This window comes from Plectrocnemia conspersa, unplaced genomic scaffold (genome assembly GCF_051122295.1).
Source record: "Plectrocnemia conspersa isolate PC_06_02 unplaced genomic scaffold, ASM5112229v1 ptg000004l, whole genome shotgun sequence".
Lineage (NCBI taxonomy): Eukaryota > Metazoa > Arthropoda > Insecta > Trichoptera > Polycentropodidae > Plectrocnemia > Plectrocnemia conspersa.
This window is the reverse complement of record NW_028277168.1, coordinates 642,626-786,804: the sequence shown is the minus strand read 5'-3', so window position 1 is coordinate 786,804 and position 144,179 is coordinate 642,626. Positions and strand designations below refer to the sequence as shown.

At 29.8% G+C, this 144,179-nt stretch overlaps 1 protein-coding gene across 1 annotated transcript; it reads right to left on the bottom strand.

Moving 5' to 3' along the window:
- Positions 1–72,326: 72,326 nt before the first annotated feature.
- LOC148235552 (uncharacterized) lies at positions 72,327–138,304 on the bottom strand. Its single transcript, XM_088184532.1, has 6 exons — positions 138,049–138,304; positions 111,683–111,846; positions 82,102–82,607; positions 81,235–81,451; positions 79,084–79,413; positions 72,327–72,898 (listed from the first exon to the last, which is right to left on the bottom strand). The coding sequence occupies exons 2-6, from the start codon at positions 111,747–111,749 to the stop codon at positions 72,786–72,788; spliced, it is 1,233 nt and encodes a 410-aa protein (XP_088040658.1). The 5' UTR covers positions 111,750–111,846; positions 138,049–138,304; the 3' UTR covers positions 72,327–72,785.
- Positions 138,305–144,179: the final 5,875 nt, after the last annotated feature.

Here is a 144,179-nt window from a genome sequence, read left to right as displayed (position 1 = left end):
AGCAAATGAACGTTTCACAACTGTCAAATTAACTTTCATATACATTTTGAAGCAGAGTACTAGCGTCAAAAAAATGTTATATCTATATCAGATCTGTCAAATACAATTAGCGTTTATTTAATTTGTGAATATTGTATATGATTAAATTATGATATTTATTTATTTAACTTTAAAAGCAATGTTGAGTCTAGTAAGATTTAAATAACTTTTTGCACAACTTACGTATATAAAACATGACTGTTACAACAATACCATAAACATTTAAAAGTGATAATTGAAATCAACTGAAAGACGTTGAGTGGTTTTCGCGAAAATCAAATTATTCATTAATATTCTAGAGTGTCCCGTTACAAGATAAATTAATTTTGTAGAAATTGTAAGGGTCTTATGCAGTGACCTAATAATTTTAAAATTAAAGTATCATCAGATAATGGACGTTTAAAATTTGAAAGTGAAATGGAAATAAGCATTCGCAGTCGGTAAAGTTTCGCCCTTGCCGCTAATTTGCTTTCCACTTTGTTAGATTGCGCACGATAGTGATCGTGCTTTTGATAATTAATTAATTTTTGCCCTCCTCGGGGAAGAAGAAGGACCTCTATTGTTTGTGTCAGATCCGATTCTGTGTAAACTTTAAATCGCTTCAGGGTAACGGCCGGAAAAGTTCTGGTGCGTAGTCAGCGATTTCATAATTTTGCGAAAAACTCACCCCCACAACTTTTGGTGTGGGTGGATGGATGCAGAACAATGCCTCTCTTTTGGCTTTTTTCCAGCGGCCTCAAATATATCATTTTATAGTTAGTGTATGTATAAGATAGAATAGGGACGATTGTCGCAAATACACGCTTCAAAAATAAATTCATAAATATTGTCCAATACGATCGCTTAGCAGATGTGTAAGAGTTGTTTTTCCAAAGATACAAATAATAATATATTTATATATATAAAATAAAATAATATTAAAATATTTATTTTTTAATGAAAATTCCCTTGCGTTTCTTTTTTACTTCTCGAAATGTTTATCTTTATCTGCCAGTACAAATAGGTAACATAAAAATAACCGCGAGAAAAGCAGTATTTTTTTAAGTCGAATTATGTCATTTTGAGCCACTCTTTGTTATTTTTTTTTTAAAATTCATACAAACAATAATAAAACTATTGATTATTCAAAAAAATAGGCTACACAACTAAAATATATGCGCACTTTCTTTTTTTGCTCTTCATAGCTATAGCAAAAAACATTCTTGTGTTTAGCAAGCTCATAGAAAAGCTCAATGGCTCTTGCAAAAAGAGCGTTCTCGAGCGTTGACGTCCTGGCCGCGATGCGTGAGAATAAGGGATGCGATCGCGACTCTATAAAGAGATTTAAGTTTCACATCTGAAAGTCGCTAAGCATCGACAGATTTTCGATACCGCTCTTTAGCGCATTTAAAAAGTGCTTTTTTGAGTTAGCGCAATACAATAATTTGTATCCTAACGCTCATAACAAAATGACACAAAAAAACAAATATGGATAAAACTTGTATTCCCTTAGTAAAGATAACTTAAATTCCCTTCAATATTTTTCTATACTTGGGTTCCAGATAATAGAACACTTTAAGCGTTATCGCCGTACATGTACGGCGGTCGAACTTTTACTGTTTTGAGGTACCCTAAATAGTTATATATTTACATATATAACTGAATCAATAAAAATCATTATAAAATATTTTTTATAATTTTATTTAATGTAAATGATTTTTATAAATAATATAAGCAAATAAATAAACGTGCAAAAAAATATTTTATATTAATTTCATGAAAAATATTGAAAGCCTCTGAATTAACAAATAAATACACATAGCCCAAATAGTATATAAAAAGATTGTAAATCAATAAACGAAATTTAATAACAAAGTAGTAAGATAAATCAAAACAATTAAATATTGCGAATTACTGTTTTTTTTCTATAATTTAGTATAAATGCAATATAAAATATTAATAATAATAAAAATAACAACAGATATAATTTTAGAAAAATACGTGAAATTAAATCACTTCTAGCTGTATATTAACAAATTAAAAATGTGTGTAAATTAACTCGCTACTCAAAGGGATAAGGTCGTTACGAATTAGCGTATTGTACAGAATGTCAATTTTAAATTCAATTTTTATAATATATAAAGGTCATAATTTATGTGCCAGTCATTAATAAAAATCGCATTTCATTGTACTGTGATATTTAACCCTTTGAGTAGTGAATCAAAATACACATTTGTTAATTTGTTAGTATACACCTTTATTTATTTTTTAATATTTTTATTGCATTTATAGTTATATAATATATAAAAAAAACAGTGATTTTTAACATTTTATTGCTTTGATTTATTTTATTACTTTTTTGGATTAGTATATTTTAATAATATATTTTAACACTTTTCTATTATTTAATTTTAGTAATTTATTTAATATAATTTTTATATATTATTCAACTTTTGTAAAAAAAATTGTATCAACTTAGAGCCTCTTAATATTTTTTTATAATTTTTTTTTTATTGTGTTAATTTATTTCATTCTTTTTAATTTATATAAATATAATTTACATAAAATCAAATTAAGAAGACATTCTAATGTATATAATTTATTATTTATTTAGTCATATATCCATATATAATAACATAGGGTATCGCAAAACAGCCAAAGATCAACCACCGTACATGTACGGCGATACTACTCAAAAGGTTAATAAGATCCGAAAAATTAGGAATTTAAATGAAAATTTTGTCAATTATTTTAAATAAAAATGCTATGACTCTCAGTATCTAATAAACAGATAAATTAATTTCATCGACTTGCAATGTTTTATTTTTGTGTAGTTTTTTATGGTACTGAAATTTTTTTTTATATTTTTAAATTTTTGCATAAAATATCATAAAACCACACCAAACCCATAAAATAATTTGTGCAAAAATAAATTTACAGTTGCGCCTTAACTTACGTTACGGAGCTCGTAACTTAAATTCTCGTATGTTAATTAATTTTCCCTAATGAAATTAATTAAAATGTCATTAATTTCAATAGAGAAAATTTAAATGGATTAATGGAAATTTAAATGTTTCAAAATCACCATAGCAATGTAACATTTTATAAGAAAAATTTTTGTTACGTACTTTTCGGTTTCGGCGCTTCTTGTCCGAGTCAGCTATAGCGTCACCTTTAGAACTGACTCCTGAGAATATTTCCCCATTTGCAACCTGGGGACCCGTGTAGTCATATAGAGCTCTGCGTTCGAACTAGTACAACAACATGTTATAACAATAAATATTATTACACATACATAAGTAACAATATTGAAATTTATACATATGTATTATATTTATTTATAATAAATATAATACATATGTATTAATAATTATTATTCGCACCTTATTCATGATGAAAAATAAAATTGAGAATTTCATATGTTCAGTGTTCTTCTGTTTATTTTTTCACTAACGGATTGTTTATTGATGCTGCTTAGTTGCGCATAACGGTTTGTTTTTATACGAAATACTAATATTCTTAATACATTTAAAATCAATTCATTTGTATTCCTGGCATAGCTCATTATAACTATTCGCAGAAATCATCATTGTATTTGGCAAGTGCAGTAAGTCGTCATTCCATGGAATATTAAGATATACTTCGTTTTGGACCTTCTTGATGGAAATATACACCATGTCTTTGTTAACGGTATTTATGTTTATTATTTATTAAACACGCAATATCGGCAATATCGTTTGTTTATGCTGACGAATGAAAAACTTTGTTGTTTAGAAAGTTCAAGAAACGTACAATTAGTTGTATGGGGCAAATTTCCTCGCAACGATTATTGGTGTTTCTAATATAGTTATATAATATAAGTACTTACCAAAGTAGTGATTCTTAAGTCCCGGGAAGCAAGATAAAAAATATGATTTATTTGCTTATTCGTAAAATCATAGCGTAAAAATATTTTAAATAAATATTTCTATCTACAGCAATATATTAATTTAGAAAAAAAATATAAAGCAAATTTTTTGTCATATGTATTTATTATTTATAAAAACTACAAAAAAATACAATCAAATGAAAATCAAAACTACAATAAAAAAATCGATTTTAATGACTCAAAAAAATTCCATTTATGACCCGTCTCTTTCGATTAATGAGTCATCTCACTGACTCACCGTGTCTTTATAATATGAATTATTAAAACATTTTTAATTAAATTTATTTACCTGAAATTCTTCGTTTAAACTAAATTGTACATTTTCTTCAAAAGTGAATTTGAAATTTTTAAAATTAAATTTCTCATTAATATATAACTAATAACAGTTTTAAAATTTGTATCATCAATTCTTTGCTTAATAAAAGTTAATATATTAAGCATTTAAGAATCATATATAATAAAATGTCTGAATATTTTATTTTACAGTATTTAATTTAATTTTAAGCCTTCGAACATTTGTGCCGATTAAAGAATATTTATAACGTTTATATATTTTATTAAAAAGTTGCCAATTATTTTAACAAGAGTTTCATCGTCGCATCTTTGCGACTTAGTGCTTTAATAACAATGTTTCTGGAGTGAGAGCTTATGAAATATTTATTATAATATCTTTATTAGCTTTCTATTCATTCCCTGAAATAATTTAAATTAAAGCTTTACTTATGTAACACTTAATTTCTTGAATTATTATTTTAATTAATTTTACATTAAATTTTTCACATTTCTGCAACAACTTCTTTTTAAATATCTTCATCAACCCTCAATTCTTATCGTTTATAGATATTTATAATATTAAACATAGCATGTTTTATATCATTTTTTCATATTTTTTTGTTAAAATATATATTCGGTAGTAGAACGAAAATATTACTACAATATATAGTTAAATGCTCTCTGATTCATTTATATTTTTCTTTTTAACCTAAACATAATTTTATGACAGAAATTGAAATTAATGTTTTTGTTTAATATTTAAATATGGCGGCTATTATGTGTAACGCAGACAAGAAAAAAACGAAAATTGCAATGCCTCAAAATATCACGCTTTTATAAAATATATTACTAATCTAAGAAAACCTTATTTGTGATGATCGTTCAAAATTATATGGCATGGCATAAATATAAATATGGGTTTTAGTCAGCAACTTATATCACAAATCAATTATGGTCGTGTTTTTAAAATAATTTTAATGAGATTCAAAACTATTTGTATAGGATTTTTAGTTCTTAATCAAATGTTTTTATGTTATATGTCGATAAAAATTCATTTGCTTAAGGTAAAAAAAATATTTGATAAACATAGATTTTGGGTTAGCAATTCGTGATATAGATGTTTAATTTATAAATAACAAATTGTATTGTAATCAATGAAAAATATTTTAGGTGGTGTTGGATTGTTCGTGCTTCTCAAATCTTAAGCGCATTCTCTCGGCGACTCGTTTTAAAAGCCGTTGTTTTATGATGCAAGCTTTACGACTTCTTTGGCGGATCTTTGTGTGCTGTTTTAATAAAACTACATAGTCAGGTAATAATACTATTGGCAATATCTAATTTTCACTAAAATTTAATCTTAACATTCAACATGACCCAACCTTTTTATTGCATTACATTAATTGCTATAGTTGATACTTTTAAATCTGTAAATATATGTAATATCATAGTATAGTTTTAAATACATTAAGAGCAAAATCTTCAAGACCAAGTCAAAAGAAAAATATCATTGTATTATTTTATTTTTATTCCTAAAAAATCAAATAATATAAATTATTTTAATCTTACAATCTTTATGATATACACCTTCATTTTTTTTGTTCGTACAAAAATATAGATTGTTTAGGAAGATTGCATTGTAGCAAAAGTTTCTAAATTACACAAAAAAGCAGGCTAGACAATATTTCATCTCGCTATCGCTCAGCGTTCGTGGGAGTTTTCGCATTTTCTGCCGTTACCCGGCGATGTAACAAGATAAGGTAAATTATGCAAATACTCAGATGAATTCTAAATGTATGTATGTATGTTTGCAAAAAAAAACTGGGCGCCGATATTTATGATGTAAATAAAACTTCACCATTCCGATTTCAATAAATCACATTATTTAATTTCTCATCAAATATGGAAATGGTAAATCGCTCCACCGGATGTATACGATAATAAATTATTCAAGGCTTATGTAATAGTTTAAAAAAACAGTATTTAATTGGCGCCAGATATGTATTGGTAAATAAATTTGTTCTGCAAATGTTATCATAACTATGGAAATTCTACAGAGCCTAAGATTAGTAACACAAATAATTTATTAATGTATTAATTAAATACAATTCTAAACTAAATAATGTGAAACTTTTAGAGATTATTTTTATTTTGAAATTTTCTTCTGAAATACTTTATTTAATGTTACAAACAAGACTTTTTTTTTGTAAGTGAAAATTTTTTATTTTTTTTGGTGTATATTTTTCTATTTTTATTTTTAGAAAGAAAATTATAAACAAATTAATATTATTTTTTTCATTCCTAATATTTCATGTAAATTTAAAATGGTTGCAATGGTTATAAACCAGTACTAAATGATTTAATAATATGTATGTTTAAATGTTTTCATAAATCTTTGTATAAGCAATTTATAAAATAATATAATTTGTACCCACCAAATTTATCTTTATAAATATACTTATATACTACACTTTACCTTATTTATATTTATTATTTACACTTTTTTCGAGTGATACGTATTAAACATTTGTCGATATGAAGAATCATTTTACAAATTTTACACATGTGTGCAGAATCTTTCCTTATTTCATATGTAGAACCAAAACGACATTTTCTTTTCATATATTACTCTCCTCTTTTATTTTAATGGATTAATAAATTTTTAGCTTTTCCGACAGCATTTTTGGTGGATCAATGGCACGGGCTTTGCGAGTTGTGGTAGAAACCGGTGAAATATCTTCCTGCATCCATCCTTGTGCCTTATTCAAAAGAAAATCTTTAACCACCTGAATGACAGCGACTCACCGGTAAGTCAGTTGTTGCTTATTTTTTTTACAATTTTTTTAAATAGTCAACGGATTATTTAAGATTATTGTAATAGCTTTATTTATTAGTGAAGCGCGTATTTGATATATATTTTTTAAAAAGATATATCTTAGTTCTAATAGTAGGGGCGTAAACCCAAACATGACATCTCTTTCTAAATTATGAATTATGATGAAATGGATAGCTCTAAAAGTGACTATGTTAATGCAAATTAGGTGTAGGTATTGATCGATGCGATCAATAATTTTCAAATATTTAGTATAGTCTATTATATTTATATTGGAAAGACGGTCATTTTGTTCTTCCAGTGTCTATCATATGGCTGTTATGAAAAGTAGATATCATTCTTAAATCTCTTTTATTATTTGGTTAAGCATTTTACATTTTTGGCATGTTTTATCTTATGAGGTTTTAATTTTATATTTTTCAGGGATTCTGGAAGAATTAATTTTATATTTTTCTGGATTGTTCCACAAAGTCCTTTTTTAGTAAAAAATTATATTGCGAGTTAAACGCTATTATAAAAATTGTTAGCACAAACACAGTGCAATTTTTCTTAAATTATTTTTTTAATATCAAGTTCTCTACTTGTTTTAAATTTATCATACTTTTTATATGTGATTCAATATTTATTTATAATAATAAGTGTATAACCTAGGTTATTACCTTAATCTATAACATTTTTAGTTTCCTAAAATTATTATCTCCCTATTTAGGTTTTCCCTTTACGTACTGCTTTATTGACAACTGCCCTCTAAAAGGCAGTTGTCATCAATATAAAAGTTTAATATGGGGCTGACTTTATAAAGTTTAATATTATTTGTTGCGGATATTTTTAAAAGTATTTATTATATATAAATAGCTCATTAATTAAAAAATCTATTTATTAAAATTGTATCAATAAATAAATTCATTCCAAGATATCTATCCCAGAAAATACGTACTGAAAGAAATTTTAAAGTTCCAATTGCTTTATATGATCCAAAATTTAATTTTATTTTATCCTTATTTGCAATTTTAAAATTAAAATAACTTTTCTGAATATTTTTTTCTGTTTTTAAAAATCTTCTTGATTTATGTATTTATTAAAATAATTTATTGGATCCAATATATTGGTTCATGTTATATTTTAATTCTCAAAATATCTTCGCTGCCACTTATATCAATTGGTTATATTCAGGTCCATTAATTTCAATATCATGTCTTGTCTGCTAGAATAGTTTTTGCATACAAACGGTCTACACCTATTATGTTTAAATTTGGTATAGTCTCATATCTTTCGATTCGTTATCACTTTGTCCAAAAACAGAATTTTCCAATAATTGTTCTCCAAATATTTTTCGTTGGTAGGGCTATATTTTTTTTCTAAAAAATATATTTATAAATAATTGCTTATTTTTGTGCATAATTTGTGATCAATCAGTACTAGATAAACATGATCGAAAATTATATAGACTTCTACAGGTTAGATAGTTTTTTAATCGCCCGAGTACATTCATTCGTGAAATGCAACTATTGTGACTATTTGGGCATAATTAGTTTTCTAATCGATTGTATTGCTCATTTTTAAATGTAGGTTAAAAAAAATACATAGCTGATTAGCTTCGATCTTTACTTATATTATTGGATATATATATTTTACCTTTGATTCTGTGGATAAAACTAAATTAAATAATACTTATCTTGTTCTTTTAAAAATTGCTCGGACACGATGATTTAATTATTTATTATAATAAAATTTGCCACACGGCAACATAAATCTTAGAATATGTTAATAAATGTTGCGAGAATTAAATAATCGAAGCGTAATAACAAAATATTGTTCCTAGTTTTTTAAAATAGATAATGAAGTTGCTATGCATAATTATGCACACCAGGTCTGAAAGAGTAAAATCAAATAATATAAATCAGTAACATGTATTGTATATAATATTTTTTTTGTAAAATTAACGTTTTATAAGAATAAATTAATATGTTGGCTGGCGGAAAATAACTTCATACACCAACCGATAAAAAGTTGTGAATTTGTTAGTTAAATTCTTACTGTTGCGTAATTTTTTTTATCGTTGATTTATCTGCTCGCAATTGATAACTAAAAATATTTTTTTTTCATCACCTTCATACTTATTAGTAGTTTTTAAGTTATTACACGTGTTCTCGTAGATAATCATTTTAAACTACTGTGGGGCGTCACAAAAAAGGGTCACCATAGACTGCACCCTTGTAGATAATGTCACCCCTGCCACGATTTACACACACCCAATATTCAAAAGAAGTAGACATGATACTTTTACGAAAAAAATACAAAATACCGACATATGTACATACATGACTTCATCTAAATACGAGATTATTATTCTACTTGATGTAAAATGTATATTTTTTATTCGCTAGCAGCGAAAGTGAACGAGGTGTGTATAATTTCGCACACTTTCCATGGCAATCTCTCAGGAAGCTCCCGGTGGGCGGCGAAAAAATGAAATATATCCGCGTCCGCGTCCGTTATGGGGCCACTATTTCAGGTTTTTCATTTCCTGAAAATGCACATGTATCAGTGGGTGTTTTGTCGCCGAATTCCCGCCCGTAAAATTTACATAAACACAGCGCCAAAGCACCTTAGCAAAATTGGAAACTAGGACGCGAGGCGCGAATTCATTGTCGAGGATCTAAAACGTACCAATTTATGTCCGCTTCGTTCGATCCTAGCACCAGCCAGCTTTTCTGTGATGTCTTCGGATATTTTATCTATTTTATGCACCATGCTGTTCTGCATTCAATAGCGTATGGCACGATATGGAATCTTGGACACTAGAAGCGTTTGAATATTGCTATTATAGCAACGCAAAGTTGCATGCTATAGAATTGCGCAGCTGTGGTCAAATATCAGTAAAAATATTTGTATGACGGCAACCCAGCAGACTGTAAATTTGATATTCTCATAGCTTTGTCTGCGTCAATAGGATCATCCTTGTATTTTTTAATAATTCACTTTTTCGAGAATCATTACGCTAACAGCGATCTTTGTTAGCATTTATTTTATATAATGACGAACAACGATCGTTGTGCAGCATCCAAAGCTGTTTTGTCGTTGCGCCGTTTTATCTTGCGCTATTTTGTCGCTGCGCCTTTTTGTTACAGCGCTTCTGCTTTGTGCTATGTGCTTATAATAATAACAATTCATTATTGAACTAATGTAAATTTTATTTTAAGTGATTAGATAAAATCAATGTGAGGCATTTATTAGGTACTGTTTATTATTTATTACTAAATAATATTTTTTATATTATAAAATCAAAAATATTATTTTGCTTGTAAAAAATATAATTATTTTGAATATATAAATAGCACCAATAAAAATGCAATACAAATGTCAGTTCTTTCATTATTTATCACATTTTATAAAAACTTTTATACTATAACTACAATAAATTTGTTAAATGCATACCTAAATAAACCTATATGTGATGATTATTTGCAATAAAAACTATTATATATAATATTCATTTTTTAAAATCCCTAAAATAAATTTTTTTAGTAAAAAAAAATTCTGTCAATATTGATTCAAACCTACGTCTTTCAGACTATTGTGTTGTTATATGAATATTAACGATGAAAGTGAATAGCATTTTATGTTTTGTACATAGTCAGGCAATGGCTTTAAAAATTCTTGAAACATTACCTTAACGACCATTCCCGCGTTAAAGCGTTATGCCTGCACTACACTCTCTGGAAGTTGGCCAAGGTTGACCAAGGACGGAGAATATAGTTGGTTACTTCGGTCGAGTTTGGTTCTGCCCGCTCTAAAATCTCTCGGAAGTTGTCCGAGGCTACCGAGAACGGGAGGTAAAGTGGCGGTAATTCAGTCGACTTGACCAACTTCGAACATTGTCGGCAAAAGAACCGGAGTCAAAGGAACCGAAGTCGGAGCTGCTCTTTCGAGCGCGAGCGGTGAGATACTTCCCCTGTCGCTCTTTCGCGTATTAAGTTACGAGAGTGAGAGAGATAATGATATCGTGTTTCGCAAACTGAGATAGAACGAGTAACTCGGTTCAATTTCAGTATGCGCGTAGACGTCCTATGGTCAACACGCATGACGAGCACTGCATCGTGGTCAGGTGGTCAAATTATAATACCACATGCTTATCGGGGACTACGACAAACTCTTACTGATATCTTTGAATATTTTAGGGCACTACAAGAGATTATTTATATTTTTGATAGTATATTCTTTTAACAGATATCGTTATTATACGTATTTTAATATAATATTAAATAATTAAAAAATAATTAGTGGTACTTGATTTTGTTAAAAAAATCGTTTCGAATATTCTTATGTATTTTCCTAGATCGGTTTATATAAATGTCACACCATAACGAATTCTAATTTAGAATCGATGGCGACAAATTCTAGAATAGTCACAGATGTGGTCTTCGTATTCTGATGTATCATTTTTATGCTTTATGGCATTTTGCAAAAGCCGACAAAGATTTTGCGTAAATTGAATATTTACGACCGAAAAGTTTTCACTGATATTGTATTGGTGAGTGCCCACACAAACTTTTATAATTATCAGTAGCGTAATTTTAATCATACGACAATTAAAAAATGGAGATTATTTGGCACATTTTTCGATCGCGCGCAAATATGCAGCCGCCGTGTGGACGTCATTCACGACCGCCGTCCGGACGGCATATGAAATTTGTGACAGTGTGGCCGCTACTCGGAAGTCGGCGACCTCGGCCGACTTCAGTTGAACTTCGGTTCGGACAACTTCCAGAGAGTGTAGTGCAAGCATTACAGTATTTCAGTGGTTATTATTTATTTTGTATATATGTTACAGTGAATGTGTATTTTTAATAGTAGAAATATAATTTTATTTATTAGGCTAACGAAAATGAATGAAACAAATATTTCTATATTTATTGATCAATAATAGTAGAACGTATGTTCGGAACATTTCGCCCTACTGTCATTTAAACTTAATTTGTCAGTTGCAAAACGTCCATTTACTGTTGAAATCTAAGTTTAACCTAAAGGTACTATCAATATGTATATAAATTTTCTAATGTTAGTTTTAAAATCATAAAAATAATTGTAGGGTCACACATAATTTTTTTAGGCTAAATAACAAGTGATTGATTATCCTGAAACTGTTGCTTAAAACATATAAATTTTAGTTTAGGGCAGCATATAATTTAGCACCTGTCAGTGAAATTATATCTGCCGTGATATAAATATATATCTATCAGCGATATGATTTCACTGAAATGTTAATAAAAATATATTTTCACAGGTAAAACATGTTCAATGTCAAATTTTTTAAGGTGTCATCACTTTTTTTTATGACAGGTGACTGTTTTTACAATATTAGATTTTATCATTTTTTACACTTCATTAAAAAATCTTATGTTCAGCTTTCATTATCCACGTATTAGTTCGGAAAAATATAAAAATCATTTTAAATAAAATTAAGCACTAATCTGATTAACTTTAATTAAATACTCGACATTAAAAAGTTTTTTTTTAATCACGCAAATGTCAGTTTATATCATCAAATTTACTAGTAGAAATATATAAGCCGTTGAAAATGTATTCTGATATGAATATGCTAGTGAAAATATATTTAATACACATTTACTGTTACATATATTTTTTTTCATACACATAAATAATTTTATTCCACTACAAATCGATTTTAATGAAAAATGGTTGTAGAGCTTAATTTTAATTTCAATGGTCTTTTATGTTTTTCATATTTACATTTAAATAACATAGTAAATATTATTCAACATAAGCAAATAGAAATGTATACATATACACTTCAATGTTTTAACGTTATGCTAATTTGGCAGACCTTTCATTAAATATGCAAAATAATATAGACATAATTTCATGTTTTTTTTTTATTAAGAAAATAATTTTATTCTTTAAAATAAACAAAAAATTATAAAACTTACGTAACGAAAAAGAAAGGTTTAATATCTCAGTATTACATTAAGTGAAGGCTCTATTTCTTAGAAATATATTGATTATTAGTTATTGTATTTTTATACAGAATAAAATCGAATTTATAAAATATTTTTAAGGACTGAAAAAGAAAGACATATTATAGATTTCCAAGATTGCCAATTGGGATTAGATTAATATTTTTTTAAGGTGAAGTACTCAAAATAATTCAGCCACACAGAAAAATTAACCTCATGTCTTTAGTAATATAAATATATATTATTGATATTTTTTATTAATATAGAGGTAATCAGAGGTCTTAAAAATGTATTTCTTTTAGCTAAGATGTCTTACTGTATAACTTTAAAAAAATGTTATATTCTAAAAAATATTATTTTCTCGTGTAATTATATAATATACAATGGAGCAAAGTTGGCAGTGGTTTCTGATTACTTGCCCGCTCGGCTATACCAACTTCGATATATCAGAAGTCGAAGTTTGGATGTTGTTCTCCCTTTTAACGGACTTTTGTTGGTTCTTTCCACACACCACCGCAGAGTTATAAGTATAACTTCAATCAACTATGAACGAGTTATCGGCGAGACTTTGAGATATTGCGGTAGGTGAAGCGCACGTGCCTAGCGGTTCGTCTATTTGCAGTTATGCCGAATTAATAATTAGTTTATTAAATTTCTCGTACACTTCATGCGATAGCACAAAGACAATTGCTAAATCACTTAGGGAGCGATTAAGCAGGCAAACGTTCTCTAGACGCGTCCAATTTCCTACCGGCGCTTTGACAACACTTGTCTATAGAATCACTTAGCCATTAGTTCCCGAAGGGGTTGCCGTCACCCGTTAATTGAGAGGAAACTGACAGTTTAGGCACTTAGTGTTCCGATGCTCTTGCATACCTGTCCTATATCCGGAGCCATCTAAGTCCACGACAATTACACACATACATATGTATCGCTCTAGTTGAAAATTTTCAAAGCAGTTTATGGACATTGAAGAAGTATTAAGGAAGCATTTCTAACTCATTGCATTCATTACTTAACACCATTGGGTGACATAATACAATTAAATGACGCGTTTATGATATTGAGAAAGAAACTAATGGCGATTTCAAAAGCTTTGTTAGGGATGAAATCGTTTCTAGGAGCTTTATGTCGTCACTGATTTGATTTGATTATGTTTTTTTGCTAAGGTGTTTCTATTTTTTTTTTAATTTAATTTTTACAGTTTAAATTTAATAGGGATAACTTAATTGTACATTAGTTTTGAAGTCTATCGGCAATAGCTTCTGTTTTATCTTTTATTGAATAAACTAACGCTTGGGAGGAAGTCAAAATTTTTTTTATATCCATTGGATTTCTACGAACAATTTTTGACATATTCTAAAGGGAGTTGTCTTTAGGGTTTAGGTCATTAAGTTTATTTGTAATCTTATTTTTAAATTGCTGCCATTTCCTACAAATTTTATTCTTAGTTTAAATAAGTTCACGTATTTTATTTGGTAGTGAAAAAGGTTTATTTATTTTTTTCTAAATATTACATCGTTCCATGGATTTGTTTTTTGAGCAAGTAAATGTTTTAATTTCTTCTTCCAAGTATTCTTCTAAGAGCGTTAACTCTTATATGTTCGTTAGCAAAATCCAATTTGTCAATTTTTTGCAAAATAGCGACAAGTATAAAAACTTAAACACTCGTAACTCAGTAGGTTTAAATTTTAACAAAAAAATCGCTACATATGAAACGTTTAAAAGCCTAAACTTCATCTAAATAAAATATAAAAAAAATAGTTTTTTGCTTCAAAACAAGCGATTTATCAGTTCGATCGGACCCCCATACGAGCCATTTTAAGACTTTCAGAATAGTTAACGCTCTTAACTGCTTGGTTTTAAAGAATAAATATTCAATTTTTATATCGTATAGAACTACCAAGCACCCCATATACGTTCTGTATGAAAAAAAAATATAAATTTCTATCACAAAATGGCGGCCAATGTAAAAATTAAAAGTGTCATAACTTTGCAAAATAAAATCCTACTGAAAAATGTCGTATGCAAAAAGTGTTTAGAAACTTAATTTGCATTTAAAAACAATTTTTGACTATTTTTTTTTAATAAAAACCGAGTCTTACGGTATATTGACCGGGCCCCCGAACGAGCTTTTATGTGACTTGGCATATATTTAACGCTCGTATTTGGTTCCTTTTAAAGATATAGACTTGAATTTTTGATACGAAATAGAGCTTGCGAATGTACTTACGATACAGTTTAAAAAAATTAAAAATTAATTTTTTTTTTTTTTTTTTCTTAAACACGTTTAGTGTTATGAGTCGATCGATCCACCATACATACGCTCATAAGACTTGCAATATAGTTAAGGTCAGTGTGAGCTTATTTATACATATTTAAAGTTGAATTTTGGTGACAGTATAGAATTCTTGAGCATCCTGTATATGTTTGTTAGCAAAATCCAATGTGTCAGCTTCTTGCAAAATGACGACAAGTATAAAAACTTTAACACTCGTAACTCAGTTGGTTTAAATTTTAACGAAAAGATCGCTATATATGAAACGTTTAAAAGCCTAAATTTCATCTAAATAAAATATAAAAAAAATAGTTTTTTGCTTCAAAACAAGCAATGTATCAGTTCGATCGGACCCCCATACGAGCAATTTTGAGCTAGATTGCTTCTTAAGCTTTTTTCATTCGCGACCCCATTTATGATTGTAAGTTTCTTCGCGACCTTAAATAAATATAAAATAAAGATATATAAATATTTTGTGCTGGGTTATTGATTAGGTAACAATATACATACATATGAAAAATATAGTTTTTAATAAAACTTTATTTTTTTGCAATAACATAATAAAAAATAATTTTTAGCAAAATATTTCGTCACTAATATATATTCGAACCCGGACATTTTGGTCGTCTTAGTCTGTTCAAATATATTCTAGTGCAGTCGTTAAGTGGTTAAGTATACAAAAATTAAAGGAAAAAATGGTTTCTTATGAGACAAATGTGCTTGTTTTTTGCTGCATAACAAATTAAATCTTGGTGCAATATTTGACACTGCTGGACGTAAAATTTTTTCAACGTTTTTTAGCAATGAACAATATTGGGGTTTAATATGTGTTTAAGCTGAAAAAGTAATTTTACATAAATATGTGGTGCTGAATGGCAGAAGAACACTAAATGCCATATCAGAGATTGTAGAAAATTCAGTTCTAGTTCCGATCCAGAATTCAGTCAAGGGCTTTTTTCTAAATTTTTTTAATTTGAGTCACTTGAAAGCTAAGCAAATTTCTCTTGAGCTTTATATGACAGGTGATAATTCTTACTCAAGCCAATTAAAAATTTTGAATCCAAGATAATTTTTTGAAATCAATTTTTGATATAAAATATTTACGAAACTGCGCTTTTAAGTGACCTATAATCATTTTTGCGATTAAAGTTTCACAATGATTTTTCTCGATTATAAAATTGTCGATACTGGAAAACATTTCAAACGAATCCTTTTTTACCCTACTTTTCTAATGTTGATCTTTTTAATAAAACTTTCAATTTTATCATTCGAAGTAAATGAATCGCTATTGTTTTATTAAAAAGATAAGTAAAATTTCTCAAAAATATCTGGGAGATAACGCAGCTTGAATAGCCATAGGTCATTTTGAAAAAAAACAGCAAGATCACATTTCTGTTCGGCTGAAAATATTTCGATTTCGTCCTTTAATAACAATAATCTTCTTAAACTTTGATCTTTTGATATCCATCTTACTTCTGCATGTAATAATAAATTTGTATAGGGGGAATCCGTATTCTTACAGAGATTTGAAAATAAGCGTCTGTTAAGCGGCATGGCTCTTAATAAAATTTATAATCTTCTGAAGCACATTGTTTAATTCTGGTGCTAATTTTTTTGCTGCAATGTCCTCCCGAAATTTAAATGTCTTTGATATTGTTTTTTATAAATAAAAGCAAAAAAGTGTCGCACGCACGTGTTGAGGTTGAGGCTCGCCATTATGCATTTGTTTTAACGACGAAAAATATACATCTTTCCCAGAATTTATGCAATAATACAATACCCGTATATTTTCAACAGTATTATAATTATTTATTATACATTCAAAAACGTGTAAAAAAGCTTGAAAGTGGATAAAATATATTGTATATATATACTATATAGAATCAAATTGGATATTGTTCTGAGAAACTTCGTTACTAACTTTTGGTGGCATTGGATATGGCAAACGGTCGCCACAATGCAACATCACTAATTTATTTATTTATAATATTTTTTTTTGGCACTAAAAATTAATTTCATGGTTTTAACATATCGACGCAGATATGAATGAACTTTAATATTATTATTTGAAATATTATTACCTTATTGCGGAACAATAAGAACCAAAATAGTAGAGTTAGTTAATTGTTTTCAGCTGCTTAATACCCTAAGAATTGTAGTAAGGACCGCGAGATTCGCTTTATAAACATTATTGTAAAAAACAGTACTTTGTTTAATTCAGTTAATATCATTTGTAGTAAATTACATTTATGGTCCATTATGTCGCTCGCTTTTTAACAACCGTACATACCATAAAATTGAATAGTTAAATGCATTAAATAAAAACTGTCATCGATCGCAATTAACATGACAGTGCCGCGTTTTGACATTGTAACGATCTACTACGAGTTTTCATGTGATATTTCAGCATAATGGTTCATAAAGAGCCTGTCGAATACATATCGAAATGTTTATGGGGGCAATCGGTGCTTTGCGAATATCGAAAGTGTAGAAAATAAATGGAAAATGAATATTAGATGCGAAACTTTCGCAATCAAACGACCCGTGAACGCTTTATTTATTTAACGTTAATAATAGATAAACCTATCCGAGCTCCTCGGAATCGATTCCCTTTCGCGTCGAATTAATAATTTGGTGGGGTAGTTATTTTTTTATTTATCGCAATTTTACGTGGTAAACTGAAATAAACGTACACAGCAAATAAATCATGAGACTCGTAGAACAAGCTGACCCGAAACTCGATACGAAAGAATATATCTAATACCGATGTGTACGTCGTAGACGAAAAAGTAAAGGCTACAGCGTTACATAGACGTCATGAATTATTCAGAAAATATGTAAAACATTTTATTTTACGGTCTGTCTATCTGAGAGCATAGATCGCATTTCGACGTATGGATATTTTAAGATTTGGGTGCGACATAGATGGTGAAAGTGTAATTTTTTATAGCAACCCAAAAATATTTTTCATTGTAACATACATGAGATTTAAATTAACATATTCACTAAAAACTGATTGTAAAACCTTGTCAAAGTTCATCAAAAACTTTAACCTCTCCCAAATTATTTATTTTTCAAACCTTGCCTGAGCTTGACAAATCGACAAAGACTTTGTCAAACTAACTAAAAAGTTATTAACTATTTTAGAGTTTATCGAACTTACTAGGCTAGGTAAAACTTTTCTAATATTCAACGAGCCTTTACAGACTTTATCGAAAAATCTACTTACTTTACGATCCTGTTTGAAACCTTCCTAGAGATTGACAAACCGACACAGATTTTATTAAAACAACAAAAGGTTGGCAAACTGTATCAAAGGTTGAATACTTTAAATTAGTTTTACAATGTTTGAATGGTTTTTAAGTGCGCCAGAAAAGCTTTGCAAACACTAAAAATAAACCCACTTCCATGATTTTTTTTTAATAATTTTGCTAATTGTTAAATTGTTTGCCAAACTCATGAAAGTATGACAAATGCTTTTATGATAAACCTTGAGTTATAGATATAAATCTACGTAAGTTTAAAATATTTTTTATGGTAAAAAAAATGGAAATATTCGTTAATCTCTATGAAAATCTGATAAGCTTTTGTAAAGTTTGAAAATCTGTGTTTATTTAGCATAACCTAAAAAAAATGTGATAAGCTCTGAAATAAACCTGTTTTAATGGTATAAATACATAAAAACATCTACTTTGAGGAGATTTATTTCAGCAACATTTGTCAATATAAGTATTTTATTATGTATACTTGATTCTTATTACTATCCGAACGCCTCTCGTAATATATTATTATTGCAAAAATATTTTGCTATTTGTTTTGGATTTTATCGAATTGCATCGCATTGGAATAACATCACAAGACAAGCAATTCTCAAACGTTGCATCCACCTCACGTACAGTTGCTATTATATTTAAGAATTCGAACTCTGACCCGGTAATGGTTTTGTGGTTTAGAGTCGTTTCTCCCGAACGAACCATGCAGATATTCTTGTAGGCAAATATTTTGATCCATCAGTGTGTAAGGTTTTTATCAAAATATTGGGTCGTTAAGGTGACAAAGGGCGGTCGAGGGCGGCGGCACACTTCCTGAGTGGTCTATTGTAAATAATGGAACGACATTTATAGGCTTTTGTCCCGGAGAAGATTCCGAGTGAAACAACAACAATGGACCGGCTCGAATGCAAAGTTGCAAAGAAGAAAAACCCTCGCCCGCCGGAGAATGGTTATTCATATCGAACGAGCAGATAAATCACATAATGCGGATAAAGCGAGGTGGGAGGCCAGATAGCGTTGCTTGCCGAGAAAACATACCCTTTTATTCGCAAACGTGTATGTGTATTCGGCCGGGTCTAGGGGTCTGCCCAGAGATAGTAATTTAGGGATCAATGCGTCTCAGCATTACGCACTTTCCAACTTGGAACGCTGCTTTTGAAGCCTTTGAGCTTTTGAAGATGACAGGCCCCGTTGTTCTCCGCTAATTTTATTGCTAAACATTTATTTATAGATAATGAAACTTATGTTGTTTTCATTATTGAATCATTAAATGAAAGATCACTCTTTAATAAAAATGTTTTTGTGATGAAAAAACGAAAATCTTCATCTAACGCAGTGAACGCCAGGGCTTACAATTGTACACACATACATTCGCACGTGCTAGAAAAGTGCCAAGTCACAAAAATAAAGTCATATACACGAAAATACGATTGTGTGTTGTTTTTGTTTCTACCTGCGCTGCAATAACGGTTATTATCGAAGGAGAAACACATTTTTGCTGTCAATTATGATTTAGGACAGTTGTCGTTTCAAGTGTTTTTACGGTAAACAAATTCATATATTAAAATTATCCCACGCTCACGGACAAGAGGCGACATCAACCATAATAGTTGTGTTACAAACAATATTTTTAGCCACCGTTGTACAGAATCAATCAATATTCTCTGCACACATTAGATGCATTCTTTTCTCAATAATAATTATAATAGTTCGTCAATTTTAGGCATAATTGTAGACGTGTTAGGACATGGGACCGTATTGAGATATTTATTTTAGTGCCTCATGTTCTATATGTTAAAAATATAAAATGTTTCGCTGTGGGCTTTAGAATTCAAAGTGTATGGGAAATCATTTAATAATTGGATTTCAAACGTTGTACCAAAGTTATAGATAACGTAGTTGTTGATATAAATTAAATTATATTCTTGCTTCTGATTCGTATGGTGGAGTCGATCCCTCTCTGGTGCGAGGGCCCATAACAGTATGTCAGTTGTCTCTTTGTTGACTGCTTGTGACTGCCCTCACTTCCTTAAAGACAAGCCTTAAATACTAAGAGCTGTAAACCGTACTAACAAATCACAATCATGCAACGATCTTCCAGCCAATAGAACAGCGAAATCAGTATAAGTCACATTTTCTTGATGGGCATTGTCCAAGGTTGTATACTCCAACGGGTATCATGTCGATCCGGTGATTTATTGTTTTCCGTGACTTCCGCTGCAATTCAAAGAGGTGCCTTTAATTGCATTCGTTTCGATATTTAGTTTTTATTGACACCATTTTCGAGAATGTTGTTTGGAATGGCAGCAATCTTTTAATAGCTATATACCTCATCATTACCCATTTTGATCCAAAAAAACATCCAATGATTTATTCTCAAATATTTTTTTTAAATTTAAATTGCACGATTATTGAATCGATGCATTTTCCTGAGATGAATGATTTCCTGAAGTGAATTATTAAGGATAATTTACAGAGGAAAATACGTATTAGAATTATTAGAATGTTTTAGAATTATCTGATTAAGATTAGACTTACCATTGTTTAAGTTTAATAAATAAAGAAAACATAGAAAACACTCCTTCCATTTTTCTCTTCCGGAACATATTTTTTTTAAATGCCTCAATCTTTTCAGCTACACCAAAATAGTTAGGTAATGGACCTTGAAGCTGCAAATTCAATTTATTAACCTCGTTACATATGTCAATCATATATGCAAACTTCAAGGTCCATTCATCGTTGTTAAATAATTGAAATAATCATTAGTTTCTTCCTTCAATTCAAAAACACGCGAAAACATTTTCCTTATAGATAGCCATATAATTTTAGTGTAATACAAAATATCATTGTGTTTAGAGTCCATACTATGACATTTAGGTTAAAATAAACTACTATTAGTAGGTTTCCTTATAAAATTTACAACTTTATTTGAGTTATTTAAAATTTATAGAGTTCGGTAGGCATTACATTCAACGTCGGCACTTGACGAAAAATCAATATTTACAACTGATCATATCTTTGAGGTTACTTTAGAATGTACAGTCCGTCCAAGATATGAACGCTCATCGTCACAGTTTAGTGAGAAAAAAGAATAGCGTGACCATGTGAAATTATAGGTGCAATTAAATTTTACTTTTTTAATTTAATTTGTTGAGGAAAGTGTAAAATATCACTTTCTTACTTATTTCGTTTATTTATATATATATATTTTCTAGGTTGATTTATTTTGAATATATTTTTTTTAAATAATAATAGAATATTACAGTAATTGTTTTATGGATTACAAAATTACACAACATGGCAATAATTTATAATAAAAATATAACACATTATAATTTTTAATTCAATTTTCAACGTATGGTCATTCTATTCTCAAAACAGCCCTGATTTGGTATTAATAACGTTCTCCTATCGGTGTAAGCAAATTCGCGGAATACTGTGTATGTATGTATGCATGCGTACACGCACCCTTATTTGCAAAGACCAATTTGCAAAGGCACCTTCTGTGCAAAGACCAATAACCCGCTTTCAATCTAATCAGTGTTTATTTTTTTAATATTCGTTTATGACTCGAAATATTTCTGAGCTGGATGCACTTTTTGGTTAATTCCAAACATTTAAAATTAGTAACATATATGTATATATTTGGCAAGCACAGCACCATTAGATATATTAAGTGACTTTCGATATAAAAATAAATATTTCGCACAAATAAAATGAAAAAATCATATTTATGTAATATCACAGTAACTGGTGCTTGTGTTCGTCTTGCGTGCGTGTGTTTTAGATAAAAGTGGAAGCTCTGACGTTCACTGCCTATCGCCTATCATCCGTAATTGGTCCATCAAAACGAGAAATATAAAAGACGGGGATGTTTTGTCTCATTTCTTAAGAAGAATTTATATATTTTGGAACATTGCCTTGTCTTTAGGCTTGAAGTTTTTAGTTAAAGCTCTAGAGTACGCTCGGGATAAGGATGCCAGTATGTTATTGTGTGCGTGTACATGTATATGAGAGGGAAAAGCGATGTAGCGTGTACTTCGTTGTCTCGCTTTCTCTTTTAAGGACAGTCGCTGATTCGTCAACGCTGGTATTCGTCATTAAAGTGCAGTGTGGCACAGAAGTTCGATCTTCTCTAGTGATTTATTTTAAATAATTCTGTGTTGATATTGGTTTAACCCATATATGCCCACTGTTCTATGGGTAGGTCACTAAACTCGTGCCACTGTTTTTTATTTATAAATGAAATTTTAAGAGAACAAAATTTCTTGGTCATATCTGGGTTAATTGATATCAAGGCTTCAAATTACACTAAGTTATTCGTTCTCTTACCCGTGAATTAAAATATTTTTATTAATTTTCCATTAATCCGTACCTTGCTGGTTTTTTTACACTATTCTCTATAAGGCTTAAAAAAGTTATTATTCTTATCGTTGCGCCAATGATAATTTAGCAATTTATTCAATGGATTATAATGATTTAATAGAGTCGTCAATCTGCAAATAATTTCTTTCCCCATTTTATATCTTTTTGCTTTTGAAGAATAGCTAAAGACTTCATTATTTTTTGACTAGTGAAAATTTTGAATTTTGCAAATATTTAATTAATAACATCAATGTCTGGTTTCTTCGATTATATAATATATTTTTAATTGTCCGTTGAAATTTCCAACTTAGCTCAAATGTATGTACGTTAAATAAACATATATTTTCATTTAAAATTAAATATTCTGAGCGAAATTGTTTTGAGCCACACAGTTCACGCACACAATAACAAACCGGAATCCTTATCCCGAGCGTACTCTACAGTACTTCGATAACCAATTTATGTTGGATGATGCACTGTATTTTGGTTCAATACAATAATATAATGCAAAGTAGAAATAAAATAAATTTAGCTTTACAATTGTACATCGTACACTAACAATGTCTGTTAAAAATACATAGAATTCCTGTAGATAAATCCGCATTGTTCTCATCAAGCCTATTATGTATTTTTGACAAGCGCCCCATCTTACAACGTTGACGGGTTACGTCATTCTTCCACATTCCGCACGATTACCCAACAATAATAACCTAACCCTTACTGCCAAGAATTGGCATTATTAAATTTTGAAGCGCTCGCATTGTATCTTTTAGGGCACGAGGGCAAATTACAAGGGAGCTTCGATCACGTATCCGGACGCTACACCTCCGTCTATCCAAATGGAGAAATATGTTCGCAACGACGTATTGGCACATTAGGGGTGTGCGATACCTTCGGCGATGCCATAAACGCCACGAATCGAACCTTTTTGTCAGAATCAGATAAGTTAAGGGCGCCCTTTATCGCCCTGACAGTGTGATTACCCCGGACGCTCGCAGGGTAGATACGTGAACTTGTAGTAATGAGGATATATCTCCTACCTGCGTGCTCTTTTGCTCGAGAAATCTCGACGATCGGGATTCAACAGGGATATCTCTGACGGACTGATGAAAGGTGTTTTGTTGAATGTGCCGTTTGGATACCTGGATTGGTCAATTGCAAAAGGGTTCGTGACGAAACATTCCGCTCTACGTAGTTGGATGTAAAAATGAAAAAAAATAGTTGAATTAAGGGTTGATATAATACAAGCAATATTGCTTTATATTCATAATTTTAAGAAATCGTACTTCTCTCGTTATTTATAGATTGCCTGGATTTTATGAAAAATCTTCTTTAATCCTTTTATTAAAATTGATATGCATATGACATTCAATAGCTTACAGTTGGTTGTATTTTTTTATGTATTTTACAGTTCATTGCTCTCTCATGCAAAAATTAAAATTGCTTACTTACAATATGTTATCAAGTCCTTACATTTCTTGCAATCCTAAATAATATGATATTTTCTGTAAAAGTTACGTAACATATATCATAAATAATAAATTAATTATTTTTTGCTCTCTCATAATAAAACATAAAATATATATATTATAATTCAGCTGGCGCTGTTACTGATTTTTCCTTATTTCTTTGCTTCTTCTTTAAGTATTCGATCTGAATTTTCAGATTGAATACCTAAATTTACTGCTACTAATTTACACAAAGAAATAAAGTCAACGATAATTTGCAAACAAATTTTAAAAAGCGTCAAAAAACTTGTTGACGTTTTTTGTGAAAGTACTACCTCGAAAGTAGATGCTTTTGTAGGCAATGTTCAGCTCCTTTCATTTCTTATATGTATAAAAAGAGCTGAAGGAACTTATACCTGAAATATATCAGTATATAGGTAAATCTCAAACAACTGTAGTTTAGTTTAGATGTACTATTTGAGGTCGGTTTTTACTTTTTTTATAAATATATTTCTGCTATGATTTTTCCAGAGTAGGTCTCTCAAGGAGAACGGGCCCCGGGAATTTGTCTCCCTCCTTCTCGGAAGGCCTGGATATACCAAAGAGCCATTCTAGTATCTGTTTATAAATAATATAAATAACTCGAATGAGTTAGTGTTTTAAATGACCAGTATTAAGTTATGCATTACTTGATCCTATAATTTGATTTTATAATGTCGGTTTTCTTTTCTGCGAAAGCTGTTATTAAAATAAGAATATTTTTTTTTAATGTCAAAATTAATAAATACTTTCAGATTATTTATGCTAATTTCATATAATTTTTTTCACGCGATATTATTTTTTATGAATTGATTATTAATTTCAAATAAGGGTAATCTTTAATAAGATTCCCTTGCAATTTTTCAAAGTCTCAGGCTGCAAAATTAAACAAGGTTTTTTTGTGTTATTTTTTCCCAAAATGCTTCGTCACGCTTTCTCATCAATAAGGTCGGCGTAATAAAAAGTTTGCCGACCCTCGATTATTGGCAATATTTCGTGATGGCGACGTCGCCATCAAATTTGTAAAAAAAAACATCTCTCGTGAAAGGGATCCTCAAAGGTCTTCTATTACGCGATTTGGATCACGCAAACTTATTTGCTGCGGGCCGATTCCGACGAATCGAAGTAAACGATACTTCATTAGGACCTTGTGGTGGAAAATGCGATAGAAAAGGTCTGAAATTAAGTTAGGGTACAAAAATTTAAATCACGGAATATTTTGACTATGATATTATAATATAATGCCATAATCGTGTTAATTGATATCATAATGGTTTCACGTTAAAACCATGTTGGTATGCTTGGATGAGTTCAGATTCGGTCTCAACAACACTCGTCTTAGAGTAACTTTATTCTTAGGATGAAGGAAAATTGCTTATGAAATTTAGTCGCGGAGTTTTCAATTCGCAATTAGGCACTGCTTCGTCAACATGACTATAAGTGAATTTCAAAGTACTGTTACAGTATATCTATGTTATATAAATTGGCATCTCTTTCATCTTATTTATCACATTTTATCTGATTTTTATTTATTTATTAAATTTGTTAAGTTTTTAATTAAGTTGTTAATTAATTAACCTGGATATTATAATCTAAAGGGTGTAAAAAATTAAATGTTTAAAAGAAAAATAATCGTTAAAAAGTATGTAATTGCGTAAGACCAAAACTACTTTTTTATATTTGACAACACTAGCAATATATATGTATATATTTAACAAAACCAAGAATAATATTGCGGTCTATAATTTAACCCTTTCCTTGCCATGCGCATCATATGTGCGCATATGAGTTTGGTCACCAGTGCGAAACCCATCATAAAACAAACTCGTAAAACCGCATACTTTGTTTTATGTTCTCCATATAAGTATTAAAAAAAGTTTTACTTTTTGATTATTCATTTCAATATTAATAATATTGTATATTAGGGTAAAACAATTAAAAATATAAATGTAAGCCAAAGCATTTATTTCAGTAGTTTAAATTTTGCGCAAGAAAAGACTTTTTTACTTATTCATCACTTAATATGACGTGATAATTTCTTAATGATTATTTCGAATATCTTAGCTCGATCGCCAAATTCAATAGTGAACCTACTTTTCCATGTTGTTTTAAAATATCAGATATAATTTTTTCACACAAAAAAGTTACAAAAAAATTTAAATTAAAAAAGGTTTTGCTTTTTGAAAAAAATATTTTTTAATGCACAGCAAATGCTGTAGTTTTAATTCTGTATTTTTTTAATTGATAATGTGAATATTACAGTCAAATTTGCTAGCTTTATTGTTTTAAAATAACTTTGCTTATAAAAATGTGTATATTTATTTTTAAAATAGCTGCTTTTTTTAAACAGCATGGTGTTGTCTGGATTAAAGAGAGTCCATGGACTTTGTTTTTTTAAGACAATTTTATATTGTATGTTTCGCAACAGTTGATATGGGTTGTCCATGGGTACGTACGTGTGCTGCAGGTGTCTCCAAAGTGGGTCGCTCTGCATTCCAGACGTCGAGCTGGACCAATGGATGAGAAAAGGGAAACGGCGGTTTTTGTGATCTTTGTTGGTCGACAGTTGAATGGGCCTTGTTTGACATAGATTTGAACTCTGATATGGATGTTCAAGTATGTGTCAAATAAAGGGAAAGTACTCAGATTAAATTTTTGATAAAAATCCTCAGATAAAATGTCTGAGTAGAACTAATTTCTAGTTGCCAGAATACCAGTAGTTCTATTCATGGTCCCTCCGTGGTAAATCTTTCCGATAGGACAATTATTTTTTTTTAAATAAATTGACGTTGGCCAGTAAAGTAGAACGGTTGCGCGTACCTTAACATTTTAAGTGGTCTCCCACGGTGTTTCATTTCAGAAGATGAAACCCATTTTTTTGTAACGGATAAAATGCTTTTGTAGCAAGGCAAACTGAACCTTTTTATAATTATGATACTTATTATTACTTTCAATTGTAAATAGGTGGTGTTTAAATTGATGAACCCGATAGTGTATAAGGGTTATTATTAAACTTAGCTAATATATTTATCTATCCATTTTCTTCATTTTCAAAAAAGTTTGATGGCTGAAATTTGATTACAACATGCTTTTTGCACAAGCTTTAGTGCAAAAACCACGATATTCCAAACCTAGTTGTGCCATACCATATAATAAACATTTGGGCAACGTTGACAAAACAAATATTCTAATGTAAATTGTCTTAGCAAAACAGTAAAATAATATAATACAATTTCCTTTAGCGTTATTGTTATTTATTCGGAAAACTCATACGTAATGTAATAAAATCTTAAAAGAAACATTTAAGCTTAGCATAATTGTATTTTGTAAGAAAATCTTTACAGAAATATATATATAGAATGAAAAGTCATAGTAATAAACAATTTTTTCGGGGTTGTGGCCGTAGAAGTGTGACTTTGCAGTCAAAAGTTGGTAACAGTTTATTTCATAAGTATATATAAAAAAAACACATATATACGTATATACCACATTTAAATGGCAATTCTTAAAAGTCAGAGAGTCTTTGCTGAACTGTCGAGTTGAATTATTGTCTGCTATGATATGTTCTTATAATGATGCTAGACTATCCGTTAATGTCTCTCGGCTTGTTGTGCGTCTTTTCTAGCATCTTTTATATTGCTGTTTCGGAACAGCTTAGACGTATCGCAGATAAGGATATTATTGGGTCAATTGCATTGTTTTTCAAACACACCCACAAAATATGTTATTTGTATTCTTATGTATTTTCACATTGCTCCAAACGACTATTATCTATTTAGATCCCTGCACCAGTTTTAAGGTGAAAAAAATATTGTACAAAAATAATTTATTGCTTCTAAAAATAAATTATTTTTCGAATCAGATATAAAAAATTACTTCGTGGAAAATAATTGTAGAAAGAAATGGATAATGCATTATTTAGTAAAAGTATTACACGTTTTAATTTTTAACTCACTTAACCCGCATGCTATTTTATGTTTAGTGTAATGTATCAACAATTTGATTTTATAAATCGATTTCCAAATCGCTTAATTACTCATGAATAATATAATAGGTATAATGGACCTAATTCTAATTTATTTTAAATCTTCGAAAAATTGCAACGAACAAGCTTAAGCCAAAGATTAACGAGCCAAGTTGGTTTCACCCCCGCGTAACATTCAGAATGTAAGTTTTCGAGACACTAGGGTGTAACATTGGAGATAAATGCGGACAAATCGCACTTGGCCGGAACGCTCGCCGATATTTGTCACTCGAAAAGCATAATTCGAAAGAAAAATTGCCAAGATGAAACAATGAAAGTAGACGCTTTTTTCCGAGAGTGCCTTTCGCGAATTCTTGACGTTGATGGGTCGCGCAATGTACTCTGAGCAGGTGCGTTCAATTTGGGAACGCGACCGAAAAAAGAACACCCTCACGACGTTTTCATGCAAATTCCTACAAAAAAGGATCATCTTTGAAATTTAAATGTGATGTCTCTTTTAAATAAATGATAATGCAAAATAAACGATGTGTATATACGAAAAAATGTTGAGAGCGCATGTTTCGTTCCGCGACGCCGAAAAGCCTACGCAAATTGTTATTATTACAAAGCTCGAGTGTTCAACTTGATAACTTATCCGGATATATGAGCGTGTGTATGTTATTTTATTAACGCAATGGGTTTGCAAAGAGTAAGACAGTGTTGATCTAGCAATAAATGTTTATTCTTTATCCCCAATCTCTAGAGGCAACATCGCTTGAATTTTACATTAGAAAGGAAAATGATGCTGTACTTATATTTTTCACAATACAACATTTTTTTAATTTTGTATTACATTTTTTTTATTAAATCGCTTCTTTACTGCTGAAATTTCAGCATTCAATCTTTGTGGGTCTAATAATATGACAAAGTGCTTTACAATAAAATTGAGATCTGCCTAAAAAAATAACCACTCATATAGGAATTGGACTAGTAAAGCTCCTTACCCTACCTAACATATTTTAATTTGTTTTTAATTACACGTTTCTTCTTTGTTATATTAAAGTTAAAATAGGATTTAATGCTTTAACTTATTTTTAATAAAATGTATTAGTTTTGATCTTAGATACAAAAATTTATCTATGTATTAGATTACATATATTAACAATCAATGCATAACCTGTTCTTACTAAACATTTTCAAAAAAGCAAAATCTACATGATTCATGCGGTAGTACCGGAAAGGATTTTATATATCTGGACCTCATGACAAAAATAGCATTCTGTATATTTTTTAACATCGTAATATAATTTCTTGAATGAATAATAATATGTACGGGTGCTACAAATAAATATAAAAATTGCTACATATTTTCTGAAATCATATTCTATGCGAAATATCTAAATAAATATTTGCTCATAATATTTACCTGATAATTAGTCATGTTTTTTATACTGCTCTGTGTAGCCATATAGTGAATTTTTAATCCAGGGCAAAAGAAATAAAATTTTGCCATCACGGTGAAAACGCTCGATTATCAAGCGTCTATATTAAAACTTTTTATAACAATAAAGCACATCTAAACCAAATTTTGACCAATAGGAGAGCGCAAAAAACAATTATCCCTTCTCAGAAGTCAAAAATCCACGTCAAAAGCAATAAAATCGCGTCGGCGCCGTTGCAGCGGGAACGCTCGAGCGTTCCCGCTGCAACGGCGCCGACACGATTTTATTACTTTTGACGTGAATTTTTGCCTTCTGAGAAGTGATAATTGTTTTTGCACTCTCCTATTGACCAAAATTCGGTTTAAAAATACTTTAATCATCCTTCTTATATTAAAAGTCAATAGTAATATCAGTAAGCATAGTTATCATATTTTGAAATTACATTAATATATTTTTTAGTAAATTAGGTATTTTAAATACATTACATTGCTTATTAGCAATAAATATAGCGAGCTTTCAATTAATTACTACAACTTATATGTTCTTTTCGTATAATAAATAATATCGACAGTCGCGGTAAAATAAAATATTATTTATTAAAAGAAAGAATATAAAGAAAATTCTCAAAATATTTGGGTCTAATGAAAATAAATTGTTTCATCTGAATATTTTGTTGAGTATATATATATATTGAATATGATTCACTAAGTTTAAGTAAAAATTAAAATTAAAATAATTTTAATTAATGGTTTAAGTATTTTTAAGTGTAATTAGGAAAAGCTCAGTGAACATGAAATATGTATAAAAATCACAATCAATAGTGCTAGTTTATTTTTTTTCTCACATTAGCTTACATTTTTTATAAAAAATAAATCAAATATATTATTAACTTAATGAAAAATAGCTAACAACATATCTTAAACAGATTTATAAATATGCATTTTAAGAGCAAAATAGTAGTTGTCTTTTATTAGATACTTAGAAAGCAAATATTATCTTTCATACAAATGATTTCGCCTAAAATATATTAGGAAAATTCCGTCTGATATATATACTAAATAATTATTTACCACTGAGTTGTTTCATATAAATATTTTCTGTCGGTAAGGGCATGGCTAAAATTACAATTTTCGCTCGCGTCGTTCCATGGTGCCTTTTGAACGCTGCGATAAAATCCTCGACTCTTACATTCAGATCAATGAAGTCTATACCGACTTTCGAACAGTATTTTTCATAAGCTATTATGGAAGTTAAAAAAATTGGTTTCTCGAACAGTCGTGTTAGCTTATTTTTCGGTTCGGTAATTATTGTATTCAAAGCGAATATTTCAAACAACAAAATTCTGATCATAGATGAATAGTATACACATAGAACGCTATTATATTAAGACTTTTTATGAAAATATTACGAATGAGAATCGAATAAAGCACATCTAAACCATATTTTGCCCAATAGGAGAGCGCAAAAAACAATTATCATTTCTCAGAAGTCAAAAATCCACGTCAAAAGCAATAAAATCGTGCCGTAGCCGTCGCAGCGGGAACGCTCGTTACCGAGCGTTCCCACTGCGACGGCGCCGACACAATTTTATTGCTTTTGACGTGAATTTTTGCCTTCTGAGAAGTGATAATTGTTTTTGCGCTCTCCTATTGATCAAAATTCGGTTTGAATATACTTTGATTTACCCTCTTATATTAGAAGTTTATAGTAATATCAGTAAGCATAGCTATCATATTTTTAAAATGTAGTGTAATATCGAAATACAGACAAAATGTGGAGCATAATGTGAGATACGATATTTATTCTTCCGCTTATTGACCTTTGAGTAATGATTTGGCTTAGTTCATATTTTGGATTTGATCTAAAAATAAATTATAATTAATTTTAGAACTTTCCTTAGGTTAAATTTGGAATTGAACAGCAAATTAACGTTTCGCAACTGTCAAATTGAGTTTAATAGACATTTTAGAGCAGTATATTAGCGCCAATAAGTTAAATTATATTTTCACCAGTAGAAATATATATTTATTGAGGAAAATATTTTTGTACTTTACTAGTGAAAATATAACTTTACCAAAAAATACATATTCGCTGTAACATTAATACATCGGATGATAAGTATTTAAATATATATATTACTTCATATAGAAAAGTTGAAATCATATAATTTTACTGGCACCTGCTAGATAATTTATAGTTTCACTGGTAAAAATATATATCAAGCAGTGAAAATATATTTCGATATGATTTTACTGATATGACATATTTTAAAAAATATTTTCGGGAGCGATTCGAGACTATTTTTCTAGATTTTCTTTTAGGAATAACTACATGAAACTGAATGTATTATTTATTTATTTGGCTGCCAAATTACCGATAATACAATCTATAAAAATATTTAATTTGTATGATTCAGCTAGTGCTGTTGCAGATTTTTCATTATTTTATTCGATCTGAAAATTCAGATCGGATACTGCTACTAATTTACATTTGTTAAATATTTCCTCTCATGTCTAATATTTTTTACACGTTCAAAATGCAATAAAGTAAACATTAATTTGCAATCAAATTTTAACACAAACTGAGCCGCGTCAAAAAACTATAATCTGTCCCTTTTAATAATAATGTTTATTGTGAAAGTACTTCCTAGAAAATGGGTGTTTTTGAAGGCAATTTTCCGCTCCGATTATTTATTGTATAATATGTATAAAAACGGCTGAAGGAACTTATACCTGATATATCAAACAACTGTAGTTTAGTTCAGATTCATTATTTGAAGTCGATTTTTACTTTTTTTATAAATATATTGAGTTGGGCCCCGGGAATTTGTCCCCTCTCGGCTGGCCTGACTGTATATAATACGTATTCGGTATGTTTATAAGTAAACCCACACCTCCTACCCTTCATCGATAGGACAATGACTATGGCAAAGTTATATAGAGGATGTATTCATTTGAGGAGGAAAAAGTCTTGTCGGAGTGGCAGCTTTTCGCGGCGGCAAACGACCCATTCCGCTCTATTATGGGCTTAGCGTATGAGCAAAAGGTTTTCCTCTTTTTTGTCCGTTGAGCAAGCCGGTCACGTATCGGCGCACACACAGGCTGACTTTCGCCTTTTTTGCCTTTGTTTTTGGACACTTATTGGATTATATTTAGAAAACTGGCGTCTCTTATCCGGAATGCTGGTCCTAGGCGATGAGACGCGGACGTCGATTTTTCAACTACTCGTTTCAAGCGAATGTTTATTGAACTATTCGCTATAGGCGTGTAGATGATCTTATTTATTCTGGAACACAGATACGCCCGAATTCACTCAGAATCTCGACAGGTCAATGGATATTTTATTATTATTTTTTATCATAAATCTGACCCGATGCGTTATATTGTCCATTATACAAACAATACATAATTTACACATTGATACATAATTTATTGTTAGGGAAATTAAAAATAAAAATAATATCCACAGTCGTTTAAATATAATTGCTAAACATGGGACACTGTTCAGTGATGGGGAATATATGAACATATAAAGGAAGCGTAGTTAAAATGTTCCAACGATCTATTTAAAGATTTTGAGAACCAGGAAACAATTATTCAAAGAATGATATGCCTTTGACTAAAAATACAATGAAAGATATGACTATAAATATAAATCATTAGCAAAAAATTGTATAAATTATACTCAATTAGTTTCTCTTTGCCTTGATAAAAGCACTGACATATTTAACTGGATCAGCTCGTTACTGTATTGGGAAAGACATCAAAGAAGGATTGATAAGTTTAACATCATTAGCAATAACAACAAATGGAATAGATCAGGGACGTTATTTGGGTGAGGCAAATGGAGACATTTGCCCCCTCTTGAATTTGCCCAAAACAATATGTCATTTAAATAAATACTATGAATCTTGATGAAATAATACAAATAGAAAAGCTGAAATGACGTCCCTGATTTTATCCCTCAAAGAAATTTTTAAAAACAGTCTCAAATTAGGGTTTTCAATTTTTCAAATACTGAAAAAAAACTGGATATTTTCTTTTAAATAAAATTATATATATATATAAGTTACTCATTATTTATTAAAATAATAAAAAGTAACGATGAACCGTAATAGTTACTGCTTCATTATAATGTATTTAATCATAAATGCTTTAGAATATTAAATTTTATTATTTATTAATTAAATATTACAGAGTAAAATAATGAATAATCTTATAGTTACCTAATAAACCCATTCTTTATAACGGCACTTTAAACAATAGTAGTGAACGCAAGCGTTATTAATTATGTGGCACCCAAAAACGGAGTTCTTCTATATATAATCTCCGGGTTATGTAAAATCCTTACCGTACACATTTACGCACACATAAACACTGAGAATGTATCATATATGAATCTATCTTTGGGTCTTCTAATTAATTCTCGGAATTTGAGATCCGGACAAAGGCCTATTTGCATAGGTCTCAACCGCATGATAATATTGTAATAAAACTCAATTGATTTTGGAGTTTATTAATAAAATAATATATATATTTAGATATATGCTTGAAAATTGGGAATGTTAAAATTATATTAAAATGAGGATGTAATTATTATATGTGTGAACGATATTTCAAAACATAAACTTTTTGCTTATTATTTTACGTTGAAGTATTATTTTTGAATATGAACTTGAAATGCTAAAATAATTTTAAAGTTTGGAATATAAGTGAAATGGAACAATTTTTTAATAAATTATTATTGCATTACAAATAATTTCTAAAAAAAGTAAGTAAAAAAAGCATGTAAAAAAATTGCAATTTATTTAAAAATAGGTAAAAAAATTAATTAAAAATATTTTTTATAAAACGCGACATTTTTTTAATCAAAATTAGATGACTTGTTAAAATTTTTTTATTTTAATTGTCCAAAAAATTATGGTTTTAATTTAAGGCAAAAGTTTTATATTCATTTATTACATCCTTTATATTAATTTATTATCCTTTTCAAAAGCTTCGTAAACGTTCCTAACTTATATTTTTAAAAGTCGGGTAGGGATTTCTAATTATTGTGGATATAGAATATTGCATTTTGTTAACCCTTTGAGTAATGAGTTAATTTATTAAAATTTGTTTTTGTTATTATTCACCTAGGAGTGTTGTGTTTATGTTGTTATTTATTTATTATTGTTTAATATTACATTTACATTAAATAATAATATTAAAAATCAGTGATTCTATTAGAATTATTGCTTTGATTGATTTTACTAATTTTTTGTGTTAGTATGTTTAAATAACACTTTTCTTTTATTAATTTTGTTAATTTATCTTACATATTTATTATATATTTTTTATATCAATACAGAGGCTTCGAATATTTTTTATCAATTTTTTTCATATAATGTACACTATAATTTATTAAAAAAATAATATATAATTATAATGCTTATATTTCTACAGTTATGTACATATATAACTATCTGAGGTACCGCAAAACAGTGAAAGTTCAACCGCCGTACATGTACGGCGATACTCCTCAAGAGTTAAAATGTCAATTTTCTGTTTTTAAATATTATTTTCAATATTATATTTTGTTATTAATAAAATATAATTGATTTGTAAATAACAGAAAGATCAAAGTAAATACTTTAGATTTGTAGATAGGATTTTAAAAAATATAATAAAGCTCTTATTATTGTCAAACAAATTATTAAAAGTATAAAATAATTAAATATTTTGTTGAAAACCTTGTGACTAAATAATACAATCTAGATTTATTTTATACACTAAATGACAAATGTTACTTATTAATGCATTTAAAAATATCCAAAACATATTTTTTTTCAATTCACTAATGAAAGAAAATGCTTGATACATTTGGCAATATAATTTTTGTAGCAGTTCGTAAACAATAAAGTATTAACACAATATAGGAAATTTCAAAAGCTCCCAAGTAAGAAACTTTGCGTAATGAATAAACGCAAATAGCAATCCATGTAACTGGAAAACTATACACTGAAAATAAACACGGTGACGCCCAGCTCCTTAATTTTCATTCAACCGATGTATAAATTGAAACTTGTATTATTTAAAAGCTTACATCTTTGAGAAAAGTGAAAAACAAATTGAGAAAATTTGTGTTCGCTGCAGAGGAATAACTCACTGAGGCGCCTATTGCTAATCCGGTAAAAGCGCCATGCAATAAATCTGACTGAATTCAGCCTTAATTCGAGCTTTCCGTTTTTTCATTCGCCTATTATCTAATTAGCTTTGTTCTGGAGCGATAAAAAAATCGCTACCATTCTAAATTAAGCCAGATTTGAGTGCGCATTCGTCATAGATAGTTCAGGATAAAACTATATACATCATAGATATTGCGTTTATATTATAAAATATTTTAAGCAGTATTTTCATTATATAAATAAATATTGATAGCGTTATGCAAAATAAATAATAATGATTATTTTCAAACAAACTCTTCATACATCATATGAAAATATGTATGTAGTAGATATGTTTATACATACAAAAATTTATTAAAAACAAATACACAGAAAGTAAATCAGAATATGAAAAAGAAATATATAATTTAGCTTGTACTATAAATATTGATGATATGTATGTTTTCCATTGCTGTCGTATGTACAAAATCTCACAGAAAGTCACTGGGCTTAAAAAACATATATTTTTCTTGTGAAAATGCATTTTCTGAATATTCCAATAGTTGCGAAAACGTCACGATACATAAACGACAAACTATATATTGCTGACACAATATTTTAACTTTATCAAAAAATCTGTCCCCTATAAATCATATTATTTTTATATTTCTCTTTTAAATAACATAATAGTTCTTCATATACATACATATTATATATTTGCCTCCAAATATTAAAATTTATTAAATTTACATAATTTAATTTATAACAAAATTAATCAACTTTAATAAATGTTGCAATGTTTTAGATAATTTATTATTATTTTATTATTTTAGAAACGTGATATATTAACCACCAATATTTTATATTAAGCAATTTAAACGTTATTTTTTTAAGAAAAAAAACTGGAACATATAATATATCGTTTTGCCACAATAAGATATAAGTGGCAATAAAAGTAGTAGTGGAAGTATAAGTGCGAGAAAAGCAGAATAGAGAGTGACAGTAAAAGCAATTTTTTTTGCAATAAATTGATTTTTTTTATAAAAAAATATACAAAGCTTATATTTAATGTATTTAAAGTTAAATGTTCATTCAATATTTTAATCATGATTTTTTTAATCAACTGTTTATTTTTCAGTGATATATTTTATATATAATACTATTCATCATCCAGTATATCTGACGAGGTTTGCTTTTGGTGAAAATGTGCTTCTGTCATATCAGCCTTTTTAGTACTAATTTAGTACTTTACTGTTCCTTTTTGGAGGAAGGGATAACCATTTAAAGACACTTTTATTGTTCCACTTGAAGTAAATTTGTATCGATTTCGTCTCGTTTGCCTTGATCTCCCACTTTTTGAGCCATTTTTATATGTTTTCAAGGTTCTTCTGAAGATTCTATGTTGCCTTCGGTGGATATATATCAGGCGCGTACTATCCCTTTTGCTCGCTCGTGTCCGTGCGGAATGCATGTAGCGCACGCCCTTATCTCTCACTCACTCTCGTCACTTAAAACGCGAGCAAGCGAAAGATAATGTATCTCACTGTACGCGCCTGGTCTATATGCGAATATATTACAAATGTGTCGTCTGCAAATGTCAAAATTGTTGTTCATCTTATTGTTAGGAGATCAGCAATAAATATTAAATAAATAATTGGTCTCAGTACACTACCCTGTAGCACTAAATTGCTCTCGTTTAGGTTCATGTATTACTCATTGACCCTCGCATGAAAATATCTGCCTTACATGTATGTATCTAATTTTACTTTAATTTACAAAACAGACCCATATCTAGCCGAATACTTCCTTCTAAATCCTTGCTTATATATCAATTCCATGAAGTTGTTCTTTCATTATTTTTCGATTTTTAAAACCAAATTGAATTAGGTTTTTTCTTCGATTGTAATTTTTCGAATACTTTTGTCAGTAAGCTAATTTGTCTACCCGTCTACATTTCCCGGCTTCGAAATCGTTATAATTTCACCAATTTTCTAATACGTGGAAAAGTATTAAAGCCATAATATAGCAGTATACATAAAGGTGATTACTTTCATTCCCTTTGTGGACATTTCTTTTAACATTTTGCCAGTTATCGACTCAAAATCTGGTGCTTTCTTTGAATTGATGTCTGTACGTATTATTAGCATAACTTTTTTATTGATAGACTCATTTGAAGGGCTGCTTCAAAATAATCATGTATATAATATTTAATTATCTGGAAGCAAGATTGAATTTTAATTATTGAATATTTATTTCATTTTAAATACATGATATTATATTTAAGCTGACGTAGAAAAAGTAGTGAAGTAGGAAATTTTATCATCATGTTCCGTGAGATAAATAAAATCTAGGAAAATCAAATCGAAGTTTAATTATATTAAAATAACTAATCTTAATCTTTAGATACGATATAAATTAAAAAAACACAAAGTTTCATATGAGATTCGAATCTCTTACTAGTTTATTGTGCTGGTATTTCTATGTGTAATTCGAAAATTAAACCAAACCTAATTTGTAATGATCTATTGAATCACTAATCAATAAAACACTATTGGAAATATATGATTTAAACCCAGGTTTTTCAGATATTAATCACTGCTTATATATAAATAACCACATTCCATAAAAGACAATATTGTTTCATGTTGTTCGGTAAAAAGAAGACTATATTTTTTATTTTAAAGATATTTATTATTTTTAGACATAGTCTATTCCTTAACATTTTTTTATAAATAGAATATACTACAAAAAAGTTATTCAAGCCCAGTTATAAATTTAATTTCAATTATCAACAATCAATTATCAAATACTCCACTGCTCTATTGTGCTAGTTTATTAATTTATCTTGAAAAAATTCTTAGGAAGTGAAGCTCTTTTTAAAATATATATTTTTTTCTCTTTCTTATTGTAGCTCGCAATGTGAGCTATGGTAATCATCGCTCCGATGAATATTTTATTCATTTAAAGGACCACAAGGAGTCAATCTATGTACTCTGCTCCTTATTATTTTTATCAGCGACATGCGTGTGTCAGTTTAAAATTTTAAAAATGAATTACAGAGAATTTTCACAAATTTAGATTATTTTTACAACAAAAAAATTGAGGTCGCTGTGGAAGTAGTCGAGCGACAATTAACTATTTTTCTTTAATGTCACTTTAGTGTCACGTTGTAAAATTTTCCGATTTTCTAACTCAGCAAAATTAAGCAGAAATACTCTTTGATGACTCGAGGTGGTCAATCGTCAACCATGCCCGGCACAATTCTCTACAGTTTAGGGAAATGCGTTTTAAGCAAAAATATTTTACTTTCAAGGAGGCATAGAGATTTTGTATGTACATCGCTAAAGTATTCGATAAGTCGTAGAAGATTATCAGTTTCGTTATGTGGAGCGCCTGTAATCAAAAATATATTTAACAGATTCTGTATTTGTTAATGAGTTACCTACTTTTTGAGTGTTATACATTTTTATATTACTAAGTATCTAACTTAAGTTGTTACCATAATCTACAACATTTTAAAAAAAAATTTAAAAATATTTTAGTCTAGATTATTATTATGCTTTTTATTTATAGAGAAAAAGTTTACCTTTTTGCCAATTTTTAATGTAATAATTTTTAACATTATCTATTTTAATCAGAGAAAGTCAAAATATCGGCCCACCCTACCTATGTGAAAAATCCCACTGGTTAATATTTTGGCGCAAATCTTTAAACTTGAATTTATTATGATATTGTATATCCGCGACGTGTCAAAATAAAATAAATACATTTGCTTCACCTCAAGCAAATCTAACGGCAGTTTTTAGTTATTTTGATGCCAGAGAAATGACCGCACCATTTTTTATGATAGGGATGGCTGGCGAAATTTAAGCCAAAGCAGGTTTTGCATACACGAAATTCCTATTTAGACATATTTTTACCCTAAAACCTTAATAGTCCACGAAATATGATTCAATAAATATTGGTGTTAAATATAAGCAATAAATAATCACATTTAAATAAAGACAGTATTTGATTTGTTTATAAAAAATAACTTTTATTGAAAAATAATTCAACGTTATTTTTTTCTGTTAACAACTTAAGATAATTCGTACTAGACGATATAATTAAAATGTGTTTAAGTGTGTTTTTTTAATCTAACATCGTTAAAATATTATTTTTTTATTTAAATATATTTATATCAAAAATATGTTTTTTTAAATACAATTAAATATTATTATTTTTCACCACCTCACATCATTGAGAGTACACAAAAAAAAGTTTAAACTTTAAAAACACATATGTTTAATATAATTTATTAAAAAATGCAAATCAAAGACTGTTACTTTTAACATAAGTAGATATTAATAAATTTATGAGAGATAAATATTATTGTCATATTCTAAAGTAATATTCAATGTGCAATAATTAAATCAAAATAATATTAATAATTCGCATCTCAGTCACAAGAATATCACAATCATCAATCATTTTCTTTTTAAATATCTCGCATTTTGAAGAAACCGATTTACAATTTTCTGCGCACTCTTTCTCATAAGGTACTTTCGGATAATCGTAACTGACAAAAAATAATGAGTAAAATGTTTTATTGGAATAAATTTGCGAGTGGTGCTCTGGCCCCTAGTATGAAAATTTAGGAGACATCCAGAAGCGGTTGATCAAAGACGATACTTTATCAAAGACGATGTTGTCTTAGATTTTTTTGTTCCAAAAGAAAAAAAAATTGAACGCCCGAATTTTATAAAATATATTTTTTCCATAATTAATTAAAATGTTTTAATGAAAATATTACATATATAGAATCAGTACGAAGTATTCGAATCCTTTGATTTTGATAATCAATAAACATGGTGAATCATGCGAGTGGTACGTGAATTATTATTTTAGTCTATTAATTAAAATTATAATTATAATGTCAATACCAGTTTTACCGTTATTGACTGTTTTTTCTCGATAATACCGATTTTTGAATCCCTAATCGTCAGAGTACATAGATAAACGCGTATTTTTTATATTTATTAGATCAGATGGATAAAAAGAAACTTTCCTGAGGAACTTCAGGTGGAATTTTACGCAGGATCGAGTGTTCATTATTTATTGAAACAACACAGCTTTAACTTCTTAGGTATCAGTGTATTAAGTGTAGCGGATAGTCAAGGATTTTTTTGTATAGTTTATGAATCAAAGCTTCTTTTAACATTAAAAAACCTGTACTTTTTTTCATATTGAAATTAGCTTCGGAAAACTATTAAGTTGATGTGTAGTCGAGTGATTTTCGTGGAAGCTAAACTCTTCGTTAATATTTTTATTCTCGTAAGATTATTTTAAAATATTTTACTAAATGACAGTAATAAAGTGATATGGCAATAGCTAATCGGAATTGTAGGATTATTATCAATTTTTTATCGGATGAATCTAAGCGGTTATCCAAATGGTATGGATATACTCAAAATATATGTATGCGTTAAAGATGTTTGTTAAGTAATTCCTGGAAAGTGTTTAATCAACGCATTATCTAATCTGTCAGTTTTATGAGCTTATAATGATATTTAAAAGTTTCCATAAGCTTACTTGCGAATAAAGTAATTTTCTACCGCGGATGGGTCTATTTTTATTTTCGATCTATTTACTTTATTTTTAGTTTTAGAAGGTTCAAATTTTAAGTAAGTTTGTACGATGCAGAAAAAGCGTCAGCTAACATTTTTACTTTTGTCTGGTCCGTGTCAGCTAGAATATTTATGGTTTTTAATTTTTTGTGTGTTTATTTTTAAGTAATTTAGTTGGTTTTCCTTATGAATTTTCTGCTCGTTTTAGCTTCTTAAGTTTACAAAGCTAGCACTTGAAAATGCTATGTCTATTTTAGGTGTGCACCATAATTGTTTTTATTTTTTCATCATGACGCATTGAGGATGCAAAGCGAGTCATATTAGTCTGACTTGTATTAAAAATATAATATATATTATACGTTTATTGCTACCTATGATTTACTTTTTTGCTACTGAGAGACTGATTAGCTGAATTATATTTTTAAAACTTTATTTGGTTTGTTGATAAAAGTTTCAAACAAAATTTTACTCTTTTATAAACAATTTTATTTCTATAAAATAAATATGTATAATACGTGTATTTGCTTATGTATGTGTAAATACAAATTTATTTTAATAAAAACATACATTTATATATTTTTTAATGTATCTAATACAAAAAATATTATTTTACACGTCTTAAAAATATATAATAAATTATTATGTACATTATAAGCACTTTTATGTACATAAAAATCACTACAGTTTTGTTATTATACACATGTATGCATATATCATTATATTATATAAATTATATCACTATACTTAATAAGAATATAAATATAATATTTTTATCAGTAGCTTTCGATACCGTTTAAAAAATGTAAAATTAAAAAAAAAAGTTTTTTTTCCAAAACACGGTTAGTGTTATGAGTCGACCGACCCACCATACATACGCTCATAAGATTTGCAATATAGTTAAGGTCAGTGTGAGCTTATTTATACATATTTAAATTTCAATTTTTGTGACAGTATAGAATTCTTAAGCACCCTGTGTATGTTTGTTAGCAAAATCCAATGTGTCAATTTTTTGCAAAATGGCGACAAGTATAAAAATTCAATCACTCATAACTCAGTAGTGTTAAATTTTAACAAAAAGTTTCCTAAACATGAAACGTTAAGAAGCCTAAAATACATACAAATAAAATATAAAAAATATAGATTTTTGCTTCAAAACAAGCGATGTATCAGTTCGATCGTACCCCCATACTAGCCATTTTGAGACTTTCAGAAGAGTTAACGCTCTTAACTGCTTGGTTTTGAAGATTAAAAATTAAATTTTTAGTATCGCATAGAACTACCGTGCACCCCCTATACGTTATGTATTAAAAAAATATATAAATTTTTTTTTCAAAATGGCGGCTAATGTAAAAATTTAAAGTGTCATAACTTTGCAAAATAAAATCCTACTGAAAAATGTTGTATGCAAAAAGTGTTAGGAAACTTAATTTGCATTCAAAAACAATTTTTATTTATTTATTTTTTAATAAAAAACGAGTCTTACGGTATATTGACCGGGCCCCCGAACGAGCTTTTGCGAGACTTGGCATATAGTTAACGCTCTTATTTGGTTTCTTTTAAAGATATAGACTTGAATTTTTGATACGAAATAAAGCTTTCGAATATACTTACGATACTGTTTAAAATAAATTTAAATTAAAAAAAAAGTTTTTTTTTTCCAAAACACGTTTAGTGTTATAAGTCGATCGACCCACCATACATACGCTTATAAGACTTGCAATATAGTTAGTATATTTCGCAAAATATTCTGGACACATTTCATTTGGGAAATTTCTTGCTCACAAGAAAATGTTAAACCAAGTGCTGTTTATAAAGCAAATACATTTTTTTTAACATGAAAAATTTTGTTGCAATTTATGCGATCGTATTATATTTTCAAGATGCTGGAGAATATCTATGAATTTATTTGTCTACAAAACTAATTAAAGATTATTTATTTCAATAAATTTAAGATCAAGCTTATTTAGATCCATTTTATCTGGTTTTATTATAAAGCTAAACAATAGTCAAATCCCATTTTTAGCGCTTATATATTATAAAAATTATTTTTATCTACATCTCTAATGGCTTCTTGTATTTTTCTTGATAATGAATACTTAAGTATTTAATATCTGATATCATTTTAAAATACAATTAATTTTAAACAAACATCTTTTAATCTTAAAATAATAACACTTATCACTTCACTTAACTGCCTTCGTACATAATTTATTTTTGGTGTAATATAATACAATGAAACGATAATATGGGTCTCCCGAGTTTTTTCTCTAATAACTTTCTATTGTTAGAGAAAATATTTTTTTCTTTAAATCTAAACTAGTCTACACTATAAATTTTAATATTTTGTTTATAAGACTAATTTTGAAGTGTCTTTGATGCGTCAAAATATAAGCTGAGCATTGCAGCTTTTTTCATATGTGCATTAAGCAGTCGGTTTAATGTTTTCGTTCCAGAGTTAACGGATTATTCGTTAATCCAAACACCCAGCTTTCATGTAATTGTTCATACGTCAGTTATTCAGAAAGACGGCTGTAAAGTCATGATATTCCACAACACCACATTACGCATTTAAGACTGTGTATAATATTCATTGCGAACGCGTCTAAACCCATTCGGTGAACCGACGTTCGTCTTTCCGACGTCGTCTTAATTACAAATTAATTGTAAGCTTCAATTCGATCTTGTAACAAGAAGGGTTCATGTTTCCGATTAACTATAGATCGACGATATAACTCGTTTATTTTAAGATTTTCGGGAATTCCAAGACTTTTTGCTGTCTTTTATACTTCACAGTTTATATACAATAAATTGCGAATGCTCGTGAGATAGTTTATTATTTTCAATATTATTAATAAAACCCTTTTGAAAAATATTAGGGTGTAAAAATTCCAACATCGCTTGCGCAAGAAACGAGGGTTTTTTATTTATTTTATACTACTAGTCCTACATGTATACATAAATTCAGCAAATTAAATGTTTAACTTCAAAATAGTATTAATTTCTGAAAATATTTTAAGAAAGGTGACCTTTATTTTATTTTGTGTGTATTGTGACAATCATTATAATATTAAATATTTATTAATTTGTACTCATACGATTAATTAAAATAATATGATAATAATTAGTCCGCAAATAAGCCATAAAAAATTAGCATATTTTTTTTCGTCTGAGTGGATCGTAAAGTAACTGAATTTTCAAATAATTCACGCTATATTTGAAGTAAAATAATTACTAGATTTTGACGACAAAATGTAATGAAAAAATCTGAGAGTAACGACGAAATAAAATGGTTTGTGATTACCATGAATAATCGCGAGATAAATCTCTGTCGTGAGAACTAAAGAAATCATGCTTTAACACTTAAGTTCACACAAAAGTTATACAGCTATTTTGGTATTAGTTTTACTTCGCTTAATAAAAATTTTAATTCTGGATTCGCATATCTAAGCTCATATTTATATATGTGCATTCAATCAGCACTTGATCTCTTCTGCTGAGATCATTTTATTGCTTAAATAAAAGCACACCTTTCATAGTTAAGAAAAATATCGAGATATCCGCCTGCTCTCAAGGATTTATGCTTTTTAAAGGGTTGTTAACCCTTTCACCCGCGGCTGATATTTTTACGCGTTTACACCAATTTATGCTATAAGTTATTTAAATATTATTTTAATAAATTAAAATGTTTTTTTAAAAATATATTACAAGGCTCAAAGATTCATTATATCTTTAGGTGCACAATGCATATGACGATTTTCTTGATAACTTCTATAAAATATTTAGTATCGTTTTATTTATTTTTTTATTTAATATGAATATTTTATTTCACTTAACATATACTATGTATAATATTTTATGAAATTAATTTCTTGTACTTACTTATTTACATATATCATTAAATTGAATTAGGTAGATGTGGCCCTTTTTTGCTTAATGATTTTTTAAAATCCCTTTACATTTTCATGATTTTAATTATATCTATTATATGTTGGCAACAAAAAATATTGGTTCCTTGTTACTTAGTATTATTGCACCTTGTTATTTTTAATGTCAGCTATTAGGAGCTGGTCCGATTCGTGTCATTAAATATTCTTTTTTTTTACTATGTATATTTTTATGTACTTTTTGATTATCGTGATGCATCATGGTAATTTATTAATTCACAATGATCTTAATTAAATTTAAATAAATAAATATATATTATCATCATTCTAATTCACCTCTCATAGTTCATCCTCTTCTCCTCCTCTGAACGCGTCCTCGAAAACTGAGATATTATATTAGCTCCATCACACGTGTAAGTATAATGTACACGCATACACATGTCGCTGTCGGTGTCTTCTAAAATTTATTTCATGTAACCGTGTAAATATTTAACGGGGGCCCGTAGTGTCGAATAACGGAGCACGGGGACAAATGGGTCCAACCTTTTGGTGTCCTGTGACACCAGATATGAAACTTGCTCTCTCCCTCGCTCCCTTGCTGACCTGTCTGCGAAGGGTCTATAATTTATCACGAGGAAAGAAAATTGGAAGGTCGATCGAATATATTCCGAAATGATCCTTGAATTTGGAAGGCAGATTTGAAAATCCTTTTACTCTCATTAGCCAGATATTTCATCGGGTTACGGCACGAATCGTCAGTTTTTTTACTCGTTTCTACAGTAATATAAATCGTCGACTGCCCTTCGTTATGAAATCTTCATTTGTGATTTTCATTTTCGACTTTGTTACACAAAACGTAAGCGAACGTGTATAATACGTTTTAATGAAACGATTTCCCTTCATTCAAATTGAGACGAAATTAAATTCGGAACTGTCGTACTTGAACCCAAAGATATTAGTAGCGAGACAGAATTTGATAGTTGATAAACCTAAGATACGAAATATTGATTTTCTATATATTAAAAACTGTGCTTTCTATTTTAAGATATTATTGATTAATAAATAGTTAAGATAAATAATCCCAAAAATACTTTACGTTTATTTTATATATGACTATATGAAAAGTTCTGCCATAAAAATACAATATTTATATTTTACATATAGTTCTGCAATTTAGTCAGTTTCATAGTAATGAATACCTAACCTTGATTTTTAACTAAAAATATTTTAACTAAAAAATTTTATTAATAGAGGAATGTTAGTAAAAAGCTCTCTACAAAATTATGACTTTTATTAATTCATTATTAAATATTTATTTTTAACTTTTATATATTTGTTCATAGCAAAATTATAAACTAGAACTAAGTAGCAATATTTAGTCACATAAAAATTGAGTGGCTTAAATATATAAAAAAAAATGGCGAAGCTAGTGGCCAGAAACACTTGGTTTTCATATTTTTTCCGGGGCTTACAGGTGTCACAGCAATGATCACTTATGCACAGAACATTAAACTTCTCAAGTGGTTTGTTAAGCCGGACATATTGTATTTATAAAACTCACTAAAACATGTCTTAGTCCTCTTCTTATTTTTATTTTACTGTCGGGTTTGTGCTGCTTGTGATTTTTAAGTAGTGTAATGTATACACATATAGCTGACACAAAAATTATTGTAGATTTATCTCATTGCTGTCACCATAACACATTACATACATGTTTAACACATTAATTAAATTAATATTATATACACGTGTAATTCATTAAGCATCTCATTAAGTTTTAACTATGAATAAAATCAAGTAGTCGCTAGAACTTCAGGATCATACAGTCGTATTATTCACGGCGCATCCTTACTCTCCTCGCTGTTCCATACCATTTATCTGAGATACAGCGCAACATCACTATAAAGTCAAGCGTTTTTTTTGTGATTTTAAAAAAAAAATCTAGGATAAATTAATTATTACATTAAATTTAAATAATATTGTAGTTATATAAAAAAAAATACATTACCATTTTTAATATTAAATGATTTGCTCACATGATTTGATTTATTAGTATTTATATTGCATGTTATTCGTTCTGCTTTTTACATATAAAAGTTTACATGTCTTGAAGCCTTTCATTTCACATTCATTTAAAACACATTGGTGAAGCAATCACCTTTTTATATCTGTCGTGGTGGTCAATTTAACCATTTATTGTTCATTGCCTGTTAAAAATAAATAGACTAAGAATGTTTTGATTTTGTAAAAAATATCATTTTAAATCATATCCTTTGGTATCTGACATTGTCGTGGTAGAAAACAATGCCTTTTCTATTAAGTAGGTGTGGCGTTTTTTAATAAATACAATCTTTAGATTATCTTATAGTTTAACTTACGTATCCGCATTATATTTTTATGATAAATTAGGGTTCATCAAATAAACCACCCTTTTATTTGATAATTGGACAACTTAATTTAAGGATTATGTTAAAAGGTCTAAAAAAATTAGAATAATTTTCAGAAGCGAGAATATTATGGCAATAAATTATAAACGCCCGTGACAAAGCTAGATTCGATTTGCGATATATTTGCAAATTTTGATTGCAAAATATAAATGCGTTTTTGTACTAAAATAGGACACCACCGTGAGAAAACTTTATTAAAAGATAAAAGTATTTATTATTATTATATTATTTATTAATTGAAAAATTTACTATAGCATATTACAGTTGTTTTGTATTATTTATTTAGCTTATTGGATTTTAAAAGTATGAATTATACAAAGCAACTGTAAAAAATAATAACATATCTAGTCGAATAATTATTTTATATCATACTCATACTCATCAACGCTTATCAAAACCTTGTTTTATTTATTATTTATTATTTTAAAATGTTATATCTGCCACAAAATGAGGGAGTTGCGCTCTGTGCGGACCGTGCGTGACAGTAAGCGGATGCATTACAATAGTCATTCAAACTATGTTTAATTTTCAAGTATTATTATGTATTGTATTGACAGCATTTTATGAATAACTTTAAAAATATAAGTGCCATTGTGTTTTTTTTTTAATAAAGAGCCGTCATTAATTCAATTAAATTCTCCGCTAAAAATGACTGACAAATCTACCTTTTTATAAAAACAAAGCAACGCTTAGACGCAATACCACATTTCCAGTTCGTCGTAATTGAACAATGTAGAAAAAATATGGCAAAAACAAAATCTCCAGTTTGATTATGTGCATAAAAACAAAGGGTAGCTTTCGCTTAAGGGACCAGTTTATTTTTTTAAAAGGAGGCTGACCAACTACAGAATGATTTTTATATCAACTGTAAAACTTAATAAGTCTTAATTTTTTTTGTAAAATGTAGCTGACCCTAAGAAATAGTTTTAAATGTGCATTGTTCATCTACATATGTCCAATTAATTTTAGCAAGTCGCAATGCTTTATATTTGTAGTTAACACTCATGTTTTGAATGTGAATAAAATTCCGTACGCAAAAGGTTATTTTTAGGTAAACTGGAGGAGTCGTTTGGCCCTGCCTACTTTTTTGCATGAATAAGTAACGAATTAACTGCCGTTCATTCGAGACGCAGTTGGTCCGAAACATAATTCGGGATAACATCGCTCCAGGGACGGAGCCAGGGAAAGGTCAGAGTCACGAGTGCTTGTTTAACCAAATAAAAAAATTCTCTATATAGTGTAGCGTTACACAACCCTGGTTGCTCACAATGCGCAACGTTCCGCGAGATAAATCTAAACTTTATGCATAAACACGCGGCTAATCTGAAACACAGTCGCGGAGTCAAAACAGCTCATGCATCATGTAAACAAGATAACACACAAAATGGACGCAGTCCAGAAATTTTAGAGTAGAACTACACTTTTGTCTTGAACCACAGGAACCGAAACAATTTAACGTCCAGATTGGATCGAACGCTTGAACATCTTGGTAACTTTAAAACTTTAACGGAATCCTAAATTGTAAATCAAAAGCGCGGAAAATCAAACATGAACCTTTGGCAATCTTAAACGTAATGAATAATATGCCACTCTCAGAAGTAGATAAAACTTTTAACACGCGAATTGAATTTTAAACCTTAAAGTTTAAAATTGCTAAATCAGCCTATTCAAGTGTAAAGGCAATGCCCACTTCAACAAGGTTTTACCATTTAATTCGTGTTGGTGCTTCAAACGCTGCAAATCAATTTATAAATTGCTATGTTTTGAGATCAATTATATTGTTTAAATTTAATCTCGATTCTTATCCATTAGTTCAATATACGTGATAAAGACACGGTACACACGCGTTTAAAATTCTACGAACTGTTCCCACAGACCTATCAGAAAGGCAATTTCAAATGAAAATCAGTAACTTTTATTGTATATAGTATGTTTATAAATTTAATTATATTATAAATATAAATTTCAAAAAAAAAAATGTTTCACATATCTCTCTGATGTGTTTTGTGCATATTTATATCTCTGCTCATAATTTCTCTAAAAATACGATACAATTCCCCTTTTCCACTGACAATAAACACATAATACATACACACGAACATCAATCTTGAGCCTCACCTGTCTGGAACGATTCGGGACGCACGCGTGAAATAATAATTGCGTGAAAAATGTTATCTCGTGTCCGTGGGTCGCCCTTGGGACGCGACCGAAAGGTCGGGGCCGTAAACACGAGTTTTATGATCGATTAGGCGATCGGGCGTGTTTGTGAATGAAAACGGACTTAATCATTTAGTGTAATCTTCGACGGGAGTTTACGAGCCGCGCGTACGTGTTCAATTGTTGTGTAGTCCGAATGGACTTGGACGTATACTATGTATGTACATTGTATTGTTTGGGCACCTGCCCGATTTTACAGCCTGGAAACCCTGAAACTTCGTTTTATGTCGGTCGTAACATGGTCAAACGTCCAGGTTATTAAATGCTTTCAACAAAACAACAAATTTATTAAATAAAACGTGGAATGGAAGTGGATTAGTTGGTTATTTAACACGGAAACTTTTCTTGATGAGTTCCTTAGAGAGACAATTGCGAATCGTATTTTATACCATAACGAATCAGTTCTTACTAAAAAAAACGTTCTAAATATCGTAATTGAGGCTTGATGAAGCGGAAGACACTATTGATATTTTATGAAATATAATTATGTTTTTAAGAGCAGTAAGCTGCAAAAATAAAATTAAGTTTAATGGATAGAATATCAACTGTAGCGATTTATACAAAACACTAGTCAAGTGACACGGCACACGCGCGTCTGAAGTTCTGCGAGCGGTGCCTGCGGACCTAACAACTGTCGAGAACAAACCCAGAGTAGACACTCCGAGTTTTTTCTCGCCGTTTTAAATATTTAGTTTTTTTTTTATACAATAAAAAAATATTTTTAATATATAATATACATGATATTTTCTAGACTTTTTAATATTTGATTGAGTTTTTCTCTTATTGTCAATAACGGTCTGGGTATTATCATCTATATTATCTTAATCATTTTCTTAATGTTGTTCTGCAGCCGTACTAGTTTTAATATTTTCTTCATAAAATGATATTTTTCGTAAATCTTTTGCAAAAGTATTTTTTTTTAAGGCACAATACGATGCAGTCTAATTCTATATTTTTGCGACCATTTATTTGAGTCTCCGTTGTCATTTTTTATTCACTTAAATAACCAGTTATTTCATATAATTTTAATTGCACATTGCAAATTAATATTTTCGTTGAAAAAAAAATCTTAATAAAAAAATAGTGTTATTAAACTATCAAATTGTTATCTCGTATAAAGAGTCAGGATAATCAGCTTTTATTATATTAAAAAAATTCTTAGAATTGAAAATGAAAACGAATATTGTTTACCGATCACTAGTTCAACAACACATGTTAGATTGGAATATTTCCCATGAAGTACGTGCTTGTATAGAATACAATAAACAATCATATCAATACCTTACATTTTTATGACCATCGGTCGTAACACATTTTAATTAATTTAACGTTAGATTGCACTCTATCTATGTTTTATCAAAGAAATATTTTCGTCTGTAGTTGTTTCATGCAAACTATTTATGAAAGTTAATTATTCAGTCACCTTAAACATATAATTAACTTATTGAATAAACAGCAGCAACTTAGCAGTATTGTGAAGGTCAATGGGTCTCAAAGTTTGCGCCCCAGGGCACCGCGGTTTTTCACAAAGGCACCGGTATTACAATTATTTTATTTATTACAAAGCTTAATATTCACATTTATTAAGTGTGGTGTAAACTATTAGCTCACGTAGTAGCTAACTCTTTGCCAAAGTCTCTAAAAGTAGTTACTAACTATTGCTATTTTTATTTAACACTATCTTTGTACAAAATATTTGCTATTTCACAAAGTGCATTCATTATAATTTGACGTTGAGTATTTTGGGACAAAATGAATCAGTAAGGGCGTTGGAAGGCAAAACTCAAAATCATTAATTGGCTATTGATGTTACGCACAATGTGCTTAGCACTACCAGCAACTCGCTAAAAAGCTGATATTTTTTAATAAATATATGTTTCTAAGTAACTTATTTTTAGCTATAACAATTATTACCAACTTAAACAGTGAATAGATTTCTTATATTATTTGATAAATATTATACTTGTAAATTGTTTGATTGTAACTGCTTAACGTCACAGTAGAATGCAAAGCAATAGGAACTCCACATACGGTCTTAAAATTATACGCTATAACGTTATGTTATAGGTTCTTCAGTTTTAAAGCATTATTTTGGCGTTAATATTGCCAGTAATGCATAATAGTTATTTATATTGTGAAATTCGTGGTTCAAAACTTAATAATAAGAACTATGTTTTGCAGCAACTATTATAAATAGTACCGACACTGATTTAATATTATTATTGACATATTTTCATAATTGTTAATTAGCTTGCGGTATTTTTTAATTATTATATAAAAGTGTTTGTTTATGGTTTTTATTTTTATATCAATGAGTAACATTGAGTTGCTGAAAAACATTTTTAATGAAACTTATTAAATTAAACCAATTAATGATTTTATGCAACATATTATTTTTTAGTTTTTATTCTTTAATATTTTTTAGGAGTGGTTCGCCCATAAGCGAGCGTTAGAATACAATTCATTTTATCCCATTCTTGTCGTAACATCTACTTAATGAAGCACTTTCTGAAGTTGCTGAAGAAAGTTGTCGATAATCTGTTAATGCTCGGCGACTTTCAATTGCGGCTTTATGCCTGCACTACACTCTCTGGAAGTTTGCCAAGGTTGGCCAATATAGTGGGTTACTTCGGTCGAGTTCGGTTCTGCCCGCTCTAAAATCTCTCGGAACTTGTCCAAGGCTACGGTGAACGGGAGGTAAAGTGGGGGTAATTCAGTTGACTTGGCCAGCTTCGAGCGCTTCTGAACATTGTTTGCAAACGGACCGAAGTCAAAGGAACCGAAGTCGAAGCTGCTCTTTCGAGCGTGAGTGGTGAGATACTTCCTCTTTCGCTCTCTCGCGTGTTAAGTGACGAGAGAGAGAGATAATGATATGTTTTTTTGCAAAGTGAGATAGAACGAGTAACTCGGTTCAATTTCAGTATGCGCGTAGGTGTCTTATGGTCAACACGCATGTCGAGCGCTGCATCGTGGTCAAATTATAACACCACATGCTTATCGGGGACTTCAACAGACTCTTACTGACATCTTTGAATATTTTAGGGCACCAAAAGAGATTAATTATATTTTTGATAGTATATTCGTCTAACAGATATCGTTATTATATTTTTTTTCATATAAAATTAAATATTTAAAAAATAAGTAGTGGTACTTGATTTTGTTAAAAAAAATCGTTTCGAATATCCTTATGTATTTTCCTAAATCGGTTTATATAAATGTCACCATAACGAATTCTTATTTAGAATCGATGGCGACAAATTCTAAAATATTCACAGATGTGGTGTTCGTATTCTGAAGTATAATTTTTATGCCTTATGGCATTTTGCAAAAGCCAACAAAGATTTTGCATAAATTGAATATTTATGACTGAAAAGTTTTCACTGATTGTATTGGTGAGTGCCCAGACAAACTTTTATAAATATCAGTAGTGTAATTTTAATAATATAACAATTCAAAAATTGCGATTATTTGGCACATTTTTCGATCGCGTGACAGCAGCCGCCGTGCGGACTTCATTCACGGCCGCCGCCGTGTGGCAGTGTGGCCGCTACTCGGAAGTCAACGACCTTGGCCGACTTTAGTTGAACTTCGGTTCGGACAACTTTCAGAGAGTGTAGTGAAAGCATTAGAGTGCCCTAGAATTGCGATCACGCCCCTTATCCTTAACCGTTGCGGCCTGAACGTCAGCGTTTGCTTCTCTTACACTAGCTATCCAGCTTTTCAACGAAGTTACCAAACACAAATATGTTTTTGGCGATAGTTATAAAGAGCTAAAAAAAATTACATATTTTTTTGTTTAATATTTAATGGTATAATTCTCGGTAGTTTAATACTGTATAATGGGTAACATGGCGCATTGTGTAAATATGGCAAAACATTGTATTAATTATCTTAATAAATCTTATAAATATAATAATTTTTTGAATTATTAATTAAATAGGATATTTAAATTGTCCAAACAACATTATGTATAAAAAACAAATATCAATGATCCAAGGTTAAATCTTTGACGTTTTTAGCAAGTAATATAAACTATAGTTGCTCTAAAATGGCTTATAGGTTCGTAATCTTGACGGTTACCATTGTGCTTAGTTAAGTTGATCAAAATCGCATCTTGCGCGCAAATTTACTTCGAATAATATGTTTTAAGCCCCGAGGGTTTGAGGACTTCCTCTCAGGAATCAGTACACGGGATAAGATCGGTAATGGGAGCTTTCGCGGGCAGAAGTAAAACCGGCAAAGGATGAAGGTTCTTATTGTCTTACTTCTCGGGTCCATAGCGAAATAAACTCAATTATAGGCGAAGGCGAAAAAAATACAAACAAAATCTCGTCAATTCGCCACTGCTTGTTTATATTTATCTCAAGTGTGTGATTTTTTTTCTAAAGACAAAAAAAAATTTTGTTTCATTTAATTTCGACTCTTAACGCCTTCTGCTTTTTTGTAATGAAATCTGTTGTTTGTTTGTTGAGATCAGTGTAAATATTACAATCGTGTAAATGTACTGTATTACATTTTCATTTAACGTTTTGTTTACAAACTATATTTATTTAATTTGGCAATAAATGTAGCTATTTTCTATTTGTTTGTATATCGTTGGTTTTTATTCGAGACACATTTATATAGAAATACAGGGGAAAACTCTATATTGATTATGAATCGTGAGAATTTCAACGTTTATGTAATCAAATAGTAATTTGCTTAAATAAAGCGTTGTAAGATATAATCCTCAGAAATAATCCTTTGAATGTTACATTTAGTAGTCCCCCTAATAAATAATGTAATGTTATAATACAAATATTTTTATTTTGTCTTCTTTAACACACAAAATATTAATCTCTTTTATTGGTGAATTATGTAGTATTTTGATACAAAATATCAACGAGACGAATAAAATATATTTTTTGTTCATCTGCCTATTTTGTATTGAATTAATCTTTTATCTTGAGAATAGAAGTCATAAATACGTGCTAAAATTATAAAAAATCAAAATGTGTTATACTAACGTACGTGACGATCGGAGCTTTGGATGAGTTATTAACCATATAGTTAGGTCTCCGCAGCAGTTTATAAAAATGCGCTATTTAAAAATAGCTTGCAACAGCTAAAGAGTGATTTATATTATTCGTAAATTATAATAGTCTATAACTAAGTATATAAATATAGCTGATTCATAAATTTGTAGGATTTGCTAATTATTACTGATTTGTATGCATCTAGTTCGTTATAATTTACCTTGCTCTGGACTCACACCAGATTACAAATTAGAAGCTGATAATGCTAAAAACATTAATAAGCATACAAAATACAATAGGTAACCATTTATAATTAAATTATAAATTACGAAGTTGACAATAGTGGCATTTAAAACCGATCTTTGTAAATCGTGTAGAGCACCTAGTATTGCACAATTGCCATTTAATTAAAAAAACATCATAAGTAATGAATTTTTGCACCATGAAAATTCAGCCCAAATATAAGCAAATATAAAAACACATTTTCTGTCAGTACCATATAGTTATCTTTCGATTTTCAACCCAAACGCAGCGTTTTTTTAATTGGAATAATGATAATATTCGTAGAGATTTCATTATTCACTTATCTTATTTTAACTTGTGCCAGTGAACTATTCAGTTACAGTATATCAATACTGTTTTAAAGTGATTTAGATTTTTCAGAGACTATGATATTCTAAAAATATTATTATAATTTATAAAATGTAGTGAAATTATTTTATGTTTTATAACTAATAAAATAAAAACTCTCAAAATATATTATTGTATATTTTAAGAAATAATGACACATACCATTGCTATTCTATATTTTACGTTCATTGTGCCTTTTGATATTATATTTAAATAATAACAGTAATAAAGTGTAATGAACAGACAAATATAAGATAAGCTTAAATACATCTTCGAAGTTAATTAATACAATTAAAAATATTTTTCAGTAATAAATACGGCATTTTAAAAAGTAGCGATATAGTCTATCGTATCGAGATAGAGGCAATTTTGTGAGGCATTTTTTTCCAACTTCCGTAGAAGTTGGCGTTTCCCGTTTCCGACTTTGGCTAATCCTATGAGAAATGCGAGCACTTTTAACGATTTATTTTTCCTTCACGCAAAACCGGATTCATTATCCGGTTTGTTCGCTAGCGTCTCAGCCGCAAAGTTTCTCGGCTAATTATTCACGGTTTTTTGCCTAAATCCCAATTGAATTGTCATATGTAAGGCCTTTTTTATAAAGCATAAAAGACTGGATGGTGTGAGATTTACGGTCTCAGATTAAAATTGCTGAAATTTTTCGCATCACTGAGAGACAATCTCCAGTTATTAAATTAGTACTTGGCAGATATAAAAGTGTATTCTCGAATTGATAAACAAAAACCGGTTATTATAATAAAAATTTGATTTATTTACGTATCGTGCGAGTAGTGATTTTTTGCTTCAAGATAAATGTGTTTTTATATAAAAAGTGAAATATCTGAAAACTTTACGATATAATACACATTTTTACTTTCCGCTCATACACATGTACGATGTATATGTGTCAAAACTGTTATTCAAAGTGTGTTCCACAAAAATCCATTCCAAATATAAAGCGGATATTTTTATGAAAATACTTTTTTATGTCTTATACAATAGAAAAGATCGAGTATAGACGTGGAACAATATTTTATAGACGAGTTTACAAAAAAAATAGTAAAAATAATTGGGTTCTGTATAAGGAGCAAGAGGTAGCGTAATTTAATATATATATATTTTTTAAATATTCCAAAAATATTTATAAAATATTTTAAAAATAAAAAAAAACATTTATATTTACACACAATCACAACATTAATATTTACACATATATATTTTATATTTTTAATACATTCTCTATGAGCTGTATTAAAAGACCAGATATCTCAATTTTAGTTAATCATCACGATATTCATCCGTGAAATTAGGAAAATCTAGGTAAACCTAATTTGTGATAATTGATCAGAATTATAATTATATATTGATCAATAAAATAATTTAAGCTCACGCATATAGGAAAAGCAAAGATTTACAACCAAGGGATTGTACCTACAAGTTTAAAATGCAGTAACGAAATTATTAAAAATCCAAAAACTATTGGAACAGTCAAAATAAAAATTAGGAATAATATTTTTAATTTATTGTTTAATTTAATATAGTTTTTTTAATATAAATGTTGCGTTCTATATTTATTTTCTTTTGCTACTATTATTATGGCACAAATTAAATTCATCAACTGCTACTATTATTATGAGACAGAAAGAGTACTAGATTTTCTCGAGAATAATTTGATTATCTTTTGTTAAAATTGCAATGACAGAAAATCATCAAACACTAACGCGCGCTTTTAATGACCAAAATTCCTCAAAAGTAGATAAATCTCTCAATATCTTTCATAAATTATGGAAGGCGTGCTTCCTATTTAACAAAATAAAACCATTTAGGATATTTCATGTTAAGCATCTGTAGGCGTATTAAAGTAAAGTTCTGATCGAATGCACAATATGGCGCCTTAAAGAAGGCCGATAGGGCAGATTTAACACAAAAAATCATTTAAAAATATAATATAAAAATATTCAATAAATTTAAATTTTCAAAACAATATCATATCTAACACAGATCATGGCAAAGCAGAGATCCTAGCTGACGTTTTTTCTATAATTATGTTCTGGATTTTAAAAATAATATAGCTCATTGAATAATCACTTTCATTGAATTTAAATTTAATACTTAACAAACATTTTTTGCGCTTTCTCAATTTAATTATTTTCTTTTTTTTGTTGAGAGTCACCGAGCATTGACGGATTGTCGACACCTCCCTTTAGTAACTTCAAAAAGTGTTTCATTAAGTAAACGCTAGGCCAAGGACGCAATTAATTGTATTTTAACACTTCTAGCAAAAAGGCACTAGAATAAAATACGGATACGACACGTAATCCCTTTTGTGAATATAAGCTAATTTTTTTTAGAAACCTTTCTAACAACGAGGAGTTCTTTGAGTAGCAATTATATAAGATTAATTTACTCACAATTACATACGTAATCCAACAAATATCAGATACTTAATCATTTTAATAAGGTAGTATATGTTACGTAATAGCTGTATCACAGTTATAATACGCAACATATTATAATACACTACCTTATTATTCTCATAATCGATAGTATCCGTGGGTGTAAAAGAAAAGTGGATGTTGAGGCGTTTTTCTCTAAAAGTTTTTTTTTCGTTTACCTTTGGGATACAATGAATAACAATGAACTGCGAAACACGTGTCTAAGTTTGTTGTCTTCTAAGTTATTTTAGCACCTTTATTATTTTAATATATAACGTAAAGAGTAATCCGTGAATTTACGATTATTTTGCTGCAGCTTATGTTATTTATGATTGATATATCATATATCTATTTAATAATATTATGCTGGCTGAGTTATGAAACTATTAATTATAGCAATCAAAAGCGATGCAACTATTATATTAACTTCAAATCATATACTAAATACCAATATGCGTTCTACGAAACTTATTTAGAACTCTGTATGTGCAATTAAATATAATTATATAGGGTAGATTTAAATGCTAGATTTGATATATTTGATTTCTCACACCAGATTTAACTCTCTAGGCTAGAGGTAATAATCAAGATTCCAGGTAAATATGATGTTGCTATATATTATATTATATATTTAACTGTTGGTCAAATTTATATTGGTTTGCCGGTTGCGTCAAAATCCCGGTCCTAAATTAAATTAGATTTCTATTCAACCGTGTAATGAATTTCAATATTAATTACTACGTTTACAAGTAACGCGTTGTTCGCATGAAACGTTTGTCCGTATTATTTTGAAATACTTCCTATTGTTAAAAATGATAATGATATTCTGATACGTAGACTATACCTCATTGTTCTTTAAGATATATGAGCTTGAATTCAATTAAAAGCTTAAAATTTGAGTATAAAACCATAACGCTTGCTATTATCTAATAAGTTTATTAGATACGTAGTGTTATGTTTTATTTTATGTTAAATTTGTATTTAGAAATGTATATAAAACCAAATATATCCGATACTTTGTAAATACTCATTATCATAATATTTTGTAATTTTAATTTTAATTAGACCCCTGCATATAAAGCATCCTGGGTACCTTGCACCCATCGCACTGCCCTGATGATCAAATATTTTTTTTTATAAAAAGTTTTTTTTTAATATTTGGACTCCCTTATAATATGCAGCCTGGGTACCTTGCACCCGTTGCACCGCCCTGATAATCAAATCATTCATTTTTATAAAAATTAAAAAAAAATTGGACCCCCTCATAATATGCAGCTTGGGTACCTTGCACCCGTTGCACTGCCCTAATGAGCAAAAAAAATATTTTAATAAAAAATTTACAAACATTTTTTTTAATTGGACCCCTCATAATATACAGCCTAAGTACCTTGCACCCGTTAGACTACCCTGATGATCAATTATTTTATTTAATAAAAAGATTATTTTTTAATATTTGGACTCTCTTATAATATGCAGCCTGGGTACCTTGCACCCGTTGCACCGCCCTAATAACAAAAAATTAATTTTGATACCAATTTAAAAAAAAAAATTTAGTTGGACCCCCTTATAATATGCAGCCTGAGTACCTTGCACCCGTTGCACTGCCCTGATAATCAAATTATTCATTTTTATAAAAAGTTTTTAAAAAAAATGAACAACCTTATAATATGCAGCCTGGGTACCTTGCACCCGTTGCACTGCCCTTTTTATAAAATTATTCATTTTTATTAAAAAATTTAAAAAAATTGGACCCCCTTATAATATGCAGCCTGGGTACCTTGCACCCGTTGCACTGCCCTAATGAACAAAAAAAATATTTTGGTAAAAAATTTACAAACATTTTTTTTATTGGACCCCCTCATAATATGCAACCTGAGTACCTTGCACCCGTTGCACTGCCCTGGTGATAAAATTATTCATTTTTATAAAAAGTTAAAAAAAAAAATTCGGACTGTGTATCAAATTATTCATTTTTATAAAAAAATTTAAAAAAAAATTAATTGGACCCCCTCATAATATGCAGCCTGGGGACCTTGCACTCGTTGCACCGCACTGGTGACGCCTCTTTGTGTACCTAAAGGTATAAAATTGAGAACACTTGTACATAAATTTATATTTTCCCATAAAGAAAAATCTTTTGAGTTAGGCTATGTTAGGTTGTGCTATGATAGTTAGGTTATGCTACGATAAATCGTAGCATAACCTAACTCAACCTAACTCGATTCCTTATAAAAACACATTTTGCTTGAAAATAATAGGTTTATATATGGGATTTAACAAAAATTAAAAACACGATAACTTCCGCTGATTTTATTATAGCAGCATAATTTTTTTGCCAAAAAATAGATCTTGTAAGCATCTTATATATATTTGTTGGCTAGCTATATCTACCTTTTTGTTTGAAAATGGTGTCCATTCAAAAAAATAAAAAATTGTATCTTCGTTAAAAAACATTTTAGCGAAAAAAGTAAAGAGAGTAAAAAAATTTTATACAATAAATAAAAGCAAAATAAAAATTTTAAAAATGCTACTTTTTAATTTTTGTAAATTATTTGTTTTTAAGACTGGATTAATTCCGCAGTTTTAAGCATTTTAATTTTTTCCTAAAAACAAGTTTTGAATTAATTTTTGCTCAGTTTGTTAACCATGTTGATTTTTTCATTTTTTAAATGATAATTGCGACTTATCTTTTAATATGAAGCCTTGGTGCCTTGCCTTGATAGTGGGGCACCTCTTAAAATGGTGTGTAACTCTTCTTCAAAGTTGTTAGTCTGACCGAAATATTTTAGCAGGTAGTTTTAGCTCTAATTTTGAAAACTAAACAACAGCGTTCATCGTTATTTATTGCTAACTTGAGATTTAAAATGGGATTGCAGGTCTTATCGTTCAGTGTCGCCTATGCAACCTTAATGTTCTTTTGCGCGATTTTGGCCTTTATTTGCCATTTTTTATGTAATAATTTATTTTGCATATTTAATAAGCATTATGTTGTTGAAACTGAGTTTGATAGTTGCGAAACGTTCATTTGTTGTTCAGACACAAACCTAACTTTGCTAGTTTTTGAACTTACATTAGGTCAAGTTGGGTTTGATAGATACATTAAGGTTAGGTTTGGGTATGAACAGTCTGTTTTCCAAATTGTCTGTTCATACCCAAAAAATTAAGCTTCACATACATATTTTTGCTAGTAATATATATATACATCCAATAGTAAAAATATATTCAATTATGATTTTACTGAAAGACCATTGAAAATATAACATATATATGTATTAATATCAGAAAAAAAAATATCTTCAAAATAACTGTGTCTGTAGCGGTATAAAAATTTAGATAACATAGTAAAAAAAACGGTATTTAAAGCCCTAGTAAAATATGTTTATGAGAGTTAAGGATTTAAAAATATATTGGCTTAGATATATGCGTTTAAAGCGACATTTATTACAGAATCGCTCTATATTTTTTTAAGGTAAATTAACGTTTTTTATCACTCGAAAATGCATAAATAGACTGACTAAAAAGTTTCACTATTACGCGAAAACGCGTGAACGGACTATAAAGTTCTTAAATCTAAATATAATTCTTAATTGCATAAAATTTATATATTAATATCATAATAAAAACTGGCAAATATTAAAAATTATACTGCCAAAATAAATGAACCTTTAAACGATTAAGTATTTACGTATTAACTGTATTATTCGTTTTTAATTCTAGCTTCTCTACAAAAGCTAAATTAAATTGAGAAAAAAATTAAGCCCCTGCCTTGCTAACGCTTCTCCCGGGGCGAAACTTGTTCCATTTTTTTTCCTTGAGTAAGGTCTTATTCGGCTCCCGTTAAGGGATTATACATGTTGGGAATGTCGATCATTCAGCGGGGTCCATGTTAAGGGATTAAACTTGTCAGGAATGTAAACCGTCCCTTTACGTCACCCCGCTTGATTTAGAGCCCAATTGAACTCCACCACACCCCGAGAAACAGAATCCCTTAAGAAAATTCTTTGAGTTCATTAAACCAACATACGTAAATTGCGAATAGCCGCAAGCAAGGACCAAAGCTTGATGCGTTACCGTTTTTCTTTCTGACCGAGATTATCCCTTCTTATCTAAAAGAATTGCTACATTTACTGTGAAAGCCTTTACGTGGAAAGTGCTGCTAGAAATGGAACCGTTATTGTCATAAAAACTTATATAAAACACAGTAAGGGTTAACATATGTTAACCCTTACTGATAGTAACGATTCGTTTAACTAGATGACCTTGAAGTTTGAAGTACAATATCTTGACATAATAGTATTGATTAACAAAAACTATTTCATAAAAGTCGTTTTATAATCTTTATTTTTTACAAATTTTGATTTAAAAGGTAAAATATATTTGTATACAAATTTAAAAAAATACCATACATCAAATTTACTTAATGCTTTTAGATAGCTAGTGTGTGCAATTATTTAATTCTTGGAGCATTGATTAGTTCTTGGAGCATCGCGAGCCCAAGCAATAATCAGAAAATAATCTGGGGGTGGTCGGCTGAATCTGAATTCTTTGTAAAAATTCAGTGCAAATTTTTAATTCAAAATTTGCATTTCAAATGTATGTGCTATAAATTCTATAAAATACTGTTCCCTATTATCTTCAATTTGTTTTATAGAAGCAAATATGAAAAAAATGTTCAGTTTGTATTAAAACTTATAGAATTAAATTTAGATAAGACGTGTGTAGTAAGAAACATAATGATGTATAAAAAGAGAAAAATCCGTCCAAATCGAGTCTAAAATTGTCTCATCAAAAACGTTAAATCTTCGTTTGGCGAAGTGTCAAGAGAGATGAAGGGCTATAGTGAGGCACGTTTACGATCAGATGAGTAACCTTGAATACTGAGGAGAAAGATGAAAAAAATACGTAAATTGTAAGTCATGCTGAGGTCCAACGCATGACGCGTTACGGTTTTTCTTTCCAACCGGGATTTTCCCTTCTTATCGGGGTGAATTTCCTTTTGGTTAAATTCCGAATCTCACTGGATGTGTTATTCTCGACTTTGCGGGTCTTATCTGCGATCGATTCGCTCGCCGGAGGAGAAACACAATTCGAAGCGATTTAATAAATAATTGCCAAGGAGAGGCATCAAAACCATGCAGAAACGATAAAAGTATCGCGGCGTCGTTATCGCGAGAGCTTCGTTGTTTATTACGAGTCGAATTAACGAGGACTCGTGTCTTGCATATTAAATATGACAATGATTTTATTGTGTAACGTAGAACCACTTTTATGGGGTTATAAAGTCATTATTTAGGAGTCAGGGAGAAAGGTAAAATAGCCCCTATCAGTTACTCGACTTGTCTTACAAATGACTTAATACAATGTGGCTTAAAAATCGTAGACCAAAATTTTCGCTTAATTTTTGAATTAAAATTTTTGTTAGTCTTAATTTAAATTTAAATACAAAAATATGTATGAAAATTTTAAGTATTTAAACGTAGGATGCAAATTAAAAACTCTTTTCTATTTTTATGGTATTGCGTAATTTAATTGATATGCTTTTTTTTTATATGTATGTTACACAAAAAAGTTTTCATGTAATTAGTATGCTCACAAGATCATTAAAGTTTTTGATTATCAATAAGTAAATTACAATGTTAAAAAAATGTAAAATTTAGGGATGGTTCAAGTAAAAAAGAATCCACCAGAATTAGAAATCACCACCAGTTGTTTAAAAACATGAATAAAAGACGTTTACGAGACACTCTACGTTAACTTTAGCTTTTAACTTTTATTTTTAATATTAAACCTTTACCTCTGATTATTTTATCTTCTCATTCACAATATTTTTTATTTGCAATTATAAATTATATTATTTTTATTTATTCTTAAAAAATTGTATTTGGTACAAATACATATATAATTACAGTTATGATTTATTGGCTTGGCTTTTTTTATTTATTTTTTTAATATTGTAATTTACTTATTGATATCCAATAACTTTTGTTTTATTATTTATTCTTTGAGATTCGATTTTTATTGATTTTATTTTATATGATGCTTAAGTTAAATGCGTTATAACGAAGTTACTAATACTATCTGGGTAAGTCAGTCAGACATATTAAAAACCTGCAAGTAAGTGTTAATCTGTGACATCTATATAAATAACTATTATTGAATATATGTTTTTTTTTAAATCAATATGTGTCACTTTGTAGCTGAGGCTGCCATTTAATAATTACGCATTTTTATGAATAAAAATTAGAGTGGATCAAACTTGTGACATCTGGGTTACTTGTGTAGATCTTTTAATGTTTTGAAGCTGAAGAAATGTGACTGCAGCCAAAATAGACGCCTAATAAGCTAGTATCAGTCATATAGAAATAGTATCGAGTTGTCCCTTGTGTGGATACAGGTCCCTCTCAATTTGATGCCGTCTGCTGACTGAGATCGTCTCTCGAGATCGTCTGCCATCTCGAATCGCTTGATATGTGACACAATGTGCCACATATTTTATACTTTTGATTCAATACATCTCTGGTGAATCACAGATGCGGATGTTGGTGGGCTAATTGCATTATTTAATTATTACAGTTTTTATTTTAATGCCCATACTATCCAATAATATTTTTAATTTAACAAGTTGAAGTGATGTTTTTTTTTTGCTTGCTTGATCACAGATGTTAAATAATGAATATCATCGTCCATGGTTTAAGTGTCATTTGGAGTATAATTCTGTCCTTTATTTTATATATGAGAATATTGTACCCCTAAATCGCTTCCAACTGGTTTTTGAATAATTGAAAATGAAGCAGACACCATTTTGATCTCACCATTTTAAGTAAAGAACACTGCAGTGCATATTAAGAATCCAAGAATTAGCGATATTGTAGGATAATGCATTGATAATTTTAGTAAATTTGCAGTTGCGTTTGTGTCGTGTAAATAATTACCGGATCGTTTAATACCGGATCAATTCCAGTGCACGTGTCTTTAGTTAATATCAAAAATTGCACCAGAATAACCCACACCAGTATAATTATACCCTACAATAATTATTTAATGTGTTTATTTATCGATAAAAACACATAATAATTTATAATAAAAAAATTCAGCAGTTAATATTATTATTTTAGCTGAATAACTTACTCAGTTGGTACAGATCTTAAAAAATATTTTATCAGATCGATTCGCAACGGAACAATTCCAGTGCATGTGTCTCGCGTTAAAGTACCCAGTTAATATCACAGATTCTTCAAGATTAAACATAACACAACGATTGCACCAGATTAACTATTATTGATTTTCAATTATATTACACATAAAAAATTATAATTAAATATATAGATGTCACTGATTCTCAGACTTGCTCTGGTGGTTAATACTTACTTGTAGGTATTCACTATACCGTATCGCATTGGGCACGCTATTAAAAATAAATAAATTTAAATCGCGACTTTGAGAGACGATTCCTTCAAAGGTAGACAAATTTGAGTATCAAAACTTTGACGTGTGACTTGAGGTAAGATTCGGTGATTATGACAATAGCTATTGGTACTCGTTGATCAGTTGTTTCGGAACTCGCATGAATTCCACGCAGTGGCGTAGCTAGGAGTGCCGCCCGGGGCAATCTTTAAAATTGCCGACTCCCCCTACACCGGCGCCAGACCGACCACACGCTGGAGCACGCCGAAAAAAGTGTGGGAGAGTGAGGGACCTCTTTGGGACCTGAAAAACCCCAGGTCTCAAGGGGGAAGTCAACTCGTGAACACCCAACCGAGGTAGCGTCCTTTGGACTACCAATGACGAGCGAAGCACTGTAAGTTCTAACCAACAGGCTAATAGGGCCCGGCCGTAAAGGTTTGGGGGTCGAACTGGATCGGAGGAAGCGCGAAAGTGACTTCCAAGGATGAAAATCGGAAATACAGGAGCAAGCAAAGCTAGGCGAGGGCAAATAGCTAAGCATAGTACGCAGGTGTCAGGAGAACGTTTCCCACAAACACTCGAGAGAAACACTAATGAAACTCTTGCAAAAATAACGTAGTACTACGGGGGGTGGTTCCCGCTCATCCGGCCCTTAAAAGCTGGATGCCACCCAATGGGTTGGACTCGTAGGGCCCTAGTACCGGTAACGGTGGTGGCGCACGCAAAGGATTATGCGTAGTCTCACCTGTCCCCCTACACCGGCGCCAGACCGACCACACGCTGGAGCACGCCGAAAAAAGTGTGGGAGAGTGAGGGATCTCTTTGGGGCCTGAAAAACCCCAGGTCTCAAAGGGGAAGTCAACTCGTGAACACCCAACCGAGGTAGCGTCCTTTGGACTACCAATGACGAGCGAAGCACTGTAAATTCCAACCAGCAGGCTAAAAGGGCCCGGCCATCAAGGTTCGGGGACCGAACTGGATCGGAGGAAGCGCGAGAGCGACTTCCAAGGATGAAAAACGGAACTACAGAAGCAAGCAAAGCTAAGGCGAGGGCAAATAGCTAAGCATAGTACGCAGGTGTCAGGAGAACGTTTCCCACAAACACTCGAGAGAAACACTAATGAAACTCTTGCAAAAATAACGTAGTACTACGGGGGGTGGCTCCCGCTCATCCAGCCCTTAAAAGCTGGATGCCACCCATTGGGTTGGACTCGTAGGGCCTTAGTACTGGTAATGGCAGTGGTTTGAGCAATGGATTAAGACGTAGAACGACCCCCCCCCCCTACACATTTTTTTGCATGGTCATAAAATCAGCATTTCTTAAAATAATAAATTGATTATTGTATTCGTAGATTTACATAAATTTTAGTTTATTCAGGGTTCAGAACCACACTAGACGATTCCATCGCAAATATGCCGCCCCCAAGCAAGTGCCGCCCGGGGCGGCCCGCCCCTCCTCCCTTGTCAAAACGTTAAGGCTTATTTGAAAATAGCTATATCAAAATAGACAAAGCATTAAGGCGATCTTTATATTGCTAGCACACATTCCAGCCTTGACTCTGATCTCTTGAAGGACGAGTAACATCCTGCGTAGCTCTGCAGTTGACATAGCATCTGAGAAGAGCTCCTCATGATGCCTGGTTTGAAGTCGTTGTGGCGCTTTGTTACCGCACTGCTTATTTTTTGTTCTCTTTTATTATTTTTTATGTTATTTAAAACGGACAAGTCCACAAAATAAATAAAAAAACAATACTTTGTAACTGCGGAAATTTCAGTAATTACTCATATTTTTAAAATTATATTATGCAGCTGTGGACTTTCTTAATAAATGATAATTACAAACAAATCTGTGCAAATTAATTTATTTTAGTGATTTTTTAACATACCAAGTTATAGGTATAATTATATTTTTTTAATTATAGTTTTATTATCCTTTATAAATAATAGTTTTACTACTCTTTGATTTTTATAGTTTTACGAATATATTCGATATTCAAAATAGTGAATATTTGGAATTTCGAGTAAATTCGCAAGTATAAAAATTATCTGCAATGATGTTAATTTATATTATAATATTTCTAGGACAATCCGAAAAATTAAAAATAGTCGGTGTCCTGAACGCCACTAAGAAGCACATTTATGCAAGTATACCTGTATTATAATATTATATACTTACTTTTAAAATTAGCTTTTAGCTAATACAAGTTAATGAATATAATATATAAGGTCTTGTAATACATAATTTTATTTCTTAATGCTGCTTTCAACATCTCTTGTAAGTTTTTAATGAAGCAGTTCCTTGACCTTTTCTTGATCCCTGAGCCCTTTAAATCCAACAAATGTACTATGTGATATTTATATGTCGGAAAATGTGTGCATTAACTTTATCAAAGTAGTCCAACAATACGCTAATTTATCTAAGAAAACAATTCCAGTCTCTCGAACCACCCACACGATATGTATAAACTACCTCCGCCAGATCGATCAATAAATTAAGCAAATTATCTCCGTTGGTTTATTCAGTCGACCAAAAGCGGTCTAGTCAAGTTTCGGGTTAAGGTCTCGCCTGAAATTCTAAATAAACTCGGTTTACCACACAAGGGCCATCAATCGAAAATGTGCAGGTACTGTTGGCTTTTGTTTGCGGTGCAGTCGTGGAGTGTGACGACCACTTTGGCTTGAGTGGCTGGATACATACAATACGGAAAAGCTTTTAAACCCGAACAAGGCAGCAGGATTGAACACGCGATTGTTACATGCTCCACCACCAACGTTAAAACACACCCTCGATAAGTCGACTGTTTAATGGACTATGTACGTAGGCACATACACGAAAATATAAAATATAAAATGTAGCTTAACAAAAGGAAACGCTTACAAATATATTAAATTTACAAGCATCCATTACCGGGGAGAGAAATTTATATATTTTTCAGACTCTTACCTTCTTATTCTCCATAGTATTATTATCCTTCTTAAAAGCGTGGTTTTCGCCTTCTACGATTCACGACCACCGACTTGTATATTTCTCAACGATGCTGACTAAATCCCTTGATACGGAAGTTCAAGTAAATACTATCATTATAGATTTTATAATGCCATTGATGAAGCTATTCAAGGTAATTATGTTCCGCAAGGTTATGTTCAGGCCTACAGAGATTGGAGGAGAGAGGGGACGAATTCTCTGAGTCTGTTTTCATTGCGAAACTCAACTCTGAAAATATCAGAGCAAGAATATATTTATAAAAAAATAAAAACCAACCTCAAATAATGAATTTGAACTAAACTACAGTTGCTTGATATGTATCTATATACTGATGTTTTCCAGGTATGAGTTCCTTAAGCCGTTTTTATACATATTATACAGAAAATAAAAGGAGCGAAACATTGCCTTCATAAGCACCCAATTTCTATGTAATACTTTCACAACAAACATTATTATTCAAAGGGACAGATTGTAGTTTTTTTTACGCGACTTCGTTTGTGTAAGATATTGTTTGCAAATTATTGAACGTTTAAAAAATATTAGACACATGTAAATTTAGGAAGAATTTTATAAATTCAATATTTTTATAGATTGTAGTAATGGTATTTTGATAACTAGATTTAATGGACCAAAATAAATAAATAATACATTTAGTTTCATGTGCTTATTCCTAAAGGAAAATCTAGAAAAAACAATCTCGAATCTATCCCGAAAATATTTCTAAAAATATGTCATATCAATAAAATCATATCTTAATATATTTTTACTGCTTGATATATATTTTTAACAGTGAAACTATATATATATATATATATATATATATATATATATATATATATATATATATATATATATATATATATATATATATATATATATATATATATATATATATATATATATATATATATATATATATATATATATATATATATATATATATATATATATATATATATATATATATATATATATATATATATATATATATATATATATATATATATATATATATATATATATATATATATATATATATATATATATATATATATATATATATATATATATATATATATATATATATATATATATATATATATATATATATATATATATATATATATATATATATATATATATATATATATATATATATATATATATATATATATATATATATATATATATATATATATATATATACAATATATATATATATATATACAATATATATATATATATATATTTAAATACTTATCATCCGATGTATTAATGTTACAGCGAATGTGTATTTTTTTGTAAAGTTATATTTTCACTAGTTAAGTAAAAATATATTTTCCTCAATTTCTACTGGTGAAAATATAATTAAACTGATTGGCGCTAATATACTGCTCTAAAATGTCTATCAAACTCAATTTGACAGTTGCGAAACGTCAATTTGCTGTTCAATTCCAAATCTAACCTAATGAAAGTTCTAAAATTAATTATTATTTATTTTTAGATCAAATCCAAAATATGAACTAAGCCAAATCATTACTCAAAGGTAAATAAGCGGAAGAATAAATATCGTATCTCACATTATGCTCAACATTTTGTCTGTATTTCGATATTACACTACATTTAAAAAATATGATAGCTATGCTTACTGATATTACTATAAACTTCTAATATAAGAGAATAAATCAACGTATATTCAAACCGAATTTTGATCAATAGGAGAGCGCAAAAACAATTATCACTTCTCAGAAGGCAAAAATTCACGTCAAAAGCAATAAAATTGTGTCGGCGCCGTCGCAGTGGGAACGCTCGGTAACGAGCGTTCCCGCTGCGACGGCGACGGCACGATTTTATTGCTTTTGACGTGGATTTTTGACTTCTGAGAAGGGATAATTGTTTTTTGCGCTCTCCTATTGGGCAAAATTTGGTTTAGATGTGCTTTATTCGATTCTCACTCGTAATATTTTTATAAAAAGTCTTAATATAATAGCGTTCTATGTGTTTATTATTCATCTATGATCAGAATTTTGCTATATGAAATTTTTGCTGTGTATACAATAATCACCGAACCGAAAAATAAACTAACAAGACCGTTCGAGAAACTTCCATAATAACTCATGACAAATACTATTCAAAAGTCTGTATAGACTACATTGATCTAAATGTAAGAGTCGAGGATTTTATCGCTGCGTTCAAAAGGCACCATGGAACGACGCGAACGAAAATTGTAATGTTGGCCATGCCCTTGCCGACCAAAAATATTTATATGAAACTACTCAGTGGTAAATAATTATTTAGTAATTATATCAGACGGAATTTTCCTAATATATTTTAGGCGAAATCATTTGTATGAAAGATAAAGTTTGCTTTCTAAGAAGTATCTAATAAAAGGCAACTACTATTTTGCTCTTAAAATGCATATATATAAATCTATTTAAGATATGTTGTTAGCTATTTTTCATTAAGTTAATATTATATTTAATTTTATTTTCTATAAAAAATGTAAGCTAACGTGATAAAAAAAATCAAACTAGCACTATTGATTGTGATTTTTATACATATTTCATGTTCACTGGCTTTTCCTAATTACACATAAAAATATTTATACCATTAATCAAAATTAGTCTAATTTTATTTTAACTTAAACTCAGTGAATCATATTCAATATATTTACACAACCAAATATTCAAATGAAACAATTTATTTTCATTAGACTCAAATATTTTAAGAATTTTCTTTGTATTCTTTCTATTAATAAATAATATTTTATTTTACCGCGACTGTCGATATTATTTATTATACGAAAAGAAATTGAAAGCTTTCTATATTTATTGCTAATAAACAATGTAATGTATTTACAATAATTAATTCACTTAAAAATATATTAATATAAGAGCTTTCGTTAAAATAAATTTAAACGAAATCCTATTGATTAAAACACTAGAATTACCGGATTTTAACTTTAAAATTCGTACAATATTTTTTTCTCCTCACTGAATTATATTTTGACTTTTATAATGATTATTAATATGAATTTAATTAGATATGCACCATTTAAAATGATTGGTCACTAAAAATATGTATGTTAAGTCATACATAAATATAATTAAACTTAATCAGTTTTCATTGTAAATACTTTTAAGAATCTTTAAACTAATTCAAAGTAAAAAATAATATTTTTATATTTCTCAAATTTTTTTAATGACTAAAAAAATTATTTATATAATTCTAAAAAATAATTAAAATCGACAAGATATTGAAAAATATTATCGGCATACCTGAAAAGTGCTCAGGCAACATAAACGATGCACTTTATCACAGTGAAGGATCGATGAGTAATGACAGATTGTCGACACCTCCCTTCGGCAAATTAAAAAAGTAATTCATTAAATTCACGCTATATTGATAGTGCAATAAATTGTTTTTCTACGCTCCTATCAACAAGACACTCAGGTACAAATACCTTATTGCTATCTTGTAGAGATTTAATTTTTTTATTTTCTTTAAATCCTTACCAACAGCAACGAGTACTTCGCTTCCCCAAAAGTCCAGAAAATGAAACTATAATCGAAGACATCGTGAATCAACGTGCATACTAAACCTTCACTTAAACGTTGTATTAAATATAATATAAACATAATGTAAAATGTTCGTTTTGTATGAAGTCAAATTAAAATTGTTGGCTATTTTTAATTCAAAATGCGTCATATATTTTTATATAAAAATTTATTTTTGATATCAGAAATATTTTAAATATAAAATATTTCACATATTTCTCAGAACGAGGGGAAAAATAACGAACCTTGCAATCTAACCTTTGATTCAATTACAAAAATAAAACAAAATTCAACAATAACAACCATAAAAATAACGTTTTGTTATTTCAACTCATGGCACACAGCATGTTCGTTAAATTTTCACTCATCCGATACATTTTCGTTACATAATCACCTCTGTTTTGTTTCAATATACAATGCATATATTTACATTTTACAAAAACTCGTTTATTGTATAATATATATTTTTCGGTAATAACGTTATCAATATCTCGTTTAATAATTAACAATTATTGTTTTGAATACATACTTTGCTCTAATACACATTACACGACGTCCTATCCCCGTAAGCTCAATCTTTCGACTTTCCATCTTTTACTATTGATATCAACAAGTGGCCAGGTGTACTCAACTAGGGTCCCTGGCGAAGGCGATCACGAACAGCGTCGCGATGGCCAGAAGGATCAGGTAAGCTCGCGGACCCTCGTTGCTGGACCCCTGCTGAAGTTCGGCGAGGCTCTCTGCGAAAAAATATGATTTAAGAGGTCAGTGTTTTTGACAAATAAATCAAGTTGACACTCAAAATATTGCCTTAACTAAAAAATACGTTCAGCTTCTTTAAAAAAATATTATCCATATAAATAACACAATTCAAGAACAATAAACATAAATTGTATTGACGACAATGTAATATGAAATGAAAAAAATTGTTGAAGACATAATCTATTGATTGAATAAAAGAGGTTGCGATATTTTTTTAAATGTGTATCTTTCTTCCTATTTTGTCATTTATTAAATTACATTAGAGTATAGATTTTTTTTATGATTCAAAACTAGTTGTAAAACAACAGAAATTATGTGTAAAATTAGGATAGGTACTGTTAAAAAAACATAGAACTAAAAAATATATTACAGGTACAAGATCATTAAAGATGTATTACTATTTTTAATAAAGATTTACTGTATGATTAAATACATTTGTTCGCTAGTACATCAGCTAGTTGGGTACCGCAAGAAAAAATTCAAATAAAAAATTCTCTGTCACGAAAATAATTCTCTGATTTTTTACGCATAAGAAACGAATAAAAAGTGGTCTGTACAATTTAAAAAAAATAGTATTACAGTTATTTTCAATAAATTGGCAAAATGCACCAAAAACTGTGATGTCTGTTCTCTGAACACAAAAATCAATATAGTTTATTTTTTGTACGGCATTTCATAATTGGTCACTTAATGTTGATCTAGTTAAATAATATTAAAAAGTCTAATAATTAGCCTAATCTAGGCTAAGCCAATAATTAAAAAAAAAATGTTGTAGATTAAGGTAGTAACTTAGGTTAGGTACTTAATATTATAAATGAATTATGTATTACATATATAAATTATAAAAATGTTTTAACAAATAGAGAACTTGTTGAATTTTTTTTATTTAACAAAGCCAATTAAAAATGTTTAAAAAAATGTATGATTTGCCCGTAGAAATTTTAGTGGCCAAAACTTGGGCAGTGAATCTTGAATCGTCATCCAAAAACGACCACGCACTTTGCCCTTGGGTCCGACGCCGAGGCTTTTGCCCCTGGCATATTGAGCCTTAATAAAAATCCATATCAACTGTCAAATTTGATAACATATTTTATTTTAAATATTTTTCATTCTATATAATACATCATAAACGCGCGAACGCTGATTAGCTAACACGCGCGCATACGCGGAGCTAAGTGGGTGGTAAAACTGGTGGTTTTGGAGAGTGGCGCCGTGATATTTAACAAGTAGCCTATTTTTAAAGAGTTGATTCAAAATTAAAATTTGATACACAACATACTTTTTCTATTAAATATTATTTTAGGGTTATGTTTATTTTCTCTACAATAATCTCACTAGTATATTATAATAATTTATGCAAAAATCATGCTAAAGAATCATTTTTTTTTATTTTAAATAAGTATGGCAGACTTTAGCTCAATGCGTCACAACGGGTTAAAAACTAGCAAATTTTTTATTACAAATCTGACCAGTATGACTTGACAGGTATCCCCAATGCGTCATTATGTCTATTATGCAAACAATTAATATTTTATTAAATATAAAAAAATCCTCATTGCTATCATTAAAAATCGCTCGTGTAAAAAGAACGTTTCCAAGCGCTAACGTCATGGCCGCGGCGGGAAGAATAAAGGACGTGATCAAGACTCTCTAGGGCACTCGCTGAGCATTGACTGATTGTCGACACTACGCTACGCCAATAATATATTTAATTGTAATACAACGCTCCTGTATTCCCCTTATATAGGTTTCTAGAATTTTTACCAAATTTATATAACAACAAAAGGTATTTCGCTTCTCTGGAATTATAGACAATGAAGTCGTATTTAACGACCATATGAATTAGGAATTTCAAAACACTAATCATCCAAAAAAAATTCAAGTGATATTATTGCAAACTTTTGCAAAAAACATACAAAATCATAAAAAAATCACTCTCAAGTCATCAACGGACGTATTTTTGCTTAAAACAGGTCTATCTGTACTTCAGAAAAAAATCTTGAATTTCAGACATTAGTGTAATATTCAAGGACGCTACGAAATAGTGTATCTTACCTAAAAAAAAATTCTGACACATCAGATTAAAAGTTTGTGTCACAATACTATTTGTAGCATTTAAATAACCAACTCATGCTATGCGACTGATTCGTTTAATTATTGAATTAAACCTTTCAACATATAGTGCAGTTTAAATCATTAAAACAGCCATAGTTTGGCGTAATAATATACCCTATAACTACCCAGAACTTGCATAATCGCTACAGGGACTTAAAAAAACGCTAATTCTTAGCAATGCTTTAAAATAATAAATTCTTAAAAACAATAATGGCCTCGCAACGAATTATTATTTGTAATTATCGAACAGTCACCAACCGTGGAACTTTAAAACCAACTATCACTAAAAAGGATTATTTGGAGGCAGAACGATATGCTCATTATGACTTATCTCATATAGGTTTTTTTATAGTTTTTCGGAGTACCATTTTAAAATATGTGACACTCGATCACATTATTAAAATCACTAAACTCTACTCAACTCTCAAGACTTGTCAATTTGACTTATCGAAGCATGAAGCTGATATTTACATTTTTATGCACACGTTTTTGGTCATATATTATATATGTTGTACCATAATTAACAGTAAAATTCACACCACCCATCCCCAAAATATCAAGTGTTTGAGGAGCTTTACCTATATTATGGTTACTGTCTTATATTTTTGTTTGCTTATAACAAAGTTCACTTCTTAAATTATTACAATAAACATGGAAAATAATTTTAATTAAAATAGTTTTAAATAAGAGTAATAATAATTCATAAGCAAAGTTTAGGACTAAAAGTTCAATGTAAATAATCGCTGTTTATATATTATTTAAATATATTATCTCTAATACAAAAGTATAGTATGATTAACATATGTATTTTTTATTAAAGAGTCGGGAACAGAGACATGCGTGACTAATTTGGGTATGCGTAACAATGTAGTAAACCATTCCCCGGGCAATTTTGCTTCATCCTTCCCTGTTTTTTCTATTTACACTTATAGATATGTACTATAAACTAGCAAAAAATATTTAGTTTAACAAATGTATTTTGTACAATTCAGCAAAACAGATAATCAAATGTGAGTATTTTAAACAGCTTTAATTGTATAATAAAAATAAACTCTTTATACAAATAAAATTAATGTATTAGTAAATAAATTTTAAATGATTTTTTTAAGATTTTTAAATAAAAATCTCAACACTATATAGGCCGATGACACGACACTTGTGCCATACAATCATTAGCAGTCGATGGCACAGAATGTGTACCACGATTGTATCAAGCATTATTAGTCTAAGCCACAATCCATTTATTATTATTTTTTTAATAATGCAAAAATCCTAAAACCATTGAAAAAAATATTATATTAATATTATTTAACAAGTTGCGCAGCCAGTATTATTATTATCTTTATAAATATTTGTTTTAATAAAATTAAAAATTAGTAAGACAAGAATGGTTTGGCCTAATAATAATATCAGAAAACAATAAACATTTTAGAGCAGCATATAATTTCACTGGCGCCTATTATTTTAAGTTATATTTTCACTAATAAAAATATATATCTACTAGTAAAAATATATTTGAACTTCACTACTAAAAAATACAGAAAAATACATATGCATCGTCGGCACTTTTGAACTTGGGAATACTTGGAGTTGAAAAAAATATTTCTTGCATAATAATGAAATACATTGTATTAAATTAATTTTAAATATAACATATTTCATTAAATTTATTAAAAATAAAAGTGAAAATAGTTTATTATTATCTATATGTAACTAAATAAATAATTTTCTCAAATTGATAAATAAATAAACAACAAAGCAAAGGCTTAAATATATCTAAAAGAAAAACAATTTGCACACATATTATAATAAATAGAAATTAAATTAAATCAAATTACAATTAAATAAACGACTAATTATGTGTGAATATATTAACAAATATAAAGATACTTAAAATAAATAAAATATTTTATCTCCCATTTCAAATCAACAATTTCTTTATTCAGATAAGGTGTTTCTCGTAAATATATCAAAAGCCAAATTATCGGATTTTGCCAACAAAAGGGTTATTATTCTCAACGCCCCATCGTATAAGTATATAAACCTACAGTGATTACTGCTAAAGAAGACGACAAAGATCAAGACAAGCACATCTGATGCTCAAAACATTGTTGGCGCTAAAAGAATATGTATTATCTATAAAAAGAAAAACCATTTCAGAATAATAAAAGAGACAAATATACCTTGTGTTTTCAGGACACATACAAAAAAAATATTAAAAATTCAAAAGCTCCTATCCGAGCTTTTGCTCGTTCGGCGGAATTCAAGCGTGACACGATGTGAGTGTATCTTTTTGTTTGTTTTTTTTACAAAAAATATAAAGTCCCATTTTATTTTAATGATATTGGAATAATGAACGCTTCAATAAATAATCTCTTAGGATTCCAGGACAAGTGTCAATTTACATGGGACAGATGTCTAAAAGCTTCTTTGGTTGATTTATAATGTAACATGAACATAATCGAGTAGAAGATTTTAAATTTTTTAAAACGGCTTTGTTCAAAGCATTATTTATTACCTTGACGTAAAAAATATTTATAGTTACCAAAAAACATATTATTTAATCACATAAGAAAAATAAAATTTGTGTTCAAATTCGCTGTCGCACGCATCATATCTCTAATGCCAAGAGACTTACAATATATTTTTTTAACTGCTCTTTGATAAAAATATTTAATGTTTTCTGAATTAAATAAATTTAAATCTTATGTAAAATATATTATAATATTTTTCACAAATCCATATTTCAACTTGATAAAAAAAAATTTTCTTACGAATTTAAAAATATATTCTAATGATTAAATTAAATTTTTAATGGTGTTAGGTTATTTAAACAGAATATAATCTATATATGTGAGTGATAACGCAATTTTAGCTTGGTAATAAAATCTTCAGTAAAAATAACATAGCTTCCAAGTCCAAACACAGCATCGAAATCGTTCCAAAGCAACTCGCTTCTAAAAAAATTACACCCAGAAACAATAAAGTATTAAGTTAAGATCAAGTTTGTCTCAAGTAATACAGAACTATTGGACTACAAACGTCAACCAAACTGGTGTGATTGTGCTTTTGCAAAAGTTTTGGTGCTTTAGTTTTGTAGTTTGTAGTTGTAAAAAATCTATAATACGCTCATTTGCACGTTATATGATTTTTAAATGGTGGGCTTAGAAAATTTATCGACAGCAATTAATCGTTTGCATAAATAATTTATATAATTTATATAAACTTATTGCACATTTTATATTAAAAATAATATTTTTTTGCAGATGTTATTTTACCATCCGCGCAGTAAATAAATACATTTTCACTGATATTGAATATTAGAATTATAAATTATTTGTTTAATAAATTTAAACTGGCCTAGTACGTAAAATTATATGTATACAATTGAAAATATAACTTCACTGTAACAGTTGCGAAACGTATATTTTCTGTTCAAACCCAAACCTCATCCAATGAAAGTTCTAATACTAATTATAAAAATAATACTTGTGATTAAGTTTGAGTATAAACGGCAAATAAACATCTCAAAACAGTGCAATTGCGTTTTATAGATATTTTAAAACAGCATATAATTAAAACTTCCTGAAAAACATCTTGATTTAAAAAAATATTTCTTAGACTAGCCACACCGTCAATCAACCAATAAATACGCATATTTAAATAAGCGCATCTTATTGCTAGCGATCATTTGTAGACTATAAAATGTTTATTCGATCAATTAACACGGCGGTAAATTGCTGGCGGTGAAATGCGGGTGATAATTTTTCTTATTATTTAAACAAAACTCGTGAGCAACTGTAGCGATTATGGCAATGGCAATAAAAATGTAAACTATATAAGCTTGTTCTTTAGCATGTAGTCCATAAAAAATTCGCTATTAAGAACTGAGAAGAACATATCAAATACTAATCAGGTTTATTTAACATCTGTGGGGTAAAGGAGATAGCGCACAGATGTACATTTGTTCATCTGTGCGCTAGCTCTTTTAGTATATACATCCCTAGTGATCGATATAATGTGTAATTAATAAAATGTAGTCACATACCGTTAAGCACGTGCACCAGCACTGTGTAAGCATACTGCACCGCATGTGGCACTGCACACGTGTAGTTGCCTGCGTCATGCGGTGCCAGACGATTCACCCTCAGGGTGCTGTCGACGCCGTTGCCACTGCGTAGCGCCACAGACTTGACGGCGACACCGCCCCTGCTGGCGTCGCGGTGTAGTTCGCGCGTGCCGTGTAGCCACCAGACGGCCCCCTCAGCACCAGCGCCTCCTCCTCGCACCCGACACTTCAAAGACAGCGTGGAGCCCGCCTCGTAGTACTGCTCACGTAGGGGCTCACCCGAATCGTCGACTATTGCCACAAGCATGCCTAAAGAAAAAAACACATTAAATTAAATAAACCGCTAAAACCCCCGTGGGTACCGTCGCTCGTCGTCGTTGACAACAAACAATAATATTGTTAGATACACAAAACTACTTCTATCAGAACGTGCTAATAACATTAAAATTTAATATTAACCCCAACAATGAGAGCTTAATATTTAATGTTTTACTTACAATAATATTTTTACATAATATAATTCATTTTATGCTCTTTTTCAAATTCACTTTTTATATACATATTTTTATACAGAATATGATAAAATTATAATATATTTTATTTATAAATAACAACATTCATTTATTTCCAGTCTAAATTATTTTTCCTTTGGTGCTAAGTTATTGCTATAACAAACACCAGAATTTGTAACATAATTGTGTAATTGTGTCAAACGCTTTTGCAATTTAAAATGTTTATTATATATCTGTTACTTTATACATTATACAGAAAAACATATGTATAAAAAATATTTTTAATGTCCGTGTCGGCGAGCTTTTTACAGTCTTACACAATTGCGTTTCGGAAATCACAATATAGAAAGCATAATTGTAATATCATAAGTACGTATACATTAATATATTATTAGGATTTGCGCCGAAAATAGAATGTGGTTTTGCTCCTGCTTTTTAATTGCGTGTTTCGAATGCCTTTATAAAACTTTCTACAAATATTTCCATAACTTGGTGTATCATGTTAATGTACATACGTGAACAAAAATACAATTGCTTTCAATAAATTATTTTATTTAATCTTACTTTTTGCTTCAAAATGTTTAATAATAATAATATAACTATTTATTATTAGATTGTCCTGATTTATAAAATAAAAGCTTTACCACCGTTTTTTCAAAATATCCAGAATCTAGCATTAAAACCTATGACATTTATTTAGACTCCAAGATAAAATTGAATAAACACATTTTTATACTCAGAGTTTGCTTAAATCGCGACCCTTAGATTTATATTTAAAAACATAAGCGCAATTATTACAAAAAATAAATCTTATAACACAAATAATTGAATAAATTTTAGCATTTGCTTGCTGGGAGTGGAGTAACACAAGTAATAACTCAAAATTGCAAGTAATCTAAAATTAATTAATTTACAACAATTTTATACTAAACTAAAAAGACTGTATAAAAAGCAACTGATACTAATTATTCAAGAATAAACTAACACGTTAACTATTTTTTTAAGAATATGATAAATTTAATTATAAGCACAAATATATATTGTTTTAAAGGCAGAACGTATTTTAATGGTTCCAGATTATAAGTCCGTTGTTTATTTCTTTCTTTCAACTAAATTTTTACGGGCTTTTAGCTTTTTATTTTAAATAATAACCATTTACGTTTTATTTAATGTTTTAATTTATCGTGTTAAATATAAAAATAGTACTAAACCAATAATATTGACTAAAATTTTAAATAAGAATTCTTTTTTATAAATACATTAAAAAGCATAGCTATGATTGACAAAAATATTTTGGAACGATACGGATGAAGTGAGTCGTTACCCCGTCTTTCTCTACACCTAATATCAAATTTAATCCTTTGCTTTATTCCGATCTCTCGTATATAATACATGCATATATTCACGTCTTATTACATGGCAAAGTCACCTATCGCATATTACTAACCGTACAACCAACATTTAACATTTAACAACACAAAACACACTCAATTCAAAGGCACGTCAGATTAAATCACATCTACTTCCGTGAACGTATTCTCCTTCTGACATATGCACATATGTGTACACATTTGTATTAGAAGTGAAATTTCTCTCTGGTTAAATTCAAGCTACTTACTCCGCACTTGCAGGTTGACGCTAATGACCCTTGGCGGATGAGTTGACAGCTGGCACTCGTATAATCCCTCGTCCGAAGTGTTGGTCGATGTAATCTGCAGCCGCCAGTTTCCTGGGTACCTGAACTGCACAGCAAATCTGGTGTCTCCGGTGTACGTCTGGGCGCCAACAGTCAACAGCATGGGAGGCTCTCCGGGCTGCCGCTTTAACCACGACACCTGATGGATATAAATCGTATTTATACTGCCTTTAAACTGGGTTAAAAACACCTCAAAGTAGGGTGTACAAACCACAGGTCCCAACCCTCTCAAGGATTTAGATAAACTTTTTTGGGTCGCAAAATACAAAGGAATTTAATTATTAAAATAGCAAAATTTACATTAATTTATGTAATGGCAGAAGAAGTGAACATGAAATAACCCTAATAGTCGCCAGATGGAGTGCCAAGTGACGCGACCCAAATCGCGTACTCTCTCAGTCTCTTAACAACTGTCGAACAATCAACACGTAATGAGGGTAACGTGTTCATAGTATGGCTTATGGCTTGCAATTTCCAGTACAGATTTGAACATAAAATAAATCAAGAGTTCTTTACAATCGCATACCTCGCATTGGGTTCGTATAAATATTTTTTATAAATGTATTTCAAATTAAACAAATATTTTTAAGCACACGCATAAATAAAAATATTGTTTTATTCAGACCCCTAACAAGCCAGAAGCGTAAGCGCAAGTCCTACAAAAAAATCACCTCGATTATAAAATGTAAAAATATCCATGGATCGTGACAAAATTTTAAAATAATAAAATAATTTGCGCCTCAAAGCTAAAATATCGATTTTTTATATATTTAAAAATATATATCATACCGTTTTATCTCTTAGTAAACTGACTCGGCAATCAAACAATGCAGTCTCTCCAGCTTGAACCACGATGGTGCTGTTATCTCCAATTCCATCTTCAAACTGAGGTCCGTAGCGTCCTTCGTGCTCATGCTTGGTCCCTTGCCAAGACCTCGGAGGACCACCTACATTGAAAACTGTCCCAACCCTACCGCTAACGTTCACCACAGCTTCTGGCACAGTGGGACTCACGACAGTTACTACTGCCACCACTGTTGTCGAAGTCACGGCACTTTCAGTCGTCGTTGCACTATGGTTGTTACTCACTAACGTCACTTCACTTTTCACATCATCCAATTGTGGCACTTTAAACGATTTGTTAATGTCGACCGTTTGGTTTCCCAGACGCAGCAGATTAGGTAGTCTGGTGGTTGATGTGCTGAAGACAGTGGAAGACCATGAAGTCGTGACCCACATTTCCGCAGTGGGAGCTTGCGTCAGATTCACTTGAGTCGCTCGAGTAGTGGGTGGATCTAAAAATAAAAATAATATAACAGCATAATTAAATTGGTCTTAACGCCACAATGGCAGCAAGCATTTAGCATTTGCACATGGATATTCAATGCAAAGGCAATAGGATATTGGACTAATAATTTTTTTAAATCCTATATTTTTCCAGATTTTTAAAATGGGCTTAGATACCCTAATGATAGACACGCGTTGCTTATTTTTTTATTACAACAAGGTATGGCAACCTACAAATAAGATTTAACTAGCAGACTGATCAAAGTCGGTGATATTTATATATTTAATTATAAATTAATATGTGTAATAAAATTTATACATAAATAAATAAAATTGGAATCTGCTGCCATGGCTCGAACCCGTGTACTCTGATTTACCAGTGTGAGACTATTTTATTACGGCAAGCAAATGAAAGTGATAACAATATCGGTTTTTACGCAAGATAGACGCATTGTCTATCGTGTATTCTTTACGCAAAAAAAATAGTTTTTCTGGTGTTTGTGATATGTGTAGTTTTTAATTATTACGCAATTGTGGTATTCAGTATTATCTTCTATTGTATTTCCTTTTCATTATATTTATAGTAAATGCAATGTAAAGTCATAGAGCATCCAAAACACATATATGAAAATGCAAATATTTTATCGTTAAATGATTAGAGTTACGATATAGCTATAAAGAAAATGCACGATCGAAAGCTTGTTCTAGTAAGTGTTTTTAAAAATTCTCTCTGATCGCTCGGTCGTGGAAAGTTAAACAGCCGTTATTAAAAAATATAAAAAAGTGGAATTGGTAAGTTGGGTAAAAAACGGTCTTATCGCAGCATAGCTAAGCTTATCAGCAGCCGTTTTTTTCCGGTAATGTGGCTATTATGCTTAAGCGCCTTATTTTCACGGGGCATGTCTGTTCACAAATTGGGTTTCAAGGAAAATATATTGGAAAGGTATCGGAGTCACTTATGAATTTAAACGCTTGTCTTATTCAAACTTCGATGCTAAAAGCAAATTGTTAGAAGATATCGTAAAAAGTAAATTAAAGAATCTCTCCGTTATAAATAATATTCATTAATGCAAAACTTTCATACTTTATTACAGTTTAAGAAATAAAAGTTGGATCGTCTTATACATCTCGCTATTATGAATATAACGCGCTTGATGATATTATTATTTAATTTTTTAATACAATCGTTTTTTTTTCGATAAGCGTATTTTGTGCTAAAATTCCTCTCAGATCTTCTCGCTGTAAATCTTCACAAAAAATCGTGCCTTAACAAAAAAAAAACGATAAAAACTCACTCAGAACCGGGGCGAAGTTTATAAAATTATCCTCTTAGCAATAATTTTTCGATATTGATTACCTTCGTCGAGGGCTAGAGAGGCACTTAGTCCAGGCAAATTTTGCGCCCTCGGTAGGATTTTTCGCAAAGGGTCGAAAGATTGCCCAAGTTCTGATATATCGCTTTAGTTTTATCACGGGGGACTGTTTGGCCCTCTCTGAGGTCCGACCCTCTCTGCGGTGCCCTTGACAAATGTTCATTATTAAATGTTGAATCCCCTATCTGCCTAATTTTATCAAATTATTATCGTCTAACACAAACGCTCAATTTAGTTCGCGCGTTATTAATAATTTAATCCATGTGCTAGTGAAGGGTTATTTAACGGCGTGTAATAATATAACGCGTTATATACTCGTTAATTAGCAAAAATGATGAAATGTATGTCTCGGAGTTCATTAATTATTAAACGGGCTAAATTCAATAGGTGTGCGTTGGCTCAAGGGCGCTGAAAGTTCAACGTAAACATTGGTTTAAGATTGATTAATTACTATGAGGATTAAGTGTTTTTATTACATATGTATTAATTCAGTTATATTATTATATGTCTAATATAATTAAATCCTAGATTTATCGAACATAATTTGTATCGCTTGAACTGCATCACCACTTTTGATATTTAAAAGAACTTAATCACAGTTTTCTGTGGAAAGAACAGCATAAAAATAGTTTTAAAAGCAATAAATTAGCAAATGAACTCATAGAAAGTCGCGATCGCGTCTCTCATCCTTGACCGTTGCGGCCAAGACGTCAGCGCTTGAGAATGTCCTCTTGCACGAGCCATCCACCTTCTCAACGAGACTAACATAATGTATTTGCACATAAATTTAAGGTGTGCACTATTTTTTTAATTTTTTTAAATTTAATTTAACATTTTGTATGAATCTTCTGAACATATAATACATAAATAATAATTTGATTGAAATATATATTACTTTTAATTCTAACTGCTTTATATTTTTTCTTTATTTACTAATGTAAATTAGTGAATTTATTTGTAAAATATTTTTTAATTAAATAGATGTAGGATCCTACAACCAATTTTTTACGCAATATTACCTAACTAATCCATCTTTTACGCAATTTTAACATCGCTGCTTTGTCGTCAATCGAATTATGCTTTACGGCGTAAACAAAGTCATATAATTAACGTAATTATGTTCGGTTTACGGTGCGGCCATAATTAGTTATGGTCATTTGCCGAAATTTATAATTACGACTGCGGCAAAATGACAAAATCCAGACAATTTGGCACCATTTTTACTTTCTTAAGTTTTCGGGGAAATTGCGTAATCTTTTGTATATTATTATAATTATAAACGAAAGATGCGGTCGTATAGCTATAAGGATATTGTGGGGACAATATTATATTTGACGCGCGCTGTTGCCGTGAAATCCGTAATTAATTCACGTGTCACTAGCAACGTAAAGTAAGACCTGCTAACTGCAAACAGATTCTAATTAGCTGGAGTTTATATTTAAAACTTAATTTTTTTAATAATATAATAATGTAGTAAAAGTGTTACAGTGCTCAAAAAAATTATAAACATGCGCAAGTAATTAGCAATATTTTGCGTTTTAGGGGTTTTATGCACCTACACAATTAATTAAAATGTCATTTGCATTACCATTTTAAACAAAAAAAAATCGGTTTAAAACATTCTTTAACAATGGAAGAGAGATCTCCTGACTAAACAACTTATATATTATTTATTTTAATAATTTATTTAGCAAATATAACTTATTATTTATACACTCAACAAATTTAATAAAAACATATTATTATTAATTTCTTAACGCACGAAAATGTTTCTTTATTTAATTAAGAAAACCCGCTACGTTTTTTTTTTCAGATTGTGCTATGAATATAAATATACAAATTTATTCCTCTGGCCGTACTCCATTTGTTATAATTATTTATACACCTAAACATTATTATAATGTTTAGATGTATAAATATAAGTAACGTTTAGTTGGACTACAACAGAGGTTTTTAACCTTAATGTTACTATGCCTCATATTTAAAGAAAAAAATCTTGGCTCTCTAATATTATTTTAATGTTACTTAGGCACCTTTTTAAATAGAAAGAATTAGTTTTTCTTGAACAAATACAGAATAAGGTTTAAGGTTTTCTATTGTGATGAATGAACTGTTTTAGCACAAAGTTTTATTAATAAAAGATCTACTTAGTAGAATTATGTTTTGCTACGAAAAAAGGATGATATTTCTATTTTATAAGAGCATATTCAACACTTTAAATGTTTTTGTATCACATGATAATTATATCAGTACTATATTTTCCAAAGTTATCGATTACAACAGGTTGTATATTGACAAATAAATTATGTGCACAATGCGAACTTTGTAAAAACAAGTTTATTGAAATTATGTGAAAAATTGCATTTGAGATATTTTAAATTTTTTTTAATATTATTTAAATATTCAAGAACAAAACATTTTACTGTGGGGTGCTATTTAAAATCCAGAAACAGAACAGATTGTTAAAAAATTGGCAGCATACCGCGGATGGGGATGATAGCCAAATAAGTATTTTATACAGCAAAGGACTTACGGATTTACTTTATAATGAACAAAAGACTTACTTCATAATATTTTACATTTAATTAGATATTTGTTATTATTTTATTATTATTTTTAGGGTTGAGGTCGCATCAGCAGAAAATTTTCACATAGGCACAAAATAAACGCATGACGTTTAATTAACAGCTTTAATATTCAGCCACCAAGCAAACCCGTCAAAGCGTCGGTATTCTCAGAATCCCAAACACAGCATCTCTGAATGCATAAGCACACCGTGGGAATCCTGAAAATTGTGAGAAAAAACTGTCTGTGTGCGTGGAGCTCTCCCCAGTCGTTTTTACGCTTGTTATCGATGTCTTACTCTATCTATTTCCCACCGGAAGGCGGCCTAATTTATTGATTGCTCTTCCTTTTTCTCTTACCCTCGGCGAAATAAAAAAAAACACCACACTAAAGTCCTGCAGATTCTTTTCGGATACCTCTGACAATTTATAGACGGAAGCCGAAACGAAATTTCGCAGCGCGTGGGCGCCGAACGCTTGTTTTATTTCGCTACGAGGATTAACCGCGCGCGAATGATACGTGATATTGTCAATGTCGTTAAATAATAAATTGGCGATATTAATACAAATTGCCACTGTTTTCCGTCGTGTGTGTGTGTTTGTTGTTTTTGAGATAATAGATAAATACGCAATGCGCGAAACGCCGCATTGCGTACAACGGTATCGAAACTAACTTTAAAACTATTTGCAAAAATGTTCAACTGTAGCGCAGGGTTTTTACGTGAATGTTTTTAATATTACGCATACAGACATTGGCGAAATTTTAAACGAAAGCCTCTGTTAAAATAAATAGTTCCAGTTCCATTTATTTGTTTAAAAAACATTGGCAATAAAACATTGTTTTCAATAAATCAAAATGCACTACAAAACTTCTTTCTCAAACCTTTTTTAAACAGCAACATTCCTAAGAAAATTCACTGACATACTATTTTGTAACTATTCAAATATTTTATGTAGTTACATCGATAATTTAATAATATCAGATATTATTACATATCGATATTATTAAATAATCAGTATAAAAACGCATCATAATTACGTAAAAGTACATATGTATATCAGTAACTACTTTGATAATACAAAATCTAATAATAACCGTTTTTATTCTACAAAAAACGACGTTGTTATACTGTGTACATACGGATCGCATGCCGCGCGAAGAGTGATCCAAGATGAACGATAAATTGCCGCGTAAAAATGGCTTTTACGTTAGACTAATCTTTGTTTTTAACGCTTATTATATTATGCTTACTATGCATTAAAATTAAAATAATGCATAGAAAAATAATTATAAAAAAAATAATTCGTGTATAAAAGTATTTGATTGGGTCATTATAAGTGTCTCTAAATCAAATATTTTTTGGTTTTTGAGTTTTATTTTATACTGAAAAATATAAAATTGTAGCTATTTTCATACATTTATAAATTCGTTTATGTTTATTATTTAATATATTTTTATGATGGAGAAGATAGGGCTTTAGTATTTTTTTTATATACATAGATTAGATTTTCTCTAAAGCTTAAAATATAATGTAATGCTTGCACTACACTCTACCTGAAAGTTGTCCGAACCGAAGTTCAACTGAAGTCGGCTGAGGTCGCCGACTTCCGAGTAGGCGCTACACAGTAGCGGCCACACTGCCACAAATTTCATATGCCGTCCGGACGGCGGTCGTAAATGACGTTCGCACGGCGGCTGCATATTTGCGCGCGATCGAAAAATGTGACAAATAATCGCAATTTTTAAATTGTCATATTATTAAAATTCCTCTACTGATAATTATAAAAGTTTGTGTGGGCACTCACCAATACAATATCAGTGAAAACTTTTCGGTCGTAAATATTCCATTTACGCAAAACCTTTGTCGGCTTTTGCAAAATGCCGTAAGGCATAAAAATGATGCTTCAGAATACGAACACCACATATGTGACTATCCTAGAATTTGTCGCCATCGATTCTAAATAAGAATACTTTATGGTGTGACATTTATATAAACCGATCTAGGAAAATACATGAGGATATTCGAAACGATTTTTTTTAACAAAATCAAGTATTACTAATTATTTTTTAATTATAAAATTTTATATGAAAAAAATATAAAAACGATATCTGTTAGAAGAATATACTATACTTTTGGTGCCCTAAAATATTTAAAGATGTCAGTAAGAGTCTGTTAAAGTCCCCGATAAGCATTTAATATTATAGCTTGACCACGTGACCACGATGCAGCGCTCGACATGCGTGTTGACCATAGGACACCTACGCGCATACTGAAATTGAACCGAGTTACTCGTTCTATCTCAGTTTGTGAAAAACCATATCATTATCTCTCTCACTCTCGTCACTTAGCACGCGAGAGAGCGAAAGGGGAAGTATCTCACCGCTCGCGCTCGAAAGAGCAGCTCCGACTTCGGTCCGTTTGCCGACAATGATCGGAAGCGCTCGAAACTAGCCAAGTTGACTGAATTACTCACATATTACCTCCCATTCTCGGTAACCTCGGACAACTTCCGAGAGATTTTAGAGCGGGCAGAACCGAACTCGACCGAAGTAACCCACTATATTCTCCGTCCTTGGCCAACTTTGGCCAACTTCCAGAGAGTGTAGTGCAGGCATGAGAGATAAATATTTTTATCTTACGATTAAATATATATTTTAATGTAAGTTTTTGTTTACAAGCGAAAGGTACTTGTGTCTAACAGAAAATATTACTGTGTCGATTTCAGTATGAATTCGCATTTACTACTACTTTTTTTAATAATAGTTAAATTTGATGTTATCTACCGCTTGGTAAAGATTTACAATACAGATACGAATGTGATTCGTATCTTGAAACCCAATTTTTCATTAAAATAAAATCGAAATAGAAACACAAAAAATCAAATGTCGCACACACTACCTCGACTATACGAATGTGATTCGTATCTTGAAACCCAATTTTCCATTAAAATAATATTGAAATAGAAACACAAAAAATGTCGCACACACTATTTCAGATAAACGTGACATAATAACAACAAACTCCGCTCGAGTAAATAGTTTCGGTATGCGCGCAAGACCAGTGCATTGCGGTTCGTATGATGAATATAGGTTCGTATGTAGAGGGCAAAATGAGATAATAAAAATGTTCGTATGTAAAGCGGTTCATAAGTTTAAGTACAACTGTATATATTAATATAATAAAGCGATTATAAAATATTATTATATTATTGATTAAATTTATTATTGATTAAATTAAATATATATGACAGTTAAATTCAATTAAAAATATTTAACAATGCAAGAATAATGTGGTACTGTATTAACTAATTTTTCAGCAATATTGACTTATAACATGCTTTTCCTTTCAATAAAAATATATACCTAAATAACATACACAAATAATCTTCTGAGATATTGATTCATAGATTTACGAAATTTCTGTACTAATTCGATTTTTTAAATCATATTTAAAATAAAGGTAAAAAAATAATTTATTTATTTTAGTAGAGCGTATTTTATTTTTCAGTCGTTTTGCCGACTTACACATTATAATGGCCGAAATTCTAAAAATTACTCATATTTCTGGGTTAATATTGTACAACTGTGGACTTTTAAAAATATCCAATATTTTTTTCATACAGCAGGTAATTGATTTTTTACATACCAAGTTGTAAAATTTGGCAGAAAAAAATTGAATAAAGTTTTTTCAAAAAAAAACTGTAAAATACTGTTACATAAAAAATAAGTTTTGATAATATATTTTTTATGATTGATTAAAAAATATTTAAAATTGTAGTATAGCTTTAAGTTAAAACTTACTTATGTAAAAAATTTAAACTTGCAAAGTATTCGTAAATTTGTTATATAATTAAATTAGGCGAAAACGTCAGCGAAGCGTTTTAATTTCACCCTCGATTTTAATTCAGCTAAAAAAAGTTTTCTCCTTTATTGCAATAAATTAAATAATAAATAAACGGATTAAATACTCTTTTTTTTTCTTTGACAGATACATTCCTCAAAAATATTATTATTTTTTAATCACGTAAATCCTCGTCGCTCACCCATACATTATCGCAGTGTAGTATATTTGAATGATTTATCCGTGCGACCGTGTTTTTTTTCGTTACGGCGCGTATATCCGAAATAAGGCAATGAATTTACGGCCGTACGGCCATATAGATCGACCTGAAGCAAGCAAAGCGGAGAAGTGGACTCATAAATAGGTCCAAAATTTTGGACTCCAGCCAGAAGTCTTCCAGCCGCCTACGGTATTTGTTCGCATTTTATTGCCGGAGGATTAAAGTCGGGACGCTGCCTGCGAAAACACGCACTTTTTGCCATAACGCAATTATCAGAGATATATTGTAGTCGTTTTGATTATATTTTCGGCAGTGAAATTAAGCCGTAAAACTATTCAATGGAAGCAGTAATGTAGTGATCAAATGTGGCGGCGGAGCAAATCGAATGGAAAATGTTTAAGATTCGATGATTTGGACTGTGGGTGCTTTGGCCATTTTATTGTCATGTATTCCTTAAAAATATAAAATAAGCATTTGTATTTGAATGGCTCTACATTTTTTAATGTAATTTTACAAGCTTACGTTTTTACTTTTACTTTATTTTGTAATCAACATGTTTAAGTTCTTAAAACAATCTATACTTTATACATAAAAAAAGAAGAATACATTTAAGTTGTGAATGTGGGTGACGATCCTCATCATACTAAAAATCAATTTTAATGCTTATATTATTATCATTAAGTAGTTGCTATGTGTTTTTTTTGTATAAACACTTACTGAATCATTGATTTATTTTATATATCTAAATTTAATTTAAAATCATGATATAAGACATGGGGATCTTGAGATTATTATAAAAAAGAATGATATTTTCAGCGATAATATCCTGTGATTTCAAACAAAGTTTATATCTAAGGGCAAACTTTTCAAACCCTCGAGGCAACTTCCAGAGAGCAATATATCCCGTTTCCTGTTTTATTTATTTTTAACCTTGAAAAGTTCATGTTTTATATTTTTAGCGCCTACACGAGTATGTATGTGTATACGTTTTATTTAGTTAACTAATAAATCATAAGCTAAATATTTTAGTCAAAAAATAATATTATAAAAAACAGTGGAGTAATTGCAATGTCTTTATAGGTTTAAACTTTAAATGTATGACCTTCACAATGACCTTAACAATAAATAAAATATAATATTTTTCGTTATATAGTGCACATTTACATTTTAAAAATAACGAAATCTACTTTTCACAAATATGTTTTCATACTATACCACTTATTTAATAAATGGTTTAATAAAAATAAATATTGATTTTTACAGAAAAGTCAAATTCCAAATTTAAAAAATATTTGGATTTACTTTGCTGCAATAAATATTTAATATCAACCTTGTTTTAAAGTGTATTGTGCGGTGCTATTTATTTATTGTAAGCACAATTACGACCGGCAGTGCCTCGTCCGCCGATTTATCATATACATATAGTAGTTATGAAAAAAATGTCAAATACTACTTGTGAAAAAAACGCCTATGGCTTTTACGATCAGGTTCTGAATTATGATTGAATTCTGTTTGTCTAATTAATCTGAAAATAGATTTAATATATTTGGGTTAATAAAAAAATTGTATGCAGTGTTTAAAAAGCTCCTAATAACGAAGCTAACATTAACCGTGTTTCCAGCAGCAGGAACAATCAAAACAAAGTTAGGAACCAATTTAAAATATGAAGCGCTTAATGCGTAAAAACACATATTTTTAAAATTATAATTAATGTGCAGTTTACAATAAATGAACTTGTTTTCTTGACAGACCTTAAATTTACATCTTATAATATATTCGTTTATCGAAATTTTTAGGACAGAGGCCTACTTAATTAGATTATTATTCAAATAATATTACAGTCCTGCAGGTAACAAAGTCCCTTAAATTTTCAGACTGTCAAGATAGTTGCAGAATAATAATTTCATATTTAGAAAAGAGGCAAATATTAATTTCATTATTTAATATTTTTTTTAATATAAAGTTTTATCATAGAAAAAGTACATTTTCTAAGTAATTTTAGAAAATAATTTTAATCGAAAACAATTCACAAAATTTACCTTTAATTTTACTTACATATCGAAATAAGATTCTCAACTTTAAAACTTGGTATTTTGGAACTTTAATTTTGCAAGAAATAAAATTCAAAAACTAACAAGACAAACAGCTGTTAAGAAACACTTTTAAAAGACAACAGAAATAATAGTTCACTTACTCATGCTAAATAAAAAAAATGCAAAAAGAGATCTATAAGAATAATCACTATATGTAAAACACTAAATCACTGAGCAAATTTTTAAATAGCTCTCTTTTAAAAGTATTTTCAATTTTAATTTTTTTAACGCTGCCTTTCTGCCAAATAGTATTATATTCGACTGCATTTTTTCGTTTTAAAACATCGTTTTGCTTAAAAGATTCGTTATTCTAAGTCAAAAGCAAAATAATAATTTTGTGATCAAGTTCTAAATAAAAAGTATTGACTGAAATTCGAGTCAAAATATCAATAAAAGTGATTTTTGAATAGAAGTGATAGAAGAATCATTTTTTCAGTTCATGTTCCTTAAAATTTTAGCAACTTAAAATATATAAATTCATGTCAAGAAAAGCGGGCAATTAAAGGCACACAAGCGATGCGCGTACGCGAGTGATCTTTCGTTACCTACCAAGGTAGGTGGTGGGGGTATAACTGACCCACATGACATTCATTCGTATTACTCCTCAACGCTCAGACAATTTTTTGCTTTAAGGGCATTCGGACATATTTCGCAATAAAACCTCCAGCCTTGTTATACATATTAAACATTAAATTATATTTTTAAAAAGGTCAAGATATTTCGTAGAAATTTCCTTTTTGAGATGAAATATATTTTGTGTATACTTCCCATGAATAGGCCAACAATAAGGATGAAGAAAAAGAGGAATTTCTATTGATACAAAATGTCGGCGAGTGTGAGTTAGGATGGGGGTCAAGGTGGTTAAATCACGCTCTGACAATATTTCTTTCAATATTATCAAAGGGTTTCCCGTGCGGCGCCATTAGCATGCGACCTGAAAACGTAACACCAAATTGTGGCGGGTATTCAAACGAGCCGAAAAGGTTTCCGAGGTACACGCGGTATATTGAAAGGGACCCTAGATTACGAAAAACGCGACCCGAAATGATCCGATGAAAAATGACGCATCGTCTAATATTATAATATGTAATATGTGATGAAACACCATTATGAAGAATTGCGGTCGCAATAAACGACTTTTAAATTGTATAAAATCGCAATAAAGCCCAGACGTTAAAGGGGGATAACGTTGTAATTTTGGGTCTAGCTGCCTGTGCCGATATCTATAATGCGGTTTAAATTATGTGCCGCCCGAACAGTTACAACTTTGTGATTGGACGCCAAGATCCGATATCTGACCAGTCGTAGGAGCCGAAGAAAGTTCAGGTGGTAACCTAAGTTGAAACGGTTAACGTATTTAAGTTTATCTTAATAGTCGACGACGGTTTATCGGGTGTAAGTTTCTTAATCAAATTTAGTCGCAGCTGTGGGATATGAGCAAAAGCGAGCATATACGGATAACATCATTCAGTTGGGTAACCGAATAATTATGATAACGCTATTATATAATCATAAAAGTCATATTAAGGATGACAAATTATGCATAAAGATCTATAGACCAGTCGCAGTGCTGTCACTTCTTCCTCAATGGTTCGAAATAATTATCTATAAATACATTTTCAATTACTTTCAGTAAGTTGCTCGGATCAATACATATGTTTTGATTCACTGTTACTAATCCTCTCTCGTTTTATGATTATGAAAAAATATTTCATCCATTCAGGTGCTCCTCAAGAGTCTAACCTGGGCCCTATGCTCTTCACATTATATATTAATGACATAAAGACAGTTACAAATTCAAGTATTCTTCTGTATGCAGATAATTAAAAGTTGTTTAAATGCATTCAAGTGATTTAAATTCTTTATGTAGATTTATATATATCAACCCTCTACCGGGTAGAGGGTTGACTAAACATACATATAATACATACAAAGTGTAAGCAACAAATACGGTGAATGAATTTTTATAGCAGCAACTGCTGACGCTACATCCATTTGAAGTAAAAAGCCCAATAGCTTGTACCGTTGAGATAGTCAGTGTCAAGTTTGAATAAGTTGTGATTTGTTAGCCGGCTTCCAGAGCCGGAAGAGTAAGATCGTGTTTAGCAAATTGCGTATCATGGATTTCGAACAACGCGTTAACATTAGGTTTTGTTTTAAGTTGCAAAAAAGATAAGTATGGAGACTGAAGACTGTTTACAAATTGTATGAGCGGTCAGGACGTTCTTCAACCTCAAAAACAAATGTGCAAAAATGGTTCGTTCAAACAGGTGATTAAACGATGAGTATTCGAAAGCTTACCAAAAAACTAAAAATCTTGTACGTTATCCGATAATTTGCAAATGAGAGAGTGAGTGTGAAATTTGTTCCAAGACTTTTGGCTGAAGAAGTCAGTTTGCACAGAATTGCAGGGTCGTCTAGTTGCAGATCCGGATTTTATGGTCAAAATTATAACTGGAGATGAAAGTAGGGTATATGGCTATGAGCCTGAGAAAATAATACAAGATTCCTAATGCAAAACGAGTGGCTCTCCTCGCCATAAGAAGGAACATGAGGGCATAGTGCAATTAAAAATAAATCACTGTGAGCTCTGAATATTACAAATGCGAATTGCAACATTTGCGAAACGATCTACGGAGAAACAGACCAGAAAAATGGGCCAATGGGTTTCTCCTTCATCACGACAACGTGAATTTTAAGGTATTTCTCCTTCATAGAGTGCTCTATTTACTAAGCAATGTAATTTAGTCGCTAGTATGTCTGACGTTTCTTCAATTATATTTACATCAAATTCAACAGTACTGGTTCCTTTTTTTAATTTGCAAATTATATTTTAAATCACTAAATTTTAGATTCAATATTTCATTATTGTATTGTACCAAATAATTAAGATGAGGCGTTGAATTCACAATCTCTTCTATACTCTCAACCCAGTATGTATTAATTTTTTCTGCTATTATATAAGTATCTTTATATATATAAGTATCTTTATATATATATATATATATATATATATATATATATATATATATATATATATATATATATATATATATATATATATATATATATATATATATATATATATATATATATATATATATATATATATATATATATATATATATATATATATATATATATATATATATATATATATATATATATATATATATATCCATCAATCTCTATATTTATTATGTCGTTTCTCTGAGTAGGATTAATTAATTTCCTTATTGTTTTCCACATCTCATTTGGGTCAGTTTTTATTTCATCTATCGACTTTTCATAACATTTCTTAAGCTATTATTAATGCTTTAACTGCCATATTGTTGATACAATGTAGAAATATGGCGGAAAAAAATACTTTGATACATATATTAATGGCATAAAAAATACTATTTGTAACATATATTACTGATTTACAATAACAGTATATTATAAAGCAAATAAGATTATTGAATATATAACAACGCATCCCCCAAATGTATCTTTGATTATAAAACCACCATCTGATAAGGCGCAGCGTTCCATTAGATTAAACACCATAAACAAACACTCAATCCTTTGATTTACAACAAAATAAACACATCCGAAATTCGACTCTAAAATTACAAAGCAAAATTATCGGTTAACTCGCACACAAGTCGGCGTATTATATTACCCAACTAGCGTCAACATGTCAAAATCGTCGTCGAGAGTGGTTTTACGCCATAGTTTACCATTGAAAACGTATACCACCACTATCACCAACTCTGCCAGTGTGTGTTTTGAAACTTTCAAAGTTTGGTTAATTAATACCCCGACACCGAACTGGTTGTATCGCGCCCGCGGGCAACGCTCCACGCCGCACTAATTGCTGGGACGCAGCCTCAGGGGTGCGTAACGCACCTGCCCGAGAGTGACTCGTTTTTTATTCATCCCCTCGTTAATAAGCGCGGGGGCGGTTGGCCGTGGGCTGAATTGCGGTTTTCTTGCGGATTTTTAGACACGTATGAAACTGGGTCTACGCTGAGGTGACCAGACATCCGGATAACATGGGAAAATTCGCACTCGTTTGTCCAAAGGTATGTATATTTTTCTAACGCACAATGGTAATAATAGACAAGCTTAAAAGAGTGTTTTATTTCTGTAACTGTCGAATCGTTATGGATGCAGGAGCATCGCTGTTTTAGATGAACCATAAAATGGATCAATCATAAAAGTCGCTACTTGGGCCGATTATATTTTATAAAGAGCATCTATTAACGTTTTTATAAATATTTTTTTATTAGTATTTCCACAATCTTAAGCAGATTCGTGCAATGTTAAACGCGTCTAAGTAAGAATGATGATTATATAATATCTGTCTTTTTAATTTTATTGGTGATGCTAGAGACTATCACAAGTTTCGCGTTGGTTTCCCTGATCGCTCGCGACTGTCCAGGTAGGAGGTCGTGCCTAGCTTCAATCCACACAGTGTACTGAAGCGAAAGCCCCCGGTTAGGTAAGAGTTGAAGTTGCTAATAATGTAAGGACGCCGGTGTCCATTTTTAGTTTTGTATTTTATTTTATTTTATAAAATTATGAAATATTTTTTTTAATACTTTTTATGTATTTACTTGTAAAAGCTGGATTAAATTTTGTTTGTATAATAAATAGTGGTTACATAAAAATAATTTAAATTTTCATAAATATTTTTTTTAAATATATTTATAAAATCATATATATTTGCCAAAAAATGCTTGTCATTATTAGCATACACCGTCCAATTTCATTTAGCAGTTAAAAGGTTAAAAAGCATTGTATTTTATTTACATACAAAGCACAAGCAAATAATATCACTTAATGCTAATAATTATATTTGTAAACTTTAAAAAATATCATAAAATGCTAATGGTATTGCTAGCTAATTTTATACAAAGCTTTGTAACAAAAAAACGGACCGATCATATGATAGGCTTCGCGTTAAAGGGGTTATTTGCGTATGCATTTTTAATTTAAAATAATTTTATATAATAAAAGCTATGAATTGAATCGCTTTGGGTTTATTTTTTTAGAATATTAGTTTTGAAAAAAGCGTACATTTTTTTACTGCGCTGTTATAAAAGCCTCGATATTTTAATGAAGTTTAGAGAACATTCTAATTACATACGACGTTTTTTTTAAGCAATACAGTATAAAATAAACAATGTAAACGATAAAGGTTAGATTTGCAGATAGCGTAGGCACTTTTTGACATATTTGTAAGAACTATTAAATACAAAATGCATTTTACTAAATTATCTAGATTTTGCCATTATCAAAATTTTGTCACAAAATATACGCTTGAATTAACAAGTGTGCATTCTGCAGCGAGATAAATTGGCAAAACACTGACAAAAATGTATAATTGAAAGAGGTACAAATATCTATTTGCCTGCAATAGACAACAAACAAACAAAATTCATACTGTTAGTAAATATATTTTTATAAATAAAATAATACTCGTTCAATCAGATGCAATTGCCCAAATTCAAGTAAAAGGAAATCAAATTTGAAAGAATTTTTATAAATTCTTCTGATATTCCAGCAAAATTCGCTTAGCACAAATGCGGTTTAAAAAACCTACGTCTGGCTTATAACAATTCTAATATTGTGCACGCAACGAATACCAAAGTAGCTATACACCTGTCGCGTTTTTTTTTTTTAAAGTGATTATATTACTTTTAAAACAATAAGAAATTCACAGTACAAATGTGGCTTTCTTTCTTATCGAATTTAACGACCACTAATTTTAATTCATCCGTCATTAAATTATTTATTTTCTTTATCAAAACAAAGCGTCCCAAAAGCTTTAAACATCTGGTTACTCTACTCTGTGCGTTAAACCGTGGGTGTTCAAAAGAGTCGATAAAAAAATATTACACCTTTCACAAAATAAGACAAGAATATTAAAGTACTGGCGTAGAACTTATTTAAAGTGGGTAACCTAACTGATAGAGATGAAAAATACTTCATTTATTAAAAATATTATATAAAAATATTTTGCCTTTCAACCTGAATTTAACTAACAACATTTACAACCTCAAACATACTGTCAGACACTTGATTCCATCGCTAGAAAATAGATCGTTTCTGTTTATCACTCTATATTTGTTCCTGTTTCGCTGAGAGCGTTCAAATGACCTCATTTAAACGGTCTCTCCTTTAAACACGTTGTTTAACACATAAAACCCTATTTTCGCCGCAGTATTACGTGACAAACGTATTTTTGTGGAATCCCAGGTTCACTAGTTTTAGTACGTTGGATAAAAATTCACATTTCATACAACAGCAGTGTGATTTTGATATTATGATACTTAATATATTCTCACTCCCGCGAATACATTTTATTAAAACGCATCATCAGTTCGTTTTTAAGGCATTTGTATATTGGAAAGAACAAAGAAGAAAGAATAATTGTGCGAAGATCCAGACGTTTTATTTATAGTGATTAAAATAATGTCACTTGCGAATCATAAATTGGAATCACCGATACACATAAGATCATTATAAAATATAAAGCGTAAAAGTATCTTAAGAAATCGATATCTTCGTATCTCAGAAAACCGATTTATTTATTTTATTTTGGGTTCACATCCACGACATTGATAACATACCTTTATAATCAAAAGCCCGACATAGGCATAAACAAACAAAGGGAAAGGCAAAAGCCGATATAGACAAACAAACGGCGACAGCAAGAAGATTGCTAAGACATTAACATATCTTTTCAAGTATTAGAAATATTTTATTAATAAATAAAAATGAAAGTATCTTGTATTTGGTACTTTTCAGCGAAACAAATACCCGCAAAGCATCAAACACCTGTATATAATTCGTTCTCCGCAAAATGTTCACCATTTGTATGCTTTCCGCACATACACAAATCACTGGCCGAATGTACGTGCGCAACGCCTCCAGCGCTTTTCAAACAGTTTTCGTAACAAAAACGACGATTGTGCTCTGAATATTACATTTTTTTAAATCTGCAAGGAGGCCTTCGTTTAGTCGAGCCTTTTTCGTGATAATAATGAGACAATGAATAATAAACGAAACATGACTACAAATTTGGCCAAAATAGTAATAATAAAAATTGATATGAAAAGTAGTGTGTGCTACAAAATATTTTCTTTTGCGAATATGTTTTAGGGTTATATGCATACTTTTTATTCAAGTGGCAAATGTTATAAATAATTGTGTAGAGAAAAATGTTCTACAGAGACAACATCGATGAGTTACCCCTTATCTCGTCGTACCAAAATTTTTGTTTTTTTATGTAATAGTATATAAAATATTTCATTGTTTTACTGATACTCACAATATGTTTTTTTAAATACTCATATTTTAATACTACTCTATCGTGCTGAAATTGATAGTAGTTCCGTTTATTTTATAATGAATATATAGTTACGCAGAACTTAACTTTTAATTATAACATGCAATTTAAAAAATAAATTACCTCCACACCTAACAACCGTATGTTATTACCGGTTTAAAAAGCTGTTTATAAAGTATAAAAATAGGATATAAGAGATAAGAAAAATTTTATAAAACATAATCTATTGGAAGTATAAAGATATAATAACTAATAATTTATATGTCTCAAATATGATGGTAATTAAAAAAATATATGGGATTTGAACCATATGTCTATCGTGCTCGATTCTATAATAATTCTACACATCTACCATGAAATTAAGTACAAAAGACATTTAATTTGAGGGATCGTTATTGTTTTCCAAAAAAAGATAAAATCTACATATATAAGTGGCGAGATGGCAACACATCTCGTGAACTGCACAAAATTAGATAAAAGTAAAAGAGGAAAATCGTGAGAAGATATATTTTAGTTAATCTTATTTATTAACTTTTTATTACATTCTTATGTTTTTTTTATATAAATTCCATTATACACACCAAATAATATGATTTATATTAAATGATAATCAACAAAAGAACATCGCTTCTGACTTAATAATAAACAAAATTGTAGCCAACCTTACACAACGGAGCTACACCGAATCGACTAAGACAATCCTCAGAAACCCATGAAAAGCAGCCGATTTTACTTTGATCGTTAATACACAAATTTTACGGATGAAATTTAAAAATAAATATTATTAAAGCTTTTTATTAATTTTAATTTAAAATATTTATTGAGTGTATTATTAAATATATAAATACTTTACTTTAATAAGTTGTATTTATTAATATTAAATCTATAAATATTATATAGTAACATATTTTTTTTAAAAGTTTTATTTATATATTAAATTGTATTAACTAAACCATTTAAACTTTAACCTTTATTTGATCAAAAGCTACATTTTTGCGAGAAACGAATATTGATATCAACGACACGTGTGCAGCTTTATTTGCTGTGGAGAAAATATTATTTTTTATTTACTAAGCCTTCTACGAATCTCTCAAGGATTTGACAGATATATTATAACATTTTATAAAGCAAAAAGGTTCGGGTTCATTTGATCTGGCAACGTGAATTTCTAAGATATTTTATTTTTAAACTAATATTCACAATTTATTAACCCACACAGTGATTTCTAGTAAAAAATAAAATTATTTTATTTTAATTAATAACAAATCTTTGTTATAAAAAAAATTATAACTTTGACTTATTATTATTTTTAAATTTCAAAGTATGAAATATGGACATAATACTGTTTTTTAGTATTCAAGTCGTACCACAAAGTAAATTGAAGCTGCTAATATTTCTAAGGTCTTTTAGGGTCGTCTCAGTCAATTCAGCGTAGCTCCGCTTATTTTAAGTCAGAATCGAGGGGGTAGGTATGTTAGCAGTTACGCATATAAATCATGACAAAAGTTTTGCTGAAAATAGTTTAATATAGCAGTGTTTTGATTTATATATCCTCAATAAATAAGGGGAAAGTATATTTTATATAAAAATACAGCCCGAATAATGCACTTTAAATTGATTATTACATTGCAAACTGTTACTCTTCCTACAAAATTTGTGCTTAAGATCATTTATATTTCAAACAAATCTCAGACAATATAATATTAAAGGTTAATGTCGTTGCTCAGATATGATTAATCAACGACAACAATAGATTATTCCGTCCGAAGTGTATTCGAGTGTTTTCCATTTGGCAGTCGCGGAGAAGAGAAGCCTCTCCAAGTTTTCCAATTAGTGCTCTAACTTTCTTCTTCTATCTGTCTTAATTGAAATTTCTTCCTGCCTTCATATGCCTGAATCATTTTTGCGGCCGTATCGATCGAACTTGGCTATATTTCCGATTTATAACCGCCCGCGGCTCGTTAGAACATTTGTCATTCCGGCTCGGGCTATTAATCAAGCGACATACTGAAGATTTTTTCCGCGTTGGATGCCAAATTATTACCATAAATGATTTAGTGGCTTCATAAATTGTTAATTTATTATGTATTACATTAAATATGATAAAGAGTATCAAGCAATTTGTTAACTATGGTTTAAAATGCTTCAAAGAAGGTCGACCGCCTAAACTGTCTCATAAATAAAGTTTGTTATGTTTTTAAAATATCTTTAAATTTAGGTAAAAAAATATCAGTCGGAATAATATTTGTAATAAAACTGTTTGTTAAATGAATATTTTTAATATTAAATGTTAAATCGGTTCAACGATAAATATAATACAATAGAACACGAAAATATGTTTAATATAACTGACATTTAAGAATTACAGTAATTCGTTATAAGAATATTATTTTATATAATTAATAATAGGAATAAATATCAACTTCTCAGTGTAAAAACTTGTGGTGTGGGGTTTTTATTGTATAATATGAAATATTCCGTAATTCACAAACGTTGAATATTTTTCATTTATATTTCGGCTATCATAATAATAAAAAATATAAATGTATGCCATAACTTATAAAGTAGCGCGCAATTATTTTATTTTAAGTTATTCTATAATTAAGAGCCAATTATAAATAATATAATATTATTTTAAAGTATTTTAATCAAGAATCTTAGTACAAAAAAATACCAAAAATCTAAATTTAAAGATTTGAATGCCATAATAGATTTATTACCATTTATTATGATTTTTTTTATGAGAAATATCGTATTTTACTTTTAAATGCCTTTAAAGCAAAATCAAGTATCAAGTATTTTATCAACTTAAATAATTATAACCTGCCAGATATCTAAAATATATAGCTCTTCAAATCTGTGTTTAGCGATTGCATTGAGAAGCTGCATAGCTTTTACACGAGGAGCAATTTCGAGCGCTGGTGTCCTGGCCGCGACGGGCTAGAATAAGAGGCGCGATTGCGACTCTCTATGGCAGTGATCCCCAACCGGTGGTGAAATGATTCACAATAAAATGTTAATAGTCAGTGTAAATTTTTTTATAAATTTACAATTTCCGTATTTATGAAAATGTATATCTTATTTCAATCAGACTAATATTCGGTTTTGGCAATGCAATAATTAAGTCAATGTATTTTTCCAGCTGCTCATATGCTTACAGATATTAAAAGTATGAGCTCCGCAGTGACCATCTGTCAAACCATCAGTTTACATCGGCAAATCCAAAGCAAAGCAGTTTTAAACCTATTATTAAAATCGATGCACTGACCGTAAAAACAAAACAAATTCTATGCGGACTATGCGGACCGTATGTGACAATAGACGAAAATAAAATCATGCTCTAAGCAAGTTTTATTATTATATAACAAATAAAAACACTTTGAGATCATAAACAATTATTGTTTATGATCTCAAAGTGACTGAAAGTTTCAAACCCATTCAAATGATGCAATCTGTTGAAACTTCATAGCAACGGTTTTAAAATGTCAGTTTAAAACAAGCTAATCTAACTACAGTCCTATCTCGTCATAATTTGAAACTGACTGAAATAAATAAGTTTTACTAGTCCCCTCTACCAAGTCTTGTGCAAATAATTTTGTCGCGAGAATTACGGATGTTTCCGATAATTTTATTTAATGTGCGTATTTAAATAATTGCAATGATAAGTGAAATACAGTGAAATCTTAGCATAGTGAAGCTTACGGAACCGAAAAAAAAATTCGTTATACTGAATGTAAGGTAGATGAAAGATTTTTTTTTAATACCATGTTACTACAGATCATTTGTCCATTTTTAAGAATACTGTAATAAGCACAATAATATTTGTTAAAAAAAAGTTTGAGGGTCGGCGAAACATGTCGCTTGTGAGCACATCCGGCACACGCCAAGTCAAAGACAAACTGAATTCGGGAAAATATTGTGTCAAGTAGTTACGTCATTCTTTACTTCGGATCAAAATATTTCGTTATACTGAGATTAGTCTTCGTAACAATGAAAACATTTTGTATAAAAGATTTTCATAGACAAAATGAAGATTCGTTATACGTTACAAAGAGAATTCACTGATCGATGAACTATTTAAACGAAAACATGTCGTTAAAAAATAAAATAAGAACTTGTACCTATCTATTAAACATATATTATTTTTTAAAATGAATGCTCTTGTATGTTCATGAGAACACAATATATACTTTGACGGTTTTTGATACAAAAATATCGCTTTTATGATATTTGATCACCGACGCACAGTATACGATTTGACTAATCTAGGTGGACAAAAGTCTAAAATTATAATGTTCAGATATTGCTTTTTTTTAATATTACTATACCCTTGAATGTTCCCTACAACCGGTAACGTACTCCAAAACAGTTTTTGAGTCGCGATCCCTTCAATAAAAATGGGCAAAGTTACCGTTTTGGATCTAGGTAGCCGCGATTAGCCGCTTAGTGCAGCTGTGAACATTGACGTTTGTGCTTGGCTTACTGTGTTTTGTGTGATTTAAGTACTTTTTAGTGATGAATTCTACAACTAGAGGTAATTATCAATCTATCATTGCATTTTAATCCACCAAAATATTCGTGAATACTTAGGAATACTGTCTTAAAATATACCATTTTCAAAACAACAAAAATTAACTTTGGATGGTCTTAAAGTATGTAGTAAAGTTGAGTCAAGGCATGACAAAGCTCTAAACGTATTCTCGCATCATTATAGTTTTTTAAGAACATAATTATTTTGTGCGATTATGTGCGATTCTAAAGATTTTTAATTTGTTTCATTATAAGTGCCCAAATTTCACGAAAGTCATTATTTGACTTTTGGCGTTCTATCCCTTCCAAAGGCAGATTAAACAAAGTTATTATGTTTGTAAAGTCAAGATTTGTTGATTTGCTCCTTACACAAGATCAGGAGAAGCCCTTATGGACCTTTCTGAAAAAAGAATGTGAGAAGATTTGTGTGAAATGGCTTCGTACGATTAGACTTATTTTTAAGTGTCTATGAAAAATGGTTAAATTAAGAATTAGTGTTTTATATGTTCCACGAATAGTCACCGAAACCAAGTTTCAGTATTGGTAGACCGAAAAAGCGTTTTGAAGATAGTTGTACAAAAACGAAAAAGCGCAAAGTTCAATTGGAAAAATATAACGATGCACAGCTATTTTTTGCTGCACAATTAAGTGTGCGAGCCAGTGGAAAATGAGATGCTGCTAATTTAATGGAGGAAGTATCTACAGTTTTACCAAAACGAGCTACTGGTTATAAAAAAGCTCGGAGATGAATTAGCGTGAAAAAATAACAACGGTCTTACACCCCGGAAGAAGCGATGGCTTTATTTATTGCAAACAATTTCACTGTGCAAATGTATGCTGAAGAAGAAGAAGGATGAAATAAAGGGTAAATTCAAAGAAATCAGTCTCATAGTAGACAAAGTTAAACCAGATTTTGGTACGAGCAACGATGGGAACACCGCAAGGGCGTTTTTCACGATTTTAAAGCAACGGCTCGTATCACCAGTATCAAAGAAAATTTAATTTATCTACTATTCTTACAGTCATAGCGTCTGGCTATAAAATGGACCCGGACACATTTAAGCAATATTGTTTGGAAACACGAGACTTATATATCATCCTATACCCGTGGTATAACATGCCAGCTACATTGCATAAGATCCTGATACACGGAGCAGAAATAATAGAACAAATGTCTGAAGAGGTTTCAAAGGGCAAAAACAAAGAAATTAGGAAGGTCAAATTAGGTCACACGTTAAAAACTTCTCGTGTTCGCACAAATTATGATTTATTTAAATATTTATTAATGTCGTCTGATCCTTACATTTATTTGTTACGGAAACTGCCTAAGAAAAGCAGCATAAAAATTTTTGCTCACATAAAAACTTTGTTAAAATCCAAATAAATTTAGTAGGATTAACAAAATTGTGTTTTATTTGCTGCCACATCTCTAAATTGTAATTTGTGACCATTTAAATCCTATACGTCTGATTCTGAGTTTTGTCCAGCTAGATTGGTCAAATCGTACACTGTGCGACGTTTTGAAACTGCTAATGGACACAGTTACATAAATGTCCACTCAAATACGCAGACGAAATGATAAATATTCGTTCTCAGAATACAAATAAATTATTTATGAGCTTTGAGAAATTTCCTGCGATTAATTTTGTCGCAACGATTACGGGTGGTCCCGACTTTTTTATATTAAATGAACAAATTAGGCGCTAACGCAAGGCACACAAAAACTGAAGAATATTTTTACATAGATTCCATGTTTTTAATTTTTTATGGTGAGTTTGTTATAAAACTATAACTAACTTTGCCATTTATAATATTCCTGTAATAGTATTAAAACATTAAGTCGCAGAAATGTCTAATTAATTTATTTATGTTTAGATAATTAAGTTTTTACTGAAAATGGAGTCTAAAATAACTTTACTTTTAATTTTTAAAAATACTTATATAAACTAGATTTTTATTTTTTCCTCAATATTAAAAACTGTACCTATTTTTACCTATAAATGAAATATTACTCTTAAAAATGAGTTAGATGGTATCTACACATAAAATAAGTAAACCAATGATGTAATAAAAAATATAGTTATTCAAAACAAATGGATCACGCATATTAAATTTTAATCAAATTTTGGCTATATTTGTTTTGTTAAGACTATCTTAGAGATTTACTAGTTATTTAGTCTGCATTAAATAAAAAAAACATATATTTTTTACTTCATACATATTTTTAAATATATAAATAGAACCAGATTCCTAAACCAATACATCTACTTTTTTAGACATGCTGATTTTACTTTTTTTATAACTTGTAAAAAATTAGAATTATATTAATGTCTTTACAAATTATTCTTTTTTCTACTAGCGTTTCATATCATTGATTTTACTCAATTTATTTGGCAACATATAAGGGCGCACTTCCAGTTAGCAATTGTATAATTCGTTCAGATTTTTAATATCATTTTTATTATTTTTTATATTTTTTAATAGATTACTATATTCAATATCATCCAATCTGATTTTTAATATTTTGTTTTGTCATATTTGTATGAATATTGGCTTAGAAATAGATTTGTATACAGTAGCTTATAACATATTGTTAACTGAGACATTTTACCCAGAAGCGACTGATATTTTCTAAAAATTATTTTCATTTATTCCATATGTGATTTCTCCAAATCAATCTTTTGGTAATCTTTGAATATTTTATATACATCTATGTATGTAGCACTAGTGATTTTCAACCATTTAAAACAGGTATTTTACCATTATAATAATTAAAAAAAAACGTTACACACAATAAATACTGAATCATAAGTTACTATAAACTGTAAAATTTCCTACATACTAGCCATGGTCTTTGCCAAACAAAAAAATGAGTGAAATCGTAATTTTGGAACATCCAAAAATTTTAAAAACAACAAAACTAACATGAATAATTATACTGATAAACTACAAATCATTATAATTATATGAGGGTTTCAACCACCTGCACAATTTTTAATAATTTAGATATTATTTTAACAATTATTTTGAACAATTAAAAACACGCATTGACAAAAAGGCCACACAGATTTTTTTTTCACAACAAAAGAAAAAAGATAATATGATCAAACAATTGCGTTAATAATTGGAAATATTGCAAAGACCACCTAATAGCACATTTGCTCCGAGACGTTAATAACTCATAAGTACATCCATAAGAACTACTCTTTCGAAAAAACACGTCACGCTAGACATGCATACTACCCTGCCCCTAATACTATTGTAATTTTATCCTTTGGTTACCGATCGCCGCGCCGGAGGGGCAATCTGGATTGTTTTGTTTTATTGGCGTGAACATATTTCGTTCATCCAAAAAGCGATGCAATCGGCTAGCAAACATCCGCATCTGCGACTCGAAATACCTGTCTTGAACCAGCATTATAAAATATGTGACACTTGGTCACAGGGGCAGAAAGACGCCAAGGAAACGAGCAAAGTGGAGCCAAAATATCGCATCAACACACAGCCGACAATAATTCAACTCGACACTTCCAAGAGCTACTATTTTAACTTATCATCAATAGCTAATAGCTGTCTCTTTCTATATGTGGTAATTAATATATGTTTATTAAATAAACTAGTACCAGATTTTTTTACGTTTTTTTGGCTGCAAAGTCATACTCCCTTGATCTCAATATTGAATCTACGTTTAATTTAGTTAACATCCTATTTTGGGCTTCATATTTTTATTATTATTTATAATAGTGATCTTAAATCGTATAAGACAGCTAATGATATATGAAGGCTAGGTCGAAAAAATATATAAGACGAAAACCACTTTCTGGAGAATGTTATGAAATCTTGGAATAATTGAGTCTTAAAGGATTACGTCGTTATTGTGTGGGCATACCTTGTCAGCGGTGTCACAAGTGCGAAAACTTTGCCGACTCGACTTTCCGGTTAAACGAGAAAAGTTTTCCTTGGTTTTCTGGCCTTTTTTCACGAACCATTAATAAAATCCTTGTCGCCAAGCTGTGTCATAAGGCGTAATTCAACGTGACGCGTGGAAAATTGTCGAATTTACATACGACGGTCGAATAACTTTTCTCGCGGTGGGTTAACACGCGTTCGACAAATTGAGCCTTAATGAAAAATGTCAACCATCCGTCAGAGAGGGAAAAAATTTGAATACTATATTTAACCCGTTCCTGAACGACCAATTAATTGACCGAACATATTTTTTAATTAAAAAAGAGTCCATTCCGCTTCAACACTTGAGTAGCTCACTAATTACTGAATAAGTTATTTTATAAATAAACAAAATTCAGAATATGCCATTAAATTTATTTCCTATAAAATTATTATGGCTAAAAAGTCGGTAACGGTAGAAGTAACGACATGTCTAGACCAAATCTGATGATCAGAGTGGAAAGGCTAGATTTTTTCGGTGTTAGATAGAGCAAAGTCTGCATTATAGTATATATTTAACAATAAAAAGTAACATAAGTAAGAAATTGAAAAAAATAAGTAAATTTCCTGTCAGCTTTCCATTTTATATATTACCAAAAAATTTATGGTTTATATCATAAGATTGTTCTAGCTCTTGTTTTATGAGTTTTCCCACATTTATTTAATGGTAAATCTTTTGCTGCAATAATACAGTCGTTAGCCCAATGCGTCACAATGGAGTAAATATAATCAATAGCTATTAATTAAGTATCAAAGTCTGTCAATTATAGACAAATATTTTAATAATTATAAACTATGATTACAGCTTATAATTAGTTATCCGTGAGATTAGGAAAATTCAGGAAAACATAATCGTATTAATCGGTTAGAATTAAAATTATATATTATTCCTTAATTTTGATTTTCCTAACACGATGAAAATTGATAAATACTCGGATTCATATGGGATTCGAATCCATGTTTTTTTAACAATATTCACATACTATATCATTTATTATTTTACTTGCAAAATTTATTCGTGAGATTAGGAAAATATAGGAAAACATTAAATGCTAATCAATAATTCCGATTTCCTTACTGGGATAAAAATTTAGACACACAAGAGTTCACATGGGTTTTAAAACTAAGCCTTTCAGGTATTAGTCATCGACTTATAACACTGGTCTATCGTTTTAGTACTTAGGTACATGCTCAAAAAAAAAGATTGACTATCCGTCTCTGCTCATCCCAAAAAGACACATTTTTCGTAATTTAAACACGTGTTAGTACAACAATAAATACTAGTTCAAAAAGCATTTATTGCGCTGGTTGGGAAATTTCAGCATCATATCGCTAATTAATTGTCTTTAAACTTCCTAAGTTATTTTTATGAAAGTGTAAAGGAAAAATGCTCCATTAGTCTTATAACCTTAATGACAGTAAAAATCATGTGAATAGTCAAAATCATGTAAATTTAATTATTATGAGATGTAAAAGTTTATTAATATAGGTATATAAAAAATATAATTAAAATGAAATTAGTATGACTAATTTATATGCTTTTATTACGATGGCTCTATTCTATTATAAATAGACTAAAAAAATATAGGCCTATTCGTATTCGAATTAACGATCCGTCTATTGTTAAATAATGACAAATGCTATTGGTTTATTTCATTCTATTAAATCGCAAGCTTATTGTAAAACCCAATAAGTAAAATATAAAGTAAAATATTGGATAGTGTCTCAGCTTTCCGGGAATAATAATCCATTTGGACACAATGCTCTTGCGGGATCAAAAATAATTGTATAAATATCCCGCATAAAGCCGGCCGTAAAAGGGAGACACAATGACGAATGAGTAATGGCAAAAGTTAATTTAATACAGCCTTAAGGAAGAAGACTTCTCCAAAAGCTCCGTTCCTTCTTTTGCTTCCTTTGTTCCGGGTAATTCCGATACCCCGTCTTTATTGGGCTAATGAACATGTTGTATGAGTCACAATGACTGGGTCAGATTCGGTCCCGTCGATATAAACATTTGAGGCAATGAAAATTAAAGATATCGGGCGGCACAAAACGACCAATTAATTGTGGTAATCGATCACAGCCGTTGCCCGAGGGAGCGAGTCGAAATTAAACGGCTTTGACTTTTGGGAGCGATTAGAATGAGCTTTCATTGCCGCTCGCTCATTGGACCAAAGTTCATATATATTTTGATAAATGTCGAATACGCTAGTTCGTATAATATATGAAATACCTACATAATATTAAAATTTGGGACAAAACATATTTTAGTTTTGATTACGATATAAGATCTTAATACATTTTTTTATAGTATTGTATGACTTTTGATAAGCAGTGATCGAAAAATAATGTTAAAGAGCTCACCGCGGCTAAATAGCAAGACTTTTGGAAACATGGTAAGCTATCACCCGACACTAGGCAGCAAAAATATTTAAAGATCCTCAAATGTCCACTGTGGTAAGCAAAATTTTGCTTAAAAAAGTATCAAAAGTAGCATTCAAAATCATTGTGACAACTAATAAAGCAAAGAACGGAAACACAAGCCACAGCTACCCGTTGAAAAAATGCGTTAAAACGGATACCGGAAAGTTGCAGTTTTACTAGTATAAAAACTTCATTATATATTATAACAATGGAAAAAGTTTAATTGAGTTTGAGTCAAATTAGTTTACAATAGGGTGAATATAATACATTAAGGTTAGAGCTCTGCTATATATCACCCAGGTTACACTTCCATTCTCGTTTTATATACTTGTCAAATATAGTCAGTTTCAGGAGAAACTCACATACAATTGTATTATCAAAAGGTGCTACATAAACAGCGTGAGGTAACTTGTGCAGACTATCCCAAATACAGACTTACATAAAGCAAGCTTAATTTAAAACATTAATTTTTATATTATTATATAATACAAGATGGTTTAGTTATGCTTAAACTTAAAGAATCGCCAGATTTACTCGTCGAACTTAATATAAAAAAATCCGACCAGTGTTTACACAACGAACAGCGAATTGTAGTAATCAAAGATCAAAGCGCTGCCTCGGGGCTGAAAGCTCAGACTTTCAATCCGGTTGGGCTTTCATTCTCTTCGCAATCTAAACACTGAGCTTTCGAAAACTCAAAAATCTCGGTTCGACCATGACGGCACGCGAGAGCAAAGCATCTCTTACCTGTCGTAGATAATTGGCACACAGTGAGATGAGAGAGCAGGTAGGCTATGGAATAAATTTTCCACATGGCTGCTGCTACTGTTCCTTAACTTTCACTGACAGACGAAGATTGGATAGGCAACCATCAGCGACAGCATCCGCCATCTCCGCGCCCCTTTCATCATCTGTATAACAATAAAATTTCGTTATTTCGTTATCAAATGTGAGCGCGTGTGCGTAATTCAAAGCACAAAGGGTTCTAGGTAGGTTCTTGGGCAAATACGCAATTAAAACGATACGTGAAGGGATCGTAAACAACATTTTACACTCAGATGTGTTTTAGCGGGTTTATTTTAAATATTATAACGCGCTAAACCGCTTACGTAACTATTATTATGTTAAGAATGAGTATCCGACAAAAATGTTTATAAATAGTTATTAAATATTTAAATAAAATAACTTCACTTTGTATTATGGTAAAGCAAATAAATAATAAAATATTCCTTAAATTAAATACCATCAATACATATATCATTGGTTTTATTAAAAATCACAAAATAATATAATTATACTAAGCTTTTAACATTGGTCTTAGTATTTGAATAGCAGAAAATTGCTTACAATTTTTTCAACTAATATAAGCGATCTTATCTTTGCTATAGTAATCTAAGAACTACATAAATAATCAGAGAAGATAAATTGCTCCGCGTGGGAATCGGCAGACTGCAAAAATGTATGGGGCTTTTCCATTAAATTTTTACCACCAAAGATTTCGTAACAAAAAATAATAAGGATTGCTGCAATTATTAATGTGTATTAATTATTTTTTGTGTAATAATTAATCTACTTATAAATTATTTTTCTATATCTTATATTATTGATGCTAGTGACTTTTTCCAATCGTGCCCGAATTTACTTTTTTTAAATAAACCGAAGAGAATTACACGCCTATGAGCAATAAAAACGCATATCTTTAAAAAACATTCATGCTTAACACGTTAAAATAGTATTAGAATGTTGACTAAAAAATTATACTATGTGATCCATAAGTTGTGTGACTTTCTAAAAGGTACATTACAAATTTAAAAAGTCTGGCAATCACTAATTATTTTTTTAGCATTACGGGTTTTTTTAATAAAAATTGTAAATGTCCTTGAGTTTTAAATCAACGAATTTCAATGTACAAGTTTATAATGATTATATTTCAATTACGTTAATGCTTATTAGATTGTTGACCTAAACGATTATTAAATTGTTAAGCTGTATTATTTTTGTGTCAACATTCAAAACGAGGGAGAGTCGGGTTGTTCTTTGGTTTTCAAAGAGTTCATACTACACACTACATTAAAATCCTCATTGTCATTGTAATAGTAATGTTTGTGAGCAGATTTGCATAGAAATGGCGGGTCTTGACCCAAAACCAACCCAAAATAAACAAGCGTGTTTGTATAGCATTAAATTTAGGCTAATCTCTATTGACATGAGCTTAAATCGATTCTAGATATTAAATAACGACTGTCGTCTAGTGTGGCAAAAATAATAATTAATCGCCGGATGAGCTTTCCCTTTGAAAATTAAGACGCTTTTAAAATAAACTTGGGTTTGGTCATAAATAACTGTATGTATGCTTAATTTAACAATATTTAATTAGGGAATTTAAAATTATAAAAAAGTGATATCTGATATGAATATATTCAAAATAAATATGCGCCATCTTTGACTGGTAAGCTATTGTAAGAGAAGCAGAATTGTTGGGCGCTACGTCCTGGCCGCGACGTATAAGAATAAGGGACGCGATCATGACTCAATTACCTAGAATTGACGCTACTTTTTATAATATTTTATAAGCTATTTATTAAGTACACTTGACGGCAAAAATACAATGATTTGGACTCAAAAGCTTTTGACAAAAATCAATCAGGATTTTTAGTGTGAAGATAAAAAGCACTGAAGACAATTTTTACTGAAATGCATTTTAAAACACATTCACACCATTAACCATGAAAAGGATTAGCGTGTCGTTCGAGTATGTTTGCGTGTGCTCGCAATTTGACTGTGCAAATCGAACAAGGAGCCAAAACAATGGTGCGCCGTGATGAAATTCGAATCATGTTGATTTTGTGCCTTGAATTTGTTTAGCGAACATCGCAAATATTTTAATCCACTTCTAAAAACTACTCTATGATATACCATAGGCAGAATGTTAAATATTTATATATTAAATTCTGCAATATGCAACTTACGGATTAGAATTCTAAAAGAGATGAATTCAAGTCACGAACTTAAATTGAATTTGCCAGCTAGATGCCAAAAGATCTGTACAAAAAAAAGTTAAATTTATCTGTCAATGCCGCTGGATATATTTATATGTTCTTTCACATAAGCTTGAATCGATGGGAAAAATACCTTTTATAAGCAACAAAGCTAAAATTTAAACAAGAGTATATGTCCCATGTGACCCATTGTGGTCGCTTCGCTATGATGTCAAAAAATCACAAAAATAAATTATGCTTAAGCGAAACAATACTTCATCGAGCTCGTCAATTTAACCCTTGTGTTATATTGAATCACCCAATGGAGTAATTAAATTGACAGGTCTAACTATAGTCAAAAATCTTATTGGCGTGAATATTCAAAACAAACTAGCAAGTAAATCTCATACTTCAGTGATACAGCTAGTCGGTATGTGATATATAATACAAAGAAAGGTTTTAAGCTTACAAGACAAAAAGGGGGGGCTTCTTTACTAAAATATAACACCACCGTGAGAATACCTTTTTCCAAATTATGTCAAAGTGTTATTTATTATCCATTAAGATTGAAAGTATCCGTTGCAACGCCTTAAAATAGGATAACACAAAAATAAACTTTCATAACGACAAACATACATATGTTTTGAATTTTTTTGTACAGTAACGCAGGCAACCATCGTTCACTTCCTCCGACACTTTAACTAAACCTCACAATCAAACATTCACTTCGAAGTTTAAAGCATCAGAACTTAAAATGATTAAGTTTGTACGACATTAACCGACTCAACTTCAGACCATCGAAAATTGCAGAGGCCGCCGCTTCTCTCTTCGCATTCTCTGATTAAGCTCTACGAATCAAGAGTTGAACCCGCTTTAAAGAAGAACTACGAACACACCCACAAAAGACTTCACTTATAACTAGCATATACGATACAAACTGTATATTACGATCTCAAATGCTACACAAAAAAATAAATAAAAAAAAACTATATCAAAAAAGGCCTCAATAAACACCTCCAACACTAACGATTAATAAGTGATGGTTTCCGTTAATAATTTTGATTTAGTGATTTTCTAAAGTTCTGAATGTGATCACAAAACTTTTAAGACATTTTTTTAATAATAGAGTGTAGCGAATTAAGAAGTAATTTCTTTACATAACTTGAATATTTTATAATAATTCTGATTTTTGCTACGCATGCGTTACTAAGTTACTTAATGGTAGTGTTAGAAAGCTCTTCGATAAGCACAGCTTTCTGACTTTTTAACCACGTCGCATCTATTGGAAAAAGCTTTGGGATAGTTTGAGCCAGACTTTCGATGTTTTTTTGATTAAGATTCAAGAATGTAGCCTTAAAAGTACATATAGAACAAAGCATATTTACATACTGAAATTGATCCAATATACTTTCATATACAGCACAAAATCATATGCATTTAAGTAAATTCCATCTCTTTAATTTAATATCCATTATAGTATGATATTATTCATAAGATATATATGTTTTCTATTAAGCCAATCACTTGCTTAAATATCTTAATAAAAAGTATATAAATAGCAGCAATCATAGATCAGTGGTATAAGTTAGTGACTAATACTTTAAAAATCTGGGTTTAATTATCATATGAATTCAGTATTTAATATATATTAAAAACGGAATAGCGTAATGCGTAACGTCTCAGACTAGTAGCTCTGAAGTTGCAGGTCCAAGCCCTAAGCTAATTTTTATTTATAAAAAAATATGCTATTATTAAAAATAAACCAGCCCAACTGCAGTGACATCTATTGATTATAAATTATATAACACATATTAATTTATAATTATTAATATAGATGTCACCGATTCCCAGACTTTGTCTGGTAGTTAATAGTTACTTATAGATATTTATTATTCAGTAGGTACAGATTTATTGGGCTTACGTCTGTCAGGTTACAACGGAGATTTAATAAAATAAATTAATAAAAACATAAATCAAAAAAATCCTATTTTTTTTTTTAATCCCATGAATTAATTTAATGCTAATAGTAAAACCAGAAGAATTACCTACAAATATATAAAATTGCTGATCAATTGATTTTTTGAATTACAATAAAAATATGTGCAATTGTACTATATTTTCAAGTCAGTATTAAAATTTGCATTAAGAAAATCCTACTATCAGTATATCAAAAATGTTTTTTACAAGTTGTTTACTAATGTAGAGAAATATGTATGATACTAAGTGAAAATAATTGTAAGTTTAAGACCTCCATGGCAACTTACTTAGCTAGAAACTTCGGGCTACTAAAATTAGAATTTATACCTTTAGAACAAGATGTGTTGTGTGTAAATATATATAAAAATATATTAAGTATACTAAATTTTTAATATTAATAAACTTTTAGGGTACACTTAATATTTGTTTATTAATTCAAAATCTAACAGTTTGTAAAGCTTATTATAAATTATTTTAACGGTTGTATATAACAAGGTGTTTTATATTATTTTTATCACTTTATTTTGAAAGACTATATATTCTCTCAGTACACTTTTTTTTTTAAATATTAGAGAATAATTATTAAAATTAATGCAAATACGTAACCAAAATGCAGAAAAAAACAAAAAGCCTGTTTACAGAATATACCGAAATTAACTACTTTTTTATTCTTTGAAGATTATTGTAATGCTATTCTTAAGAATTGCGCGACTAAGCAAAAATAATCAAATTTTACCTACAAAATCACCCTGCAATTTTAATGGGTGAAATATTATACATATATCTAACTTACTATGCTATATTACTTTTTTAGTTAGATTAGTAATACTACTAAATATTACATTAGGCAAGGCTGTGTTAAATACAGTTATCTCAATTAATTTAAGAAGTGGATATGATTTTTTTATTTAAATTCTGTTAAAAATACTCAACATTGTTACAAATACATTTTTCCTTGTCACAACTTTTTTAACAGTAATTTGCCATTTTTAAAATATTTTGTATCATATTAAGTATTCATTGTTTTCAATTAATTAAATCAAGCGTGCGCTGTTTTCTTTATAAATATTATTGTGCAGCGTCTTAATTAACAATTTAGAAATAGAATTGTACCTGGAAATGACAAAAACATTTACAATGAAATATAAATTTTAAATGAATTTGATAATAATTTAGTCTATAATGATTTTTATTCTTACGCAAATGATAATACGTGACTTTAAACAACACTAAATAATATTTTACACAAACTGATATATAAATAGCGCACCCAGTATTGCACAATAACCACAAACTTTAAAAATATATTAGTAATCACCTTTGACTACCTACAACCGCTCCCTCTGATAATCATGAAATAAGGGTGTGTTTCCAAAATTATATTTTTCAGAAATTCGTTAAAGCTTCCTCGAACAATCAAAATAAAATATGTCATCGGAAAATTACAAGAGAGAACATCATTAAAATATGACAAAGCAATTGCTATAAAGCTACAAAAAATCAACTAATAAAATACATTTTTTTTGTTGTTTTTTAATATTTTTATATGTGCGATTTTTATATGTACTAAAGATCACCAAACAATTTTGGTTAAGCATCTATAATTATACATCATGTTCATTCCTGATATTATAATTTATTATATTTTTTGTAAATAAAAGAACACAATCAGATTTTTATATTTACAATTGGATTTATTAATAATAAAAATCTAAAAGCATGATTTCTTTATATATATTTAAACGCTTATTATAAGATCATAAATATAATAAATAAAATAATATGGATAGTAATAAGAAAATAAGATAAATTAAGGAAAAATATAAAAACATTTTACAAATTAAAATATACATTTTATTTTATTTTTTTATTATAAACTTAGCAGGTTTCCCTAATACGTTTTAATGGTCGTTATATAAATAATAATAAACATTTAAAAACATAATTAAAAAACAGTTATCCCACAAAAAATTTTCAAGCTCCTCATAGCTATCGCCAAAAACTTCCTTATGTTTATCAAGAACGTTCAGAACGCGATCATGACTCTATAGAGCAAAATTCATATTATTTATAAGCATTTAGTAAACTTATCTATGTATCTGAAGCTATTTAAAATTAAATGTATGCCTCTAAATAAGATGTTTTTTTTAATTTAAGTTTAATTTTGCTTATTACTTTTATACGTTAATTAAATTTTGGTCTTGTCATAGACATCGATTCTGGAGACTAGTGGGATTATACTATCTCGCCTAATATTTTTTAAAATACGTTTTTTAATTTTTGGTATTAGAAATTTCCTATGAAGTTTTATAAGATTAATATACTTTATTTATACTGCCTTATTTTGAATAAGTTTAGGAAAAAATGAAATACTATTGTAACTCCCCACCTAGCAAGCCAAATATACTGTTATTGCCAGTCTAATTACTTATTTATGTAGTTAAAAAAATATGTTTTTATGTCAATGAGCTTTTTTGCTGAATATCAGTTTTAGGAACACAATGTCAGCAAACGCGATATGTTGTGTGAATTAAAATTCAGCTATATACTTATTTTTGCCACTAGCCTTACATTTATTAAAGTTTCCTTGTTCACTTTTTAGATGTGAAGGAAAGGGTTGTCTGCATTTTTTTTTTAACACTGATTTCTCAGTTTTACGAATCAAACGTATGACTTTTTTATGCGTTTGCGAATGGATGAATTTTGGGATCAACGTAAAAGACGTACGATAGGGCTTATTGAGTTAAAATTCGTAGGATCGAATACCACTTTAACTTACAGCATTTTTCAATCTCTACCGTACTATAAAATCTATACTAACATTTTTTTATAATTTAAATTACAGATCAGATTGGGTATTTTTAGTAAATGTTATTAAATACAACCCAACTTATCATTTGTGTTTTTTAATTGGAAACATTTAAATGGTAAACACCGAGTCAAAATAGAGTCATCATGATATTTAATCTTAGCGCAGAAGATATTTTATTCTTTATTTTTTTACATAACATAGAATTTTCAATGTACAACGCCATTTATTTGATTAAATTTTACGAATCACACGTGTGACTTTTTTATGCATTTTCAAGTAACGTTGAAAATTCACTAGCTACCATTTCATACTTTTATAAGATTATGATTTTTTTAAGTGTACTCGACCATGTGAATACAATGGCCGCGTAGCGAGATCTTTTATTTCGTACATTTACCTGGGAACTGACACCGTTTTGCGGAACACAGTTTGAGATAAGCTGCCATATATGCACATATAATATGTGTCTGTATGCGAACGCACGTTTTCGAAAAGCGGGAATGTCCGATATGAAATACGTGGACGTGAACGCTCGGTTATCTTAACTATGCGGTTAACCGGCGAACGAGAGAAACCTCGAAGAGAACAGAGCTACATACCTTTAGACGCGAATCGATGTGTTAATAAATAATAAAAATTTGATATTAAAACTTTTCAAAATGTTCAAAGTTAAGAATTCATGCGAAAAGTTGGAGCTTTCGCCGCGCGGTTGTTAATAACAATTTGTTGAGTGCTGACGTGAAAATGTTGAATTATTTCGTGCGACGAAGTTTCATCATGAATCGAATATTAATATATACAACACAAATATTTCTGAAAAATTAAATTAAGGGATCTTATATGTGTGTAAAACATACGACTTGACATTTTTATATCAAACAATAAAACATTATTAAAATAATTATGGTGACACTTAAAATAAATAAGCACTGTCCCAAATATTTTTTTCAGCTCATAGCTTTTACCAAAAACATCCTTGTGCTTTGCAAGCTCGTTGAAAACCAGAATGACTCGTACAAAAGGAGCATCTTTGAGCGCTGAAATGGTCAAGAATTAGGGACGCGATCGCGACTCTCTAGGGCAGTGGTCGCCAACTGGATATCGAAGTACTTTGTTTTAATTTCATAGAATTAAGCCATATTAAAGGACGCTACAAGCTAACGTATCGCAAATTTTGCCGGTGAGCATACAAAATATTCACGTCACTCCAAAGTCAACGACAAAAATATTTCTACTTAAAACTGTTTAAAAAATTCATAGGGCAGAGTGATCAATAAAATGTGACAACGTAACACTACACAGTGCTGAAGATAGGATTGCCGATCGACTACCTCCTCAATGACTCCAGATTTTTTTTATAAAGAGAGTAAATCTGAATTTGTGCTATTATCCTGTAATACTTTCAGGTCATCAGCATATATAACATACTTAATTATTAAGTTCTTAATTGCCGCATGTATCTCGTCAAAGATCGAAGGACCTAAATTAGATCCTGGTGTTACTCCAGATTGAATAAAATACTCATTCGAGAATCGAACTGTAGCTCATATAGTGACAAACTTTTTCGAATACTTTCTGAAAATCAGTATAAACTACATGAACATGGAATTTAAAATCGAGGAGCTTTGTCGCTGCCTTTGAAAGGCACCGTGGAACAATGCGGAAGAAACCCATGTTATTGGTCTACTAGCGCTTGCCGACAAATATTGTGGATATATCTATGAAAAATAATTGTATAAAGTTGAAAATGAAAAATAGCTACAAAAACCTTCTTGAAAAAATATACGTTAAATATCAGGATTATATATTACATCACCTCGCTCGCCATAAAATAATAGTTGGGTGCGTGAGACGTCCCATAATTTCCACAAACCAGCGTCGCGTGTAAGTGACGCCTGAATTACGTTACACCGAGTCAAAGTTATCCAAAACCAGTCAGAGATCATCCCCGGCAATATCAGGAAGATCTGGCGAGTGCCTGCTCGAATTTGCATGCGAAGATGTATGATATATCACAAAGTGAGGAAAAAGTTAGGAGCAGACAGGAGGGGTGATTAAGGAGCGATCCCTGGAGGATTTCTCTTCGCTCGTCACTTTTTCTCCCTTTTCATTCTTATTTTTATTCATATCGTCGGCTTTTTAGCGACGTAATCTTTTCACGCTCCCTTTCACGCTTAGAACCCTTTGTGTGTCACCGGGAGAGAGTTCATATTTAACCGTAATTGATGATGAGTTTATGTATAGACGTGTCGATGCCTCAAAGATGAATGGTTCCAAATATTGCGCTTAATCAGGCAAGCTGCAGCATATTTTAAAGTCAACGAAAATCGAGTAGTCATTGTGTGTACTTCGCTGATATCAAATTATACCGAGTAAAGCAATGTAAAAGCTATATTTTTTTAGAAATATCCAACGTCTATGGATCACAGTGTCACTTTTTTATAACATATTTGACAATCTAACGTACAAGATCAAAGGCAAGTACAAAAAATATAAATAGAGTTAAAGTTCTCTAGACACAATAAATAAATTGAAAAATAGTGAGCACATGTGAGAATTGAACTTTCAAACTTATTTTAAGCAATTTTATTGGGTCACAAGGTTAAACCTTGAAAAAAGTGGTAATCCCTGGATTCGATGTCGTTAATCCTGGGTATTTTTTCATTCGTGTAAATTGGACAAAATCGGATTTGTTACTCGTAATCGAAACTTTAACAGCTCTCGCTCTAGTGCGAGTAATAATCGTTTAACTGCGTTCGAAAACGCTCAAATTAATAGACGCGCGTGTAGTACTCCATTAAAGTTTATCGTATGAACGATCAAAGCTTTGTTTGAACTAAATATAGTTTAATTTTAATTAAATGTCAACCTGATGAATATGTTTATTTAAATGTTATTGTTTACAATTATATAAATTGCTATGTTAATTAAAAATTGCAACAAGCGATTCACTTTATTAAGTATAGATCTTACAAAATTATTTTATAAATACTGTCTTTAAAAGTCTAAAATTATAGCACTCAAAGGAATGGTTTTTATGCATTTTTTTTTAATAAAAAAATATAACTAAAAACATAAATGTAAAATATTGTTAAATATTTAGAAACAATCAAATAACGTTTTTAAAAAGTTGGTGAAAAATATCACTGAGTTTGTAGATGGATTTTGTTGTAATATCATAAAAAATAACTACTTTTTTATTATAAATATTCAGGTAAACATTTGATTCTTTGTCAATTAGTATACATGTTATTTAAAAAAATAACTTGTTGTAAATAACGCATTAACGCACAGTACAAACCCGCGCGTGACAAAACCATGAGGTCAAAATCGCGCACCGACATAAGCATATATGACAAAAGAACGCAAGAAAAATACGCTATATTTCACATCGTATGATAATTTTAAATGCACAAATATTATAAAATAAATTTATTTTGATCGCAAATAAGAAAAATATATTATAAACAAATTAAAAATTAAATTACTAACCTTCAGCGAAATACAAATGTCAAGCTATTTTTTTAAATCGTTTGTAAAATACGATTGTAAATAAACAATCAAAATATCAGGGGTTTTAACGTGTTTTAATAACTACATAAATTTTTTTAAGTACATAGAGAGAATACATATTGTCTGAACCTTCGGGTCAGGGGTGCTTATTTTTGCTTATATTTGGATTTCGGACATTGAGCTGGACCAGTGGATGCAAAGAGAGAAGCGGCAGCTTCTGCGATTTTTTCTGGCCTGAAATTGAGTCGTCCTCCTCTTGGTTGTATCCCAAGTCGGAGAGCTCTAATACGCTCAACTCCAAAGCAGATGTTAGATAACTGTGAATGTCAGTAGAATAATAAGCCGCTGAGAAAGTCTCAGATGAGTTCTTAAACAAAGTGCCTAAAGGGAAGTGGCTTCATTAAAATTGTTGTCCATCACCTTTCAGGGTGACGACCAATTTCATAAGGGCAGCGAGTTATTTTTAAATAAATTTCCATTGGCTGCTAAAACAGATCACGAACGGCCGCTAAGCTTAATCATTTTTCTAAGCGACGAATTCTTGCTACTAAGAATTATCGATTATCTAATTTCAAGATATGTTTTTATTAAAATAGATGAAAAGTATTGCTTATTAGTTAAAATATTAATACATGTTTTTCGCGCCTTGAAAAATATATAATGTCAAGTTGTCTTAAAGCTTGGGTTGAACTCTTGGGATTTAGGTGGCTGCTTAACTAAAAAGCAACTGTTTAATCGTGCTTTTAGGGGTCGCTTTGACATGTTTAGCAGATTAATTCCAAGTCAGAATGGAAGTAATAGTTCTGAGTCAAAATCAGACTAAAGTGTCTTAAAAAAGTATATTCTTGGTAAAAGTGAAAAAAGTTAATTTAGTGCGGCGCTTAAGTTTACATAACCGTTAGGTTATGAACTTTCCTTTATTCACCAGATTCGAGATGTCAATTGGTCTCTGGCGAATTTCAGATACGGATGCTGGTGAGCCAATTGCATAGCTTGCTTATTCAACCAACGGAATATTCATGCGTTGAAAAATTAAAACTGCAAGGTGAACTTTCAAAGATTGTTAATCAATAGGTGCATTTTCTACCGCGCGTATTTTAGACTAATGGAATATAAAATTGTATTTATATTTAAAAGTCATTAACCTCATTTATGTTTGGTTAGATTAAATTTTATGTTATGTTAGGTCACATTTAATTTCACGTGCCGACAAACTACTACAATATCATTATATAAAAAGGCGTGTCTGTCTGTCCATCCGTAGGTGTATACGCATATAGGTATATTCAGAACGCCGTGCAAAAATTACACTGTGCCCGCGTCGAGTTAATTAAATTGTGTTACACCTCCAACTCGTTGCCGGGAAAATATTCGGGAACACGACAATGGTGGCTCCCGCAGGACCCGAATAATTTTCTCATATTTTTCCATCAAAACTCGGGGCCGGGTATCATGGCGGCCGATTTGTTAATGTCCGGAAAGCGAAGAAAAAACGTCTTCCGGACGAGTCTTATGATTCATATGCTGGATTATCGAAATCGTCTCTCATGATTTCTGCCTAGGAACGTGGCAGGAATTTGTTATTTCTCCGCGACGCAAATTATTTCCAACTCTGCGGCGGAAAACGCGGTTCGTTCGGTTGTATTGTGTGTGGTATAGAATTTGGCGGATGAAATCCTCACATCTCTCGACGATATATAATATGTTAAAGGAAATGAAACAGACTCTCAATGTATACAAATAACTCATCGAGAAAACACAATTCCGTGTAAAAGGGACCGAAAACTACAATTCTAACTAATATTCTCCCTTTAAAATTAATATATATATCATATCATAATCAAATTGCCTATATGATAATAGAACATTGTTTTTATTTGCGAGAACTATAAAAAATCGCACAAGACCAAATCTATTTACTAAATTTTCAGTATTATTTTATACGGATTAAAATAAAATATTTTTTTCAAAATAGACGCTCATTAATTCATAATAGCGAATACTTTTACTTGATATATTATTCTCACGGTGGTGTCCTATTTTAACAAAGAAGCTCTTTGTTTTGTATTAGACATTAAAAACCCGTCCTTGTATATCACATGCCGAAACTGGCTTTGTCAACGGTGTATATAATTTAATTCTCACGCCAATATAATATTAAAAAAATTAATAAAAACTTTTGAACCGTTTTTAAACCTGCCGATTTAATCCCTCCGTTGGGTAGTCCAATTAAATGGAAGGGTGGTACGTAAAATAAACGCAGAACAGTCACGTATTAGTATGTAAATTTAATGTTAACGTTCTTGTACAAAAATGTCTGAATGTTTTATATGTTTTGTAGATTATGAAAATGCGTTTGACAAAGTTTAACGTACGAAACCGCTACAAATACTAATGCAGAAAATAATTTATGATTAAACGCATTACTTAGAGAAAAATAAACGTAGGACATTTAACTTTTGATGGAAGATGGAGCAAGACAAATAATTATTTTTATAATAAATCCATCGAGAAAATCTTACTGTAAAATTTCTGTAAGCATAACTTAAATGGTAAAACTGAACTACTGAGGCTTTTAAGCACCTTCAGGTAAAATTTAAACACTTTATGATATTTGCGATTCTGTCCAGAAATTATGTGATAGGTTAAAATAGAGTAGAATGTAAGGTCTAGCGCGCGTCCTTTCCAAATAAAGAGTAGTTTTACAACAGTACTTATGAGTGACTAACATATCGGAACGGATGTGAAATATTTCCAATTATTAACGCAATTGTATTGTAATGAGATCTCTTATAAATTATTGTATAAAATACTGTGTGTGACTTTACTTTAAAGAAATATGATTTTTCTTTTCGTTTGTTCATAATCAATGTTAGAATAAACTTTAATTCTTAACAAACGATTGCAAGTAATTGATATTCTCACAACCGTATAACTTCCATGAAGGATAAGAATTAGCCTATTTTTTCTCGTTAATAAAGAAAAATGTTTCTGTTTAATATGTGGCGATTTCGTCGCCATACTTAATTTAACATGTTACGTGCTAAATTTTAATCTGAGTTTTCTGTTAATTTTAAAATAAATAAAAATTAGTTGTTATACTTAAAATCTGGATTTTTTCGCAACAAAAGATGTTTTCAAAGGCAAATTTTTACGAGCGATATTGCTAATGAAACCTAAATTGAATTCGCGGATTCACTACTTGAAAACATCATAAAAAAGCGTAATAAAAAGAAACAATTCAAGTTATAAATACAAAATTGCGCAAAAATGCAAATGAATGCCTCATTATATATCAATCAATGAATTTAATTTCGATTACAATTGGACGAATCAACGGATGTTGGCAGTATTGTAATATTGTACTACTAGTTTTTATTAGAATGATCTTTACAGATTTATCTTTTGAAGAAGAACCGTTTGTGGCGATTTCATTGAGATTACATAACCAAGATACAGTTGTCATTATTAAACTTATCTTAATCAAAGTAACTTATAATTTGTCTATATCACAAATCATAAAATTAAAATTAAAATAAGTCGATCGCAGAATCTGATTTATAGCACACAATTAATAACTATATATTATACTGACTGAGTATCGAGTTTCTTCATTGTTGAAGCAATGAATGTCGTTTTGATTGATCGGTAATACATTTTCGATCGATAGCTTTAGATGTATTTATTCAGTGGAATATATAGGACATATATTATGGAAGATCTGGTGTACTCTATAAATATTTTTTTTATTTCTTAAAAAAATATATTAGCCCATTGACCTTTATATTAAGAGTGTTTGTGGGGTTTTTACAATCCTGTCACACGCCATTGACTATAAAGTGCTTGCGGCCTATGCCAAATAATTTTTACTACCCTTTTATTTGTAGAACGTAAGTGCTTTTCGAACACAAATGGCTTTAACTATACGGGGAAGGGTTTATTGGACTATAACTCAAGCGACCTATCAGAATACGTTTATAATTTATTTAACGGGAAACGCTTATCTTATCGAGTTATTTGTAATGAATATATGTACATTTTTCGTTCAGTTAAATATTTACGAACTGTATATAAATTCACATTTATTCACAATAATTGAGATTCAATACAATCGATTTATATTCTTAGAATCTTTAATGTGAAATTTATCTTTACGTCGAATCTAAATTATACTATATAAATAATAATAATAATATATTTAAATCATCCTTAATTATTAATAAGTCAAATTGAACAACTATTTAATATTGTATAAAAATAGCAGTGGACTAAGATTGAGAATCTGTGATATCAGCCTTTGGATTATCAGTCTAGACTTTACGGACTACGCTATTCCAACCCAATTTAAAACATTTTAAACAGATTATTAATTTTGCAAACTATTTATTTCTGTAAGATTAAAAGGCAAATAATATTTTTTTCTAAGCGATTCAATAACTAAAAAGCGATTCTGAATCAATATATTATAATATAATATATATTAAATAACTAAGAAAAGTACATATATAAATACTACACAATATAATTTTTTCTTAACTTTTATTAATTGCATTTTTTTACTTATGACACAATTTATTTTGTAAATTACAACACACAAAATAAATATTGTGTGCTATATTTTATCCTTAATACCTTTTGTTAATATTCATAAATATATATTTTCAATTATTTTCAGGTAGGTATATATTGTTAAATATTAAATGTAAAAAAGTAATGGATTAACCCTTTTAATTTTTTACCCTTGTACATATATCAACGTCATGGTTTTGCATAAAAATGTTTGATAAGCTTTTTAATGATAAAGTATTATTTGTATTAAAAAAATGAAATATTACCCTCAAATACCTGTAATTTAAATATTATAATATTACTTTTAAATATTTGTTCTATTTTTTTATATTACATAAGAGCGCAAAAAATATTTATTTTTATACACTTTTAAAGGCTCACTTTTACAAATACGCAATTTGTAAGAGAGAAAATATGTTTAAGCTACTAAATTTGACAAAAATCTTACATTTTTATATTCTGAGAATAAGAACAAATTATCTATAAATGATAATATTTTAACCAATATTGTTAAACAATATTTGTTAAAATATTAACATAAAAAGGTATATATCAGCTGCAATTAATCTCTATAAATATAAAAGGTAAAACATTGACTCAAAGCAAACACTTTTATTCTCACTTTCAGGCTTAAGTTTAGACCTTGAGCTCGCTACCAGTGAAGCTCACAAAAACATATATCAACGATCAAGTCTGAGCCCAGACCTTAAGACCGAAACTATTAAATTGCAAGTAAAGCAATTTATCAACCTTTCCACTTCAATTGTAAAATTTTAGTCCAGTCGACGCCTAAAAATTACCAGGAGTTAATTCGACGACTATAGACATTTTACGATACAAATTAATCAAAGACATGTACGGAATATTGATTATATGAGTGTTTCGGAATATTCGCACAAATTCTGATTCACTGTCTTTACAGAAAAGTTTAGAGTTACTACGGAGGTAATCGATCAACAATCGACTTCCTATTAGCATCACCAAGTTTTACGTTGTCACATTTTCTAGACCCGGCAAAATTCTCATACAGTTTAAGCAGAAGTGTTTTAAACAGAAATACTTCCGTCGATTACTTCGAGCAGAATACTTCTTGTTGTTGGAGGAAATTTAAAGAAAATTGTTGAGGTATATCTACAAGATTCATTACATTATCTGCAAAGCGTCTTCTCAATGAAGCACTCTTTAAAATTGCTAAGGGGTAGTGTCAACACTGTCCCAGAGAGTCGCGATTACGTCCCCTATTCTTGCCCATTGCGGCTAAGACATCTGCGCTTAAAAACGCTTCTCTTTTACAAGCTAATTAGCTTCTCACCAAACTTGCTAAACTCAAAGAGGTTTTCGGAGATATCTATGCGTAGATGGAAATATGATGTCTCCACTATTTTATGTTTAATTGTTTAATTATTTTTTATATTGATAATAAAACTTTTAAATAATTTGTACATTACTAATTGTGTTATATTTATATATTATTTATAATTCAGCTAAATATTTCTATTAATAAGGCACTTTAAGCTTTACATTTACTACATAATTATATTTAACATAAGGTGAACAAAGTATTTTCAGAAAGTTTCTATCTTCTGAATTTTCTATGATCTTTGAACAATCATGAAGTTTTGACGTAACATTTGTTAGTGAGTTGATACCAAATTTGTTTGTTAACATTATTGGTGTAACAATATCTCTATTTTGTTTATTTTACTTTGTTATAAATAGCTATAAGCTTACATTTTTAGTTCTACGATTAAGTAAAATATATATTATTTTTTAATATATATTTATAAATTTGGGTTATAAGCTTGAAACATTATGTCAGTTGATATAAACATGTATTCTATTACAATAAATGTTTGTTAAAACAATATACAGTTTTGGATAAAATATGAGTTTCACAATCTCCAAACGATTCTTTATTTGGATCGAATTCCTTTGCTTTTGACAAGCAATGACATGTTTTGTCTGTCTTTTAATATCGTTCATTACTTTGCTGCATATATACACAAAAAATATCTTTAGAGTTTGCCTTATTACATTTTAATGAGTTAAGGGTTTCAGAATATACTGCATATTAAACTATAATTGTTTGCCTAATTGTTTTAGTACGTAAATTGTTTCTAATTCATATTTTTCCATATTATATTTCTTTAAAGGTTTACAAAAATATAATATAGTAAAGAAAAAAATGCAAAAAATGTATCCAAACATTTAAATAATACTATTTTAAATCTTAGTCCTGTTCTCTCAATATACAACGATCGTACACACGGCGAGATGTAACAATATATGTATGCATATACATATATTCACATTTCGGTCGTGCCTCAGTTAATCCTCAGCCACTTTTATGGGATTTTGTATGGTTTATGCCAAACGACCCGCTTCCATCTTAATATTGCTAATATTTCATAGACCGCGACCCGCGCATACATTATACACATTGCCTACATTTTTGTTTACATTCTGAATATATAATGTTATGGCGAAAACTGGCTATTAACGTCTCGACTTTTTATATAAAATATACATTTTTCCATGGGGACTTAAGGGAAGTTCTCTTTCGGAGACTGAAATTTATTGCAGATCGAAAACTACATTTTTAAATTTTAAACACTTTAAACCTACTCATTAAAACATACATACACTTAGAGATTTTATATAACTATTAATTTATATTGAATACTTAAAATATTTTATGAACGTTTCTTCGAAAGGTCGTAAAGTTCAATATTAAGCACTTAACACCTTGAATATATTATTAAGTAAAATTTTATTAAATTATTTTAAATATAATTAAGCACATTTTTCACGAATTATACGATATCAAGTTAATTGAATTTTCGTTGCTTAAGTGAAATTGATAAAATAAAAAACAAATGACAAAAATTAATAATTAAATATAGAAAAATATTAATAAAATAAATTGTTTTCTAAAAACAATTGTGTCTCTCGCCTTCGTAGAGATTCAGAGTAATTGCTTGGCTGGAATAAATTGGACAGTCAAAGTGAAACGGCTACTTTTCTCGCGATTCTAATGATCGTCTTGATGAATTTTACATTGCTTCGCATGGCGCAAATTTAACTCAACTATCATCTATATTTTAAGTCGGAAGCATTCGTTAAAAGCAGAACCAAGTTGTAAAGTCTGTTCCTTGTAAAAATCCTGATATTATAGAGAAAATGATCAAATGTGCCTTTGTTTAAAGCAGGGTCCTAATGCGTAACGGTGCATATTTTTAGTTGCATATATAATAATTAGACACACGTATTTTAGGCAATTTGCAATAGCTGCTTAAATTTACAATATATTTTAAATCGTTAATTTTAGAAAAATTATCTTTTTTAAAAATTTTGCTGCAAAAATATATAAAAATTATAAAAAAGTGATTTTGAAATTCTAGATTTTGCCCTAATTTTTTTGTAAAAAATAACGTTTTTTGAAACTCACTTAGATTTTGCATTCACTTTTTCAAAAGTGGTTAAATGTGAAATTGATGCAATAATTTGCTAAAAATTGTAGAAAATGGTAAGTACGTGTCTCTAATAATTTTATTTTCGTATAAAATAATATGATTTTACTTATACTATAAGAGACATCTAGCGAAAACTATTATTAATTTATATATTATATTATATATGCATGTATAAAAATATAAGATAATATAAACTAGTATTCTTAGGTATACAATGCCTAGAGGTGCTTATACTTGGAGCAGGGTCCTAAAGAGTAACTGTGCAAATTTTATTTAAATTTGCTTATAGGTTGTATTGTATAGATAATAAAATATAGACAAATTTAATCGATTCGCTTAGAGACATCTAGTGGAATACTACATTATAAATTAGTATTTTATCTGTAATATAAAAATATCTATTTCTTGAGCACTTTTTTAAGTAAAACTTAATAAAGTGCTCAATGACAATGTGTAATATGATTTTTTATAAATTAAAATTTATTACAATTGAACATTTTCTATGAATTACTTTAATAATTGCTATAACCTAATTATTCACTTTTAATTTTATATCAAACTGATTGCTGATTGTCAAAAAAGTATTAATATTATTAATTTATTTTTAATTTAGACTCGAATAAGACATGATGGTTATTAGTATGTCATCATAACTAAAATAAATTGAACTGTATAAATAATATAAAATACAGCCAACTAAGAAACATATTATTTTCATATGAACGCAAACTATAATATCCGTTGCGCATGACACAAACGTCAGAAGAAAACTAAACACGCAAAGAAATAATTTGATAAAATGCCTCTTGATGTTAAAGTGTTAACCTAATATTTTATTACTACATTTCATTATTCTCTCAGACGAATAAACTATCTTTTAGTTCGTATACATATATTCAGAGGCGAATTATGAATATTGCTTAAAAATATAAATATACAGCTCATATCGATCTAAGAATATAAATACTAACATTTCTGAGTTTGGCGATATTTGTCAGTCGTCGCCGAATCAATTTTGTGAAACACTGATCTATGAGAGCAGACACGGGATTAATTCTATTAACACCGCCTCCGGCGGATTAAGGCCATTTCGGACAGGTCTCTTTATGGTCATAAGGGATATCAGCTGCCGTTCCCGTAATTTGTTGATAGGTGTTTGATTGGGGTTTAACCCTCGGCAGCCCCCGCCATTATCGCGGGCCGTAAGTCCGGCCAAATTTGTGGCCAGGCCTGTGTGATTTAATAAGATGGCCCGGGGCCGACCAGGGACGCCCACTATCCTACGACAGGACCGTCTCTAAACATTTGTCAAGCTTTATCCTTGAATTATTTTTAAATTTACAAAACGCTTAGCTAGAGGTCAAATCTGGGCTTTGTGTTAATCTCCTTAACATAAAATATATAATATATAGTCCTTCACGTATTATATTCAACACATCATAATCTATAGGAATATTTCCTATTAAAAAAATGTTATCACAATATTCGCAAATAACAGAAAATTAACTATAAGAAAAGTTGCAAGGTTTAAAATGTTTTTTTTTTATTACAACCCATTTTCCTTGCAAAATAAAATTAAACTAAAGCAATTAAGCCATTTAACGATGGTAATTTAATAAAGTCGTGCATGATTATTTCAGTCCTATTTCAATATATCAGAATTTCGGTGAGAACAGTTGCTAAAAGTGTTGAGCACATTGTGAGCAACATCAATAGGCAATTTTATAGCAAATCGAAATATTTTCGATTCTCAACACCTTGCTAAATCCATGTTTTTTTTAAGGCACGCTATGACATTTTATAACAAGTGCCTCAGCAAATAATTTAAAAAATTTAAGGATTGTGTAAAAATAACAACAGTGTGTTACCATTTTTAGAAGCTTATGCAAACAGAGTCTTTCTAAGTGAGTTGCTGGCTTGCATCACATTGAATTTATAATGTAATTTATTAATTTATAATGTAAATTATTATTTTTTTGTAATAGTGGCGACCCTGTAACGCAATTACTTTAGGAACCACTGCTTAGTTACTGCTGCTTGTTCAAGGAGTCAATTCAATTTTTCTTTAAAGCTCGTTTAATTTTTTCATTCTAGCCCACCGAGCCTAAAATATTTTCGATCCGGCCTTTGACAATATACGAATGTCAACGCTTGTATTAAAACGTTAAAATATCAAAATATTTTAGTTTGTGACGCTTTTAATTCGCTTAGTAAAAAGTACTTTGATCTAGCGATTAAATATTAAACTTTAACATTATGATAACAGCTTTGAGATTTAGAATTTCTCACGCCACTTATAATGTATAAATTAAATTACAAAATATTATAATATAATTATTGGTAAGAAATTTTATAAAATATTTATTTCATTAGTAAATCAATGCAGTCTGAATTTATTGATTTAGGATCAGTAATATCACTATTAAAATAGTGTATGAAATATTTCACCTATTATTATATAAATATATACACAAAAATATGTGCGAGAATAAATAATTAACAAAATTAATAAATGTAGAACCAATTTTTACATAAAAAAATTAACTTAAAGGAAAAACAAATGAATTTTGATGTATAGATGAATGTATTTAAGAACTGAATCTAAAGGAAACCTAAAAAACAAGACATTTAATGTTGTTTTAAATATTGTATGGTACTAAGCTCTCTTAAAAACTATATCCAACAAACTGACGATTATCAAAATGCTTAGGTATTTTTGTATAATTCAGAAATATTTTTGAAATAAATAAAGGAAATAGATACCACTGATCTAACTACCCACTTAGTAGTTAATTGTTTCACCCCGTTGTAGCCCATTGAGCTAACGCCTATAATATTGCAACGGATAATTAAAAATACATTGGATATATAACACCCTCCAATTAAATTTGGCAATAAAAAGCTAATGATAATATTTCAAGTACAAGTATTTAGTTCTAATTGCATCTTTCAAAATATAGTCTCACAGATAATTCAGATTTTAAGTTATTATTCTTCATTAGTAATTAATGTATAAAATGAACTGCTTTGGATCTCTACTAAAATAAAAATATAACCACATTATTTTTTGTAATACCAATTACGCGTTATTCAAAAAAAAATCATCAGGCTCCGATGTGTCCCAGAAAAGATTTTCCAAGAATTCAAGGATTTTTGCTGGCTCGAATCCCAGGAATTCGTCATAAAAATTTCGCGGTATCGAGAGTAGGTATACATATTCTTTGAAGTCGAGTGTTTTATCGTTTTATGCTATAGTACCCGTTAAAAATCGTTTGTGCGGATTCTTTTCTACAGTATTTACAAAGCCGAAAAAAAGTCTTAAAATAATAAATGGATTTGCATTTTAATGGTTCAAAGAATTTGACCCAACGAATTATTATATAAGTATCTATTAATATTTAAATATTACGTAAAAATCATAACATTATTGTTTTTATACGCTTAAAAGCATCGTACGCGGTTTTGAAATAGTAAGTATTAAAAAAAAGTAAAAATTTATAAATTAAATAAATAATAAATATATTTTCAGCTGAAACTATATAATAATAAGCAAAATCATACATCTAACAATGTGGTACAGATGTCCGTTCCACCTGATACGTTGTATACTTAACGACGTAAGGCTTTTGATACAACTCGTATAGTTCATACATATCACCAAGTACTGTCATTGCAAAAATTCCTAAAAAATTTGAGGATCGTCAGCCGACTTATTTATTGTAAAGCTTTCATTGAAACATGACGAGCATTGACCTAATGCGTTACAACCGAGTCAACACAAACAACAACTACTTAATAAAAAGTGGGACACTTGACGAAAATCAAAGTCTGTAAATCAGTGACATATATTTTAAGAATTATAACTATTGATTTTTCTTTAAAATATTTTTTTTAATTTCTTAAATAAAATGGCAAATTGAGAATAATCATTTCTCTATCATTTTTTTTTGTTTAAGCTTTAATTTACACTAATATTTTTAAATGTTTTACAACCGCTGTATTTTTTCATACTTTTGCATAAGAAAAGGTGGATCCGTCCCAGATGTTATAAAATTGCTATGTTTAAATATATTTTCTTAGAAGCGTTTAAATTTAAAAATATTCAGATTTTTTTGTACTACTTTAATTGGCCAAAAACACAAAAAATATATGAAGGGCTTTCCACAGAGTAACGCCATAAAATTTTACTGAACTTTAACTTCGTTTTTTGAATAGTTCAGAGATTTTTATCTTTATTTTTCGAAACATGAAAAATGTAAAATAGCAACAGCGGTTCCTTAAAAATATTTCTATGATTCACAAACAAATATGGAAGCCCGATGTTCCTTTGTAACTTGACACTCTGTAATCAATCAAAGTAAATCGATTCGTTCTGGTTTTTTGATTATAAAAAATCATTGTCATATTGAAGTTTGCTATCTTTAATGACCATCCATTTCCCTGTTAATTAATTATATAAGGATATTTACAATAAAATGCCGCATTATTAAATTTACATTATTAGCAAAATGTCGAGAAAATCTAGAAGTGAAGAATACCTAATTATAATGAATTATTACAGCTTACAATCAATAGATTGAGCTCACTATGTATTAATAATCACAATATTAATCCGCAAGATTAGGAAAATCTAGGGAAACCTAATCTGTAGCGATCGACCAGAAACATAATAATATCATAATAACAGATCTTAATCTCCCAAACACAATTGAAATGAAAAGTTACTAAAATCTAGATTTTATTTATTTGTTATAAATATAATGATTATGTTAAATATATAATTATATTGTTTTTAAACACTTATATTTACTATATAGCGTAGAGCTAAATAAAAAATGTTGGATTTCCCAAAAAAATAATCCCAAAGTCAAATATGATCTAGTAAGTATGCTTCCACATTAACTAGAAAACTTTAAGCATAAAAGATGTAAATTAGTTTAAAGTTCAAAAGCAAATTCATAAATTATAGAATAAATCATATTAAAAAGTTGTTCCTGTTTTTATATAAAATTTTGTAAGGAATCAAGGTTGTATCGTATTATCATAATAATTTTGAATAAATATGTATTAAATTAACTCGTAATTTTACAGTATTTAAATAATATTAATTAAATTATACAATAGGTAAATTAATAAATAACTAAGTATCTGATTATTATTCTAAAATATCTGGGTTTGAATTTCATATGAACCTCAATGTTTTTTTATCGTTGGAGATTCATCACAGATTAGGTTTACCTAAATTTTCCTAATCTCACAAATAAATATCGTGATGATGAATTATAATTGAGCTAAATCGTATAAAAATGTTACTGAAAATTATCTAATAATAAAATACTTAAACTTATAGTGAATATTTTCTATGTGTTCAGCAGCGACAAAAATAACAAATAAATAGTTGAAAATTAAGGCAATAAAAATTAGAAAAAAAACATTAACCAAAAATAATGACAGCATGTTATTTATAGTAATAAGTTATTAAACAAGACATTGTGGCAATAACAACCAATGGAGCCAGCGTAATGAGAAAATTGGATGTGAGAGCCTGCTCGAAAATCAACTATGAATAAATCAAGCAATAATAAACGTTTTAAAGCGAAAAGAGGATGAATGTCAAACAGATGAAAATTTTGTTGAAGAGGACGACGACAATGGTGAATAAAATAATCAAGAAAATTACTTTAAAAATAATGAAAGTACAGAGATTCCAAATAAAAAACCACGTTTGAAACCGAGCTTCAATAATGCACTAAATGCCACTCATAAAATTATTAAATTATTCTTAAAAAATCCCATGAAATATCTTTGTTTCAATAACCGAAAGATTATTAAATTCCATCCATAATTTTATTTAAAAATCTTTGATTGCTCTTGATACGTTTGAAATAAATCGAACATTTGCATATTGGAAAATATTTCGGAAGTACTCGCTCCCATAAAAATATCAGTTTAAGTTCTGAGTCGCTGAGATGCCACTTTATTGACTTCTGAAATTATTGTTAATTTCCTGTTGAAAAAGTGGTTCGAAATCAATACAACTTTATCGCAAGAAATGTTTTCAACTCTAAAAGACAAAATAGAAAAAAAGCGAAATAAGTGCCTCACTGGTATAAGCCAGTTTCTACAAAACCCTAATTATGTTCCATTAAAAATATTTTTTTAAGTTGTCAAATTATGGTCAAGAATTAATGAGACGACTTTTTTATAGTGTAGAAGATTCGTATATAGAAGTAATCGATGAAGATGAAACTATTGATTGTATCCTTATTACGTCGATTAAATAAGTATAAAATAAATAATTAATACACAATCAAAATAATATAAGCAATCAATAAAGAAAACTTAGACTACAAATTTAAATCTGTTATACAAATCATTGTTTTTAATAATTCCTACTTCAACAAAAAGCGAACGAATATTTTATATAACGGTAATATTCAACATGAAAATTAAAAAAGCTATCCGATTCATCGTTAAGTGCTACAATATCTTTAAAGACTAATTCTGCCCTGAATATGTATAATATAAAATGTGAAAAATAAATATTTGATACTTTTTACAATACTTTTTAAAATGTTTTTCCACAAATAGTACGTATTTTTCCTTAATGATTTTCCACAAAATAAATCATTTTTTTCTATTATTGAAACGAAAAATAATCAAACTCTCGAGTCTCTGGAAATTAAATTACCAGAACTAAGAGAGCTTTCCTAAGAGAAAAGCGATTGGATAAAGGAACGGATAGTAACCAAATATACTCTATATTTTATTAATTTACTTGGCTAATATAGCCAATTATTTATACACACTAAACAAATTTATTCGGAACATACAGATAAAAATAATATAATTATAAACAGAACATAAATTTATTTATTATTAAACACTTATTAAAATAAATGTATTTTAAGAACTTTTTCTGAACTTTTTCGATTAAGAGGAGTATTTTTATTATTCGGGGATTCTAAATTGTCATATAAAATACGAATAACTAATGAATCGCCAAAGTAAAAGCATTTTGAAAGACTTATCACAGACGTCGTTTAAGCGTAAAGAGAATCGCTGCTTAATATCAAAAGTGATTACGAGATCTTGTGTGAAGTTTCTCTAAACAAAACGTTCCCATGGAGATCGTAGGAATAATCTGATCAAGAAAATGACATAGTATGACACTAAAGGCCAGCTATATTCACTCATTTTCACTCAGACACTATTTTCACTCGCGACAAACTTGCATATTTTTTATAAAAAATATGGCTTTTTACAAGTGAGTGATTATTTTTTCAATTTAATATATATATATACATATATACAAAGTTTTTAATTTAATTAGTGTGTTTAATTTCTTATTTTATCTAACTTTATTTTTTAATATTATTTTTTCTAATTATAAAAAAAAACATTTATAGTGTGATAAAAATTACATTTAGGAATATTTATACATAAATATAGTATATAAAAGAAACTTTTCATTACTGTTTTAAATTTATATTTTTTTCCTTAAACCTTTTTTTAAAATAAGTTTCAATAAAACCAGTATGCCTTTTTATTTTGATTTTAAATAAATTACGGTGTTTTACATTAAAACAGTTCATTATTTTAGCTCAAAAAGCCTACTATTTATATTAAAATAGTCATTTACCAATGTCGCTATTAAATAAAAGATCTGAAGAGTAATTTTTCTTCAGACAATATTCACTATCATCAAAACAGATGCTCAAAACAGCATTTAACCCACATGACCTTGAACTTACAGATATAACAATTAGATATATTTTTCTATATAATGACCTGTCTGGCAGCAGCACTGCATGAATCATCGATAACAAAAAAAGTCAACTATCCCACATCTACGTATGAAGCAGTCACTACAAAAAGTCTAAATTTCACTATTCACTTTTTAAATAACTTTTTTTATTCAAGTTAAAAACTTTATAAACTTTGTTTCGAACTTTGTTCTTTAGTTTAGTTTTTTCCACGTGTATTGGCACTGTGAGGTATTTTATATTCGGGGCGCGCAAATACAAAGCTGCCAGGCGTCCGCGCGCTCGAGCGTCCGACAACGACTGAAGTTTGACCCGCTGAAAGCTTGCCTTCAGATCGAATGGGCCGCGAGTGGGATGCTGCGGGCCAGATAAGAGCAGACAACATTATGGAAACACCGCTGAATACTTTCCAGTGGGTAAAAACGCATACATTACAACGTCTGTGAGAAAAAGTGAAAAATCGCGAAGCGTCAATCAAGACTTCAAAAGACAGTGGCGTCACATCGCTAAATAAATTAACCAAAATAAACTGTGTATGTAAAGGTAATACCAATTATAATATACTAAAATCCGCGCTTCTCCACATAGTACTAATAACAATAATAATAATAATAATAATTAGCTTTAATTTGTTAAAAAAGCTTTTAGCGCTTACTAGTAATGGAAAATGTCAGGAAAATTCGTGTTAGGACAATAATTGAGAATACGCATCCGCAGAGACGTCGTACAGTGCGCACTGAAGAAGTTGTTTCTGCTGTGGAGCGTAGTATTGAGAAAGTCGTGAATGAATCTATCCACTTTATGAAAGATTTTGCTGAAAGATATTGGTTCACAAGCTTACAAGATCCAGCTTGTGCAAGAATTGAAGCCGCTTGACCATCGTGTGCGTCGTACGTACGGTGAATTGGCCGAAAACAATATTGGTCATTTTCACCACAAAATTTTGCTCAGCAATGAGGCTCATTTTTGATTGAATAGCTACGTCAAAAGCAAAATTACGTATTTTCAGTGAAAAAAATTCACAAGCAATTATTAAGACGCCGTTACACACAAAAAAACACTGTTTTGTGTGTTTAATGGGTTAGTGGAATCATTGGTCCATATTTCTTCAAAAATGAAAATGAAAAGCGCTATATTTCCATAATTACTGACTTTTTTATTCTCTAATTGAATGACATTAAAGTGGAAGAGCTCTGGTTTCAACAAGACGGCGCAACATACCACACAGCGCGCGCCACAATCAATTTATTGAAGGAAACATTCGATGAGCGCATAATTTCAGGAAATGGACCTGTAAATTGGTTTTCAAGATAGCGTGATTTAACACCTTTTTTGTGGAGATATGTAAAGTTGCTAGTCTATGCCGATAATACAGAGACGATAAACGACCGAGAAGCCAACATTCGCTGCGTTATTGCCGATATACGGCCCCAGCTGCTTGAAAAAGTGGTCAAAAATTAGAAACTTTATTCGAACTAACCGCGACGCCCATATGTCCGAAATTATATTTAAACACTAATGGCATAGAATTATCTTTATAATAAAGCTAATACCATGGTCATTACCACGATTTTTATGTGTTTTATTTCATTTTAAAATTCTATACATATAACCCAAAAATTTTAATATATTTTTTTTATAAATTATAAACACACAATTTAGCAATAGCTATTATTTTTTATTTAAAAAAATAAAAGAAACATGCACTCTAGGGGTAATTATAATAGAAATTTGATTAAAAAAGATAACTCGCATACGACGCGTTCTAGTATGTTTCTAAGTATTGTATTTTACAAATAATATACTAAATTTACTAACAAATATCTCGCATTTTGGCTAGTATTTGAGAAAAAGTATCGCATCGAAAGAAAATGTAAAAATATACTACATAACAACGTTTCGTCGCGTTATTAATTAACGTATTACAAATCATAAACTCACTTTTCAATCTCAGGTTCCGTCGACGGCTAGCACGCGATACTTTTCATTTCATTTTATTACGAAGGTCAAGTCACTGTATAAAAACACGTACATGGTTTAATCGATGCTTACTTCTAATCATCGCATATATTACATTGTAATAGTTAATACGAACCTAGTTAATTTGCACTCCGAATCATTATAACCAGGTAAAACAAAGATACACGTGTAAAATCGCACAAAAATCCTACCCTGCGCCATCTTGTTCTTTTTTATTTAAAAAATGAAATCAATGTTTTAAAAAAAATATTCGAAAAATAGATTAATTAATTATTAAAAGGCGTCCAAACGTGGCTAAATGATTTATGCTGTAACAGTTTTAACGCAGAACGTTTCAATTATGAAGCAAACTTATCCGACGGAGGAAGATTAAATATGATCAAAATTATTAAATCTACTTGCTATTTGCTTATTACTAAATTCAAACTCAGCATTTATATGTATATTTTAACGTATGGTATTTTTTATGGGTTCGAATGACCGACGAGGCTGCGGTGAGATGCATCTCGTCGGGTAATAGGTATGTATGTAGTTACTAGGGGTCGCAAACCAGGATCCCGACTCTCTAAAATACCAGACGGATGCTTTAAAATACCGGGATTGAATTTATAAAAAACGAGATTTCCGAAATTTTCGGTATTTGATTTTCAAAAAATATAAATAGCTTTTCTTAGTTTCTATGTCGTACATGTCAATAATTCATACGATGTGCGAACCCCTCCATCGTTTATAAAATAAATGTGGGTAAATGTATGCTAGGTCTTCAATTTACATTAAGTGTATAATTGAAAAAATTGTGCAGGAATGGTTACAAATAAGAAATAACTACAGATGCTATTACAACAGAATCAAGAGTGTTAGAAAAATTACCTTGTCGTGATTTGAGATGTTTTGTATGCAGTTCCCAAAATGAAGAACCTAAAAAAGATCTAACTTAATTTGTGTCAGGTGTAATAAAGCTGTACATGTATTGGCCAGTATAAATTTGAAGAATAGGTAAAGTAAAAACGACATAAATATTATATTTTTATATACAAACAAATGTTTGCATATGCAACCTAATACTAACGTATAAGAAATACAAAGAAAAATTATAATACATATACATATAAAGGAAATCTGTAAAATTTATTGTTCAACTTGTTTTTTTTTTAATTCAAAACCATTTTTTATTTTTAAATACACTAAATAATAAATTTAAGGTTTTGCCATGTATGTATATATGTTTATCAACTGTTATGTTGTTATTATAGTGTATAAAAAATATTTCGATTGCTTTGCATGTAAACAATGACAAAACAAAAAAACGTTTTGTCATTGTTTACATGGTTTAATCGATGTTTACTTTTAATCCTCGCATGTATTACATTATAATAGTTAAAACGTACCTATTTAATTTGTACTCTGATTTTTTATAACTGGTCAAAACCAATGATACACATGTAAAACCGCACGAAAACTCCTACTATACGCCATCTTGTTTTTCTTATGTAAAAAATCAAATGAATTATTATATTTGAAGTTTGAATTTTTTTGGTCATTATTAAATATATATATAAATATAAATATTTTTAAATTTCATTAGTGTTAATATATATAATATGCACAAATAATAATATAAAAAATGTGTATTTCTATCGGAGGTGAGTGTGCATTTTTCATTGTATTTGCTACTAGTTAAAAGAAATCTGTTTGTCTGTTACATTGTGCAAATATCAAACAAAATGTCAAAGTTGCACGGTTGGGTGCCGTGCGACTATCATCGCGTATATTGACCGTAAAGTGTTAAAAAGTATTTTAATACATTTTTATTTTCTTTGTACGCGATTCATTAATTATTAGGAATATATGATATGTTGGATATATATTCATAAAAAAACTGTAAACACTGCGTTGAAACGAAATTATTTTTACCCCAGTTTTGAGCCTCTGGAATTTCAGATATTGATTTTATTCAATTATTTTAGTTAATAAATATTAGTAACATCTATGTCAAAAGCATTAAATGAATACGTTACGGTAAATACGCGGTTTAATGTGTGATTTTGTTATTTGAAGTTGAATGTCGCGTAAGTTTAAGTGTGTACGAGAAGATCCTGGCTTTTTGACTCACAAGCATGCTGCTGCTGCTGCCATAGAGTTACCAATGCGGCAATTTTTTAAACTGGACTTGAGTTTACACCCATATAACATCAAATTGGTGCAAAATTTGGCAACCTGACATGTGGTAAAGATGCGCGATAGATAGTGCGTTCTACCCTGCGCAAAAAAACTATTGTTATTCTACCTTTTTGTTGATGATCGCCGTAACCATCTGTCGTTTCACTTTTAACGTAATTAAACATTTTGTGGGTGTGTTCACAAAGCGATGCAATTCCCCTGCAAACATCATCATATGCGATTCGCCAGAGCTGTCTCAACAGGCTATATAAAAGTAGTGACACTTGCTCACAGAGAGGCACACGGAGAAAGACGCTACCAGAGACGCGCCAGGAGAGATGCTAAGGAGTCACAGTACGAGACTCATCTGCGGATCATCCAGCATCATCACAAGAATACATCACGACATATCACAGCCGACAATAATTCAACTTGTCATTCCAGCGAAGATTATCATACTTTTAAGATTGCCATTTAAACTTTACCACCTGATATTGGCATATACATACGTTTTCATTGATATGTACTATATTATATATTTATTGCGTCTACTTCGGTTGTAAAGGCACACCTCTTCAACCTCAAAAGTCCGAAAAAATATTTTTATCGGTATGGCTTCTCATTCTACATACTTTTGCAAAAAATACCTTACAAAATGATTTTATGTTCAACTAGCATTTTTTTCTTGTGAGATTGTTGTACATTGCATATGAATTTAATAAATAAAAAACAACAACTGTAAAGGAAACTTTATCGTACTTTACTGTTTTTCAAGTCCTTTTGTCAACGCTTTTTTTATTATATGGAACAACACAACAAGGTTTGGGATATAACAAGTTTCGATACAATACTGCCTTAGTTAATTAAATCGCCAAGAAACTTCTTAAAAAAGTTGATATTGTTATTATCTCAATTAAATTATTATATCAATGCATCACATTCCATTAGATCCGCTATCCTCAAATTTTTGATTGATGAAAAAAAATATAGGTACATCATCAAATACATTAGGAAATTGTTCATGACATTCGATATTTATATAAAATTTCACCCCAATCGGATACCATGTAATTAATAATGGAAATCGAACATATAAATCACTCGTTCATCCCTAAAAATCTGTGCTTGCTGTACACGTAAAATATTTAATACACGTGTGCTGCTGTTATGATTGATGTGCGCGTTTTTCAGCTGAATCACGAGATCTCTTCGAGCGTATCACACAAAATGAGCAACACTCCCGGAAAAAAGTGTGTACATCCAAAAAGTGGGGAGAGCAATATCTGAGCTCTCGCTTCATACCCACGAACAATCAATCATAGTTTACGTTTGGAGATGGTTCACCCTTCTTATCTCAATAGACAATTCCTCTAATGGTAGCTCGTGGTTATAACGATAAGTTTATTTCTTGCATCTCTAATGCATCCTACATTATATGGCACCTGTCGATGGTTTTTACTTCACTAAACATGGATCTGTATGTAGTTTTCTCGATTTCGTCGGTAGTTTTTTTTTTGAATTTGTCGATACTTGTTCTTTATAACGTGACATGAAGGTAGTGCTTAATAAAAAGTGAGGCGTAAGTCCGTGGTCGAAGAAATTTTTGGAGAGAAGTCGCAGACCGAGCATCGAGGCGTTGTGGAATCAAGTGTGTATAGACCAGTTTTGTGCTGCGTTATATACACGGTAGATACCTACCCCATAGGAATGCGGGCGTACTTCTTGACCGCTGCTAGATCCGCGGGCACTGTTCGCAGGACTTCAAACGAGCGTGTTCCGTGTCTCTTGACTTGTGCAAATATATTTGAATTGCTACATGTCTGTTCAGCTCGTGATGCCCCCAAAGTTTGAGAATCTCACGAAAATGTTTTAATGAAATAAAACGCTCTACCATGATGAATCTATTAGTTAGCTTATAATATTCCTTAATCACATAAAACTCCTTCTTACTAATGACTGAACTATACTTTTATATTATCTTCGCCAATAGAAAGATTACAAAAATCATTCCACCGT

Excerpts from the sequence above, each read along its gene's own strand:
- LOC148235552 (XM_088184532.1), bottom strand. The coding sequence starts at position 111,749 with ATGTGGAAAATTTATTCCATAGCCTACCTGCTCTCTCATCTCACTGTG. Across the intron at positions 79,414-81,234 it reads CGTCAACCTGCAAGTGCGGA|GCATGCTTGTGGCAATAGTC; the intron begins GTAAGTAGCTTG and ends TTTTTTCTTTAG. Across the intron at positions 72,899-79,083 it reads GCTGGTGCACGTGCTTAACG|AGAGCCTCGCCGAACTTCAG; the intron begins GTATGTGACTAC and ends ATTTTTTCGCAG.